This window comes from Podarcis melisellensis (genome assembly GCF_964234715.1).
Source record: "Podarcis melisellensis genome assembly, chromosome: 6".
In the NCBI taxonomy this organism is placed as follows: Eukaryota; Metazoa; Chordata; class Lepidosauria; order Squamata; family Lacertidae; genus Podarcis; species Podarcis melisellensis.
The window spans coordinates 66,758,432-66,893,834 of NC_138538.1; the positions used below are offsets into that span (position 1 = coordinate 66,758,432).

At 41.9% G+C, this 135,403-nt stretch overlaps 1 long non-coding RNA gene across 2 annotated transcripts; it reads right to left on the minus strand.

Annotated features, from left to right (window-relative positions):
* Positions 1-56,307: 56,307 nt before the first annotated feature.
* LOC309371562 lies at positions 56,308-111,585 on the minus strand. 2 transcript variants are annotated; one of them, XR_014169199.1, is made up of 3 exons: positions 97,027-97,213; positions 96,624-96,710; positions 56,308-56,384 (listed from the first exon to the last, which is right to left on the minus strand). It is a non-coding gene; the product is annotated as an uncharacterized lncRNA (long non-coding RNA). The 2 variants fall into 2 exon arrangements; XR_014169200.1 differs by lacking the exons at positions 56,308-56,384; positions 97,027-97,213 and adding exons at positions 62,781-62,970; positions 111,481-111,585.
* Between the last annotated feature and the right edge of the window lie 23,818 nt (positions 111,586-135,403).

Genomic DNA, 135,403 nt, shown 5'->3' on the forward strand with positions numbered 1-135,403 from the left:
AAAATATGACTTGTCACTTCTTACATTTTCTCTAAACTAAAAAGTCCCAAACGCTGCAATCTTTCATGATAAGGGAATAGCTACATCTCCTTGATCACTTGGGTTGTCCTTTTCTGAAGTTCCTTTCAAGTCAGTGCTGGTTGAAGAAACAGCAGATTAAGCTCATCTGCTCACTGGCAGAGCAAATGATTTGGATGCAGAAGGTCTGATATTCAAATCTTGTCATCTCTGGTTATAGGCAGGGCCAGATTTAGGTTTGATGAGGCCCTAAGCTACTGAAGGTAGCTACTGAAGGTACTGAAGGTAATGGGGCCCTTTATATGTCCAAATGTCCTTTGTCAACAACAACTTGTCGTTGTTTTGTGTGTGTTGAATATATGCTATATGGACCATGCAAGCAGTCCATGCAGAATGTAGCCACCTTATATATAGAAATGAGCAAACCAGTGATATTTTAGGGAGCAGGCTAGCAGGCGGGGCCCATTACTTACATCATGGGTGCCTGCACAACACAAAACACTGTTGCTGTATGTAGGTTTTATTTTATTTTTTATCTTATATTTTGGAAATGTACATCCAGGTTTTTTTTACTTTAAATTTTTTGGGGGCCTAAGCCATAGCTTGTTTAGCTTATACGTAAATCCAGCACTGGTACAGGGTCTCAGATACTAGGTTGAGATAGAACAGGGCTGAGACCCTAAATAGCTGTGCCTTGTCACCACATACCAGCCTAGACAATATTTTACTAGATGAACTAAGGATCTGACTCAGCTGAAAGCAGTTTCACATAGAATGGATTTTTTAAAAAAATCAATCAATGCAAACAGAAGGGCTTTGGATATGATTGAAGACTTAGACAAACCCTATGTGCTGGTTAAGCTTCTTAGCTTCCAAGCCCTGTGGCTTTCTCATACCTCACAGCAGCACAGCCTACACCCCACAGATGTTCACACCTACTTTCTCTGCCTGCTGCAGTGAAAAATAAACATTAATAACAAGACAGAGCATAGTGTCATGGGCCATTTCAACCACAGCATGACTAGATAAACTAGAACTTAAGTGCACTTCATGCCCATCATGAACTAATATCATTGCATTGCATAACACAGTTGGAAAGGTTAAATATGCTGCTTAAATTCAACCTTGTTGCATCGTGCTCTCCCCCCCCCCCGAATTATTGCATCCATAAATGTGAGGGTTGTTTGAATTCCTATGCTAAACAAATTCTTCTTTTCTTTTGCTCTATATGTCTCAGGTTCCTGAAAAGGGAGACATTTTTAGATGGTGTAAACTAGGCTGAATAACATACAGCACCCAGGTGGTAAATTGAAAATTGAAAATTTTAATATGTAAACCTTCTGATGTTCATCCAGGTCACCATAATTCTCAAAACGGCTAGGAGACTTTCAGTACTCGTAATAATTTTTGTTGAAGCGTTTACCTCTGAAGTAAATGAATGATGCACCAAGTTACCTTTTTAATTATAATTTTGTTGCGAGCTGTTAGTAAAGAAAGGAGATGATTGGCCCACCGTCTGTCAGCGGAGGAATGCACATTTTGATTTTGCCAAATTTTATCTGCTTAAAGCAAGCCTGTCTCTTCAGGTGTTGTAGAACTAAAGATCACATCATCCCTAATCATAGGGCACAGAGGCACTGTGGGCTCCAGAGAAAGATCACATGAATGTCCCTGATTTTTTTTTATTTAAACCCCTCCCACACACACACTAAAAACATACCAGTGCTGTATAATCTGAGCAAAAACGTTTTAATTTTTTTCAGCAGAGTCAAAATAAAACCATTCTAGGGGATAGAAAATATGTTTTCAGGGTCCACTTAAAAACATGTCAGATCCTGCCTTCTGTTCCTTGGAACAGGATTTGGTAAGGCCAAGGCCACTGCTGGAAAATGCAGCTCCCAAACACCTGCAACCTAACTGCTCTCTTGGGCAGTCTCTGCCCAGTAAACTCCCTGCAGCCCCAGCCTCTGCCCATGCACTTATTTTAAATACGCAACGGGGAGACCAATTCAACGAGGTTCCCCCGGTCACTTCCTCATTGAGGGACCTCAAGGAAGAGCCTTGGGTGGAAACAGGAACTCTTCTCCCCACAACGTTACTATGTTTCAATTCAAGAACTATTGTGCAGCAAGTCTTCAGCTGAACGGAATGCCTTCCCCCAGTAACCATGGAGACCTCCTGCCAGTCACGGTTGTCAGTTCTGGGATAAAGAAGCCTTTGGCCATGCTAGAGTGTCCTCTCGAGCAACTTACTGAAGAGCTGGGATATAAGGAAATAATGCATCATATAAAATTACCTTTGTATCGATGGACTTTTGCTTTTTTTAAAGTTCTTACCCAGTTACTTTTTTTGTCACGGGTGGAATTAGAAAAATAAATAAAACCACCCAAGCCTACCTCCCTTTTTTAAGGTGACAAAAGTTTGCCTCGATTTAAATGACAAAAACGGGCAATTATGAATGGTGCATGCAAATTTATGGCTAATGTTTTCCCACAACAGAAGAGTTTGGTGCCAAAGGATCGGGTCCCACACCCCATGTTTATTACTGGGGGACGTTACTATTTAAATGCACCATTGATAACAAATGAAATTTCCCCTGTGTATTGAATTGAAATTGGCCTCATCCTTTTTTCTTTTCTTTTTTTTTTTACACCCAGGTATAAAAAGTAAAAATGTGAGCTGATCATTACTAATACTCTAGATTATTTAGGGCTGATAATCTTTTTTATGAAACTATGTTTTGCCCGTAACCACTGAGATTCACTTTTGTCTGTTGCCATTGATTTTTGTGCATTTGGGTTGATCATACATATTGCAGATTTCTTCTTTCACCCTCTGCTTTTATACAATGGTGGAGTTTTGCTTTTATTTTAAACACTATCCCAAGGTTTCCTTAAGCCTACACTGTAACTAATGAGTCTGAAGGAAGCCTCCGATGATTACCTCTCCCAGTCCAGTAAAAATGTGTTTTGTTTCCTTTCGGTTGGATAATGGGCTGGCACTGAGCACTAGTTTGAAGCCATTTATATGCAGATATAATCTGCTGCCCTGTTTCTTTCAATAGGTGCCATAAATTAGCATTCAATTTCTGCTACAATTTTGTCAGCTTTTTTCATTCATTTCATATGTATTTGATCCGACTTTCATCACAGCTGTTTGCCAAGCGTCTCCTAAGCACAAACAATCCCCACAACTTTTTGGTCCATCACTGGTTTTCCTAAAAAAATTTAAAATAAAACTCTTTCATATGCTGCCTTATTGTACAGCTGCAGTTGCACAACGTTTTTGTGGGATGTAAACACAGGAGCAGTCAATGACAACATTCCTAGAGTGTACATGTTAGAACATGGGGAGGGATGTCTGTCTAGCAAGCAGGTAAACTTCCTGGGGACGGACTTCCTCCACATGTGACCAGAGGTGGGTGTGGCCTCACCTGTGCAGGTAAATGATAAAAGCACAGGGCAGGCAGCCATCTCTCTCTCTTGCCTCTTGCCTCTCTCTTGCCTCTCTCTGCCATCTTCCTTCCATGAGGAACATCTAAGGATGCTCTCTTGGCTCCCAGCCAAGAGAGGAGATAAGGACTATCTTGCTACAAGATAGATTCTAAATGTATTTTACCTTTTTAAGTCTGTGTGCCTTCTGGGATCATATTGTGAACAGAACGTGAGTAAACTCTTTTATACTTTTATAAAGACTGTGTAGTGTCTTGTATTTTAAGAGGGATCAAAGGGGAAATTACCAGAGTAATTATTATAGAGGTTCTAGCGAACCTGTGCACACGTTACCGTTGCGAACTAAAAGGGGAATGTTTATAAACTCTGCTGATATTTTGGGAACTTGTTAGCACAAGTTGGATTAGGATATAATCTTACAATATATCCTCTCCTGCACCCCTGAACATTCCCACAAAGGGTTAGTGGCCCCAGTATTGCATATTTCTGCGTATTTTTGAAGGATTGCTTTGGATTGTGATTTTGAGTTGAGTAGTATTTTTCTGAGTTAACTTCCTGGTAAGCACATGGTCCTTTGTTCCATTGTGCAGTGGGGATTAAGCAACCCCCCCCTTCCCTCAGAGTTCACAGTGACCCAAGGCAGTGAAGAATTATTTTGAGATTTTTTGAGATTTTGATTTTAAAATTTTGAGAAATTTTGAAATTTTGAAGAATTTTCAAATTTTTGGATTTTAAGATGGCTAGAGCAGCTTTTGATACTGATGCAAAGCTAGGAATGCCTGTGCTGAATGAACACAATTTCATACACTGGAAGCAGCGCTTGATAGCATGTTTAGATTATAAGCACATTTTGGAAGCTTTAAAGCCTCAGCCTACAGGATCGTCTGAGGAGGATTTAGCCAAGATAAGTGCTTGGAAACGCATGAACAGCGAAGCTAGACACATAATTTTGAGTGGACTTCGCGATGAGCAGCTATCATTAATAAATAGTACAGACGATGCATCTCAAATCTTAAGAGATATTGAGCGCGTGTATGGAGAATCTAGCATAAACTGCTTCAGAAACTTGGTGTGTAAATTAACCAGATTGAGGATGAATTCAAAAGAGGAATTCACAGAGCACATCAACAAGTTTACTGAGATTATTCAAAGAATTGATTTGACTCCCAAAGCTTTTGATGAAGATACAAAGATAGCATTTTTGTTATCATCACTTGGACCACGCTTTAGCGCATTTGTAAGTTTGATGGATCATAGACAAGGTCTGACTTTTAAAGACTTGATTGGTTATTTAAAAGAAGAATGCAGAGATAGAGCTGAATCTCCAGTGAGAAATGCTAGAAGCAAAGACAGTAGTTATGCATCTAGGCAATTTACAAAGTCGAAAGAGATGCCTAAGAAAGTGATTTGTTTCAATTGTAACAAAGAAGGACACATTGCAAAGAATTGCAGGGCTCCTAAAGCAAAGAAACCCCACCCCTTTCAGCCAAAAGGAGAAAAGAAGGGGAAATGTGAATGCACATGGCTACTGCAAGAAAGGAATTTAACAGTCAAGAATCGTGAGAATAGACGTAATAAATGGATTTTAGATTCAGGTGCCAGTTCACATTTTTCATATAAAAAGGACTATTTTAATGAGATAAATGATGAAGAAGGATCTGAAATTGAGATTGCAGATGGCAACATTGTTAAAGCAAAAGGTGCAGGTTCCATGAGTCTGAAATGCAATATAAACAATGAATGCATTGAGAACACAATCTCTAGAGTTTTGTATGTTCCAGAGCTGAGCTGCAATTTAATTAGCGTGTCCACTTTGGACAAGAAAGGTTTCCAGATCACATTTGGAAATGGAGAATGTAAAGTGACTAGAAATGGCAAAGTGTTTGCTCAAGCAAAGCTAATCAATGGTGTATATGAGCTTGATCTTTCAGAGAATCAGTCTGCAAAAGTGGCACATTCCAGCCAGAAGGATGAAGCAGATCTGGACCTATGGCACAGAAGGCTTGGACATAGAGACACCAACGTCATTCTGGATCTACAGAAAAGAGATCTTGTAAGAGGTTTGCAGGTAAAGCAGAGCAACAAAGCTCCAGCAAAGTGCATAAGCTGTATTACTGAGAAGGCTGTAAAACCTTCATTTCCACGTTGTGCAGAACAAAGAAGCAACAAAGTGCTTGACATAGTGCACACTGACATATGTGGACCCATGAATGTTCCCTCACTGGGAAAGAATAGATATATTTTAATATTTCTGGATGACTTTTCAAGATTTTGTGTTGTATATTTCCTCAAAGAGAAGAGTGAGACAGTGGACAAGCTCCAGGAATACATTGCCATGGTCAAGAATAAATTCCAAAGAGCTCCAGCTGTGCTAATGAGTGACAATGGAGGTGAGTACTGCTCAAATGAAACGCAGGCTCTCCTGGCCAAGGAAGGAATTGCACACGTAACCACAATTCCTTACACTCCACAGCAGAATGCCATAGCTGAGAGAAAGTTTAGGTCCATTATGGACATGACAAGGTGCATGCTAAAGGATGCATGTTTGCCACAGAAGCTGTGGGCCGAAGGAGTGTACACGTCGGTCTATTTGCAGAATAGACTGCCAACTAAAGGTGCAGAGCGCACACCATTTGAACTTTGGCATGGGAAAGCTCCCAATCTTTCGCACATACGTGTGTTTGGAAGTCCGTGTTACTTCCACGTGCCCAAAGAACACAGACACAAGCTTGACTCCAGGGCAAAAGCAGGTATCCTTGTGGGATATGCCTCTGGAGGCAAAGGATACATAATTATGGACTTACAAACTGGTAAGACAAATGCATACCATGCGGTTTATTTTGATGAATATGGAAAAGTAGACACTAAGAACACTGTTGTGGATTCTTCAGATGAGTCAGAAAGGACTCAAGAGTTTGTATATTTCCCTTTTGAGACCCCACAAAGTAATAATCTGCCTTCGAGTGTTACAGCGCCCCCTACAGGCAACACACTAGAAGACGCAGAGGACCAGAACCCTGGCGGCACCAGAGACGAAGATGAGGACTCAGATGGGGACATGCCTGCGTTGGAGGGGGATGAGGAAGCTGATGCGGTTGCAGAACCAGAGGTCAGACGCTCGTCCAGAACCAACAAAGGTGTCCCACCATTACGGTTGTCCTACTTTGCAGGGTCGGCGTTTCCACAGGAACCTTCCACTTGGGAAGAGATACAGGAGATGCCAGCTGCAGAAGCCAGTCTCTGGAGGAAGGCCGCGCAGGAGGAGATGGATGCACTGCATCAGAACAAGACCTGGACACTCACTGAGCTGCCTCCCGGTAAGAAGGCCATTGGCAGTAAATGGGTTTTCAAGGTTAAGAAGGGGTCAGAAGGAGAAGTGCAGCGCTACAAAGCTAGACTTGTAGCACAGGGATTTTCACAGCGTTTTGGAGAAGACTATGATGAAGTTTTTGCACCAACTGTGAGGTACAGCAGTGTAAGAATGCTTCTGAGCATTGCAGCCTCCAAGAAAATGAGAGTGAAACACATAGACATTGCTACCGCTTTTCTACATGGGCAGATTTCTGAAGAAATTTACATGAAACAGCCCAAGGGTTTTGTGAAACCACATGAGGCACATTTAGTGTGCAAACTCCAGAAAGGACTTTATGGACTTAAACAGGCTGCCAGAGCCTGGAACCAGAAGTTGCATAAAATGCTGACGCAACTTGGGTACAAGCAAGGCGACGCTGACAAGTGCTTGTACAGTAAGTCAAATAATGGACAATTCTCATATATCCTAGCATTTGTTGATGACCTGATTATTGCCACAGCAAGTGAGAAAGACTATACACAGATAGTAAAACACCTTAGCAAAGAGGTGGAGGTCAAGGAGCTAGGAGATGTCCAGTACTACCTCGGGATCCAGGTGGAAAGAGAAGAGGACGGTTCATTTCTTCTCAGCCAAAGACAGAAGATCCACGAGCTAATTGAGCACATGCAGATGCAAGACGCACATCCAGTTGCTACACCGATGGCTACTGACTTCCTGAAGAATCAGCAGGATTCGAAGCAGTTGCCAGACAACAATGACTACAGGTCGGCGATTGGTAAACTTTTGTATTTAGTTACCACATGTAGACCTGACTTAGCTAATGCTGTGGGGATTCTTAGCAGAAAAGTGAATTCTCCCACTGAGCATGATTGGGCAGGTGTAAAGAGGGTGGTGCGATATTTGAAGGGTACCATGAATTGTAAATTAAGGTTACCAGCCGTCAGAGACCCTAAGTTGGTTGGGTATACTGATGCGGATTGGGCTGGGGATAATGCTGATTATAAATCAACAAGTGGTCATGTTTTCATGTTTGGGGATGGACCTGTTTCATGGGGCAGTTATAAACAGAGCTGTGTAGCATTATCTTCCACAGAATCAGAATACGTTGCAGCAACAGAAGCCTGCAGAGAGATCGCCTGGCTTGATCAACTCATAAAGGACTTTGGGTTGGTGAGAAAAGGGCCTGTCAGCTTGCTGGAGGACAATCAAAGTTGCCTGAAGCTGACGCAGAGTGAGAAGTTCTTGGCCAGAACAAAACACATTGGGGTTAAATACCACTACATACGCCAGATGATCCAGGATGGACTTGTGGAACTATCCTACTGCAGCACCCAAGAGATGACTGCTGACATCCTGACGAAACCCCTACCAAGAGAGAGTTTCCAGAATCTACGTGTCAAGCTGGGACTCTGGGTGGTTGAATAAAGTTGTTTATGTTTTGTGTATGTTGTATTGCCTGAGAAGGGGTATGTGGGATGTAAACACAGGAGCAGTCAATGACAACATTCCTAGAGTGTACATGTTAGAACATGGGGAGGGATGTCTGTCTAGCAAGCAGGTAAACTTCCTGGGGACGGACTTCCTCCACATGTGACCAGAGGTGGGTGTGGCCTCACCTGTGCAGGTAAATGATAAAAGCACAGGGCAGGCAGCCATCTCTCTCTCTTGCCTCTTGCCTCTCTCTTGCCTCTCTCTGCCATCTTCCTTCCATGAGGAACATCTAAGGATGCTCTCTTGGCTCCCAGCCAAGAGAGGAGATAAGGACTATCTTGCTACAAGATAGATTCTAAATGTATTTTACCTTTTTAAGTCTGTGTGCCTTCTGGGATCATATTGTGAACAGAACGTGAGTAAACTCTTTTATACTTTTATAAAGACTGTGTAGTGTCTTGTATTTTAAGAGGGATCAAAGGGGAAATTACCAGAGTAATTATTATAGAGGTTCTAGCGAACCTGTGCACACGTTACCGTTGCGAACTAAAAGGGGAATGTTTATAAACTCTGCTGATATTTTGGGAACTTGTTAGCACAAGTTGGATTAGGATATAATCTTACAATATATCCTCTCCTGCACCCCTGAACATTCCCACAGTTTTCATTTTCTTTATGAATCCAAAACATCTTGCATATTTGGGTTCATTTTTATCTTGCTCACAGGCATGGCCTGTGCATTCCTTCAGTGGGACTAATTGCTTACTACTTCCCCATGATTGCATCCCATCCTGCTCTGGTAAAAATTCAGATCAAGTACCACATGTTGATAGTAGTCCCCAGACCAGATTCAGTAATCCAGAGAGCAATCAGATCCAGCCAGTGTTACTGGATAAATACAGGGCCAAGCCACAGAAGAATGGCAATTGATCACTTTGATAAGACTTGAATAGGACTTTGATGTTGCAGTTACTGAGTTCAGAACCCTGCATTCCTGAATTCGCTCTTACAGCTCTGATTCTAAACTAGACTGGATTGTGAGGCTGACTCTGTCCACAGACTACATAGCAGAAGTTTAAGACACTGGACATATGGAGAGACAGCAACCTTTGGCAAAGACATGCAGCTTTGTGATTCTTGATTTCCAGGATACTGTGTTGGAGAACCAGTCTGGAGGGGGCTAGCTAAGTTGGTTAGGGCATGGTGCTGAGCATGTCAAGGTTGCAGGTTTGATCCTTCTATGGGACAGCTGCATTGCTGGGTGTTGGACTAGATCAGAGTTGGCCAACTCCCAAGAGACTGTGATCTACTCACAGAGTTAAAGACTAGCAATGATCTACCCCCTTTTGGGGTGCAGGGCAAACATGCTGAGCTTTTTTTAGGGAAGCCAATCTTGTTGAGCTTCTTTGGGGGGAGCCAGTGATCTACCAGTGATCTACCACAGACATCCAGTGAGCTACCTGTCCTGAGCTACCTAGGTCATGAGCTACCTGTTGGACATGCCTGGACTAGATGATCCCAGGGTCCAATCAAACTCTATGATTCTATGAGATAAAGCTTCTGCACATTACACAAAAGTGCATAGACTGGTGGGCTGCATCATGCCTTTAGGAGGGTCATTCTGCCTCCATGCTTCCCCATGTAAAAAGCGAAAAGGACATTATGTGTGCTATTTTTCAGTGGGTGAGTGGGGTATTTTTGAAAGCAACCCATATGAAGACACATACACACTTGCAATATGAAGCACTCTAGTTCTGATTTTTAGCTTCTTGGTCTACTGTATCATTCGGTGTTAAGGTATCAATTGGATCTATATGATTAAGGGATCGTGGCTGCAGGGTACAAACAATTGCTTCTTTATCCAGTTAGAGAAAATGCAACCAGGCTGTAAAGTGTTTCCCACATGGATAGTGGGCATCTGCTTTCACCCTCACCCTCTCCTCTTTAAGAAAACTAAATGCATCTTTATTAGTCAGATGTTGTTTATAGCACATGGACAGCTACTAATTATTGAGTCATGGAGCAATTATTATGGAATTTAAATATATTCCCCACTTTCCTCAGTGTCTTAATTGGTCATTTATCTGATGTGAGGTTTTACTGTAAAATGTGATTATTTCTAAGAAGCATTTATTCATGGCTGAGTTATGTATAAGTACTCATAGCTTTTTCTGGTGCAGATGCCTCATCGAAGGCATTAGGTCATACACAAATAAACTCCCCACCCCTGTAAATACTGCATGATCCTTTGGTTCCCCATTATCACTCAACATGGCTCTCTACAGGGAAACGCTGAACTCTACTTGTAGAGGAGAAGCAGCAAATAAACATTTAAAAGGGGTTGTTAAATGTTTCTGATGGTTATACAGACGCTGCAGTTGCTTTATAATTACAGCTGAGTTCACGTAATCACAAGGAATTCAATTTTTTATTGGGACATTCATATGCTTGAGCAGATTCATATGTCTGAAATAAAGTACTGAAAAGGGAGGGGAAAAGGAGCGCTTGTTGTTTTATCTTTTTTGAACTTATGGGATAGCATGCAAAAGGAGAATATCTGCCATGCTGGTGCTTTTCCTATGAGGGAAGACAGAAACATACAGATGTATATGCAAAAGCATGCTTGTAACCCCAGTTGTGCTGAGTTCTAGAGCACATACTGCTGAGTGAGTGAAGCCTCACATTCTGAGGTGGAGCAGCATTTGTGTGGATCTCAGGAGGCAGTTTGGGTTGTGTGGCTTCACTCAAGTGTTGATTTAATTTGTTTCCTCCGTAGTGCTTGGGTGACATTTAGCCTCCCGGACTTCTGAGTGTCCTCTCTCGTGATCATGTGGTGGGTTAACTGCATTTGATTTTTAGTTTTCTGCTGCCATGGCATCCTGTTGGATGGCTGCCTCTTTGCCTATGGAGAGAAAACAGAGAAACAGAAGGATACTAAAGTATAATAGATTGCAGCCTGAGAGTGAGTGGCCATTGAGAATCGTCGTTGAGAAAAGTGCCTCCATTTCCAAAGTGCATTGCCTGAGTCATTACAATAGCATCTATGACAGGGGTTTCATCTGCTGAGTGGCTACATTCACACCATATATTTAAAGCACTTTGATATCACTTTAAACAGACCTGGCTCCCCCTGAAGCATTCTGTAGTTCACTAAATATGCTGTGAGTTGTTAAGAAACCCCTACTCCCCCTCCCACAGAGTGACAATTCCCAGCATTCCCTGTGAAAACAGACTATTGCTATACCACTTTGGAAACTGTAGCTCTGTAAAGGAGATCAGGGTCTCCTAACAACTTTATGCATACTTAACAAACAATAGCTCCCAGAATTTGACTGTTTAAAGTGGCATGATTTAGCTTTGAATGGATAGTGCAGGTGTGACTTATGTTGACACTGATAACTCTCACACATCCATGGTAGGAAGTGTCTGTCATCTGCTAAAATTTCTTCTGCCAATATTTCTCCTGCCTTTGAACCTGCAGAGAGAATGCACAATGTCTGCCTGTGTATTTTCCCATGACTAACATGGCATGTTATGGAACACTTTTTCCTTCCCAGAAAAGGTGACCCTGCTTCCCATTTCCTTTGAGGAAAAGCCATCATATATTGGCAGAGCACACGTATTGCGTGGTGATATCCCAGGTTCATCACCAGCATCTCGAGGGTCTTTGCTGACCTGTGGCCAGTCAGCAAAGGCAGGACTGAGGTGGATGGTTTGGCACAGAAGAGGGCAGCTTAGGGCTTTGCAACCTTCACCACATGTAGTATACATCTTTCCCTTAATCCTGTTGGCAGGTGACCTTGATACAACCTGGTGTGCAATGTTGTTCATCCAAGACACGGTGTCTACATCTCTTAGGAGGAAGAGGGATTCATGTTTTAGCTATTGGGTTTGAGTGCCCTGAACATCTTGGAGGGCTTGAGGGGAGGCGTGGGGAGAGATGATTGTGTTGAGGCAGTGACTTTCCTTCCCTGGTGGATCCTCCACTCGCTTACCTGTCTGGGATGCCTTGTCCTAGCCTGTGCAGTGGTAGGATCTGAATTGAGATTGATCGATTGAATATATATATACCCCACTTTTCTTCCCATGTGGTGATATATATATGGAAGTTCTTCCATCCAGACACTGACCAGGTGCAGACCTGCTTCACTTCAGCAAGGTGGCTCCTCATGCCCTTCTGATTGGTGCATATTCCTGGTGTTCTGAGGGGTTTAAGAACACATGCTATCATCCTGCCTTTACTTTCGTTGTGCTCTTTGATTGAGACTGCAACCCTTTGCTCACATACTTGGGAGTAAGTGCCACTCATTAGGGGTGCCAATTTGAATAAATAGTCACTCAAAAGATGCAGTGTGCACTCACACACCATTTGAATAGCAATGCCCATCAACCTTGGGGATCCCATCCCCCTTAAATATTTTATTGGGGGGGGGCAAAGGGACCCTCAGCCCCTAGGAGCTGGCTTCTATGCACTGGGTTCTTACTTTTTAGCAAACATGCAAAGAATTGCCCTGCACATCTGCAATCCTAAATTCTAAACTGGGAGTAAGTATCACTGAACTCCGTAGGACTTACTTCTGCATACACCTTATAATATGGCCCTGCTTGCCGCTGAGTACCAGGCTCTAGGCCAGTTGCTGTCTCTCGGCACAAGCAATCCCCTCGTGATCCAGGAATAATAAAAGCATCCTATATGGGGCTGTTGCAAGGACGACCAAGATAATATATGTGGAACACTTTGATGAACACTCTGAAGTTTCATATTAAGGCTAAACAGCAGTTGCATTATTATGATTACTAACAGTGACTCTTACTTTTAAATCTTCATTTTTAAAAAACAACCTAACCTAATGAAAGAGAACGTCTCATTTTCTTCCCTCCTCCTTGCATTTAAGCAGTCCTTTATGACAGCAATTCTCCTCTTATGAGTATGACATGAAGAGGGAGCTGTGGTTCTTCAGACACATGCCTAGTTCAGCCTGAACTAGCTTCCCCAGCCAAGCTTTCCGATCACTTGTCTGCTTTCTTCCCTTTCTTTCTCTCTCCCTCTCTCTCTCTCTTGTCTCTCGCACTCACTTACTCTTCCATCTTTTGCCACTGTGCCAGATAAATTTAAATGTATCTGTTCAAGTGGAGATAATCCATGCAAATCAGAGCCACTGGCTCCCAAGTGCTCGATGCACAAAGAGAACTCCGCTTCAGGAGGTCACTCGTTCACAGCTGCTCCTCCCATTCTATTTTTCCCCCTTCCAGCAGAACTGCTGCTTGTACACACTGACTGAAAAGGACTCAATTTACTGCAACTGCTACCTGGTTTTACTTACAACTTTCTTTAAAGAGGGACATACCTTCCAGCTATCTTGCAAAGAAAGGTAGGAAGTCTGAATTCTTCTAAAGTCATGGAAATACCTCTACTCCTTGCTCATTATCAGATTGTGCAATAAATGATGCTTTACTGTTATCAGCCTCTTAAGAGTGCTACGCCAAGTGTCTAATGCTTTTGTTACTTATATGCCCAGTTGCAATTGTTTAAGTGGCTATTATTCTAATAGTGATGCAGCCAGCTATTATCCTGATGCACAATGGCAAGGGAGATTGTATCAGGTAGTGTTGCAATTGCAACCTCTTCATTCCAGCCACATTTTTAAAAATACTTTCCTCCTTAAAATAAAAAATAAAACAGCATGTTTCTCTCTCCCTAACCAGGATGTTTTTAAAGTAAGTGCTGGTGGTTGATTCCTGAACGTGAAACTGCCAGAAGTGTCTGCCTCTGTCCTTGGACCTTATTAAGGGTGATTTCCCTTGAGCAGAACTAACTGTTGATATTTTTACGGGAAAGCAATATGTATAATAAGGTCACCTTTTGTTTCTTTGAAGCTTGGTAAACAAGGAACCTACAGGCCTCATTACAAGCAGGCCTGTCAGATAAATGCAGACCCCTTAGATCAACATATATTTAATAGAAATGCCAACAGTGTTTCGAAGAGTGAGCCCCTGACTCATTGCTGTTAGACATGGTTGTACAGGAACAAAACTGAGATATAAAAATGATCCAAAACATACAACAGCCCAGCAGCTATATAGCAGTCATTCGTTTTGCAGCTAAAATGGGAAATCAAGATGTATTCTTAGCAATGTCTCAGACAAAGCACGTACTGCGGGAAATGTGAAACAAGCATTTTTCAATGATACATGCAGATTATACAGTAAATCCCCAAACCTACCATGGATAGTTCCTTGCGAGTGGGTGCCAGGCGAATCAGTAACACCTTCAGTGCAACTTGGGATATGTCTGACTCACAGCATAGAAACCAAATCGGTCCACAGACCTGCTCTGAAATAAATACATTGCATGAATGTCAATCTATTACAGTAAGTCCTTGCATACATAATATGATCCAGTAATTCCTGCTGAAGTCCAAAATCTTCAAGAGAATTGTTCTGGAAGGGCAAAGCGTATCCACCTTCAAAGAGAAAGTATAAAGACATGACCACAATTAATAAGGAAGTATGCAGAATGAGGAAGTTTACAGAAGTATTCCCCCCTCTCCCTGCAGCTGGAATTTAAAATAAATGATAGTTACTGCAGGCTGCAATCCTATATACATACTTTCCTGAAAATAACCTCCATCAAACACAGAGGAAGTAAACATGCAAAGGGTTTAATATACAGCATGAGTATACTGCAGATTTGATATGTTAACATCCTATACCCCCAAGTATAGGTAGCTTTTACATCTGGACCGTGGTGTGATTTTTGCTAAAGCATCTGCTGTTTTGTAACACATGAGAAAACTAGTGTGTCTTGCTGTTTCTGCAGTAAAGAAGCCAGTAGGAAAGTTCTGTTTTGCAGGGTGAAATCTTTCTAGGGCATTTTTAGGGGATCTTATCAGTAGGCAGGCCAGCCTGCTAAGAACCAATGTTGAAAAACAAGTAAGCTTTGTAGTGATGTTCAATAACAAGAAAACCCTTCAAAACGTCTGAAGAGTCTTCACTCTTAGAAACTGTGTTTCCTTTCTATATATATATATATATATATATATATATATATATATATATATATATTTTGGGGGGGGGGGTAGCCCAGAAGCAGTCAGGTTTGCATATGTTTGCAATTTCTTAAACTGCACTCCTGCACACAACTGTAGTTCATAACTCAATGGGATTTAAGATTCTGTAATTGCGTAAAGGGTAGTGGTCTGGATTTTCAACATTCATCTGCAGTCTTATGCATCTCCCTTCCTTGCTTACGGAGAGAAAGAATCAGGAGACAACCTTTTACTCTCTCTTACTCCTAGGGACCAAATGGTAATGAAAAGGGAGCTTTTCATGCAAGAGTGCAAGAAATTTACCTTGACAGCAAGTAATAAATACACTTGGTTACTCGCGTCGTAAAAACAAATCTTAAGTTAAGAACATTGAAGTTTATGAAGAAAGACCAAGGGAGTTTCCTTCTTTGAATGGAATTGTGGCCCAAATAACATTGGGGATTAAAGATGATCCCTTTGGAGTTTGGCAATAAAGTGAGGTGAAATTAGATGACTCACTCTTGGAGATATGAAAAGGAGATGAAAGGCATTTCAAAAGGAGATCTGGAGAGGGGGAATAGTAGTAATATGCACTGATTTCCTTCCGCTCTTCTGAACTCTACCAAATGCCCAGAGTTTTGCAGGTAAGGAAATGTGTCTTTCAGTGACTGCTCATTAGCATTTTTTAGAATAATTTCAAAGCAGTGGGTCTGAATGCAGTCACCTGAAATACATATTGTACCTGCCTTTAGCTTCTTTCATCAGTCTTAAACCCTTCATAAATTATAAGTATGTCCACCGCTCAGAGACCTCTGCAAGAATCGAATTTTATACTTTACTGTCCAGCTTCAAACTAATTGATTGTCATGAGTTACAATATTCATGTTTCCCCTACATGTAGTTTTTGTCCCTTGTTTCTACTGCTTTATATGTACACTCAGATTTAGTCCTGGAGCAAGCAAATTTTCAAGTAAGTATAGTATATATATATATATATTTCAAGTTGGCACTGTCTTATTGGGATCTCTTCTGCTAGTTTTATAAAAAGACACATGGTCATCTTTAAAGGATTCTGTACCAGGCTGCTAATACATTCCATTTAAGTTCTTAAAAGGTTCAGCCTGGTAACAATCCTCTACTTTGCTGTGCCTTGAGAAATTCCCTAGGTTTTAACAAATCTTTGACATACCAAGAAGGGAAATATATGGCCATAAGACAGATTATTTCACAAACTGGAGCCTTATAAAGATTAGTAGGAAAAGGAACTTAATTGGCTACAAGTTTATCAAGCAGAAGCTGCCACCTGAGATGGCCTATAGCAGCCAGAAATGAAAATATGTTCCCTTAGGTTTCTCATCAATTTACATACTTGATTATATCCTGTTCTCATTTTACAACTCCTTTCATTACCTTGTGCACCAGTATATATAACTGTGATATCAGGTTGCAAACTTCAGCCCTTTCATCCAAATGAATGCTGAAAATGATTGCTATTGCAGGAAAGGCTTCCTTATACCTCAAGGGGTTAAGAAGTGAATCAGATCTGTAATTGACTGACTTCCCTACTGACAGCCTTTGAAGCTCTTCTCAGGGTTTTTTTTTTTTAACCTCCTGTTTCATGAAAAAAGATTGACACTCCTTTATATGTTTGGAATTCTTCAGTGGGTATAAAGTGCTAGGTAATGATGGAAATTAACCTGGGGCTTTATCTATCTGTTTCTCCTTCTAACTTTATTGAAGTGCTGGTAACAGTTAAAAAAAAAATATGCAAACAACTGTTCTCATCAGAATCTTGCTTGCTTCTGTCATGTCATCGCATGCTTTGTGATTTCCAGAGACATTCAAAAATGGCACTGCAACCCCCCCCCCCCCGGCTTTCTCGCTCTCTCCCAACAACTGTTGTTTTTTTCTTGGAGAATCAATGACAATTTTAGCCAAGACAAAATGCACCAGCAGACGACCAGATAAAGGAAAATATACAGAGTGCAAATGCATCTCTGAATGGTTAGTCTGTGGAACGCTGATCGCAGTTATCTGACAGTATGTCAGCAAGTGTTATCTTGAAAAGAGAAATGAACAAGAGCAGGTCCATATAGGGAGAGGGGGGAGGAAGAAGCAATTGTTGCTTTATTCCTGTCTGTTTATTTGTGCAAGCTTGGAAAGTTCCCCCAATTGTCTTCCTGCCAGGGAGACTTAACTTCTTTGAGGAATTTGATGCGAAAGCTGTGATCTTTAATCCATTGGGGATAAAACATAAAATGTCAGCATAAAATGTCACCCCATTTCATAATGAATGCAAGGAATGTGAGGGAGCCAAGCAAATTTACTTTGAAAAACACCCCCCTCAATCGATGATACCCCACAGAAACCTTTCGTCTTCCGCAACATTATCTCTTAAAAAACAAGAAGAAGAAATAAGAGAGAATGGTGTTAAGAGAATGGTCAGAATCAGGCTGCCATATTGTGCATCCTTACTCAGGAGTATGACCCACTAAAGGGCTTACTTTAGAGTAATCATGTTTAGGTTTATTCCATAGTGGTCAAACTACCCTTTTACTTTAGACACTTGCACTAACCAATAAATCTTTCCCATCTTACATCAGGTGGACACCCTATCTCTGCTATTTGAGCCAAGGCTTTAACCAAGGACCCTGATACATGCCTCAAATTTATGTTACCACCAAACTAAAGTCCCTACATATACAGTGGTGTTTTTTGTGTTTTAAACTGCAGGAATATCCACTACACCCAATGTTGAACCCACACAGCCATAAACTAAGTATCAAGTGCACAAACTCTTGATTTATTCCAATAGCCCTGAGTCAGAGTTATGCAAAGATAATGTTTTAATGGACTTGAATTTGAAGCAATGAAGGAGAAATAATGCTTTTTTAAAAAGAAAAAGAAAAGGGCATCACAGTTGCCTCATAAGAATTTTGTATCAAGTTAAACTCCTTATTACACTGCAAGATATGTTTTTTTGGTAAGAAGATTGCATTTGTCACAAAGGCACTTCATTCCCATCACTCTGTTATTGTTGCAACACTTTAAAAGAAGTCTCAGAGATTCACATAAACATATGCTAGTGTGAATGAAATTTCCAAAACTGTATCCTGTAACCGCTGTTTCAACTTACCCAGGCTGCCAAAATAATAATATCACTGGAGAGAAATGGAAAAAAGCAGCCTGCTGCCACAAAAAAGCTTTATGATCAGAAATGCATGGGCAAACATTCAGGCAACATGCAAATAACATCTGATCTGAAACTTACCTGTGAGATTAATTAAAAGTACACATTTCTAGTGCTACCTAGAAAAGTAGGATATATAAATATTTCAAAGTGTTTCATTCAGCTTTTCATGGAACTGATGGCTTGAGCCTCACTCTGACTTCAAAGTCTATTTGATAGAGTTAAAATTTTCATTAAAAAGTTACCTCAGAGGTTAGTGTACACATGAACACAATACACATTTCTCCTGTTCTTGTTCTGAGATATAAGGAAGCTTCCAGAGTTAAAGGAGAATTACTTCTAAACAAAGAAAAATGATAATTGTGAAATTTAAACTCCCCACGTAATTTGTTGATTATTAAATTAGACAGCACGTCACTGGACATCACACCTCCAGTTTTGTTAAAATAAGAATCTTTTTCTTCATTTCTGCTATTTTCCTAAGAAGAGATCTATATGTTTCTATCCTCGAGGACAGCTCCAGATAACTGTTGGCTTAATATTTTCAAAAGTACAGCATCCATTGCTTCTTCACCTCAGCATGCCTTGCTGTAACCTAGGATCTTGTTGTGCTATCTTAAGCTATTTTTTCTGCAAAGCAAAACTATTAAGGCTGAAATTTCTAATAGACCAGCTACAAACCAACCCCCCCTCTCTCCCTCTCCCTCTCCATCCCTCTCTGCTATTGGAAATCACTATTATCAGAGCTTTTTCTGAATTAGGATTAACTTCTGTGGAAGAAACTTTAGCTCAGGAATAAGCTTTATACCTGAAAGTTTAGCAATCGTATGCAAGACACTACTGCTTCACCTACAAACCACGAACATTTGCAAGTTCCTTAGACAGGGCATCCTTCTGAAAAATTATTAGCTTTTAAAACAGGATATATATATATATTTTCATACAATAAGGTAATGAAAACAGGTGTGATGTGGTGGGGAGTAGGGATGGGGGTGAAATTCAGTTCAGTTCCCATTTAAAGATGAACCTACCTAATTCACACTTTGCAAAACAATATGCTAGCCAAAATGTAGCCATCTTTCGCTATCTGTGCTTCCCTGAATCTTGCATTTCTCCAGCCAAGTGTAAAGTGTGCATAAAAATACACTTACTGGTGAAAACAACTTTAAAATATATATTAGAGAAAATCGCATTTTAAAAATATGAATATTGGGAGAAATTTACATTAAGATGCTGGTGAATTTTCACGATAGCTATATCACAAAGGTCGGAAAAACAAAAAGCTAATTGACAGATTCATCCCAGTGAGGATACAAAGCTAAAGGGAGAAGAAAGGAAGGGTTCATCTTTCTGCCCCTAGATGGTGATATCTGGAGCATGCCTCTTGCCAGGGGTGGAGTGGGGGCACTGATACAGAAGTAGAAGAGAGAGAGAAAGATAATATCAACCCATGGAAGCTATGGGTTTTCAATCAGCCATTTTGCCCTTAGCCTGGCCATATTGGAGAACTATGAAGCTGATGTGTTGACAGATACTGACTCCGGCTCAGTTCAACTTCAGGGGTACAGTTGCATCTGCTTCAAAACGAAAAGCTGCAACCACAAGCGATTGTGGAAAACAGGTCCTAAACTGGGGGCATGTCTGTGCCAAACACTTAAAACCACATTATATCCTTTTAAACAGCTATCGCTTCCCCACCAAGAATCATGGGAAGTGTAATTTGTTAAGGGTGCTGAGAGTTTCAGGAGACCCCTATTCCCCTCACAGAATGGTTTAACCATCGGTCCCTCATCCCAGGGAAGTGTAGCTCTGTGAGGAGAATATGGGTTTCCTAACAACTCCCAGTGCCCTTAGTATACTAAAGTTCCAAGATTCTCTGGCGGAAGTCATGACAGATTAAAGTCGTATATACTGCTATAGTATAGTATAGTACAGTACAGTACAGTACAGTACAGTACAGTATAGTATAGTATAGTATAGTATAGTATGTATAGTAGAGGCTGAGCCTGAGAGACACCTATGCTCACGAATGTTTTAGGTACATAATATATTTGCATTTTAGTTTCTGGCTGATAAGAACCAAGGGATCCATTAATAGTTATAATCACTGTTGCAGGTAATAAAATATTGCATTTTGGAATGTGATTTCATCATTCCTCATTTACCAGCATGATAACTTTGAGAAAGTTTCTTGTATTATTATTTTTTAAGGCATAATATTTTCTGCCTCACCTCCCATTTACTTAAGCCATGCCATATCCTATTTCCTCTGAACTGGACATCACAAGGTTAGAGAACGGGGCAAGAATATTCATAATTTAATAGCAAAAGATATCAGGTCCTACCCCTTAAAATAAAGATCAATGCAGAGACAGATTTTTTAGAATTGGTGTTTAGACATGTTAAATTTTGTTCTCAAATAAGCCATGCATTTCAAGTTCTGATTTAAAAATAATGCACTTTCTTTTTTTTCTCCTGTACCCAACAAGAGAATGCTATCTGACGTGTTATTATGTATATAAATTGGTCTGTCCAAATTATCGATCAGTAAATATTCATGTATTAGAAGCGTTATCTGCAACAGATATAAAATTGACTGAGATTTCTAAATATATTAATATATTTTAAAAGTGTGGTTAATATTATTGCTGTACTTTTCATCTTTTAAGAATTTCCATTCAAGCCCATGAATATAAGTACAAATTAGCAAATAATTATGTACTCAATTTAATCCTAGTTTTAAAGTCTTAAACAATTTGGCAGTTTTTTAAATAAAGAAAAGCAGTTTATAATTAATTATTGTTACAATTAGTGTATAAAATAGTTCTGGCCACAATCTAACAGAGTTAAGCACCCTTATTTCAATGAACAAAATCTGCACAAAATCTGAACACTTTTCCAAGAGTAAGTACCGTTTAATGCTTTATGCTGTTAACTTTGGATTAGATGGTAGAGACATTAACTTTAATATTGTAACTGAAACTTAAACTAAAACATATAGGGCATGCATAAAGTTACTTATCTCATTGCTGCAACAGTGTAATGTAAGATAATTCCATATTCACTGAAAACAATTAGTGCCTGATAAAATAATTAAGGATCAGTAGCAAAGTAAAAACTGGTATTAACCTGAATACAAAAAAAAAATTATACTAGAATGTTCATAAACTATATTGCGCGTAGTTTGAAAGGCAGTGTAAAAATAAGTGACTGCAAGTAGTTTAAAAAACAAATAAATAAAATAACAGGAGTAAACTGTGACCAAGCTTGCAATCCTAGACAACAATGTTCAGTATTAACCCACCTCACTCAACTCAGTAGGGCTTACTTTTGAGTAAACATATGCAGAATTGCACTTTTATCGATTCCTACTTCAATGTCAGTGCTACACACTTGAAAGGAAATTATTGTGAAATAACTATTACTTCTACAACCCGCCCCCTTTCTTTCAGGTTTTACGCAAAAGTGCTATTTGAGCACTGTTTGGGAAAAAACACTATAGGACATTAATACAGTGCTGCTTAATCGTTTTAATTTTAATATCCTAATATTTCAATCCTGCCCCCCTTTACAAAGAGATTCACATAAACAAGACAATTACTTTGACTCTCATATTAATTGTATGCACATTTTCCTGTACATCATGCTTTATTCTAGCCCTAACAAATGCAACAAAAACAAAAAAGGACCCATCTTAAATATATAACTCTGTTTAATTTCCTATGAAAGATTACAGTAAGCGTGCTTTTAGCATAATGATGTCAGCGCTAGATGATAAACATGTATTAGGAAGTGCAAACTGCTGATTATCTGTCAGGATAAATCTGTTTATTTCAGAAATAGCAGTCTGACAACCCCCTGTTGTTAATCGTGAAAGTACATGCATATGCCAGGTCCTGTTGGGTAGGATTTTGGGGAGGGCGAAAGAAAACTCTCATCAATTCGTTGGGTGAAGTTATTGTCAGTTAGCCCTGCCATTCCTCCCCGTAACAGATACTTTTTTAAAAAAAAAAAAACTTGAAGAATTGATAGGCAGATCTTTTCTTTCTTTCTTTCTTAAATTCGCAGCTATTCATAGGAAAGAATAGTGGGAAAGCAGAAAATGTGGATTAGAGGATTAGGTTGAAGTTCCATTTGCACATGTGCCTGAATTTGTTGCTAGTATTGTCAATGGGTGTTCATTTGTTTCAGGCAAGGGGTGAATGTGGTTACAAAGGTGCAATTTGGGGGCGGGAATAGAATTTCCCAGGAAATGACATTTCCCTTTTCGTCGTTGGCCACTGTCTACAGAAGTTGTTTTATATATATATATATATACACACACACACTCTCACACACATATATATCTGGTGAGGAATTACTGAGTGATATGCACGACATGCTTCAAAATGATAGGATGTGAAACCCACCAAGTATCGCAGCTCGGACTTTTGTGGTGGGATCACAACTGAAATAAACCACAGGCACAAAGCTTGGTGGAGATTATGATTTAAAACAGAAGAATACATTCAATGCAAACACAACCTTCTGATACAGCAGGTCTAATACACACACACACACACACACAATTTTGACAGGAATCAATTAATTTGAAACAAAAACTCTGGTGGTGAAAAGTCCCCCGACCCCTTATTTCTCAAACCCTCACCCAAGCAATGTTTGTTTGATTGTGTTGCATCCTTAACATTTTGTAAGCTGCGTACAATGCTAAACAGCTCAGTTAAAATTGGTATTTATATTGACATTTCAAAGTGCAATAAAGAAGGTGCTAAACAGACTGAGGTTTTTTTAAGCATCTGCTCCTCCAAGCCCATTCTTCTTTTGACAAGTTCCTCGCTTCTCACATCTCCTCCATGGCATTGAATTTAATAAATCCCCCTCCCCTTCAAATAATTTCTCCCCAGAAGAACGTGCACGTCTCCATATTAATTCAGAATTTACATGTTGAGTTTGCATATTTTTGCATCAGAAGATCTGTTTTTGATTAGATAAAGGTCACTGTCATTCATAATCAAGGAGAGAAAGGTAGATTAAAGGTCAGGATTCTTCTTTTTTTTTTTTAAAAAAAAAGGCCCAACTGATTAGCTGTACAGGTTTGTTCATATGATTTGGTTTATCACAGGGTAAGTAGGAGTACTGAGTTAACAAATTAAACACAGCATTCTGGGTCACTTCCTACATTAGGTTCTGAAATTGGAGTCAAGCTCCCTGCCCTCCCCTCTCCCTCCTCCCCCCCCCAAAAAAATCTGCTACTTCTTTCTGTTGCAATAAGTGAATATATTTGTATTCCTAGCTCTCATACCTTCAATGATTTTGATAATGTTTGTCATGAATGAAATTATTAGGATTCAATCCTGTGCACATTTATACCTGGGAATAAACTTGGATACTTCCAAGTAATCACCCAGTAGGATTGTGCTTGTGCTGTTGATTTTCTAAAATCAAAACAGAGGAGAACGGCTTAAGTTTTAATCAGGAGGCACACAAATGTGTGTTAAATGAGACAAATATTAGAGCGAGTTTTACTTTTTAAAAATTGAATGCCTCAAGTGTGGTCTTTAACAATAAGAAATTCAGTGTGAAACTAAGAATAGTATTCAACTGCTTGTTTAAGTCTTTTTTAACTGACCGCCCATGTACTTTTATTATTAATTGCTCTTGCCCCTATATTCCTATTAATCAAAATTAGGGTAGTGATTTATTGTTACTTCTTAGATCCACGCCAAAAAGAAGGGGGGAAAGTGGTTTTCGGAGCCACTATATTTTCTCAGGAAATATTTGTGAGATGCTCAGAATATAGCCATCTGAGGACAAGGGTGATAAGCAGAGTTATGGACAGACATCCTTCAGAAAATATTGTGTGTTGTTACATTAAATTGAGGGTTAAGCATGCATATGCCTTCTCAAAATTAATGGGAGCAAGACAGGCTTCAGTCTCTCAATTGTGTCCTACATCTTGAAAGTCAGAACCTTAAATACGCTGTTAAGACCCACAATATTTGTTCTGCATGAAATAGGTGTTGGCAATTAACTTTTTTTTTTAAGGCTTTAGATCTGCTCACAAGTCATTCACTTTTTCAATTTTTTAAAGTTCTGAAAAGCTGCACAGTAACAGATACAGTTTCAAAACAGGTCAAATATTCAGTCTTAGTGTTATGCTGAAGTGTTGAAGTGTTATCCTTCAGATCTAAAAATGAATTCCTCTTCTCTGCATGGCCCAGGTATCAGCATCACATAAATGCAAAGTGTGGGAAACTTTTAACCAAGACTACTGATGGATAGTCTCTCTGCCTGAATATATGTATTGACTGCCCATTCCTCTAGGGGTTCAGTCAGAATTTAAACAATAAACTATACAATGAACAAATCAACATCCACAAAACAATTAAACATTATATTCCAGAGCTCATGGGTGTCAAGCAAAATTTCATTTGTCATATGCGTTATTTGCAAATTTCCTTTGCGACGCACCCCTTCCATTCTTCACAGCAGCCTTGTGAGTGTAAGAATCAAATATCAGGTACAATAATAATGTACAGGTACAATAATCAACTGAGATTTGTATTAAGAGAACAAATTTCTTATTAGATATTTGACTATCATAAGTAGCTAGATTTAGAGGCAAATCAGGAAACAGCACTGGATATTAGAAGAATTGGGGCAGCAGCGGATTTTTTATATATAAAAAAGAAGGAAAATTTATTCATTTTCTTCTCAGCAGTTCCGCATCAAACAGCAACCCAGGATGTTAATTCTGAATACAACCCAAATTAGTACTTTTGAAGCAGAAGCAGAAGTGATTGTTGCATTATTTTATTAATTTCTGGGTTTTTTTGCTAGGGAATGGGGGGAAATAATATTTTTACTGTCTTTTACTTCAATCCCCTACCAAATGTTGCTGACTCCTGGGCTTTGATCACATGCCGTTTTAAAGGCTGTTATAAAAGCTCCAAGTTTCACAAGGGTCTCAATTTCCAGTGTTTGCCATGCTTTTAGAACATGTTTATGAAATTAGGTTTGGAAAGCATCCTGGTATGTCTGCTGAAGGTGAAAATGCTAAAGTCACCCACCTAAGAGCATGCTAACCATTTAAAAGGTGCGCTTGAATTTATTCTAAAATAACAGGAAGGTTCAATGGGAAAGTTCAATGGGAAGAAGGTCTTACTCCAAGTGGTTTGTTGTTGTTGTTGTTGTTGTTGTTGTTGTTGTTGTTGTTGTTGTTGTTGTTGTTGTTGTGTCCTATGCATGACTCATTTGGGGTATGCAAATATTTTCTAATCTGACATGCCTCTTAGGCTGACTCCATTCTGGATTGCTCTGGTGTTTAAATCACAGGTGCACTGCAAGACCGAAAGCCTAGCTGGCAGAAACTGGCTTAATGGACAAATGGACAAATCAGCAAGCATGAGTACTGCTGGAAAATCTGCCATTTCAGTTCCTCTCGGGTTCTTACTTCCCCAATCTTAAATTTAGTTCACCGCATGTCTACACCTGTTTGCAATTTATTAAGGTCCCTGTGAAAATTAACCAGCATCTCAGAGCAGCTCTCTCCCAACATACACACATTTGTACACATTTCTGCAAAGCAGTTTCTCCTAAAACAATGCATTTTAACATTGTATTTTCACTAACGTATACATTTTATGGACACTTTATACCAGCACATGCATTTCTGGTCACATTACTTGGCTGGAGAAGTGCAGATTTTGAAGGACGGATGTGTTTTGGTTCTTGCATTATTTCAGAAAGTGCAGGTTAAAAAGGTTATGAAATGAATTTCTCCCCCATCAATGGACATGGGAGGGTCAAGAGCCTCATCAGATTATCTCAGTCTCCCTACACTGAATGCCCCTTCATTTGTATTTCTTCAACAAAGAAGGTTTTTAGGACATGTATGTGAGGCAGTGTGTTTTATGCAAAAAAATTCTCCCGCCACTCCATTTTTTTCTGCAAAAATTGTTCGAAGTTATAATTAACTTTTCCCAAGTAACACAGAAAGCATGAGTGCAAAGTTTTTGTTAGCTGGGTTACAACTAGTGTGTTAATAGTTTTTATTGCCTTCATTATTTTTCTTAAAATTTGAACTATGTAAGGAAGTTGCCATATTTCAAAATACTATAAGAATTCCCATAAAAATAGCTTTCAAATAACGATGTGTTTATTTGTTTAAATATAACCTTTAAACCATATGAAAGTTTCTGTTTTCCTCTCTCCCCCTAATGAAATATTTTGCTTTAAATACTTTTGGATGCATACACAAACACACATAAATAAAACAATACGGCAAGCTTGGTTTACAGTTGTGATTTGTTTTTAAAAATCCTAAAATATAAGACAAGCATTCTAAATTTGATTGCAATTGATTTAGGCTATCTGACTATTTCCCGTGTAAGAAAATTTTCCCAGTTCAAAATTTTCCAGAAAACCTACACACTACTGCTTTGGGAACACAAATTTGCTAAGATATTATAAAGGTCTATGCTGAGAACTATCCCTGTCAAAACAATGGCTCAAGAAGTTTTAGCTGGTCAGCCTGCTTTAAACATGACAATTAAATGATGAGACCAGATTTTTTTTTTAAAGCCATCTAAGTCTGAAAGATAATTTAAATCATGGATAGGCAAACTAAGGCCCGGGGGCTTGATCCGGCCCAATTGCCTTCTAAATTCGGCCCGTGAACGGTCCAGGAATCAGTGTGTTTTTACATAAGTAGAATGTGTCCTTTTATTTAAAATGCATCTCTGGGTTACTTGTGGGGCATAGGAATTTCTTCATATATTTTTTTCGAAATGTAGTCCGCCCCCCCCCCACAAGGTCTGAGGGACAGTGGACCGGCCCACTGCTGAAAAAGTTTGCTGACCCCTGATTTAAATCATCAAACATCAGCAACAAACCCCAAAACAAACCGGTTGTGTTTGCTGCTTACAAATCACCTCTCCTGTTCCCCCACAAAAAGGCTTTTTGACCTTTACCCTGTAATTTAGTTGCTTTTTTCCTCAAAGGCTCACCTGGCTTCTTTTAGGACTCTCAGATGTGTTAACTGTGTATCTGACAGCTATTGGTCAGGGTTCAGGGAAATTAAAATGGAACCCAGAACAGAAAGTTAAAGTCGGCACTATTTACACATATCACCCGAGCATAGACAAAAGTAGACTTGGCAGATCATCTGTGATGTGTGTTGCACCTTTGTGTTATGTCACCGAAATGCAGCAATGCAGCAGCCTCTGCCTTATTCCATCATCAGAGGAAAATGTGGATTCCAGTGTGTATCTCCATTCATCCTATTTGAAACATGAGTGTTGAGACCAGCATGGAAACTGAAGCATCATAAATCCTGGCCTTGCACCACTCTTCTTTGCACATTATTCCAAGAGTCTATGGGATGAAGTAACAATATCTAGGCCTGCCCTCTGGACAGAGCTTGACCAGCATGTTGCCATTTGCGTGCAAATGTAACCTTTCACCTTTTTCACTTTCGAGTCCCACCCCGCCGACAAGCTTATATGTTACACATTTCTACAGAGTAGTTGGTGCGGGGTGGGAATGCAAGGGGAATAGGAATTTATTATGTTCTGCATTGGTATTGATTGATGCACTGGCCTTTTTCTGTACAGGGAAGGTTGAACAAAGTTGATCAGCTCAGCTACTGCTTTCTTTTAAATGATGCACAGGAGTTTTTGTTACCGAGAGGGCAATAGATGCATATGAGTGTTAAGAAGAAATGACTAAAGTCCAATTAGCCCATCTAAAATTATTTGTAGTTTGTTTGTTTGTTTGTTTTTTGGTAGTTATACAAAGTCTGGTGCATACCCTCCAACATTTCTCCAATGAAAATAGGGGTGGTGGTGGTGGTGTTGATGATGATAATTTATATCCAGTCCATCTGACTGGGTTGCCCAAGCCATTCGGCTTCCAACATATATTAAAATCTAATAAAACACGCCTTCAGATGTTTTCTAAAGGTTCTGTAGTTACATATCTCCTTGGCTCAGGGGTCCATACCCTCCAACATTTCTCCAAAGAAAATAGGGACATCCTAAGGAAAAGCAGAGGGGTGCGGGTGGCGCTGTGGGTTAAAACACAGAGTCTAGGACTTGCCGATCAGAAGGTCAGCAGTTCGAATCCCTGCGACGGGGTGAGCTCCCATTGCTCGGTCCCAGCTCCTGCCCACCTAGCAGTTCAAAAGCACGTCAAAGTGCAAGTAGATAAATAGGTACTGCTCCGGCGTGAAGGTAAATGGCGTTTCCATGTGATGCTCTGGTTTGCCAGACGTGGCTCAGTCATGCTGGCCACATGACCCGGAAGCTGTATTCCGGCTCCCTCAGCCAATAAAGCGAGATGAGCGCCGCAACCCCAGAGTCGGTCACAACTCAACCAAATGGTCAGGGATCCCTTTACCTTACCTTAAGGAAAAGCAGGTCATTCTGGGATCAAATCAGAAACCGGAGAGGCTTCTGTAAATCCAGGACTGTCCCTGGAAAATAGGGACATTTGGACAATCTGGTGGTGTTACTCTAGCTTATGCATGGATGGTGTTATTCTGACTACATGGTGAAGCACCTCTGAACTTTAGAAATGGAGAGAATGATCCTGCCAGTGCTTGTTCCTATTTGTTTCCAAGCATAATTAACTGCAGCTCTTGGTCCTCAAATACCCAGGATACTGGAAGAAGTGTCTGCTCTTTCTACCCGATCTTTTTGTGTGTTTACACAAACACACTCACGCACAGAAAGACACTGCATCTTATACATTTGTTCATGAAGGTACTATATTGGGGATCTTTACCATTGATAGCTTTCAACGCATTGAACTAAATAAACAGTTGATTACCAGAAGCACCGGAGCTTGCCTCCTTTCTGTTTCGAGAACTGTGAACCGCAGATGCTATTGCAGTGGACCAAATTACTCTGGAAATGCAATACTGTAAATACCCATACAGTATTGCCTTGCTTATTTGGGCTGGAAATTAGCAAAAACCAATAAAAGCCAATCTACTTGAATAGAAATGCTTATTTACACAAGACCACAGACAGTAAATAAGCATTGCTTTGTGGCTCAAAGCACCAGGAGAGAAACAGAAAATAGCAAGGTGGTTAATTCCTGCAGCTTGCACAGGACACTCAAGCCCAGGTTGCATGGATCATAAGCTGAAATAGTTCCCATTGCAGAGAGAGAGAGAGACAGGCAGGTGGGGGCGGGGCCCTTATATGGATGAAAACAGATGCCAGGCAGCTAGGGAAAATAGCAGTATGGGTCTGAAATGCACAGGGTGGAGGAATCAAATGCAAATGACTGGGATTGGACTAACAAGTTTCAAAGGCAGTAAGATTAGAAATATTAGAAAGATAAAAGGCAGAAGATACTGATAATGACCTGTCCCAAGAAACAGAGTGAAGAGAAGCGGTCTCCGAGTTTCATTGTGCCCTGAGGATCCAAGGTCATAGCTGAGTCCCAGGGTCCCAGCAGCAATTGGAGATAAGTTCTGTACTGGGGAAACCCAGCACAGGTTTGAAAACCAGGGTGCATGCTGGTTTATTTTTCCCAAAAGATGTAGGCTCAATCAGTGATGCGATGACTGAAGGTCGGCCTTCACAGGGAGCCCTTGAGTCAAAGTCCAGTTGCAGCCTGAGCCCCTCAGAACCCTCCCAATAAGGTTAAAAAAATATGTTTGGGATAACACTGGCTTGTGCTTCCTCAAGGCTCCTGACTAATTTGAAAGAAAATGCAGATACCCTCAGTCCCATAGAGAGCTCCGGGTTAAGTTGGCTTTTCTGCGATGAGTCTGGCCAAGCATTAAGAACATCCTCAGAGGTGCGCTCAGGGTGTTCCCACTTTTAATGTTGCAATAAATGCATACACAGAGCAGGGCTTTTTTTGCTGTGAGGTCTCAGCAAATAATAATAATAACCAGCTCTGCCCATTCATCAAGTGCCCTCCCTATGTATTAAAGGTAAAAGTAAAGGGACCCCTGACCGTTAGGTCCAGTTGCGGACGGCTCTGGGGTTGCGGCCCTCATCTTGCTTTACTGGCCAAGAGAGCCGGTGTACAGTTTCCAGGTCATGTGGCCAGCATGACTAAGCCGCTTCTGGCAAACCAAGCAGTGCACGGAAACACCATTTACCTTCCTGCCAGAGTGGTACCTATTTATCTTCTTGCACTTCATGCTTTTGAACTGCTAGGTTGGCAGGAGCAGGGACCGAGCAATGGGAGCTCACCTCGTTGCGGGGATTCAAACCGCCGACCTTCTGATTGGCAAGTCCTAGACTCAGTGGTTTAACCCACTGCGCCATCCGCATCTTTCCCTATGTATTAGGTGACAAATAATAACATTTTTAATCATTTCTGTCTTTTAAAGATAACTTTAGATTTTTTTTGGTTGTTTTGCTTTATTGTTCTATAACACCAAGAAGTCTACTTTTTTCCTCTTTTACAACCTTTTGGCTATTATAAATGTTATAAGCAATAAACATATTAAAAGCACATCATTTTAATACGCTCATTGCTTTTGTTGGCTGCCTTGGGAGTCTTTGGCTCAGAGAGGCACACTGGATATTAGTAAGTAAATCAGGATAGCATTGTTGTCCCGAGATTGCTGATGATAGCAGTGGCCCTCCAAATGTTATGGGACTACAATTCCCATCATCCCTGACCATTGGCTGTGCTAGCAGGGGCTGATGGGAAGTGGAGTTGAACAGTATCTGGCCACAGGTTCCTCATCCCTGCCTTAAGACCATTTAATAATTTTGTGGCTCATGAGATGTTTCCTGGCTCACTGCTTCAGCAGTGCATTATATGAATTAAATTTTGAAACCCTCTCCCCCCCTCCTCAGATGTTGTGTCTCATGCTGTGTTTGAACTGGAAACTCTCATGATGCGCATTAATATGACCCTAGCCATAGGTCATTGAGGCTGAGATAGAGCCATACCCACAGGAGATGCTGAAATCTCCGGTATATATTCTTGAGAGGCACTGAACACCCAAGCTGTTTCCATGCCAGCAGCCCAGTCCAATTTGTACCCCGTGGATACAATCCATGACTCCGATTCCTGGACCTGTCTTAATAATATCTTTATGTGTTTCCCTTTGTTTACTATTGGCCCATGCTGAGCTCCTTTTATCTCTAAACTGCACAGATCAGAGGATACCAGAAACCCCCACTGAGCAAAGATGACTTTTTCTTGAACAGAACAGAAGCAGCATCAGCAGCCTTAGATAAAGGTGATCGGACTCATTCCTGTTCATTATCTACTTCTTTTATACTAAATTCTTTATATTTCAGTTCACCCTTTAGATACTGTTGAATGCTCAATCGGGGGTTAGGCGAGATGCATTTCATCAGTAATTGTAATATTGTGTGTGTGTGTTTGTAAAAGGATAATTAGAATTCTAGGCACACTTGCCTGAGAATAAATCCCACTGCACTCAATGGAACTTACTTTTGAGTAGGGATGGGTGAATCTGTCAGTTTTGAATTATCTCATTTTCATATTTTTTCAGTTCTCTACATTTCCAGGTCAAATTGCAATAATTTTTTTATGGTACTCATGAAAATTTTAGTGCACATTTTGTATGCAAGTTACACACAAACACATATCATTATTCACTAACATATGCATTTTTGTACACATCTTTTGGCTGGAGAAACAGCATCACAAAACTCAAGAGAAATTAGAATTTTGAAGGGTAGCTGTGCATTTCTGGGGACCATCCTGACTTCTGAGTAGACAACATAGGCTTGCTCCTCTAGTGATCAATACATTTGTTCAAACAGGCATCTAACCAGTGCTGTTTCGATTTTGACAGATGTTAAATGCAAACATTCTTATTTCCTTTCTAAAATACTAAGTGTTTTAAACTGGGAACCTAGAGTTCTGCTGTTCAGCTCTGTGCCTGCATCCCCCGCTGTGAATTAATGACTTTTCCCATTTCCATGTAAGAGATATCGCCAGGCCCCTTTTAATATGTTTAAAACAGCAAAGAGGTTTGATGCACCTGCAAGAGTTACTCAGCAAGGTGGAGCCTAAAGTAGGTGCACCAAAGATCAGCAAAGAGAGGGGAATGCTTTGGCCTGATCTTGTTCTTTAACAGCAGTTTGAGCTGCATAAATCAGTATAGAACAAAGTACCGTATTTTTTGCTCTATAAGACTCACTTTTTCCCTCCTAAAAAGTAAGGGGAAATGTGTGTGCCTCTTATGGAGCGAATGCAGGCTGCGCAGCTATCCCAGAAGCCAGAACAGCAAGTGGGATTGCTGCTTTCACTGCGTGGCGATCCCTCTTGCTGTTCTGGCTTCTGAGATTCAGAATATTTTTTTTTCTTGTTTTCCTCCTCCAAAACCAGTTGCATCTTGTGGTCTAGTGCGTCTTATAGAGTGAAAAATACAGTAAATGAAAAATGAAGCTAGACAAGCATTATCTGCAACTGAAGATCAAGCTCCTGTGAACACATGCCAGAATCAAGGGCTAGTTACTGTTGGTTTTGGAGTTTTTTAACTGATTCTGTAGTGTTTGTACATTATTGCCCATAAAGTATGCCATACATGCCAGCAATTTTAACCCAGCATGTCTCACTTGAACTTTTCTTTGCCACAACTTTTCTTTCTGTTTCCTTACTACATTTCCTTCCTTGTTGCATACTTTATAGATATCCCTATAGACCTTCTCCCAAGAGGATAATCTCCTCTTGAGAAGATCCTGCTCTGTATATAACATACATGTGGGTTTTCTCTCTCTTTTGTGTTTCTGCTTTTCCTCTCTTGATAGGAAGTTCAAGAGTAAGGAAATGTACAGTTGCCTCCTGCCCACTTTCTTCCACCGCAAACTGTATAAAAGTTAAAGCACCTTTTGATTTTGATTTAATGGAACAATCTTCCCCAACTTGGTGCCTTTCGGATGTTTTCAACTACAACTCCCATCAGTCCCAGGCAGCAGGGCCAACAATCAGGCTAATGCACGCCAAAATATCTGGAAGGGGAGGCTGAACTAAACTGCACCAGCTTGCATAGTTTAAAGAAACTTGTGTGGGGATGAAATCTATTTAAAAGAGCATCTCCCGTTAAATTGTCAAATGTAGACTACCGAGATGTTGCTCAGGATTTTTGTTGTAGTGGTTGTCTTTTAAAGCAGCCCACATGGTTACCATATAGAGCTTGTGATGGCTTGCAGAGTTGTTGGAGCAAGGTATATGTGGGGTCAAAACCCAAAGATAGAAACAACATGGAACTGACACATGAAGAGGGTTTGAAAAGCCCTCCATACAATAGCGTGCATATCCCTGATCACAGAAGCAAAGAATTGTAGAGTTGGAAGGGACCATAAGTCTTATGGTGCTGGAGGAGACTCTTGAGAGTCCCATGGACTGCAAGAAGATCAAACCTATCCATTCTTAAGGAAATCAGCCCCGAGTGCTCACCGGAAGGACAGATCCTGAAGCTGAGGCTCCAATACTTCGGCCACCTCATGAGAAGAGAAGATTCCCTAGAAAAGACCCTGATGTTGGGAGAGATTGAGGGCACAAGGAGAAGGGGACAACAGAGGACAAGATGGTTGGACAGTGTTCTCGAAGATACAAACATGAGTTTGACCAAACTGCGGGAGGCAGTGGAAGACAGGAGTGCCTGGCGTGCTCTGGTCCATGGGTCACGAAGAGTCAGACATGACTAAACGACTAAACAACAGCAATAAGTCTTATGTAGTCCAAACCCCCTGCAATGCAGGAATATTTCCCTGGATTATAATTTATTCTCAATTCAGAAAAAGATTTTGGGGGTTTCAGTGACCTGCATTATCAAAGCAGTGCTTTATGCATTTCATAAATGATGTTCCATATTGTTTTAAAACCCTGCGTGGACTGCTTAGCTACACTTTGCTACAAATGAAATAATGTGCAGCTAACCACAAAAGAAAGGGGGAAGGGGTTTCTCAGGTCCCCTATCTGTTATGAGATGTTCAAAAGTCTTTCTGCTTAAAAATGCTCTAAGGGAGATCAAATTGTGATGGGGGGGGGGATCCCAGTCAGGATTTGTCCTACAATACTACTTTGGAAACAAGAGGTGTGAACAAAAATCAGCCTGTGCCAGAGTACTTTTCATTCATCTATCCAAAGCAGTCCCTGGTTGCTTGTAAAATGCTCCATTTAATTACAGTAACTACAATTGGGGGTTTTGTTTGTTTGTTTGTTTTAAAAACACAGTTTACGCACAGTTGTCTTAGTGGGTGCATTTGATTTAAAATCAGTATTCTAAAAAGGAATGGGTATAATTTACAGCCTGGTCCTTCTGTAGATGCAAATGAGGAGTGTGATTTTGTTTTTATTATTATTATATCTGTAAGAATCCTTCTAAAGGCTGTGCACCCCATATCTTCGCTGTAAGAGATTCCCTTTCTGTATTCAGGAGAGGTAGCCTGCAATCAGAAATGATGCATTGTGAATATTCCCTCGTGGTTTATTGATGTTATGGCATATTACTGTAAGCTTATTTTAAAAATATTAAGTTCTGGGAAGTTAGCATTGAGTACCACAGGCTTTGATCCACAGTCCACTTCTTCCTGTTGATGTCAAAGAGACTAAACCAAGCTGATCTGATTTAGTCCCTATGACATCAAGAGGAAGATGTTTAGGATGGTGCCACATTCCTGGTTAATACCCTCCTTTTCAAATTACTCCAGCAGATATGCAAAACCCATTCCTCGTAGGTTTCATTGCTCTCTGTGCTATCTTTCTGTAAGGCATCTATGTGCTAACAGAGCAGGCAGCATGATATCTAGGGGGTAGGATTACTAGAAAACATGCAAGCCAAATTATCTCCACCAAATTCACTGGCATTCCTGCTCAACAAGCACCCGTCTTTGACTATGAAAGCAGCTTTGCCCACAAATTTTCAAATATATATTCACTGTTTTGAAAGCTGAAAACTGGAGCTGAGCCGACATTTTTAACCAAATCGTATTGATCATTTGTAGCATGGGTGTGTGTTGAAAAGAGCATCCCTGGAAGATTAAGAGGAATAATCCCTCCCCAATTTTCTATATATGTCTATGGAGGGCAGGAGGGTCTGATACACAGAGGCCACTTTATCAGTGGAATTGTTGTAAATTAAACAACATTTCTAAATTCCTTTTCCAGATAATACCAGGTCTACTGGATAGATATCCCATCGACCCAAAAGGAAAATCAGCCTACTTTCTGTCAGTGTAGGCTGTGTGGTGAAGCAGATGTTTAGTGCATGTTTCTACAGATTTCATGCATATTATACAATATGTGCCCTAAGCCCTATTTCCCCTTTCTATTCTCCCATCACATATATATGCAGGGAAAGGCATGCCCAAATGTAATTCATGAAATTCACTGCTCCAAACATATCTCCATGCTTTTGCGTTAGCACATAGGAACACACAAATAGGGAGGTTTCCTCCCAGAATATTGGATGAACACAGAGAAAATTTGCTAACAACAAAATGTTTGCAGTACTCTTGTGGGTCATAAAAATAGTATCTCAGGAAAATGAGACATATACATCTGTTAATTGATAGCATAGTTTGAATGTAACTGAGCCATGCCAGTTAACATCATAGGAAAAATATTACCATGCTTTCTTGGGTTCGCGCAGCTGATTTTTTAACTCATGTGCTACAGATATCTACTTCTCCTTCTGTTTGGGGGATTAAGACTGCAATCCTATACCCATTTACCCGGGAGGAAACACCATTCAACTCAATGGTACTTACTTCTGAGTAGACAAATATATAGACTTGCATTGTGACAACAGCTGCACAGCAAACGGTTCATAACTTGGTTCCTTCAAATTAGGTTCTAACCTTCTGTTGTCTGCAATCCTCTGTGGAGTTATACACAATATTTCCATGGGATAATTATATGAGCAATTGCAGAGAATGCACAATTACCATAACTGTTTTTTGTGAAATATATATCTATTTTAAATAATAATAATGCTTTTTATGAAATGCTTTCATCAATATACAGAGCTATTTTCTTATTCCTCTATATAGCAACATAGGAAGCTGCCTCACAATGAATCAGATCACTGGTCCATCTAAGTTAATATTGTCTATACCAGTGGTTCTCAAAGGGCAGCAGAAGAGGATAGCAATTTTAGCAGGAAGATTCAGGGACAATTGAAGGAAACATATGAACATTTCAGTGTTGTATAGTATTGTGTTTGTTTGTGTGTGTGTGTGTATAAAATTGCATTGTATGGATAGACTGGTGACTGGGAGCGGCCGCCGAGACCACATAACACTGGTCTTGAAAGACCTACATTGTCTCCCAGTACATTTCTGAGCACAATTAAAAGTGCTGGTGCTGACCTTTAAAGCCCTAAAAGGCCTCGACCCAGTATACCTGAAGGAGTGTCTCCACCCCCATCATTCAACCTGGACACTGAGGTCCAGTGCTGAGGGCCATCTGGCGGTTTCCTCATTGTGAGAAGCCAAGTTACAGGGAACCAGGCAGAGGGCCTTCTCGGTAGTGGCACCTGCCCTGTAGAATGCCCTTCCAACAGATGTCAAAGAAATAAACAACTAGCTGATGTTTAGAAGACATCTGAAGGCAGCCCTGTTTAGGGAAGCTTTTAATGACTGATGTTTTAATGTATTTTTAATCTTTTGTTACAAGCCTCCCAGAGTGGCTGGGGAAACCCAGCCAGATGGGTAGGGAATGAATGAATTAATGAATGAATAATAGATCTCCTTTCAAAATGTAAGCAAAAGCATTAAATGATACTACAAGCTCACATCTCTCGTTGAGTTTGTATATGTACTTAGAATTTATAATTATATTTAAAATTATATTTTGGGAATGATTTTGGATGGCCCATGATCCTATTATAAAATAGTTGCGTTCTATGTCAACAGTGTGATGCAGCGGCAAAAAAGCTAATGTTGTTCTAGGCTGCATCAACAGAACTATAGTGTCCCGATCAAGGGACCTAGGAGTGCTGCTTTATTCTGCTTTAGTCAGACCACACCTGGAATACCGTGTCCAGTTCTGGATGTCATAAGTTAAGAAGGATATTGACAAGCTGGAATGTTTGCAGAGGGGTGTAACCAAGATGATCAAGGGTCTGGAAACCAAGCCTTATGAGGAACAGTTGAGGGAGTTGGGTATGTTTAGCTTGGAGAATAGGTGACCAAGAGGAGATATGATAGTCATATTCAAGTACTTTGGGAAGTTTCCTAGAGATTGAAAATGGATCCATTTGTGGTCATTCCAGACTGTCAAAGCAGACCTGTAAAATCAGGCATCTGAATCCCTTCTTTTTGAGGCACCATTCAATTACTTTCACTAATTCAAGTGATTAGTAGAAAGAAAGAAAAGTGTACACATTACAAATTCATCACATTGCTGAGCACGATTGCCTGCTCTTGCCTGGGATGCAAGGCAAGTTCTAAAAGATGATGGAATAACATCAAAGTTTCGGAGCCAGAGCTCTGCTAACATGCTTCAGGAAATGGCAGCATGTCTCATGCCGCGAGGCCGGATTAAATGAAAGGGAACAGTTGCACTGGTTGGTGTGAATAATCATGCTTTGCAAATACAGTTTTCATCTGCGTTTGTAACTGAGTGGTGTATGAAGAGCTCTGCTCTATCCCACTAGCAACTGCCATTAATTTCTCAGTTCCATGACAGCCACAATAATCTAGTGGGCTGGGGAGCAAGGATTTAAAATGATATATCATGGAAAGAATTAACCATTATTTAAAGGGGGATATCGTTAGAGCCAAGCTCACTTGCACACTATACATTATGGCCCTTACCTGCACAGCTACATTAGCTTAAAACTGAAATGTAATTTTCTTGGTCAATGAAAATGAATTGAGTCATTTCCCATTTCTCAGAGTGCCGTGATCTAGGCTTTTAGAAAACTTAAATTGACCTCATAATGCCCTTTCAATGTCTTTTTGAAAATGTGAGGCATGAACTTGTAGAAAGGATGACAGCTGTGAAACGGATTTTCTTTCATTTGTCATCTCCGATGTTTCTATTTCCACTTATTTCAAGAAGTAGTGCTGAAGTTTAGGTGGACCTCTGTGTGTATGTGTGTGTGTGTGCTTTTTATTTCCTTGTGAAATTTTAGACAGTGCCGGGTAGCCATAACTGGCAGTTGGGGGCAGTACAGAGCCATAAGCAATTTTTTTTCTGGGAGGAAAGTGTTGAGCAAAACCATGCACATCATAGAACTCGTTCCGGAAGTCTTCAGAAAACATTTTCTTGCTCACATCCTTCTGCACCCTATCACTGCCAAGTGTTTAGAGTGCAACCTCCTTTTCATTCCCCTTTCTCCTACCGTCTCTTGCAATACTTCCTTTCTCTCCTGCATTCCTTCCTCCTCAACTGCATATCTTTAAAGTCTATTGGCCTGTCTTTTGAAGAAATATTTGAATAGGCCATTGAAAACCGAATGATGTCACAAAGGACAACAGCAGCTTAAAAGACATCTAGCTTCAATCCCCCATTTTCTTTGGAAGACAATAGCACATAGTGGAAAAAATTATCCAGTTTTGTTAGTGAGATGTAACATGAGGAGGTTTGTGATGAAGGAAGAAATTCTGTTTTCATTGGTGAGGAGACTTGTGGTCAAATGTGATCAAAGGCTGCAATCCAGAAACCACATACTTTGGAACAAGGCTTGAAACACTCTCAGAGACGTCAGTATGATTTCTCTGAGATTATTCTGGGCTGTTAGAACACATTATTTGTTACAAAAGACTGGTCATGTTAGCTTGCTGGAGCAAAAGCAAGAATCCCTGTAGAACCTTGGAGACCAACACATTTAATTGTGGTATAAGCTTTCACGAGGAAAAACCATCACATATATGGGATGCATCGTTTCAGAGGAGATCTGGTTTTCCCAGACTGAGAAATTCTGGTAGAGAATAAATGATGTGGCTTCTTCCCTTCTGGTAGAAACTCATCAGATGGTGCAAAAATACTGGCCACATGGGGGAATGAGTCTGGCCATTAGTTCTGCCATGATGCCAAGGTGTGCTGAATGATTGGCCAGTTCCCAACCAATAAACAAAGTCCCATGGTGCTCAGAATAAGTTTTACATTCCTGAATTAATTAGTTCCCCACTTTTTAATTTCCGGAGGAAAAATTCAGTTAGTGGATTGCAGCCAAGGTAAGTAATCTAGTTTTCAAATATGGGTACCCGTTTTACCTGAATGCCAAATCTAGCATGTAGCCTGGTGTACCTAGTCCTATAGCCATCTGCGTGTCAAAATTACCATTTTGAGTACAGATGAGTGAGCTCCCCTTGGCTTGCTGAAAAATTACCTCTGTTTGTCTTTGTTTTCTCCAAAAATTCTTGGTGGGGCAAGGGAAAGAACAGAGCTTTCCTAAGAGCAGGGCTCTCAAAATAACAACAATGTCAGATAAAACACAGAGAAGCACACCACACAGCCTCCCTGTTTGCTAAGCAAAACTGTCATTGTGAAGGGAGGAAAGTTCTTAAAGTTTGAATGGTCAAGTGCACCCATTGCTCCTTGGATTCATTGAGTTGCCTCAACAAGCAACTCAGAACTACCTGCCCCAGGTGGCAAAGGATATCTATACTCTAAGGACAAGTCCTTTCCTGTCACTAACCAAGTATCCATCCTGCTTAGAGTTGCTAGTTTGGAAAGTGGAAATCACACATACGTAGACCTTTACATTTCCTGGTGTGGTGGATTTCCCCAGGCTGTTATTAATTCTCTTCCTCCACATGCTGTGCGACATAGCCAGAACTTTATCAATTACACTTGGGCTTTGTTTTTTGTTTTTTTGGAGGGGGGTGGACAGCTGGTGTAGAGAGAAACCACAGTTCCGTTATTTTCACAGTTGCACTGGAAAAATTAAAAGGTAACTAGTAGCCCAACTGCTGCTGGCTGATTCCTCCACCCTGTTCTTGCAAGGGTAGCTTTGCATGGGAAGGCAAGGTAAGGTAGCAGCAAACCCATTATTATTTAGGCCACATCAGCGCCGTATATTTCAAAGCACTATCACTGCACTTTAAACAGTCATTGCTTCCCACAATCCTGAGAACTGCATTTTGTTAAGGGTGCTAAGATTTTTTTAGGAAACCACAATTTCCCTCGGGGAGCTACAGTTCCCAAGGTTCCCTGGGAAGAGGGATTGATTGTTAAATCATTCTGAGACCTGTAGCTCTGTGAAGAGAACAGGGGTATCCTCTCAACTCTCAGCACCCTTAAGAAACTTCACATCCCAGGATTCTTTGGGGGAAGCTATGAATGTTAAAATGTTAAAATAGTGTTTGAAGTCTATGGTGTTGATGTGACCTGAGGTTCAAACTTTACAGGAGATTTGAGCTTAATTCATATAGGGCCTAGAAATTTGCTACTGATCCATTGTCATAGCTTGAATAGTTTTGGTTTATTGTTTCTTAGTTTTTTTGTGTGTTTTTTTAATAAAAGATAGATTTGTTTTAATATTTTACTGATATTTTATTGATTGCTTTTATGTACACCACTTTGGGGGGCCATATTTTAGATGGAGGGGGTGTTTTAGAAATTTTCAAAAGAGTTAATACATTTTTCAAATAAAATAATAATTTGGGAGTCACATCCAAAAGGACTGGAAACGGTAGCACAATATTAGGTTTCCTCAAAGAGGGTTTTTTCTTCTTCATTTTTTAAATAATAGTACAACCATCAAAAGCATCTCTATTTAGCACATGTCTGGTTCATTCCTGAAAAGAACAATGTTCCCTCAGCTACAGCTTTTCTTACAATTTTGAATTCTACTCATGTTGCTTTTCTTTCTTTCTTTCTTTTCCTTTTCATAATTAATCCACAATATACAGGCAGCGTAGTTTAGTATGAAATGGAGAAAAGGAATGACTTTTCCTTACTTAGAATGCCTTTCTACTTCTCCATAATCTTCATTTAGAAAATGACTCATGGAAATGCTTAGCTCATGAACGTAATGAAGATAAATTATCATATATAGCTATTGAGGAAGGAAAACAAAAACGATTTGCTGAAGACAGTTTCATAAACCTATGCTGAATTCAAATACCATGTGATAAGAGTAGTAAATTTACATTTTCCAAAATAAAGTGTCACCAGAGAGGTGCTCAAAGGAGCAAGCATTTATGTAACAGAAATGTTTTTAGGTTTTTTTTTCTGCTGTCTGTTGAAAAAGACAGTATTATTGAAGTTAAAGTTTTCAGAAGGTATGAGAGGCAAAAGACTGGTGAAGTTTCTCAGATTTCTGGTTATTTTGTGGTTCCATTTTAAGTAATGAACTAATCTTCTCAGGACTTGATTGGCCTCTCAGAATAATTTTTTTTAGTAGCATCAAACCCAAAGTTACAACAAATAGTAGTGATTATATAGCACTTTGAGGATTTAAAATATTCCAGATACATTATCTCAGTAATCCTCACAACACCCCTGCAATATAGTATAATATAATACAATATATTTATTGTATCCAATAAAGTCATTGTCTGAGGGAATGGCTTCTGCCCTCACTGTGGAACTTCCTCTATCACTCCTCCCCCATATTATCTCCCCAAAATATCTGGTCTGCCGTTACCCTCAACCCTCCAGAGCAGATTTGGGGGGGATGTAGGGGAAGGAGAGGAAGAGGGAGTTCTGTTGTATGAGCAGAAGTTGTTTCACTTGCACAGTGACGTTGCTGAATTCAAGACATTGTTGCCATACTGTAAACGGGATACTGAGAGATAAAGAATTTGCCTAGGGATCATCTAATGAGATTGAACTAGTGCAGGGGTCAGCAAACTAAGGTCCACTGTCCGGATCAGACCCAATTGCCTTCAGGATCCGGCCCGCGGACTGTCCGTGGATCAGAGTCGGGATTCTGTTCATTCGGGCTGCGCCATTGTTTTCCTTGTGCCATTCCATTCCCCCCCACACACACACATTGTGGTGGCGCCTCCTCCCTCCCTCCTCCTGGCTTCTCCCCACCCTGCCTAGAGGAGGAAGGGGGCTGGGCTGAACTGGCTGAGCACCATTTTAAGCAGCCCCTCTCTGGAGCCAGCCCTTTCGTGCCACTCATCTTCCCTCCGCCACCACCACCCTGCAGTGGTGGCAGCGGCAGAAGCAGCAGCCCCAGGGAAGGTAAGCTCAGAGGCTGGAGCTGAGAGGTGGAAAGGAGGACTACTTGCCCCCCTCACCTCTCCTTCCAGCTCCCCCCTGCCAGTGCTGCTTCTCCAGCCTGCCATAAGGTCTGAGGGAGAGGGGACTGGCCCACAGCTAAATTTTTTTTTGCCAACCCCTGAACTAGAGACTTCTTGGCTCACTATTCACATTGCCAGTCCCCAGCTTTCATAGAAAGAAGGATCTTCTGTCCCGGGAGCTGGAGGTTGAATTGCTGGTTGTCCAGAACAGTTGCTTTTCCCTAATGATGGGCAGCATGGAAATCAGAACCACTGATCCTCAGCTTGCAGCTGACTCCCTCACCACATCAGCATACTGAACAGCTGCAAATGCACTTGCTGCGAGGGGCAGGAGGAGATGCATTGAATGAATTTTAGTCTAGGTTTTTGGAAAGTTAAGGAGAAAGCTTTTCTTAAAAGTCTGCTTGCATTCTCTTCTGTCCTGCAAATTCTTCTTGTCATACACTTCTAATGCTACCATTCGTGATCCCTCTGGCTGAATGAGACCAAGTGACATTTTATGAAATGACAAAAATATAAAGCACAAATTTGGCCTTCTCTGTGTCTTGTCTTTAGGAATGGAGGATGTAATAAACAGAAAGGGGTGGGACAGAGTGTGTTTGCTTTCTCTTTCACCCAGAAAAAAAAAGCTATTGACTCGTGTGAGTAGAGAGAAACAAATGTCAAATGTTTATTTGTTAGCACATAAGTTCAATGATATTACAATGTTATATTTTTCATTGAAAGGGCAGCTTCTCTTGCTGCTATTTTGTTTTGTTTTCCCTTATCTCGTGCAATGCTCTATTAAATCGTTTTCTAAAAGAGCCAGAAATAAGTTCTTCATTGTGTTGGGCACAACGTCCCGATAACTCTTGAAATTCAAACGGCATTGGGCTAGTGAATGTGAGTTATGCAGGAAGAGATTTTAAAATATCATTCATAAACTTGCAGAAGAGATCGTCTGGATACATACTGCTGACTTGAATTTAAATAGATTCAACTCTGGCCATAAATTTAGGGTGATTGTGGTTAAGGCATGTGGCTCTATTCTTGTGGTGACAATGCACTACCAGTCTGGAGGTGATGTTGAAAATAAGGGCCCAGGGATAGAAAAGACCATACAGAACAAAGCTTTCTCAAGGATACCTGTTTGATTCTACATTGCAGATGAGTTACACTTCACTTTTGTAGAAAATCTATACAGTAACTGGAGGTTACACATATCTGCCCTAGATTCTAACATTTGCTGTCCATAGAAAATATCTGCCAAGAAAGCACAATCTAAGAGATGCACTCAGGACACCTCATAACAACACAGAGGGATTATGAAGAATAAGTCACTGCCAGTACTAATACTAATACTAATACTAATACTAATACTAATAATAATAATACTAATACTCTGCCCATCTGGCTGGGTTGCCCAAGTCACTCTGGGTGGCTTCAAACACACATAAAATCATAATAAAATATCAAACATTAAAAACTTCCCAATACATGGATGCATTCACCTGTCTTCTAAAAGCTGTGTAGTTTCATTACCATCCACACTATTGTTGCTTGTGTTGCTTGTGCAGTCAAGAAGTCTTGGAAGCAGGTTGAGCCACTGATTTGCCAACTTCCCATTGCAGCTTTAATGGCAGTCTGCATAAATAGTGAATGAACTTATGCTGAAGGATTGTGTGGGGTGGGAAGAAAAGACTAGTTGTGCTGCCTTGGGATCTATGAACTATGTGCATGGGAAGGAATGGATTGTGTTCCTAGTCCATTGCTGATGTATCCACACATTTCACATAGCTGTTGTATTCCTATATATAACACCTGACTAGTGTTTTTCTAGAGGGACATACCGTACATAGGAATCAGCCTTCGTCTCCCTATGTTATGGTGTCGTACCATGGAAGTTTATGATGTTCAGTAAACAATTACAAAATGCAATATTACTATATTAACAGATAAATACAGTAATGGCCACTGCAAATGCTGGGAAATTGAGCAGAGCGGCTAATTAATAATACAAGGACTATGCCTTTTTCCACTGTGGAAGGCAAGCAATCAGAGAAAAGAAAAGGAAATCCCTCAAGTGTTTAATGTGAAAGCAGCCTAAAACATATATTAAAAATGTTTCTGTCAATGTTCATTTTACACAGCATGAACTTTCCAATAGAAAACCGTTTGACTCGGGGTGTTCAGTTGCTCACGAGGGCAAATCCACATATTGAATCCTGTTGACTTTGTGACTTTACAATGACTTGTTTTAAGAAAAGCATTTCTTGAAAATGGTAAATCCAGCAAAATCTCAGATCTATAAAGAGACACTGTTGCAGCATTCATTCTATACCATCTTTTTAAGAGGAAAAAAAGATTTGTCTCTGGGGTTTCACAAAGGCATAAGACACCTCTTGGTTACTTTGTGGGGGGACATGCTTTCTTTCAGGCAGATTGGCTCTGTCAGGTGCAGAAGAGGATGGGGAAAGAGAGAGCAGTGGCAGAGCAAGTCGATTGGGCACCTGGGGCGGTGCCTCCATCACGGGGCCTCCAAAGAGTCTGCCTGCCTTCTCCCACTCACCCATTGTATTGCAATGGTTCCAGTTCAGTTCTAAAGAGTAGCATTGGGTGATTGTGCCTCAGCCCAGTTCCGTTTCTCCAAATATCCTAATATTTTTCCTTCAGATGTTTGGGGAAGTGTTGTATGAATAGACTATATATGGATAAGCTATATAGGATCTTGGGTGCAGGTTTCTCTCAGCGTGCCTTAGGTAGTGTTCTAGAGAGCACCACATCCTTTGGTATGCAATACTGTCAACTTTTGGCAGTATCTGACAGGTGGCATGCACCAGAAGTGAGTACTTAAGGAAGTGAGTGTTCCGGTTGGCAAGCATTTTTTGGAACCTGAACATTTGACGGGGCTTCCACGGCTTCCAATTGGTTGCAGGAGCTTCCTGCAGCCAATCAGAAGCTGCACTTTTGGTTCTGAACATTTTCAAAGTCAAATGGACTTCCGGAACAGATTCTGTTCGACTTTCAAGGTATGACTGTATTTGTACCAGTTAAACAACGTAAGTCAAGCAACTTCTCTTCTAACATGCAAATTGCAAGAATATCAAAATTCCAATTCTAAAGCCAGGTGTGACATTTCAGAATAGAATTATAACATTAAAATCTGAAAATACAAAATTTGAAAATATATCAATATATGTTCTGTATTAGCTGTACCAGAGATTGTTGTCACATTTCTCCTAGCCTGATATTTGCCCTAAGAACAGAGCCAGAATAAATTACTAAAGCATTGCACTTCTTAACATCAGAGGCCTAACTATGCAACTCTTGTGTAAGACACAGATGCAGTAAACAATTATGTTATATAAACCAACCATCTGAGCAGAAATGATAATTAAAGTAATGCATCAGTGTGCTTCATTGATTTATGTGTTTGAGTAATGATTCTTGTTCAGAATAGCAGAAACCATAATGCATTCACTTTGTGTTCTTGCTGGGTTGTGTGTGGGTTTTGTTTTGTTTTACTTTGATTTTTTTAAAGTATGGCCTTTCCCATGACAACAAAAATGGCATTTTCAAAAGAAAAATGAAAGAGGGGTGCTTCTAGTACAAACCTCATCTGAGGCAGAGTTTGAATTTAAAAAAAACAGAAAAACAAAAAACAAGCTACTAGATATTTCTCTTCTATTCCATCCTACTACCCAGGGAGAGGTGGGGGAAAGAGAGTGAGTCTGCTCAGTCAGAACATTTGGGTTTGCACAATGAAAATTGCACTGAAAGCATGTAAGAGTTCAGTCTGAAACAATGGAGAGCAAGCAAAATCCATGTAAAACCACAGGGATTAATGCTAAATGAGGCCCACATCTAACCCAGCCCAAAGGCCTCAGCCAAATGAGAATCCCACATTCACCATGTGATTATTTTTGTAGTCTGGCAGCATCTACATTGACTCCTGCTGATCTCAGCCCCTCCATTGTACTAAACATTCATCATATCTATTGAAGGAGATGGGCTCCTTCCCTCTCTCCCTCACCCCCCCAAAAAAAGCATGGGAGGGGGAATCCTCACCAGATAGTGCAGGATGGAACAAGTAAATATTATTATCCACATTTTTTATGAAGAGATGACTAAAATTGAGAGTAAACCTTTGGGGGGAAAACAGTTGCCTGCTTGATCCCCAGACCATCAGCGTGCTGATGAAAGAAACCTATAAAAGGTGACACTTTTGAAATGCTACTATTTCAGAACTAGGAAATACCCCACCTCAAAAATGATAGTGTAGAGTTCAAAAAGGGCAGCCAAAATGATCAAGGGAATGCAGTGACTCCCCTAGGAGGACAGGTTACAGTGTTGGGGATCTTTTTAGCTTAGACTTAGAGGAAAGGTGAGTAAGTGTTGGCAAGTTTATAAAAGTATGCCTGCCATGGAAAAAGTGGATAGAGAAAAGTTTTTCTTCCTTGCTCCTAATACTAAAACTCATGGAAATTCAGTTAAGCTGAATGTTGGAAGATTCAGGACGTATAAAAGTAACATGCAGTGCAGTTAAACTCTGGGCACTCAATCCTACAGGAAGCAGTGATGGTCACCACACTAGATCACTTTTAGAAAGGATTAGATAAATTCACGGAAGAGAAGGTTATTGATAGTTACGTGCCATGATGGCTATGCTCTGCCTCCACAATTGGTGCTAGTAATGCATCTGAATACCCATTGCTGGAAACCACAGGAGTAGAGCAGTTGTTGTTTTAAGTAAAATGCAGATTCTTTTCTTTTTGTTGATATGGATTTAAAGGGGAGTTTAGACCACACAGCCAGAAACACCATAACCAGACACTGGAGAGACCTGTCAGGAGTAAGCATGGATCAATGGTGCCAAATAGTATGGGAAACAGCCCTGCTAGAAAAATTAACCAATAAACTGAAACTGACATGGTGACAAACAGAAGAAGACGCCTTTACCCCAGTGGGGCTCCCATTTATCACATACACAGCCCAAGAAGACAATGACAAAAATTCACCAACAGCATACAGATCAATATGGCTAACCTGATCCAAAACACACACACACCCCACACGAAAACAAAGATCACCACAGCCAATCACAAACAAACAACCACACCCTAGGCCAACCCCAACCTCTCACATCACCAAAGAGACACAAATGAACAGCAGAGAACCTGCACGTGCTGACACCAAACCCTACATACATTAAGCAAAGTAGATACATCACCCCTCCCCCCCAATGTCTCAACAAATGAAACTGATTTGTAAAAATGTCACACGGAAAAAAATACGAGAGACATTACACAAACTTCTGTAAAACAAGAAAATCTTTAATAAATAAAAATATTAATAAATAAATGCAGATTCTTGAGATTACAGTCAGGAATGGGAAAAGGTTGGATACTTAACCCTTTTCCCTATGGCTATTTTTTATGGTCAGCTCTCTCCCCTGGCAGTGAAGATGAAAGAAAGAAAGAAAGAAAGAAAGAAAGAAAGAAAGAAAGAAAGAAAGAAAGAAAGAAAGAAAGAAAGAAAGCTTATTTCTTTTCACCTTATAGTGAGAAATGGACCTTGAGGCCGTTTTTAGATGACGAACAGCCATCTAAAACATTAGAAACAAAATAAACAGAAAAAGTTAGATGGAACTGCACATGAAGTGTAGCCCCCTTAGTTGATTTCACTGTCTTTTTCGTCTGTTCACTGACAACTGAAGATCTCTCCTGAATCAGACCACAGATTTTATCTCATCTAACCTTCTGTTTGCCAGGGTGGCCTGTCAAATGCTATCGAATGACCCCAAGCAGGGCAATAGACCAATATCCTTCTGCTGGTGTTCCCCAAATGTACTGTTGCCACATTTCTAGAAGTAAAATTAAGGACACAAAAGTTGTTGAGCTTTTTTGTGGTGGTGGGGACTCAAAGTATAGTAGCCATTGATAGCTTTATTCTCAATGAATTTGTCTGTTCCTTTTTTAAAGCTGTCTCTAAGTTGGCCTGTCATACTTATTTCACTAGTTCTGACTATCGCTGCAACCAGTCTAATGAGACTGTTTGCGTTCTTGCCAAATTAGATATAAAAAGCCCTTTGTTGGCTATCTTTCTTATTCTGGGCCTTCCACGTGGACGCCTATATGTTTGGTACAGCTTCAGCCAGCTCTTCCTTGCTTGGTCCATTGACCTGCTTGTGGTCATTCTACAGCATCTGACAGGCCACTTTGGTAAACAGAAGGTTGGATGAGATAGACTTTGCATACTCTGTTCTCAGCCTCATATTTCCTCTCTTCTGCTTCCTGTCTCCTTTTGCCTTGCGTGCAGTCTAGTCATCCAATGATGATGATGATGATGATGATGATGATGATGATAATCCAAACATTCCACATTCTTGGCACATCCATAATCTTCTTCAAGATGCCATTAGCCATCCTCCCAAGAGAAAGCGTGCTTCTCTAGTAAAATAAATAAAATAGAATCAGTTCAGTAACCAGTATTGTGCATTTTACAGCCATGGCCATGATCCAGTGAAATTCACAAGGAGCAGCCATTTTCCTTGCAGAGCAGTTTTGAGAAGGACAGAAAATAGGAAACAAAAAATAATGAAGCAAACTTTCCTGCATTCAGAGATGCTGATGAATGTGTGTGTGACACATTATTTGCGTATATCCACATGCAAGACTTCTTGAATTTTTATTTGTTGGTTTTAGATTATATTTCTCAGTTGTGTGGATTTTTGTACAATGCCCTGAAATATTCTGATGAGGAGCAGTTAAGAAATATTTTCAAACAACAGACATAAAAGAGGGGATTCTTTAATGTGACCATCTGCAAAGGGCAAATGTTCATTTACTAGGTATTAATATTTTATTGAAAAGGTTTCAGTTATAAAGAAATAAAGGGATGCAAAGAAAAAGAGAAGAAGAAAAGAAAAATAAAAAGGTACAAAAATATGTAGGGGAAAAAATACATGCAATATACGAAAAATACACTAACACATACATTCTTTTATAAATTTGATATTATTATCCTAATACATATGCAAATATTAATAGCCTACTACATTCCAAATGGGATGTGGGTGGTGCTGTGGGTTAAACCACAAAGCCTAGGGCTTGCCGATCAGAAGGTCAGTGGTTCAAATCCCAGTGATGGGGTGAGCTTCCATTGCTCGGTCCCTGCTCCTGCCAACCTAGCAGTTTGAAAGCACGTCAAAGTGCAAGTAGATAAATAGGTATTGCTCCGGCGGGAAGGTAAACAGCGTTTTCAGGCGCTGCTCTGGTTCGCCAGAAGTGGCTTAGTCATGCTGGCCACATGACCCGGAAGCTGTACGCCGGCTCCCTCGAACAATAAAGCGAGATGAGCGCTGCAACCCCAGAGTTGTCCGCGACTGGACCTAATGGTCAGGGGTCCCTTTACCTTTACATTCCAAATACTGTCATATTTATCCACACAAAGTCTATGTCTGTACGCAATCCATTTATTTACCAGATAATTTGAAATGATACGTACCATATGAAGGGGATGGTTCAAATTCGAAATGCCTGCTTTCCATGTTACATGCTGCTTAACTGAAAGCTAAGTCCACCACTACTATCTGAGATTAGGAACAAAAAAAAGAAAATCCTAGGGTACCACTTTGATGACTATTTGCTACTGTGTTTGTGGCCAAGGCCAGGAAATGTGAAGCATTCTGGAAACTCACCCTGCAACCTTAATTAGGAGATCATGCTGCCTCTTAGTGAATCAAAACACCTCATCTGGTTAGAAAACACCACTTTCCCTTCCATGCCCTGTCTATAACACCTCCAGGGATATGGGAGTGCCTCTAACACTTTCTGGAATGTCAAACACCGTCCCCAAGGAATTTAGCTTTAATGCCTAAACCCATGGCTGACTTGAAAAGAAAGAGGTGTCAACAATTTAATGCATAGACAAAAGCAGAGTGCAGTCCATGAAAGCAGTAAAGGGAGGTTTGCTCTGATAATTAGCTGTCGCAGAGCAAATGACATGGGCCAACAGGTACTTTTTCTCCATTATCTGCAAACGGCCCTGTTTTTGTTGTTCTCCGTCACCACTTTGTCAGTTTAATACCTGTCTTTTTTCACTGAGCAAACATCCTTTGTTTGTTTTCAGGTCTGTTTCCATTAATTTTCTTTTCTTTTTGAAAATAAAGATAGAGTAGAGGGAGGTGGGTGCAAGGATTTATTCCACAGTGGAACTCAGTAAAGAATATCAGCTTCTGAAACAGCTCATTTTAGAAGCCCAGTCCTTATACTCAGTTTTTCCTTATACTTCCTTACAAAATGCACGCATACACACAAAGCAAAAAGCACACGCCCTCCAAGTATTTTTTCTGCAGTTTTCAGAGGCTGGCCAAAATTGTAATGTTTCTCAGGGGCAGAGTGGCTTACCATGACAGAGGCGAGGAAAGAGAGCATTGCCACCGCTCTATTACACCACATCCACACCATACATTTAAAGTTATACCATTGTGATGGTCAGAACTTCCCTCAGATAAGTCTGAGAACTACAGTTCTTTAAAGTTGCTGAGGGTTGTTAGGAAATCTCTATATCTCCCTCGCACAACAAAGCTACTTTCCTCAGAGTTTCCTAGGAAGAGGGATTGGTTGTTAAACCACGTAGGGAATTGTAGCTCTTTGAGGCATATGGGGGTCTCGTAACAGGCTTTAGGAACCTTGGCAAACTTTAGCTCCCACATTCTTTTGGGGGTAGCCATTCATGTTCAAGTGATATTTGTTGTTGTTGTTGGCATCTGTCTGTCTCAAGAGTGGAGAGACTGTGGAGTGCACCTCTGGGGCTGAAGTCAAACCACTCAAGAATCACAGCGCCTGTTTTGGCTGCAGAAACTGGTAACTGCTGCCTCCCGCGTTGTTTTTGCTGCATTAGCAGCACCAAAATGACCACTCCAGGGTGCAAGCCTGAGCTGTGTATATGGAGGTCCTGGGCTGCCCAGATGATATAGCTGATGTGGTCCAAAGGACAGCATAGAAATACATTTGGCACCAGCCTGGCTGCAGGATTTGCTGGAAGGAGATATACAAGATGCCATCTAACCTCCTGAGGGACTGCACTCCGGATTTCTGTAGGGTTTACTCCTTACTCTTTTCTTCTCCTGAATATGTCCCTCAAGGCAGCAGATACAGATTTTTCCTTGGAATTTACTCCTGAAGCCTTTCTCATGAATGGGCATAGTCGCAAGGCAGTGGAAGTCTAGGATCAGAGTTTTCCTTCTCCTGGAATGGCTATCTTCCCAGGTTGGCGAGTCCCATCTGCCCCTTATTTCCCTCTACAGCACATGCAGTAACCGCCTTCTTGACTGTTGAACCCACTATTGGTCTCATCTGCTCAATACCCTGGAGCCTGTCTTTGCATGCAGGAAATGTCCCTAACTCACTGAGGACCCATAAGACCCATCGGCTTCCCTCACCTGGTTTAGCCAGCCACTTGAAACCATTTTCTGAGGTTTGGCCGCTGTCTTGTGCTGGCAGCTTCTCAGTGCCACAGGTGAGACCTGAATGCTGGGTGGGGACCAAAGGTGGGCAAGCTACCCCAGAGGGAGCACGATGTGTCTCCCACCAGAGGTACTTCCCTTCCCCTAATATCCCACCCCCCTTCCCCTAACGTGGTATACCAGTGCTTGAAATTTATTGTGTGGATGTGGCCTTAAAGAGGGGATGGAGGGGGACTTTGTTGCTGCTTCAAGAGGTGCTGGAACTGCAATAAGCATCCTGTGGTACTCCTCATTGCAAATAGACTGGTCTGAGTGGGAACAATGGGGAGCTTGGAGAAAAACATAGAGTAACTTCAACCTTCTAAGCCCAAGTGGTAACAATTTTCCTGGACCGTTCGGAATCTTTGAGAAAGATTATGTGCTACATGTTGGCTGCTGTGGGAGATGTGCCATAATATAAAATACATTTTTTGCCTGTTTTAATTCCACATCTCTCCCCCCCCCCCAAAAAAAAGTTCAGAGCTATTGCTTTGCATGTTACACCACAAACATAACACACTGTGGCCGCAATAGGAAGCTGCCTCTTCATAGTGGATCTATGTAGCTATTGCTTTTGGTATGGATTGGAATTGCTGTGTGGAAAGACTCCACTTTGGCACCATATGTAATATGACTCTTCCATATCTCACACAGCCTCATGGAGCATCTTCCACTTAGTGGAAACTATGAGGAAGCCTTCTGAAGCCCAGGTGTGCAATTATTGGAAGTGGGGGATAATGTAAAGTGGGGAAAGGATCCTCTATCTATTCCCTTCCTCCCTCGACACACTCTGATGCTCCTGTGAAACGCGATGGGCGCAATTAGCTGGCCATATCATGCAATGATGATTTCATTACTATAAAAGCACACCTGTGCAACTAAACAGCCAGTAAGATTGAATTGAAAAAGAAACAAAAACAAATACGAGGTGGAGACAAAGTCTCCCATAGGACTTCAAAAGAGGCACCACTGGCTGTGAACACCACATCTGAGGAACCATGGAAAGCTTTTGGAAAATGTTCCTTAATTCACCCAAGGAAGGAAGGAAGGAAGGAAGGAAGGAAGGAAGGAAGGAAGGAAGGAAGGAAGGGACTGTCTTCCACACACTGGAATCAGTATAACCTGTGTTTGCCAATTTCTCACAGAAGAAACAGTAAGAGCCTGTCGGCTCAAATCCAGCAAAGCACTTAAAATGTATGCTTAATTTAAAACATGTGACCAGTCCCATTGATTTCATTGAGACTACTGACCCACTTCAAGGCAGGTACGTGCTTAAGTGCCTTCCTGGAGCACTAAGGCCTGATTTTTTACCAATGACATCAAGGAATCTCAATGAAATTTAATCCTGTGAGGTGCTGGGTGCATCCAGTGTCTACTGCATCTGTGTTCATCAGAAGTCAGTGCTCTAAAACTTATGATTCAGCTTTTGTCTTTTCATTATTATTATTTTGAATGAAACATGCATTTCCTCACTTGAGATATGGGGCCACTAAGTATGTGACATACTTCTTTTCATAATGTTTATCTCCTCTCCGTATTACAGGAGACAGTATTTTTATTCCCCTATTCATTAATAAATCCCAATTTTCATGCCTTTTATCTCTCCTGGCTATTTCAAATCATATCACGTTGAAAACCCTGCATGCAATTTGGCAGTACAGTTTCAAATATTTTCACAGAGAAAAGATTGTTTTAATCCACAGACTTGTTTTGATTTATGAAGTGGCACAAAAGGAAAATTACTCAGTGATTCAGATGCACATTTGTTCAAGATCAAAATGATGAGTCTCAATTGTCCTTAAAGAAGCTTAGATCTTTAGGAAATTAGGAGAAAATATTTTTTTTAAAAAAACACCATTAAATATACTCTTAGTTTCCAATGATGTGCTGCTTTCTAAGTTGTATATTTTCAAGTTGTACTATGGTAAATTGCATTTTATTACATTCATTTTATAATCAATGGCATTCTTGCATTGCTAATTTCTGCTGTGCTTGTGTAACATGAAAAAGAGGTGTTGATGCACCATATAGAACAGAATCAGCCAATGTGGTGGCTTCCAGCTGTTGTGGATTACAACTTCCATCATTCCTGACCATTGTCCATGATGGCTAGTGCCAATGGGAGTTCTAGTTCAAAGCATATGAGAGAAAGCATAGGCTGGCTATCTATGACACTAAGTAAGAATGTGGTGCAGGGCCTAACCAAGAAGGAATCACATTGGGGATAAATAAACCTATCTTTATCCTCTCTATCATCTCTGCATATACAACCAGGTCATCAGGTTTGTTTGTTTTTTAACTGTTACAGATCTAGCGTTAGTGGGCATTAGAAATGTTAGTAAAATGTTAGAATTTAGATAATAGTTGGGAAAATAAAGCCTGCAGCAGTTTTTCTGAACTGTGCCAAACACAGAAATTCCTGAGCTTAGCAAACTAGTGACCTGGAAGTCCAGATGCCAGTCACCCAAGAGGAAGGTGCGGCTGGAGAGATCCAGAATGCGGACAGCTAAGCAGCTTAGACTGCAAAGAAATGCAGTCAGTAACTGGAAGGCCCCTCCACGGATAGGAAAAAGTAACTGCATGCAGTGTGAGAGTACTGCTGGATGAGATGCTACAAGGGGCTAGCAGTGACCCAGGGGTGCCAACTTGAATAAAATTTTGGGGGGCAGGTAAGCCCCACCCTGCATAATTGATCACATGACTTGGTGCATACACACCATTTGAATGGCACTGACCAACAACTCGGCAGCGGGGGCAGCCTCAATTATTTTATTGGGGAAACCGAAGGGACCTCAGCCCCTAGGAGTTGGCTCCTGTGCCAGGGGCCCAAGCTGTTCCCTGTGCACAATGTAAATTATTTCTGCTCTGGAGCCCTAAATGCCATGTTTTCTATAAATATTAAACAAATAGTGGAAACAAATTCTGAAATCAGCATCTTCTATCTTGTACAGTCCGTTTTCCCTTAAAGGCAGACAGGCAGGCAAGCAGGACTCAGCATTTGTTAGATAAAGCACAGCTCTGGATCCTAGTGGTAAACCTGCTTTTATATTCCACAATCATGCTAGATATTGACGTGATTTTTATGTCAGCACAAACTGCACTGGTGTGCTTGTTATCTTTAGTAAAGATAAAGGTAAAGGGACCGCTGACCATTAGGTCCAGTTGTGACCAACACTTGGGTTGCGGCGCTCATCTCGCTTTATTGGCCGAGGAAGCCGACGTACAGCTTCCAGGTCATGTGGCCAGCATGACTAAGCTGCTTCTGGCAAACCAGAGCAGCACATGGAAACGTCGTTTACCTTCCCGCCAGAGCGGTACCTATTTATCTACTTGCACTTTGACGTGTTTTTGAACTGCTAGGTTGGCAGGAGCAGGGACCGAGCAACGGGAGCTCACCCCATCGCAGGGATTCGAACCGCTGACCTTCTGATCCTCAAGTCCTAGGCTATGTGGTTTAAACCACAGCATCACCCATGTCCTTGCTTGTTACCTTTATTGTGTGGTTAAAGAACAGGCTAGAATTAAAGCAATGTTGTTTTCCAGCTGAAAGCTTCAGATTTAAATATCTCTCCATAACTTGGAGAATGCATCGTTTTATATTGCGACGTATAAATGTGGAGCTTGGCCAGCATATCCTGACAAGCTATTTGAATTGGCAGTTGCTGGGAGAGCTAACACGGTGCTCTGCTCCCCCCCCCCCAGGATTGTGGATTACAACTCCCATCATCCCCTACCATTGGCTAGGCTGATCAGGGCTGATGGGAGTTGTAATTCAAAACACCAAGAGGGCTATCTCTGAGCTAATGCATTGGAAACCTTACTGCCTTGCTTGTGGGTGTCCCCTCTTTGAAGTCTGCACATATTGATGTTCACAATTAATGGCAAACAGAAGCAGAACTATTAGTAGCCAGTGCTATTTTTTCTAGAAAAAGAGGTGCTGGAACTCACTGTGAACACCTCCCTTGTTCTCTCATAATGGCAATGGCACCTACCAGAGAGGTGCCGGAATGGAGTTCCAGTTGAAAAAAAGGCCTGTTATTAGCTTTCATGTTTCCAATGTTTTGTAATACGGACTAATATTGACCAAGGGTCAATGTCAAGGGTAGTGGCTGTTCTTCCAAAAGCACTCCATTCATTCTGGTATTCTCCTTATCCTTCTCCCTTGCAAAAGGAACAGTGGACCTGTAAGCATTACAGTACTAAAGTTACTTAACATCTCACAAAAATGAAAAGGGCCTTACCTTTGTTCAAGTTGGGGGGGGGTCTATGCTGTCACATATGCCGGGGAAATGTTGTGTGGCCTTCTAGACATAAAAAAGATGTATTAATGCATGGTTATTTATCATTTTCATTCTGAATTAATCCCTAGGGTATTCTTTAAGGCATTTTTAAAATAATTGCAACCATTGCTTTAATTTAATTTTGTTTTGTTTTTTGCCTTTATGAAACCACCATAATTGAAAAAGGTAAAAAGAATGTGAAGCTATAACTAAGGCATGCCAAGAGATGGGGGGGGGACACACTCCTAGTTGTATTGTTAAATTCCATACTTCAAGGACTGTAGCCAGAGATGGTAATCAGATCGCAAGTGAAATCTAGTTTTACTTCAGATGGAATCTGCCATACGTAATCAGTACTGCAAGATCAGATGTTGTATCAAAACATCTATTTGTGAAGTAAAATACCTCTGATGATCTAATGCTCTGCTTTTTTTGGCATTTAAAGTTAACAAATGTGTCTTTGGCAGGGATTGTGAGCTCTCGCAGAGGATTCCATGACCAAAATTTAATCTGAAATGATCTCAGCCACTAACTCAAAAGGGTTAACACTTTTGGTTTAGAGATTTATTTATTTTTAAAATGTTGTCTATACAATATTAAATGATAGAATTATGGCTTTGCATCATCAAGCAAAAGTGAAGAAACGATATAAAAATGACAGCACAAACTTGTTCCCCCACCTCACCCCTTCGCCTAAAATTGTACCATTTATTTTTTCCAGCAGTACCCATCATTTTTTGCATTAAAACATCCCGGCACTGGTTAATAATGATTAACTGCAATGTTGGTGCAAACTGTGGTTCACTTTGAAGAAACCCTGCAAGGGATACATACCTTTCTACATACTCTGCAATATGTTTTTATTGGGGTCAGCAATAGCGTTTTTATGGGTATTCATTTTAATTAGTAGGAGAATTTATATTCCTGTAATTAATCTGCTCTACTAATTGGGACGCATATATTTCTAATCACAAGGGGCACAATTCAGTGAGATCTAATAATTTTTAAAGCCATTGCATGGTCACGTGGTCACTCCAGGAAGTCCTGCCGGATGGGAAGCCTTCGTGTGAAGGGCCCTGTGGCAGTGTGAGCACAAATATAGCTTTTCTAAAGTTTTGTTCTTTCCGAAGCATAGTCAGGAGTACTTCCAGTTTGGAAGTCTCAGTATAGAGAGCTTCACATCACAGTGTGCATGTGTGGAGCTTCAAGGCGGCCATTTTGTAGGGCTGCCATATGTCCGGGTTTTCCGGACACATTCGGGAATCAGGCTGTCAAAATGGCATCTGGGTGGATTTTTGCTGAATTGGCAAAATGTCTGGAAAAACCCAGATGTATGGCAAGAAGGACTTTTTTAAAAATTAAAAAAGCTTTAAAAAACCCCAAAAACATAATTGGGGAGGGGGATGTTCCCAAGAAAGCTCAACACCTCCCCCCCAAAAAAGAACACCTGTTCACAATATGGCAACCCTACATTTTGGCCACTTTCTTCAGTTCAACAAAGTTATCACAACTAGCAACATCAGAGAATTCCAGTGAAAAGAGAAAGGGGAGCAGAAATTGCCGTCCCATGTCTGGAACTGAATGTAGGGTTCTGAAACACTGACTTTAGGCATTGCAAAAATAAAATGAAATGACAGAATCCTGAAGACTTTCAAACAATACAGTACTAGTATTTGGCGCACCTTTTAGTGCTACCTGGCCCTGGCACATGGCACCCATTAGCAGGCTGAAATGGGGACTTAATACCAAGGGAGGACGCCAGTAGTCCAGCAGTCCTGCCTTAATATCTTACACTGGTATACTTTTTGAAAACAGTGCTATGATTGGATGCTAAGTAAGATAATGGCATATCTGTGCATGTAAATAAAGCCTTTCTTCTTCCAATGGAACACTGGCTTTCAGATTTCTGACGTCCTTTTGGAGTTTTAGCTGAACAAGATTTCAAAACAGGCGAGGGGACACATTAGAACTCTTAGCAAGGTCAAAGGTTTGATGGAATAAAACACTGGCGTGCTCATCCGGACTCTTTGAAAGAAGCATTTCAGCCTGCGACATTGCTACTGGTAGGGAAGAAGATACGTAATTGCTGTGGAGACTTTGTTGCTAGTAGCATGTGTGAGAAAAAGGTTATACTTCAGGATAAGTGCCCCTGAGGGCAGGATAGAATAATCTGAAGAAATAGCTTTATTGCTACTAAGAGCAAAAGTCACTGGAATTACAGTTGACAGTGTCAGCACTCCCATGATAGATAGAACTAACGCCAAAGACTCTTGTTTTATTGTTCTCTCTCTAATAGAATTAACGTACAGTTATTTCAAAATATATTTGGAGCATGCCAAGGGCGATCAATCACACTTGTACACATGCATGCGCGCGCACACAAACACACAAGCGCATGACCAGTGCAGAAAAACAGTAAATTAAAGGTTTGCCTTCTGATTTGGCAATGCGTTCTGCAAAGCAAGGAAGCCTGAGGGGTATGAATTATTTAATGTAAAATTTGCATAGATGTCGCCATTTATACTGAAACGCTAACTTTAGGCATTGCAAAATAAAATAAAATATATAAATAGGCAAGAGGATCCCGAGGAAGAGGCCAGGGACTTTCAAACAACATTAATGCTTGTTGCAGTATAAACTTTCAGATCATAACTTATTTATTGCTAGATTGATGGTCCGTGGATTTTTCTGTTCATCTTCTTCAGCAGAAAGTAATTATGTAATCCAATGAAGCCTGTGGGTGTTGCCCTGATATTACATTTTAATCAGGGCTAACCCAAGGTGCTTTGTTGCCTGTAGTGAAGGACAAAATGGGCTCCTCTTCCATCTCCACTGCTATAAGCCAACTAGACTGACAACCGAGTCTTACTTTAGCATTGGTGATGGAATAACACCATCCACCACATCTGGGCCCTATATAAGAAGGCCCAGAGGCCGTGTGGCAGCAGAGGTGAATGTCTGGGGGATCAGGAAGATCACAATGGGGTTGCTGTTCGTGCTGCTGAGCATCTGCCGCCTGAGGCACTTGCCACACTCTACCTAATGGTAGGGCTTCCCCTGATTTATGTCCTCCATACCCTAAGTGTATAAAGAAAGCATTCATGCATTGCCAAGCTCTAAGTATCTTTACTTGGATGTAAACCCTATTATGTTCACTTACGGGACTTACTCCCAAGGAAGTGCAGGTGGGATAGTTGCCTTAAAACAGTGCAGCAAATGCCATTTTCCTATTGAGCGGCTTCTGTGCAAGGAAGTCCATGTGCTTTTTTGTCGATGCATACAAAAGCATCTCTAGGTGTTAAGCCATATTGATGCAAATACATTGCCAAACTATACCAAAGGCTTATAGAGAGGTGTGGTGAGGTAACTGGTGCATTCTCAGAGCTCAACTCTGCATTGTGGACATATGCAATGGCCATTGAAATGGGCAGGGCCTATGCAAGAGCAGATACATTATTTTGGTTGCTCTATCATTGAGTTCACATGTATGCTTCACACTAATGACCTCTGTACAACTTGCTTTGAACTATCTCCTTGTTTTCTTCATTCTTTCCAAAGTTCCTTCACTTTTGGTTCTTCGTATTTCACAAGAGTTCATCACACTTCAAAAGAAACTATGAGCTGACTCACACTAAACCTTAACTATGGCTTGGTGTGATGTCTGAACTGATAAACAATTTTTATTTTATTTTATTTTATCTATTATTTATTTCCTTTCTATACCACTTTATATTTTTAAGGCGGTAAACCTCAAAGCATTTACAATGAATGACACAATCCAGAATAAACCATTACTGAAGAAGTTTGATATAAAGCATACATTCAAAGCAACATAATTAACAGGAAACTAAAATATTATCTTAAAGATTTCAAAATAAAACATTGCAAAGGAGATCAACTACAGAATGCACATTTAATGTAGCAAAGTTAACCGAATATATTTTTATCTAAAACGTTCAAAAAGAAAGAATTACTAAATGAAGTCAAATATCAAATGCACATTTAAAACAGTATAATCAGCAAAAGAATAAAATATTATCTTAAGCATAGAACATATCTGCTGCAGCCAATCCTGCTCATGGTGCTTCATGACAGGTAGCAGCTCTGAAAGCTTAGGCTTGATGACTTGGGTCTGCACTTAGACCCAAGATGGTCTCTGGCTTCTTCAGCAGCCTCAGGTTTTGCAGCTGGAGTCAGTCAACGCCGCACCTTCCCAGGCCAAGTGGGAAAAAATGGCATACAGGCAGGGAGAAGGTCTTCTAGGACTCACAGCCAAATCATGGTTTGTGTGCAGCCAGCAAACCAGAATCAGAAACCATGGTTTGAAGAGGGTTTACAAACCATTATTTGTTTTTGCTAATTATGGTTTGGCATGATATCTGAATTGCTTGACTATAGATATGGCCATTGCTGGCCCTCCATGCTGTGCTTCTGGACTATGGAGAAGGAATGAATTTTTAAAGCTGATTACTGAGAGGAAAGAAATGGAATGAAAGCAAATAGTTTTAAACCATGATATGATTGGTATGCATTTGGAAGCTCAAAAATGGTTTGGGATGCAAAATATATGACTCACAAGCCATGATTTGGCATGATTTCTGAACTGAGTCTATGACTTCCTTATATAGAGGTACGGGGTTTGGGTTTTTTCTTGAAAATTTAGTAGAAAACACAGATCCTTTGCATATTGAACAGCTCCCAGATGCCCTATTTCCAAGTGCCCATGAATCAGGCCTCAAACCTGGTGAAGTATAGTTATTAAAAGCATCACCTATGAGCCTAGGATCCATTATTCAAATGTCAGTTCAACCATAATCTCATTTGGTGACCTTATTCAAACCATTATTTCTCAGTCTCACTCCCCACCTATAATATGCGGATCATAAATACTGGACTAGCCTATTATTGTGTTCCTGTAATGAACACTGGAGAACTTACGTAAGGAACTTCAAGCAGTTAGAAAAAGTGCAAGCATTAACTTTTATGACTGTACAACCTCCGTCATCAGGGGAGATGAAGGGACTGACTGGAGATAGGATATGCTAGGCCCATGCTGAAGTTTCCTTCACTGCATGTTATATGTATATTGCAGCTTAGCCAGTTGTGATCCTAAGGTCAAGCTCTCCTCCAGGAGATGAGCTCAGAGATTCAGGGGCAGATCTTGAGGCCCAGTCCCAGAAGCACCCAACAAAAAGGAAGCACTTCCACAAGAAGAGTCCATGGTGCCAGTATCCTTCTGCCCTCCTTCAAGAACACCAGCTCAAAAGCCTGGTGCAATTGTGCCCCTTGGGTTTCTGATAGTACACGAGTAGATGATCCTAAAAAGTCTGGAACACAAATTTTCATGGCCCTCTAGCGGTTGGTGGGTCATTTACCAGAAGTAAAGTATTTAGTGTTAGCTCTGGAAATGTATACTCGATTCTGACCGAACGAAGCCTCTGGATGTATATTGTGCTCTAGGAGGCTTAGTTTGGTCAGAATTGAGTATACACTTCCAGAGATAATGTTAAATACAACTGGTAAATGAGCCACCATAGCCGCTAGAGGACTGAGAAAATGTGTGCTCCAAGCTTTTTAGACTCATCTACCCATGTACTCCTGCCAACCTAGCAGTTCGAAAGCACGTCAAAGTGCAAGTAGATAAATAGGGTGTTTCCAGCGGGAAGGTGAACAGCGTTTCCATGCACTGCTCTGGTTTGCCAGAAGCAGCTTAGTCATGCTGGCCACATGACCCGGAAGCTGTATGCCGGCTCCCTCGGCCAATAAAGCGAGATGAGCGCCGCAACCCCAGAGTCGGCCATGAGTGGACCTAATGGTCAGGGGTTCCTTTACCCTTACCCATGTACTATCTGAAACCAAAGGGGCTCATTGGTTGCCAGATGTGATTTTTTTCAGCTCTCCTACTCCACTAACAGGGTCCTTTTAAATGAAAAGACTCCTCTCAGTGAAGGTGGAGATACAGTAGCTATTGAGACAGAGCTTTAGCTGACTGTTGCTGAAACAACAACTGAGAGGGTTTACAAACTATGTTCTCATGAAGTAGCCAATCTGAGTTGGGCAGGGAGCTGTCCATGGTACCCTTGTCTTGCCTCAGTACTTGGAACAGAACAGAGTCTCTGTAACCAGCACCACCATTTAACTCACTCTTAGAAACTTTGCTGCCCAGTTCTCCATAAGGAGACCATCTCCTCTATTTGCTGGATACACATTCTCACAATGCAAAAATGGTTATTTACATGAGACCTTATCTGAAATTATACCCAGGGTTGTATTTTTTTAAAAAAATTAATCTGTGCACATTAATATCCGTGGGACCAGAGATATACTCAACAGCAAAGTATTGTTCAGCAGTGCATTAACTTGCATGCAGTGTGTATAAGCTCATAGGTGAAATTTCATTATGGAATTACATGCCTTCTCCCCCACCCCCTGCTCTGTTAACAGTATATATCTTTCAGTCAATGGCACCCGTGACTGGACAGCAGCTTGTTCTGATTTCCAAAGCCTGGAGACTGGCCTTTGTGGTGGGGGTGATGTCATTGGTTAACCAGCTTCCGCGGCACCCCATGCTGTACAAGGCAGTTCCTCTCTGTATTAGTTCTACCCTAACCTGCCAAGAAAAGAAAACACATAGCTTCCTTTATTCTGCAGTGAAACAAAGTGGTTTGGACACAATTTGGAGAAGCATTGCCAGAAACAACAAAATAGGCTTTAACTTAATAACATTTCCATATATTTAGGTGCTCTTCAAGAATATATGACTCTAATTGATTTTTACCATTTTTTTTATGGAACACAACTGGTGTAGTGGAAATTATCCTTTGGCACACGACCAAAATCTGAGGGAAAGGGGGGAAATATATATAAAAAATTATGGAAACTGATATTATTAAATCAGAGCAGGGTTGCTTTTTTGGCATTCTTTTTGGTGCCCTTCTTCCTGACGATTGCTATTAAAAGAAAAATCACCTTAATTTTCTTTATAAAGCTAATGCGCTAGTCTATTTTATTGGTGACAGTGATTCTAATAGTAAAAATCATTCATAAAAGCATATGTGCAGTGAAATAGCTGAAGTTAGTGCAATCATTTTCACATAAAAAATGTTATTGCGTTTGCAACCTGCCTTTTATGACTGAACATGGATATATATTTTTAAGCAACCTGTTTGCTGAAGCATTGAAATAATGATAATATACAGAAGGGTTTTCGCTTGAAAAAGAAACAGTGGATGCCTTGTTTACAGCCAGAGCTATTTAAAATTGATCTTTTCAGCAATGCTTCCAGACAAAAGCCTTTGGAAGATTTTCAACGATGGCAGCCGTTGTATGGAACCCTCTGTAGGTTTGGGAATACTATTTTGTTTTATTAACTATGAATGTTTCCCCCTCCTCTCTCTGAACAGTATCTTTTAAATTGTGTTGTCCTTTTTTGTAAAAAAAAAAAAGTAATATCACTTTCCTTTACAACTAAATGTCTGTCACAATATCCTCAGTGTTCTATCTGGTGAGCTAATTCTAGGAATGGGATGCAAGACAAGCTGAATTCGGTTACTTGTATTTAAAACAAAATAAAATATGAAGCCATATAAATTGCTTTTGTGCAATCTGTGCTTTGCCCATCCTCTGGAGACAACACTCTGCAAATAGATAGTTGTTTTGGAGTGCTTCCATAAACCTACATGGGCCAGACATGGCAAATATGAAACGTAACAATCACAATCTTCATACCAAATACACTATGCAATACACTGAGCCTCTTGGGCTTGCCAATCAGAAGGTTGGCGGTTTGGATCCACGTGACGGGGTGAGCTCCCGTTTCTCAGTCCTAGCTCCTGCTAACCTAGCAGTTTGAAAGCACACCAGTATAAGTAGATAAATAGGTACCACTGCGGCGGAAAGGTAAACAGTGTTTCCATGCTCTCTGGTTTCCGTCATGGTGTCCTGTTGCGCCAGAAACGGGTTAGTTATGCAGGCCACATGACCCAGAAAGCTGTCTGTGAACAAACGACAGCTCCCTCGGCCTGAAAGCGAGATGAGCGCCACAACCCCATAGTCGCTTTTGACTGGACTTAACCATCCAGGGGTCCTTTACCTTTACCTATCTGCCAAATACACTATGCTGGAAGCTGCCCAGAGTGGCTGGGGCAACCCAGTCAGATGGGCGGGGTACAAATAATAAAGTATTATTACTACTACTGCTGCTACTAAGTGGAGTTCTAGCACACTTATAGAATCATAGAGCTGTAGAGTTGGAAGGAACTCCATGGGTCATCTGGTCCAAACCCCTGCAATCTCAATCTCTCTGCTCAGACTACAACATCTTCTCTCTTATATCTCCTTCTATTATGCACAACCCATATATTATCAGCCCCCACTCTCCCTCCATGCTTTCTCTCAAACTTCTCCCTATGTCTCAAAGAGCACCCCTCTCTCCAATGGTCAAGACATTTCCCTTTCCCCATTTTTGTGATTTGGTTTCCTTTTTCTTCATTGCCACCATTTCCCCCTTTTAGAAAGCTGGATCATAATCATAGACTTAATTGAGTCACAGTGTACTGAAATCAAGGACAAGAAGTGTTTATTACTATTGTCATTATTAGTATATTTAGAATGGATATGCTGCTTTTTAAGGAACTATTTAACACATTCTCAGTTTCCTTTTTAAGGAACTTCCTTCACAAAGATATTTATAATCTCTAACAAACACAAACCCCACCTGACAATAAAATATAAAATGTGGCACAGCTAAGCAATAAGGCAGCATAAAAACATAATGCCAATCATAAAAGCCATATTTCTGGACCTTAGCCTCAACTCACAAAGAACACGGCAGGTTTCAAAGAATTTTAATATTTCCTTATCAAACTATTGTAGAATATTTTATCACTAAGTCTAATACTATTTGGGTTGAGCGTACGTTCGTCATCGGCCATCCAATAATAACCTTACCCCTTTAAGGATTTTCTGTAGGCAAAGCTCATTTATTTGCACCAACATATACTCCCAAATTCCAGAAGACCCAATTAATGCTAACAAAGCTTGGCTGATAATACTTTGATTAAATCCCCCCCAGAAATCACAAAGAATTATCTATATTAAATTGGTATTTCAGAGCAAATCCCAGTTTCCAGTGAATGCCATCTTTGATTTTGATAGTAGCTATTAAACATCCCAGATGTAGATTTGCAGTAGAAGATTTACTCCATCTTCCCTTCAACATACCTATTATTTCAGATACCTTCTAAGAAGCATTTTGTCAATTTCTGATTGGTCTTGCAGCTCCTAATCCTAAAGGAATGGTGAAACTAATGAGTTGTGGACCTGATCAGTGACTGGGAGGCCATTGGAAACAGACTCTAAGATGCTCTGAGCTTTATATATTAAGAGTAAGATAGAAACATAATTTCTTTCATTTATTTATTTAACATTCTGTATACTGGAACAAAATACCTCTAAGCACTTTAAAAGTCTAACATATTGATTTAAAATGCTAATAAAACAAACTTTAGAAACTAGTTACATTTTTTAAAAGGTTAAAATATAATATAAAATAAGCTGTTTTAAAACACTTATACCTAGTAAAATCAGGCGACACAATTACATGGATAGGCTTGCTGGAACAAATGCTGTTTTTAGCAGGCACCAAAACAAATGAATACTATTAATGGGCAGGGAGTTCCAAAAGAAAGGAGAAATAACATGGCAGTGCTTTGCATTAATGAATACTGTAACAAAAAAACCACTTATAATAAGCACAAAATTGCATGTAAGTATGTGTAAGTATGTATAGGGACACGGGTGGCGCTGTGGGTTAAACCTCAGAGCCTAGGACTTGCTGGTTAGAAGGTCGGCGGTTCGAATCCCCGCGACATGGTGAGCTCCGGTTGCTCGGTCCCTGCTCCTGCCAACCTAGCAGTTCGAAAGCGCATCAAAGTGCAAGTAGATAAATAGGTACCGCTCTGGCAGGAAGGTAAACGGTGTTTCCGTGCGCTGCTCTGGTTCGCCAGAAGCAGCTTAGTCATGCTGGCCACATGACCCGGAAGCTGCACGCCAGCTCCCTCGGCCAATAAAGCGAGATGAGCACTGCAACCACAGAGTCGGTCACGACTGGACCTAATGGTCAGGGGTCCCTTTACCTTTACCTATGTGTACGTTAGGAGAAATTCACACAAAAATGCTACTGACATTCATTAGAAGTTTTTTTTTTAATACAAACTGGGATGCAACTGTGAAGAACTGAATTTAAGACTGGGGGGGGGGGGTGATGAGAAGCTGAGAGAAATGAAACCGGCAGATTCACCCATTCCCTACCTATGGCTCTCTGTGGCCTTCACCCTCAGCAATATGAGGCACTGTGGGATGCAATGGGGATGGAGGAGAAGAAAAAGAAAGAGGAAGAGGAGGAGCAAGCCATAGTCACTGCAGATACAGATACCAGCTGCATCAATGGGGAGGAGACAGCAGTGATGGAGCAAGCAGCAGCCAGGCATCATTATCTGGTCCATCTCAGGCAAAATGTCTTGGACTGGCCCTATATATCCATATCTATAGGGAAATCAATGCTCATCAGTGCTTGCCTCATCAATCCTTTAATATTTTCCATTGTGCCTTGCCCCGGAGCTCTTCAGTTTCACAGCCTCATAGAAACAAACATATGTGTTGGATAAAATCTTTGGCAGCATTCAGGATTCAAGTATTAACAGAGACTCCCAAGTATTAGTGCTGAGCAAGACAATTCCCATAAATCAGCATCAGTCCATGACCTTTCTTAGAATTCAAATGAAATTGCTCACTGAATTGTTTTTGATTTTTTTAAAAAAAGCTTTGGCACCTGCACATTCCATAAATGGCCAGAAAGAGAAGTGCAAATGTGTCGTAGAACTACCTTTTCTTTCTGCCTTATAATCAAACTGGGAGGATTCCATGGAAGAGTCTGTTTTCATTTGATTTCTAGTGCTGTAGCCCTAAGGTATGCTTCCCTGCCCCACAGAAACAAAGCCAGGATAATGGGCTAAATGCTGGTTTACTTGAAAATGACTCTTTTGATGTTTTGAGCATTTTTCATTACATGTGCCCTCAGCACACTTCTAGAATAGATTTTTTTCCCCTCCTAAAAAGAGAGTGGGAGAGAGAGAGTGAGTTTTAAGCATTATCCACTAACAATTGCAATTCATTAAAAGGAGGAAATGACCATTCTCTCCTGCAAAGAGACGGGAGTTATGGCCTCCACTGGTTGATCCATCTTGAGCCCATAAATCATTGGCTGGGAGAAGGGATATGGATGAGTTGTGCTATAGTCACTTGGCAACATCAGCAATATGAACAGAGGCCTCTGGGAGTTACATACAGTTTAGGCCTGTCAGTCCAGGCCAACGCAGCGAAATCTTTGGGAACAGTCTGGGGATGAGGGAAGGCTGAATGGAAATTAAACTAATAAAGCCCCTCCCCTCCATGGCTCTCTAACAACATCAGTCTCTTCCCTTAAAGCCCCAAGTTTTTGACGGGACTCCTTTGTCAGAATGTGGCTATTTCTTATTCCCTAGCCAAGAGAAGTTATCCCAAGCTATTACAGTTCTTTTGAGGCAGCTGTAATAGTTTTAAATGTGCCTTGATTAATTCTGACCAGTCTAGTGCTCTCTAGTTAGATATGGGGGAATAGCTATTACTTGTTCCCAGTGAAGAAAATCACACAACAAGAGCCTACAGCCATCGCTCCTAATACTAGTGGGTTACTTACCAGAGACATGCCTACTCGCGTGTCCAATTGAGTATCTATCAAAGGTGGTTTTCCTCCTTCACATTTATCACCTCACTAAACAACCAGCAGCCATGAGGAGAGCCAAAATGAGCACATTAGGGACTGTGGGGAAGAGTCATGATTCAAACACATGGCAACTCAGTTTTGTGGAAAAAGCTCTTATGGCTGGAGGCAACCCACTGTTCCACATCATTATCTTACAGTTCTTAAGAGGAAAAGAAGGAGGAGAGGAATAGTACAAGTGGATAACAGCTGTTTTTATTCTGCTCCTTACTCCCCCCCCCCAACCTGATGTCACTGCTTTCATGTCAAGGCCAGCTACCCCATTTCAGCATACAAGGGATATATTCTTATGATGTCAATAACAAAAGCATGTTTAATGGAAGGAGTGTGTCCAAGGGGACAGAGACACACTCATCATAAAAACCATCCCAAAATGTAGTCTGGGTCCAATCTTGCTGTGTGTTCAGAAAAGTTAAACCACATGCAGACAAAATGTGTAGCATGAACACTGGAAGGAAAAGTGGGAAGAGGCAGCCTGGCAACCAGCTAGCAGCTTTCAGTATGGCCAGACGTGATCACAGAGTTGCCAGCACATTCTTAGACAAGGCAGGGCTGCAACAGGTAGGAATGCAAAACCGTATCAACTTTGATTTCCCTTTCCCTTTCTGCTGTGCTCTGGTGTCAGCACATTCTATGCCTATCTTGTTTCTCTGTGACAAGTGTGGCAGTGGCCCAAGACACACACACACACACTGCAATAAGGACGATGAATGATTTCCCACACACACCCCGTTATCATGTGTTCGCATCTCACTCCAAAGAAATGTAAACCTGTTATGTTTGCAACTGGCTGTGATTTGTATCTGGTGCATGGCATCTTCCTCGTTTCAGCATTGTTTATAACAATTCTGCAGAAACCACACTTGCTATACTGCAGTGGCAACAGGGCCTGTTGGGATACAACCTATAAACCACTGGCAATCACTCAGAAATCTGTTCAGGTAGTAAAAAGGGGGGGGGGGGAAGCGAAACAAAATGAGTGAAATGATGAAGAGCACATTTGTAACGAGCAAATCTTGGAGCTATCTGTCTTTTTCTTTTTATGAAAATGCATCATGATTATGGAAATCTATTATGAGATTCATCATGTACTAGCAATCAGCAAAATCCCCATCTCTTAATTCAAATAACTTTTAAGCATTCTTTTCTCTGTTGTTTATTGATCATTTCTTGGTTCCAGGGTAAAAAATATCAGACAATGGGAAAACCCGGAAGGTTTTCAAAAGAATGAGAAATAGCTTTTTAGAAAGTTTATTTTAATATTGCATTCATGTATCAGAGTGCTGCTTGTATCATATAGAAAATTTAATGCACCGGAGCGGGGGGGGGGGAAATGTGCCTATAAAAAGGGCATATGGACAACAGATTGCAAACAAGGCTGTACCCTGCAGTACAGTTATTTCATATGCTCAGATCCCCCCCCCCCAAAAAAAAGCTGGCATCAGAAGCTGTGGCACTAATGTACCATATTGCTATGAGACTAACTAACCATAGTGTCTTTACTGTATGGAACTTTTGATAACTTGTTCCCTGTACTGCATGAAGCATGTGATCATATGAATTGGGATGATAGGTGTTGTCTAGAGCTGCATGGCACACCTTCGTCTTCCCTTTGCATTGCAGTAACTGGGCTTTGGCTACATAGAGGAGCGGGGAATAGCTGTGGAAATTGCTGTCTTCCGACTTTCCTCCTCACCCCGGCCTCCAGTTCTTCAGCCAAGCAACTACAGTGGCAGCTCTATAATGACAATTTGTTGAAAGAGGCACTAGGGTGCTTCTCTCTTAGAGAGATATAGGATTTCCAAACATGCTCATGCTAGGATGTGCACACATCAGAGGCTTAGCATGGCCAGGAAGAACACATGCAACATTGACTTATGGATATAATTGCAATGGCAATTACTTGTTCTGTAAGATAACGTTCTCATGCAATAAAAACCCTTATCAGACATTTTCTAGGGACCTGCAGGAATCGGTGAGACAAACTTCGACCACTTTTGATGGTCCATGCGCTGGTCATGCTCCTGAATCAATGCATGATTGGCTGTTTATGAAGGGGGGCACTTGAGTTTGAAGGGGAGCATCTGAGTCTGAACCAGGAACCCCTTCATGTAGTGAAAATTGCCCCCTTCAGACTCAGCCAAGGAAGCATTGTTGCTGTGTGTGGCAGCATCAGGGGCCAAATTTATCCCATGTATTCACACAGGCTCCTGAAGAGGGCTTTTATCTCCCACTTGTGGTCTCCAGGGAGATATGACTGAAACAGTGAGACTTTTTTTCTGGTTTTACCCTGACAGTGAAAATGGGCCCAGGGGTAGCTGCAGAAGGGGATTATGCATGACAAATAACGAAGGAAGCTTCAAAGCCAAAACAAGGCATGACAAGTGAGATGGCTCTGCTAATCTATCCAAAGCCATATTATTGCTGCTTATAACTCAGCTTAGCTGTGATGAATAGCTGAGGAAGGACGTGCCTCAATAAAGCTTTGCTTTGGTCTCCAAACAGAGTCAAAATGAATTGGGCAGAAACATACTTTGAAACCCGTCCTTTTGCCCCCTCCTTTCTCTCCAGAGTACAATAATGATTACAAGATGTGGGGAGCATATCTGAGCAGCAAGCAGACAAATATGGGAATGCGCTCTGAGGAAATATAACAGCCAACAGGTGCTTAACATTAGAAAGTGCTGTCAGTAACAAGGGACTGAATTACCACACACATACAAAGGCTAGTGCCTAAACTTTTTAGGCCAAACTATAAAGCATCGAATGTGTGATGTGCTGCAAACTGTGACTTGTTCACAAACCCTGGTGCTTGCCATTGACACTCCCCTGGAAGAACACTGATCTTCCTATTCCTGTGCTGCACACGTGACACCAAGCATTGCACTGGCTGCCAACTTGCTACTGGGTCAAGTTCAAAGTAATGTAGTCGATGTATGAAGCCCTGAGCGACTTGGGACTAGGTTCACTAAGAGAATGCCTTTTCCTGTAGAGGCCTGCCCACCCACTGAGATGGTGAGGTCTGTCACTCTGGTCTGCAACCAGGGGGCCTTCTCTGCAGTGACACCCAGCTTTCAGAATCAGCTCCTCTAGGTGTCAGGCAAGTCCCAACCATGCCCAGTTTTGGGCACCCTTGCTGAACATTTGGGGCCGGATTTGGCTACTTAGTTCCAGCACAAGGACTCCCACTATAGGGCCTTCCTTCCTCTGCTTCCCCTGTGTGCTAACCCCACCATCCCACCATGCCTCCAGAAAACCTGCTCTCGAGAAACAGTGTGTGGAGCTTCCTTCTGTCAGCCAAGCAGAAAGGCTTGCAATGACAAAGCAATCATTTTTGCACTCTCCACCCTTTGTGATTCACTTAAGCACTTGCTTCTTTTTATTGCCAGGCTTTCAGCATTTTGTATTTTTCTACTGTGAGTTTTCAGTTTTTCTGGTTTCATGTTACTGGTTTTTATGGGAACTGTTGTAAACCAACCTGGAATAATGAGTGGAACAGTGGTCCCTTGGTTTCAGAACAGCTTAGTTTATGAACCACTTGGATTAAGAACGCTGCCAACCCGGAAGTAGGTGTTTTGGTTTGTGAACTTTGCCTTGGAAGCAGAACATGTTTCGCTTCCTGTTGAGTGTGTTCCATTTGTAACACCTTGGTTTAAGAACACTTTGGTTTAAGAACAGATTTCCAGAATGGATTAAGTTCGTAAACCAAGGTACCAGTGTATAATTGTCTTAATAAATAAAGGGATACATACATATCATGCTATGCTCTTTGTTTCATCTCAGCAATTCCAAGCAAGGTTATTGTGCCAATTTTACAAATAGGGGAATAGGAAGGGTATGACGTATGTACAGTGGTACCTTGGGTTAAGAACTTAATTCGTTCTAGAGGTCTGTTCTTAACCTGAAACTGTTCTTAACATGAAGCACCACTTTAGCTAATGAGGCCTCCTTCTGCTGCTGCGCCGCCGCTACATGATTTTTGTTCTCATCCTGAAGCAAAGCTCTTAACCTGAGGTAGTATTTCTGGGTTAGCGGAGTCTGTAACCTGAAGCGTATGTAACCTGAAGTGTATGTAACCCGAGGTACCACTGTATTCTTGAAGGGGCATGCATAATCAGACCTCCTCTTTCCCGATAGTGTAGCGTAGCATGGATTATTGTTGTATATTTGGTTATTTGGCTTCACAATTTGGGGAAACAAAATAGAACCTCTACACAGAATCATAGAATTCTAGAGTTGGAAGGGATTGTGAGTGTCATCTAGTCCAGTGTTTCCCAACCTTGGGTCCCCAGCTGTTTTTGTACTACAGTTCCCATCATCCCTCACCACTGGTCTTGCCAGCTAGGGATGATGGGAGTTGTAGTCCAAAACCAGCTGGAGACCCAAGGTTGGGAAACACTGATCTAGTCAAATCTTTTGCAATGAAGGAATCTTTCGGCTTGAGCCCACGACCATGAGATTAAAAGTCGCTGTTAATGGAGGCCAACAGCACAAGGCAAGCCTGGACAAAGGGGGCACCTCCACCCCACTGAGACCCCATCTAGCACAGCGGATTATGGGTTTGAAACACAGTGCTAGTCAGCACTGTTCATTTCTGCAGTTCTCTCAAAAAAAGCACATTTCAAGTTCCTTAATGTAAGATCTGATAAACATGGATTTATGAATTTAAAAGACTGAACCTTTGCCAAAGTTTGTAAACTGCTTAGAGGTTCTATTTGGAATCAAGTGAAAAATAAAATAAAAATGAATCAGGTCCTCCCTTAAAGAGGGCACGTGTTGCGGTGGGACCTGGCAACCAAACCCAGTGTTGTGGGTGGGTTAATTGATTAGCCACAACACCCAATTGGTAGGTCCCTTGATGCTGGGTTTAATCAGGCCAATGGGACGCAAGCTAAATGGATCAAGGGGCCTATTTATGCCCATGCACGTGACCCAGAGCGTCCTCTTTCGGTGCATGCATTGGAACACCTGCCCACCTCTCCAGATATTTAGGGCTGTGCACTTGACCTTGGTATACCGTTGTGTATTGTCTGTCGTTGGGACAGGGGCATGGCAGGAATTTTCCCCACTTGGCTGATTGGCTGGTGCCTTTTGGGTTTCACCTGCTGTGTAGCAAATTGTCACAACTTGTAAGGTTGCGGATAGGCTCTGGTTCAGGTGACAGGGATGGGAGAACACTCTCGTCAGCCCTATGTGAAGGGTATTCCGTTAAAGGAATCCAGGGACTCAAATGGTTTGGTCAACCCCTGAGAGAGCGTTGTGCCCGTGCCTGAGTCCAGGGGGGCATTTGGGTGGCAGAGATAGCCTGTTCCCGACTTTCCACTTATCCAGGTGTTCTCACCTATGCTGATGCGCTGGGTCAGCACTACCTGCAACGGTGCAGGGAGCTAGTTGAACCAGAGCTTATGCAACCAATCACTTGCTGTAACCAGTAAAGTTGTGGCCTAAATTCTGCCAAAAACCAAACCAAAATTAGAGTCTTGTCTGAATTTATTTAAGGGGGAGGTTTGAAGGTCTGGACATGCAAATAGTTTTCATAGGGAATAAAAGTAAAAACATGTAAAAGCAGTAAAAGCATGGAGGGAGCCTATTGGAATTACATTTGTTGGCTCCAACTTCTGCATGCTCATGAGAGATTCTTCACATAAAAGATGTACATGTGCGAGTTCTGTCTACGTGAGAAATACCTGCAAGTGTTGAAAGTGTTAATGGCTTTTGCATAGAGGTCATCCTCAGAAGACTAGAATGGGCACCATTGGTTTGGTTTAATTACTGTAGCCGACAACTCATGAGGATGTACCTTAACTATGGACTAGCGATTCAGTTTGTCCTAATGAATGAGAACAGAACTGAGGTATGCTATTGATCTCAAATGACTAAATATAATGGCTTCTTTTGTGAAATGCCACATAATGGAACATTTCTAACATACCTTTTATTGCTTTGAATTCCTAGTCTGCATTTTACTTCCTAGAGACAACAACTCTTTAGACAGAGCACAGGGATTTCTGTCTGCTTCCATAAAGATCCCCCCACCTTTCTGTTTAGAAAAAGATAAGAGAAATAGCTTGACAAACAAAGTCATTGGAAGTTTGAAAATAAAGACAATGACTATCATTAGTCCAAAATCTGTCATTACTTTATAGGGAAAAACTTGCCTGCTTGAGCACATGTAAAATGTACTTTCACATTTGCCAAGGACATTTGATAATAGTTGGAAGCCATTGCTGGCCTTGGTGGAGATATAGAGGCAGCATATCAAAGTCAGCAGTAACTTGCAGTCGTGTGTTCCAGGGTTACATAATGCAAATCAGGGGATTTAAGTATGTAATATGTCAAGTCACAAAGTATGTTCTCAATCATGCATTCCCTTCAGCCAAATAAGATGGAACAATAACAGATTGTGTGGATTTAGACCTGCTAATCAAAGCAAAATATGTCTTCTCCTCCCCTCACCACCACACCCCTCAATCTTGCATATTCTCAGATCTGCAAGTTCAAAATTTCCAATCCAAATTAGACAGTCACTTTCCATTTTAATAAATGTGTTGTTTACATGGACAAAACACCTTTTCCTCTTTTTTTTCTTTTCTTCCTTCCTTTAGCAACTAGCATTTTTCCCTTCATAAAAAAGGGAAAATATTTTTTTCTCTCTAATCATTCATGCAACACCGCTCCTTTGGTTGTTACCAATCTGCTCTAAATGTCTTTTGCACATTTGGATAATAGAGATAAGGGGTGGGGGAAGGAGCCACAGCTAGAAAGATCTTATGCTAATTAAATATATAAACTAAAGTGTCAGCATAGGTAATCAGACCTGAGTATGTGCATGTAGCCATGAAATCTAGGAATCAGGATTCATTAGGTGTTTATTGGTGCATGTTGAACAGACAGGCTTTTCTTTTAAAGATTGGTGTGTGTATTCATTTTAATGGAAACATTTGCTGCCTTATCTTTTATCTCAAGCCTTCTGTTCATCGTTATCTTTTTTCCTAAGTGGCCATCATTCAGAAATTGTCACGTTGCTGATAAAAGCATTTATGGCAGTGCTTAATCCATTTATTTTTATGTTGTTTAAAAAATGACAATTGTAAATCTTGAACTAGGGTGGGTGGGGTGGCTTTTGATGCAAAATCTGGTCTGCCACGATCACTTTACACAAGGTAAGATTCCTACAGAGAATGCATTCTGCCCTTCTTTAGAAAAAATAGCAGGTAATCAGTGCATAGATCATCTTAGTGTGTTGTACAAATACAAACTAGGAAAGCAGGTTAGATTCCAGATTCCTAGATACAGCTATAGATATATAGATATAAATCTATATTCTGAGTAAACATGTAGTGCTATACCATTAACATATGTGGTGTAGGTTATATGCTATTTTCTATATGTATTTAATGCAGGCGTATAATCATAAATGAAGTGACTCAATCAATCACCAAAAGAAGAGTGATAAAAATTTGCTTACCCTGAACCTGTTCTACACCTTATCCGTTGGCTAAAGATTTATGAATTATGTTTAACAATATGACTAGCATGTATATAGTTGGGCAATTTAAGTTAAATATCATTGCCTCTTATCACCCAAAAATTACTTACCATTATCAGTTGCAAAGTGAACTCAGTCAATGGCCTGTGCTCACACCCACTTCAGTATCAGAGTCAATAGAAAGTTGTTTTATGCCAGGTCTGACCACTGATCCATCTACTCTGATGACTAGCAGCTCTCCAGAGTTTCCAGAAGACATTTTCTCATTATGGAAGCCTGTTAGAATTCCTGCTTCCTGATTGCAGTCACAGGACTTTTGTCTATCACATGACGGTATATGTTTTGACTCCACAGACTGGGAAGTGACGGAGACAGGATGTTACTGTGTTCCGTGAAGTGGGACTACTGTCCTTTGTTCTTTTTCTCTTTGCTGTCTGAAGCTAGAGAGAGAGAGGGAGCCATGTTGCAGTGCTCCGTGTCTGTTTATATGTAAATAAAGTAGATTAGCCAAAATGCTGAGTTGCTGAGATCTGTCACGAGAACTGTGCAGACTCTGTGGATCCCTAAGTGTGCCGGTGTCTGTTGGCATTGGTCGCTGTGATCTTTGGGCAGAAGAAAGCTTTTGAAGCTCCCGAATGAACAACCAGGAGGGAGAGAATGTGCCAGTCGGGCATGTGTCTCTGCCAGGGTCCTACTCGAGTGTAGGATGAGCTCCTGACACTTATTACCTAGAGATCTTCAGGATTGAACCTTGCATGCCCAAGGTCTGGTATTGCATAATATTAGAATTCAATGCCATTCAGTGAAGCTGAATGTTGGAAGATTTGAGACAGGAAAAAGCAATCACTTATTCACGCGGGGCATACTATGGAATTCACTCCCACAAAATGTAGTGATGGTTATGAACTTGGATGGGTTAAAAGAGGATTAGACAAATTCATGGAAGATAAGGCTATCAGTGACTGCATAGTGCCCCTATTTTCCAAGGACAGTTCCAGAATTACAGAAGCTGTCTCGATTTCTGATTTGATCCCAGAATGTTCCTCTTTTCCTTTTTCCTCCCCTTCACATCTCAGAGAACAATTAAAAGTTGTGTGGGTGGGTGGGTGCAAAAACAGAGTCCTGTTTAGGGTTGCCATATTTTGAAGAGCAAAAAAGAGGACACATTTGCCGACTTCTACTTTTAATTACGGATCGCTGTGACGACTCTCATTTTACATACCCATGAAAAAGAGGCTGTGTCCTAGAAAAAGAGGACATATGCCAACCTTTTATCCTGAAAATAAAATACCTGCACCAAATGAAGGAAATGGTGACACTGGCATATGAAGCCCTTCCTATAATTTTGAAGAAAAAGGTCACCAAACCCCTTTAAATTCTTTAATTGCAATGCTTCAGCAGTCAACCATTTCTTAGGAAATACAGGGGGTGTTGATTATTGGAAATGGACCCTTACACTGGCTGCTCAGAAGTAAATCCCAGTTTATTCAATGGAGCTTACTCCCAGGTAACTGGATAAAGACTGGGCAGCCTTACACTGCAGTTCTAAGCATTTTTACTTAGAAGTCCCACTGAGTTCAATAGGATTTACTCTCTGGTATGTCCCTGAGAATTCTCAGAGTTTCCATTATTATTTTTGCTGCTACAATATCCTACCTTTTCCCCGGACAAGGGACTCAAGGCAGCTTAAAGCTAAAATTTTATTTCATTCTATTTGTGGAAGGCGTTGTACATGATCGCTTCCCTTGTGCATTTTTCTTTGCAACAATCCTCTGATGTAGGTTCGGTGGTGAGGTTGCAGTTGGTACCAGGTTACTGATGTAGATGTGTATATGATGTCTGTGTGTTGAAACACAGTGGAAGCTTCCTGGTGTAGAAACAATGCCTCTATTTTCATTGGAGAAATGTTGGAGGGGATGTGACTGCAAGCCACAATGGCTGCTATTCTACCTCCTCTGTGAGAGGCAGTAAGCTTCTCTGTACCAAATGAGGAGAATCAAAGGCATCTGGTTGGCTACTGTGAGAACAAGATGCTGAGCCAGATGAGCCATTGACGTGATCCAGCCGGGCTCTTTTGTATGCTCTTTTGTTCAAAGCACTTACTCTACCATGTGTCCTAACAAGACAGCCTCCCTTCTCCTGCTGGCAAAGTTCCATCTTGAATTGAACCAGCAACCACAGGACTAGAAAGTATGAAGGACCCGGCTGCATGGCACCAAAGATACTACTTGCCTAAGTGACGTTTCTTCAAGTGCTATGGAATAAGGGGGGGGGGAGAACGTTTTTAAAAAGGGAGATTAAATGAGCCTCTTTTAGGAGTGATCCCTAATCCATAGTCTGCCTTGCCTAGCGAGGAGGATTAGCCTCCCTCCTTTGTCTTGGGTTTATTCTATTCACGCCCCTGTGTGCTGCCAAGCAGAGTTTGTGCACATCCATCTCTCTTGCACAAGAGAAGTTAACTGTTTCAATTGGCAAGGAACTCGCAGCTTTCTGGGTGGTAAAGACACCATGCCCTGCTGCACACTGTTTATGTTCAGAATCCCTTTTTTATTTGTCTAGATTCTGTTAACCATTGCCCAGTTCACTATAAAAATGTTGGCAGGCAGTCTGCACCAGGACCCTTGCCATTGCTAGAGCTGCAGCATGTTAATGCGAAGAAGGTTGGGGAGGTGGTGGTGGTGGGGAGACAGAAAAAGACATTCCCATGCCCATGAAAGGGAGCAAGGCATGAATGAATTAGCAGCGCTAGTAGCAACCACATCCGGGATAGCCAAGGAATCGCAATGGCAGGCTGACTTTGAGCTCTGTTGTTATTTCTCTACTGTAAACAGGTTTTAGATATGGGAGATAGCTAGATAATCTTGGTGAGATGAAAAGAACCCCCGAGACCCGAGTTTGACTAATGCTATACTGTATTTTAAATGCATGTGGAATTTAAATCCGGCTTCAGTCCTGCTTAAGGGGCCTGTGTCATCCACATGTTTTTGACCTTGTACTCAATTACAGGATGCTAAATGAGGCATATGAGGTAGGAGGAAAGGGTGTGGCAGATAAAAACGTGCTGCCCTGCACTCATAGCTGTCAACTTTTCCCATTTTTTAAGGGAAATTCCCTTATTCCGAATAGGATTCCTCGCAAGAAAAGGGGAAAGTTGACAGCTATGCCTGCACTTGCAGGTGCCAAGGAAAAGGCTGTAGCTTAGTGGCAGAACATCTGCCTTGTATGGAGAAGGCCCCGGGTTCAGTCCCTGGGATCTCCACATAAGGTTAGGAGAGACCTCCTCTCTGAAAAGCCTGAAGAACTACTGAGAACAATATTGAGCTACATGGTTAAGCAAAATGGACCAGTGGTCTGATTCAGTATTAGGCAGCTTCCTTTGCTTGCTGTCTCCCCGCCACATGGTACATTGCAATCCAAGAAGACTAGATTCTCATCATGAAGGGACGCATGGCTTGATAGCCACTGTACAAGAAGTCTCTTGCTTAATGAGGTTAACACTACCAAAATTTCTTTCTTGGCATTGGCAGGTTTCATAATGACAAATCGCTAAATCACTCCACTGTGATATGTTAATTTAGAGGAACATTAATTTCCATATCATGTAATATCACTCAGAAAGTATAACGTAAAATATGCAGAGTGCCAGAACCCTTTCTAGTTTATAAATAGCAAGATTCTGCCTTTCAGTGAAAATCTCTAGTAAAGTTGGGACATGCTAAAGGAAGACTTGATCCAATATTTCGCTTGTGGCATACTTAAGTGGATCGCTTCTGTGTGGTCATTTTCCTGGCACAAACTCTGGAACATGTAGTCCTCCTTCACCAGGGAAATGGAGCACCCATGTCTGTCTCTTTTGCTGCCAGATGTAAGGTTAAATGGCCGAGGGGCAGCATGGAAAGAGAGAGGGAGTGTTGCGAGATTGCAGAGCATTCATGAAAGATCACACCCCTTTCAGAACAACAAAGAGATACTCCTGCATCCTTAGACTATGTCACTTCAGAAACTATGTAGGCAGGGCTTGATTTAGATGAAGAGAGGCTCTAGGCTACTCCACTTGTGAGGCCCCACCCCATCCCCCAACCCTCACAGCTAGAAGGAAATGGAAGAGTGTTATAAACAAAATTGAGTGAAGGCAAGGATGGTGACAGGTATTTAAAATTCTGCAATTCACAATTTCTCCTCTAAAGGACATAAGATATTATTGTTAAATACCATGGTGATTTTTAAAAATGCATAAAATTAACACTGAAAGACTTTTGCAGTAACTGAACTGGGCAGGCCGAAGGGGCCTCTTATATGCTTGCTGGGATTGACAAGGCATCTCACCCTCACCTGAATCTCATAGCTCTCCTGACGAGTGCTTTGGTTTGCCCACCAGATGCCAGGCACTCTACTATTCAAATTAGGCCCCGGTGTTTTCGTTACAACCCCCTTCACAATTAAGTAATCAATTTTAATCCAGAATTTAAATTCTCAAAACTTTCTTATTTGTTACTGCTCTCACTCCATTACAAACAGTATTTCTACCTGTAACATACTTGAGCAAACCTGCTCCTCTTCCTTTCACAGATATTTTGTTGCCATTTGCAACTGTAGCTGCCTCTGATTAGTTATCATTTAACTCTTGGGAGAAATAATTAGCATCACACATCATGTGCATGGAAGTTGCTGAACCAATTAACCAACTAGAAGGATTACTGTTAATAGCACCAGTTTTCCTATAACTTGATATTACTGGATAGTTTTGAAGAAATGAAAAAGCATTTTTAGTTTGCTTTCTGTTGCCACCATGGAACTTTTCTTTATTAGTGCCACTTTGTTTTGTACAATTCTTTGCAAATGAAGGAAAACAACTTTTCTCCTTGTATATGTTGATAATATAATTTTGGTTATTGAGGACAAACAAGATTGTACAAAAACAATTGGGTGCAGGCCTGACCAGGACATAGGCATCCTGACTGTGACAAAGGTGACCTCTGTGCGTGCTTGCTTGCTTGCTTGATTAACAGCTGTTGGGAACTTCAAGGTCCCTGCTCTCCCTTCTTATGGTCTTTGTACTGGACGTGGAAATGCCAATAGAGAGTATTCCATGTCAAGAAGGAGGGCAAGTGGGCACCCTATCAAATGACATGGCAGGAGCTACACGGAACAAGGCCTTTTCACTGGTGGTGCCCATTGTATGCCTCGCTCTTCCCAGACCTGCTCTCTTTCGGTCTGTATTTTGGAGCTTTATAATTTAGGAATACTTTGGAAGAACTGGTTGACAAGTCTTATCAGTCACTGGCATATGAGCAGATTTTATTTGCTGTTATTCTGGGCTTCTGGTGCACCAGGGTTTACACCAGCGTAATAGAGTTGGCTAGGATGCCAGAAGGGATACAATTTACGAACTTTCTCCATTATTTGCACAGCAGGGGGTGTTCAGTCAACAGTGCAAAGACTGAGCTGAAGCATTCCCTGCTGGTTACCTGCTTTCAGCAGTAGGGGTCACTGTTTGGTAGTACCCAATTGGTTAGCTCTCAGATTCTAGAGCTCCCTATTGGTGGCTCTTAGGTAATTCACAAAATACAGAGTTCATTCATAAAACACAGTGTTCATTTATAAAGCAGTAACATAAATCTCCATTGCTGTAGTGCTAATGCGACTGTGAATAAACGGTGGCTGGGCTCATTGTCTCGGGGTTTGTGGGGGGAGAAAGAGGTGACAAAACTGATTTCCAATAAGTGTCCCATGCTAGTTATTATACCTGGGGATGTTCTTGTTTTTGACCTTAAGTGGCTTCAAATGTAGTTTCCCAACCTGGTTTCTAAAATAGTCCTTTCTCAGGAGCTACATGCCATGTCATATTTGTGAATGTACAGTTTATTTATTTATTAGAGTTTCCAATTTAATACAAAAGAAAAAAACAACCAAAAAGAAGAACAAAAACAAATAATACTCAAAAAATAACAAAAGTACAAAAATAGACATTTAAGACAAAACAAAACAAATATAGTTCCCGTTACTTATTTCCATTACCTCATCTCCCGGACCTCCTCTCGCCTCCCCCTTTTGTATTCCAATTAAAATTCTTAATTCAGCAAATCCTTATTATGACTTATTATAACTTATTTTAACATACTACTCCATTTTTACATTACAGCTGGTAACCACTTAATTTCCGTCCAACAACTGAATGTACAGTTTAGCTCTTACCTAATTATAAACATCATTGTATAGTTACAGTCAAGGTGATTAAAGACCATAAATTATATCACACCCCCCCCTCTTATTTCAGTAGAGTTATATTCACATGCTACATTTAATGAGCATACAATGTATATAACCTGTTTATGTAAATAAAATTGAGCTGCACCCTCGCCTGCAACATTCACCGAAAGTAACAGTGTAGTCGATAGATGAGCTGTGCAAATCAACAAGCAGGCACCAGCTCCTGGGAACCGAGCCTTTTGGACCCCCAAATATTTTTTCAGATAGGGCCACCCCCCAATGTCTAAAAAGTGCAGAGGCAAAGTGCAGAGTCAAGCATGGTTCAGCTCTAGTGGCTGGCTCCTCCTCCTCCTCCTGCCACGGAGGTGAAGAAGGGTTGAAGCAGCCTCTGGCTGGTGGCGATACCAGAAGGAGGTGAAGGAAGAGCCACCAGCCATTGAAGTCAAGCAGCATTCGACTCCATGCCCCCCTACTCCGGACGTCCTGACATCACACACACAACTTCATGATGTCACACGCGTAACATCCTCCTCCATCGTCCTCACAAGTTTTCACTTTTTCACACAACACATGTGTAGAAACAGCTTGTGCCTGTGTTTGATGTAATATGTGAACTTGTTTCATGTGTGGAGTGATTAATCTAATCCATGTGGGTGAGACTGTGAAATAGGAGGGAGAAGGAAGAGGTTGGTTGGTTAATATGGAATAATGGGAAGGCCTTTTGCATATACATCCTAACAGCATTCCCCAGCTGTGTCACAAAATGGTATTTCAAAGTCCCATGATGTGATGGAAGCCAAGACACTCAAACCAGTTTGAAATCAGTTTCAGTTTGTCACCCAAACCCTGGTAACTGACTTATTTGTATTCTGCACATGGGCTTTCTGCTGTCTATTCACATCACTTTTTGCTACGTCTTCTGGCACCAAGCATGTGAAAGAACAGCTGGCTATGCATGCTGCCTGTTTGCTGCAATAAGGGACGATTTCGAGATTCGTGGGATGATAGTTACATTTTTCTACCCCATCTCTTTGTACATGGGCAGGGCAGGCACCTCTGAAATTCCTGTCAAGGAAAGAGCACAGAAAACCAAATTATTCAGGCTGCTCTAGGAAATGCACAGAGTCCTGGAGCCTTGCCACCTTTTCATTTATGCATGCAAATTAGGAATTATGCAGAAGAGCTATTTGATTCTTGTTTTATTTTTGCTTAATCAGTTGTCTGCATGTTTGTACAGTTCAGTCACTGTCACTTGTGATTGTTTCTGCCATGACATGGCAGCGTTTATCAAGAGGCAGGGCATGAAAAGGAAGCAATCTCCGCTTGAGAGGCAGCAGGGTGAAGCGTTCAGCTATGCCCTGTGGGGCAGGAGAGGTAAGCACGCCTTTGCAAGTGTTTCCAAAAGTTAAGGGGGAAGCTCTCTGGGTCTAAGCTCTTTTAATATAATTACAAGCGGCTCATCCCAAATTTGCATTCACTCCAAGGTGCGAAGATTCAGATATTATTATTGTCACTTGATGGCCCTTCACCAGGTTCAACATAGTTATTACAAGATAATTAAGTCCTTTTTGTATGTTTGTGTATGGGGGGGGTTCTGTTTTTAGGACTGTTAGAAATGCCGTGTGTAGAAAAGAATGTGTGGTCCTTGAGATATTGTTGGTCTCCAATTTCGATCAGCCCCAGCCACATGACCAATCGCTGAGGGTGATGGGAGTTCTAGTCCAATGACATCTGTAAGGCCACTAGTTCCACATCCCTGGCTTAAAACCTGGGCATTGCAGTGACCTTGAAAGATTTCTGTTGAAGAAGTCTAAGCCAAAGAATTCCAGAGTTGATGCTGAAGACTGCCTTCAGTGCATCATGTACTGTGCTTGGAACCCCATGCACAGAACTCTACTATTTTCCATAAATGTGTGGATAGAAAAGTAAAGGGATGTCTTCAGCTACTTCATTGGAGTTTGAAAGCCAAGTCCTCTGACTGCACTGATGATCAAGTAACTTGTATCAGGACATTCTTGCTCCTTCATCTATATAATAACCAGCTTTGGTTTCTGATTGAGCCAACTCTGCTACAGCTTCTGAATCATCATCCATTAAGCTGGCTAATCATTGGTTGATATAACCTGAATGGGAGTTAATAACTGGAAATTTGTCTCGCCTGACTTTGAGACATGACACCCTTCAGCTAATGGCACTTGGCAGACAAACAGCATTGTTGAAATGTACAGGCGATTTCTTTTTCTTTTTTCTTTTAGTAGACAGCATGGTGTGGCTCTGTCACTCACCTCACCTTTCTCACATTGTGTTGCTGCTGTGTCCTGGGATGAAGAGGGACAGGGACAATGTGGTGGTGAGGCTGACATGATGTAGTGTAGTTTCACCTCATGGTTCCTCAGACGGCACTCTTTCTTTCACCTGTAGTATTCCTGTGTTCTCAGTTCATGCAAACCATCCCACCTCACATTGCATATAACCTCAAGGTGCCTCATCCCCACACACAACCCCCCCATGTGCTTTCCATGTTCTCTAGTCACACAAACTCATGAAGACTTCTTAGTGCCTCTTTACTTCTTGCATTTGCCTGGTTTTCTTTCAGGCCACAGATAAGCAGTATAGGCAGAGCAAGTGGATCTTGCTTATACTGGGTTAGGCTGGGCAATCATTATGTATCAAGGGAGGGAAGGAAGAACAGCCAGCTTCTTGTTTGCTTTGTGTGGCCAGCAGAGGGCATTCAGGTGTCATCTGTTAGGTCCTGTCAGCAGATGTGGTGTGGCATCTGGAAGTATCACCCAGTTGGCTGGCTTTGTGCAGTGCAAAAGCATGTGAAGACCATTTGGAAACTTGGAAGTTGTAGAATATATTCCCCAGTTCCAAGAAATAGTTGGAATCAATTAAATCAGTATTATGACTTGGATATCAATTCTCCATTCAAACTGGTTTAGAACTTAAATGTTCTGAAAAACTTGTGTCCGACATACTATATGATAGATTTGTCTCTTATGTCCCAGTATTATCTCTGAGATCAAGCAAGGGTGTTTTCTTAAAGAAAACTTCATTTGTACCAGGTTCAGAAAGAAGCAGGCCACAGAAATGTCTTCTCAGTGACTTCCAGCCCCCAATTATGGAATTCCATTCCCTTGGAGACCCACCAAAGTGTAAAACTAAGCATTATTCAAAAGTGTTATGAGGTCGCTTTAAGTAGACTTTGGGGGTTAGAATTGAGCTGGCAAGGACCTTTAATGATATTTTAATCTGATTGAATTGTATTCAGCTTTAAATGGGATTTTCATCTTTAGGGGGTGATGCAGCCCATAAATAAATGCCTTTTTTTTTTTTTGCAAAAGCTAGGGAATTGCATATTGAAAAATTCAGGAGACTGAACAAACAACTTCTTCATTGCAGTCCACTTATGGATCAGAACATTATAGTGATCAGCTGATTACATAGGATTGCAGTCAAACCTACTTCTCTGCCAAGCTAAATATTTTGACACCTTGGTGTCCAAGCCAAATTCTTTAGGTACTTAAACTCACTCTATCCCCAGTCCTCCAAAGCACTTCCAAATGGATAGCTGCTTTCCCCTCTATAAATTGGGTGTAGCGTAACTACCACTTATATGGGGCTGCTGAATTTCAAATACTGAATGTTGCTCCTTGGTACTAGTGGAGAGATCTTTAGATATATTTTGCTAAGTGATTTGGATCTTGCAAGATAAAAGGCATTCTACTAAGTGAAGAATTGTAATTGTTGCCCACACTTGACAAAAAAAGGATGCATGCCTTAGATTTATGCTTGATGCGCATACAGAAGATATACTGTTACATACAAACACAGAGAGCCATTTTAGAACATCAGGCTGGCAATCTCATCCTCTTTATTCTTATTCCACTGTCCAGTGATCCATTTACTGCATTGCAATATCTCCAAGGCAACCCCATGCCATCTATGAATGGAAAATTATATAGCTGACTTTCTCCTACTCAAATATCATCTCTGTTTTAGAAGATATAACTCAGACTATAGCACTTCAGGCTCCTGCAATCATTAGTGCTGCATACATAAAGAAGGGCAGCACTATCAAGGGGACATCGATCCATAATATTTTGTGATTGATCATTAAGAGATAATTCCAGGTATTTCTGTTTGCCACAGAACACTAGTGAACCTAACAGGCCACACAGCAGGCTTAGGTTAACCTAAATAGTTAACCACCATTTGTTCAGTCTCGTTGCTTAACTATCCATTGCTTCCAGTGAAATTCCTGTATCCACCTGTTGCATCTGTAATTATGCAGTCCGACATTCGCACATTTTTCAATTAGCTGCTCACTCAACTTGTTCTATAATGTTTTCGTCCTTTCAGCTGAAGGTGTGGCCTATTAGCTGGGCAGAAGAAATTAATGGCTAATGTATAGACTTCATTACAAAACAAGCGTTTCACAGACCTAATTGTACAATACTTTTTTTTTTTTGAAACCGATAAGAAACAGGCAGTTCCTAGAAATACTTAGAAGAAATAGTAATTAAGAGGACTGTTGTTGTTACATTACATCTTCAAGAGTAATTAAGGGGATATAGGTAAAGGTAAAGGTACCCCTGCCCGTACGGGCCAGTCTTGCCAGACTCTGGGGTTGTGCGCCCATCTCACTTAAGAGGCCAGGGGCCAGCGCTGTCCGGAGACACTTCCGGGTCACATGGCCAGTGTGACATCGCTGCTCTGGCGAGCCAGAGCTGCACACGGAAACGCCATTTACCTTCCCGCTGGTAAGCGGTCCCTATTTATCTACTTGCACCCGGAGGTGCTTTCGAACTGCTAGGTTGGCAGGCGCTGGGACCGAGCAGCGGGAGCGCACCCCGCCGCAGGGATTCGAACCGCAGACCTTTCGATTGGCAAGTCCTAGGCGCTGAGGCTTTAACCCACAGCGCCACCTGCGTCCCTCAATTAAGGGGATATATTTTGTTGCATTTGATCCTCATATGATGGATCAGCTCTGTGATAGGGGCAACTGTAGGTCAAACTGAACCTGCTGATGAGTATCACCTGCCTTTGAAGTTGTCAACCCAGAAGTAAGAGGAAAATATAGAAGCACCTGTGACTGTTGCCAGCAGCACCAACACCATGGAATTACACTTGCCACTTATGCTTGCTAAAAGTTAGTATACAGTACACTTGGCGACTGGCTGGTCCAGCTGTGGGTATCCTATGGCCCTCCAGACATTGCTAAACTGTACAGTGGTACCTCGGGTTAAGAACTTAATTCGTTCTGGAGGTTCGTTCTTAACCTGAAACTGTTTTTTAACCTGAAGCACCACTTTAGCTAATGGGGCCTCCTGCTGCTGCCGCGCTGCTGGAGCACGATTTCTGTTCTCACCCTGAAGCAAAGTTCTTAACCCGAGGTACTATTTCTGGGTTAGTGGAGTCTGTAACCTGAAGTGTCTGTAACCCGAGGTACCACTGTAACTCCTATCAGCCCCAGAAAGCACGGCCAGTGACCAGGGCTGATGGCAGATGTAGTTCAGCAACATATGGAGGGTCAAAGGTTCTCTACACCTTGAGCAGTACCATACTCATAGAGATCATCTGAAAACAGATGAGTCTCCCACTGTGTCCATGGCATGATTCAAATATATATTGAGAAAAGACTCTGAGATCCATAATATATGAGCATGCAACATGCTATTATCACAGCCAACACAGTTTACATCACAGGAGGTGTGCATCCTTGACGCAACTACACTGTGAATATTGTTATCGGTTCTAGACACCCTATTGCTAGACACATCTATTGGCACATCGCAGGGAGTTCAAAGAAGATGAAGATCAATTGTTAGGGACCTGGAGACTGACTGTCTAGGTGATAAGCCTAAACATGAGAGTACTTGTCAGATATCCAAAGAAGGCGAACATGGAAGGATTAGCAAGGGGGTAGGGATAGGAATATAAACAATATTAACCAGTTAAAATTTAAGGGGAATTGCTTTAAAAACTCTATGGAAGTAAATAAATCAAGGAGAATAAAGCCTGCTGTTATTCAGAATGCTGTTACATGTTTGAATGGAAGATTTAGAAGGGAGCCAATAGGTCATTTAGTCCTAAGGCAGAGTATCTTATACCTATAGTAACCCCAAGAGAGCCTGTCAATCTCTTTCTTTGGAAACCTCAGAGGAATGGCATTCTATAACGGCTTCAGGCACTTTAAGACCTTTTTTTGTAATGGAACAGAGTCTTTCCTTGCTTCACTTTCCCCCTATCTTTTCTTCTCTAATATATGTTTAATTTTTTTTGAAAACGACACAAAAGATATATTGAATTTTTTCCACTCCCCCATCACATTCCATTTCCAGGAATTTTATGAATGCCATACTGCTGAGGCACAGAACTCGATGTGTAAACATAAAGCTAGGAGTGTTGAACCTAAGGCTGAGGGCCTTATCAGGCTCTGTACAGAGGCCTGGTATCAACATGCAGCAACCTCAGGCAATGGGTGGGCCCCAAGGCCCACTGCTGTTGCTTACTATGGGTTTGGAAACTTCTCTTGGGAAGGACGTCATTTTACTCACCCACAATGCCCTGAGGCATTGGGGACGTGTGGGAAATTTAATAATGTTGGGTCAAAGTTGCACAACTCTGCTGCTGTTGCTGCCACCTGGTGAACTCACCAGAACTCAGTAATATAAGAGAGGCCTGCTATAGGGCACTGGGGGAGGGACTCCTCAGACCTGGAGCTGGCATTTACAGACTCCACAACCTGAACCTGTGCGTTCCACACAAATGACCAAATCCTCCTGAAAATTAGGAATGTGATGCATTCAACTGATATGAAACCCTTGACTTCCTGAAATGTTCCTTCAAGAGGCAGGCTGGCATTAGACATCTGCCTTTCTGAAATGTGCATTGGTAAGACAGAGTGCCATTGCTATTTTCCCTATGAGTGAAATTGAGTTGGAACTGGCATTCTGAGGATGCAAAAGTACAAGTACACCCTAGGCTGGCTGAGTGAGGAATTTTGTCCTTCAGTCCATTTGGGTTTGATCCACCTATGATATATTGACAACCCTGGGCATATATATATAGAAAGCTACACCCTGGAATCTATAAAATTAATATGCCCTAGTTAATTCTGCTTTCAAAATCATGGACTTTGCTGTGTCACAGGGGCCTCTTGTCTCCGGAATGTAGCTGTTCTGTCTCAATTCCATCATTCTGCTGCTGCACAAGCAGGTGTCTCCCGTCTAGCTAATGAACAAACCAGCTAACCCACTTCCTTGCGGTGCTCTGTAGGATTAACCAATTCATTTTCAAATACACAGCCTCGAGGGGTCTGTGGGTTGCATCCTTTGGTGGAGACATGCATGCCCTGTTGGCTAAGAGCACCAACATGAGCGCCAGTAGCTTCGTGGTAGGGTTTCAATCCCTGCCTTTTGATTGCTCCTTTCCTCTGGCATGCAAACTCCATAATCCTTCTAGTGAGTTCTACCACCCACACATAGAAACCAGACCAAGTAGCAGCAGAAACAATAGGAAGGGTAATACTGCATGATGAAAACGAAGGCAGTGTTGATCAACATCCTTGCAATAACTGTTTCCTATCTCTGACCTGCCATCTTAGGTAGCTGCATTTTAATTTAACTGGTAGCTCAACGTGCAATCAAGTATGATGAAGTAGGAGCCATGGAGCCTTCTTACATTTTTAAATATATGTGAAATATGGTTACATAAGATACCGCCTCCCAAACTGTCTAACTCATTTTCTTCAGGCTACAAGATTCATTTCTCTGCCTTAAACCTGTCGTGAGCATCACAGACATGGGTTAACCATTTAAACCCCAGACTTGGTCTGCCCAATATGTAACAGTCAGATCTCCTCGAAGTCCATTTGAAATATGAAAATTATGTTTTCATTAGAACAAGAAAAAGCCATGAAGGAAGCTGTAACTTATTTGGTCTGTTGGATGTCTATAAGCCCAATCAGAGTTACTATAGTGGCGCATACACTCAAAGGAATACCAAAAGTGTCCCTTGAAGGAGGATTATAATGTATCTGGCCTGAAATAAAACTTTCTTCAAGCACCTGTAATTCCTTGTTCCCCTCGCCCCACACGTGTCACTGGTGTTCTTTCTAGTTCTGCGGTCATTTCTTTGCTTGATCTCTACTCATGTGTATCAGTTTTCACTTCTAGAATGCAAAATGTGAATATTTGCAAGTGATTTGTAGGCAATTGGCTAGAGCTTTGCAGGGATATGGATGGTAGTTGGTGAGGTGGTTCGTTAGGTGAAATTGCCCACAGCCGCAGGGTAGCAACAGAGGAGCATAGTGCTCCTGTCTTTACTTTTCATTGCTGAGACCTTTTATTATGATAGAGGTTGGGGCTGCCACATGCAACACCATGTGAGTGCAAGTTGCAGAGGAGAGAGCTAAGCCAGCATGGATGCAAAGTGGAGAGCTGACCAAGAATGGATGCAGGCAGCTTTCTATTGTGAAAGGTAAGTGTGAAGAACCCTCTCCCCTCCTCTATTGCCATACCATGGCTACCTACATTTTCACCTAACCAAACACCTCACTGGCTAGGGCTGCAGTGGAAACAGTCCAAAGCTAATGGAGAAAATTAATACTAGGAATAGAATCATTGTTTTTGCATGTATCAAAGAGTTTCAGGTTTTGTCCTTATATCTCTGCATTTCACTTACAGGGCTTATGGTTTCTGGGGGAAGGTGATAACAGAGAAATGATTGTGTGGTAGTAGCCGCCACATCTGGGCTTGCACACATGTTGTGTTCCTATTTAGACACTGTGCATAATGTGTAGGCGTAAAAGGAGCAAGGCCACAAGGGCATACAATGAATGGCAGAGGTGTGGCCAGGCAGTACAATCCCACACTACCTGGAATTAATCTATCATGGAACCAAAGCAGGTGAAATAGAATACCCTAAGGGGAAAGTATTACATAGTTTGTCATTCTTTGCATGCCACTAGCGCATTGGTCAATCCAGAGGCTCTTACAAATGACCTGTTTATTGATCATCCATCCTGATTTGCTGGCACAAAGTTTACAGGAATGCAAGATTATATCTGGTCTTTCTTAAGCATTCTTCCTGACTTGTTCATGGGAAGAATATATGAAAATGAGCATTCAGGTTGTTTTGCTTCTGGGGTGTTCATATGTCTTCCTCTTAATAGTTTGTTCATGCCACACTTTTAAGTGCCACACTTTTTACATTTTGTTGCACTAAGGCAACAGATTGCTTTAATCCACTTTAATTGGGCAAATCTAAATTTCCCAATATGAACTTGAGGTCTTTCCACAAAATACTGACAGTCTGGAGGTGCCTTAGAAATGGTGGTTTCAATGGGATAGGTCCATTTTCAAAAATAGAACTTCTGAAATATCTTTAGATTCTCAACTTAAGGCATGCCATTGCTTCATTAGATTTGATCAAATAGTGTGTTGAGTCTCTTTTTCCACTGGAGACTCAACTGAACATGCATGTCTTCTGCTCTTTTTTATGAATAAGACATTATAAACCTAAAATCTCTGCTAGAGTGTCCAGGGATTAGCCATAATCATAGCTAGGCAACAGTTGTTCTGTGGCATTGTAATTGTAATGAAAGTTCATATAATCTGCTTCTTTTTCTTTCAAATCCTAATTTACAGATGTTGTTAGAAACCGAGGTAGATGCACTCTTGCTATATAATCTACTTTCTGCCTGAGTTCCACTAGCACAAAATGAAAACAGAAGATTATTGCATTAAGGAAGGCTTTTGGATGGTGGTTGTGATGTGGGGGTGGGGGTGGTGAGGGAGCAGAGTTTAAAAGCAACCAATTTGATAATATTTCTGCTGTTCGACCTATCAACTTACTGTTTATGTGCTCAGACTTGATGAAAAGTAACTGTGAAGAAAAACTTTGGACATTGTTACAGGAGGTCAAGCAGATTTTTAAGGTGGCCCTTCTCTCTTCAGCTGGAGGACCATAAGAGGCCTTTAAATTGTGAATTCAATATAAGGAAAAATAGTTCTGTATATCACAATGCTATCAGTGTTTATGTCAATGTGTTTCAGACTGCAGCCATGGCCTAGCTCTCCATTCGTGTGTCTTAGAAACATCTCTGCTTCACACCACAAATGTGTGTGTGGGGGGGTCATATGAACATTAACAATTTCTAATGCAACAAACACAAAAACCCACCAAAAACAGCGACAGGAAGCATTAACAGCACCCTAAAAATAAAAACAAAATCAACTCCATCCGTGAAAGGCCTGGAAACAAGGTAGAACTTTACCAGATGCCAAAATGATGTCGGTGAAGGTGCCAGTTGGACCTCACTGGGGACAGTGTTCCTCAGGTAGGGAACCACAGCTGAAAAGGTCTTCTGCCTTATCATCACCCTCTCAGAGGAGGGACCCAGAGTAGGGCCTTGGATGATGGTCCAAGGGTCCAGGTAGGTTAATGCTGGGAGAAGCATTTCTGAAGATAGCAGCCTGGAACCACTCTTAGTTGAAGTGAGGCATTAATTACTTTGCTGGCCTAGCCTGTTGTCCCCTTCCTGCCAGATGTTGGAACCCATGAGGGGCATTGGTTAGCCACAAGTGGCTGTATGAACCTGGCCAAGTTTCTTGTCCATGGCCATGTCTATGTTCCCAGGCAATATGGGACAAGAAAGCACTCAGCAGTTTCATCGGCACCAATGATGTAATCTAAATCCCAGGAGAGGGAAACAGTTTTCTCCTCAAAATGCTTAGCAAACATATCAAAGTGGGCTTTAGGTGGCTCTATCACCTCCCTAGGACCAGTATGCAATAAGCGTTTAGCCACTCTTCATTACCACTGAGTAGGCTCAAATGTACCGGTAAGTGCATGCCAGTGTTTGGTGACATTCACTAGGAAGTTTTTCTCACCTGTGTTCAAGCCGTCTTACTCCTTGCTCCTAGTTTTGGAGGTATACCACAGAAATTTCTGAACTCTGCCAGTCAGGAGAGCATGCTCAGTGCACTCAAGTCAACTTCCTGGCTCATCTTTGTGTTCCAAAGATTGACCAGTGCTTTAATTGATGAGCCAGATGGAAAACTGCTCAGAGCTCTCTGAAAACTAGTTGGATCCATTAGTCTCTGGAGTGAACCATCTTAATAGATCGCCCACCTCTGCAGTGAGCAGAGGCCACCGTTAAGTCAAAAACTCACCAGAAGGTGATCTGGCTATGACACCTTCAGGAAATTGATTCCCAATCAGCATGGTTTGCCATATGCTCTGGCTAATTCTGAAAGTGGTCTGGATAACTGGATAGCATAGATTGCTTTCATCCACAGTTTGCGAAGGAGGCTGAGTTTCTAATGAAAATTAATTGTATCAAAATCAGAGTTAGTTTTTCTTTGGGAAGAACTCATTGATGAGAAGTTAATTGTTTCATTTTTTAGTACTGTAGTCTCCTTCACCTTCAGAGCACAGCTGAAGGGTCCTATGGTTCCAGGGGCAAAGACAATGAAAGAAGCTATGTTTTGCCCTTGGCTGGGAGGTCAATATTGTTACATCCTCAGTAGCAGCTGTGTCTCTCTGAACTCTGCATTATGAAAGATGAACTGCATTAAATGCTAAATCATTAAGGATCAGCAGAGTAAAAGCGCTGTGGTGGGTTGCCCTGCTTAAATCGCCAGCATCTGCCTTCTGCCATGCGTAGGGTTGCTCTTTACAATCGCTCAGCAAAAGGCTGACATAAGGGCTAGGGCTAAAGCCACAGCAGCAACTTGAACAAATGTAATCTGGGCTTTCATCAGACAGTAAGTGATGATGAGCATATACCCAGCTCAAGAACTGGCAATTTGTTATGTGATGCTCATATCCTCCAACATTTCTCCGATGAAAACAGGAATGTCCTAAGGAAACGTGGGACATTCCAGGATCAAATCAGAAACAGGGACAGCTTCGATAAATCCAGGACTGTCCCTGGAAAATAGGGACACTTGGAGGGTCTAGATGCTTTTTGTGCTATTGCCCACCCTAGCAGCAGCTCTGAAATTATTTTCTGGAGTTGCACGGAACAATAAAGCAAATTATATTCAGATGTCACACTAAACCACCTGGGAGATCAGGGTTTGAATCATGACTCAGCCACGATGTTCACTGGGTGACTTTGGGTCAGTCACTGTCTCTCAGCCTAACCTACCTCACAAGGCAGGGAGAACCATGTACACCACCTTGAGTTCATTGGATAATAATAATAATAATATATATAAAATAATAATAATAATTAGTGGGTGGTCATTACTTTCAAAGTGTCTGCAGAGTAAAAATTAGTTGAATACTACCCTGTGATTTAGTGTGATATCCAAGCATGGCCTGAATATCCTTTGTCTAACATGCCGGTCTTCTGTCAAGTATAAAGTTCTCAGAAGTAAACATTACATTTTTATTCCAATCTGAAGACTGGTAGAGCTACAGTTGATGAGGTATTGTCATGAAACATGCAGGTTTCTAACCTTGGTTACTGACCCTACATTTTACATCAGGCTGTATATGCTTCATGAAGTAATACTTTTGTCTAGTGTATCTAGTTTTCAGATCACACTAGAAAATGGTGCTAACAATCAGAATCTGACTGTGATCAAAGCGATAGACCTTGTAGGGAGACGGTGAGAAATATGGGTATGCAGATAAACTGTATGATTCCCTTTCCCCGCCCCCCAAAAACACAACAAAACAAAAGAACCACATACAGTTTAAAAGAGAAAACCATATACATCTATGTGAATTATGTTGCATCAAATGCCTGGTACAAATACATTAATACTTTGGCTCCATATCTAAAAACACTTCCTAGGGTGCAAATCCCATTGAACATGCTGCAGCTTATTCCAAGCAAACAGTATTGGGTGGTTCTTTAAGCATTTCTTTAGTGATTTTGGAATTCACCAAGTGTTTCCTGTAATTATCTTTACAACTGCCTTGTAAGGTAGGACCAATATTGTAGAATGGAGGAGAGCTGAGATGAAAATAGTGGCTTGCCTATTCATTCCTAATGAACTTGTGGTGGGGTGGGTGGGTGATTAGAACTAGTGTTAGCTTGGTTCACAGCTCAGCCTCGTAACCCCTACACCAAACAAACATTCTAACAGCCAAAAAGTGACCTGGAATTAATCTACATTTGAACACTTGGGGTGCCATTTCCCTGAAGCAACTGGAAGCCACTTAATCATTTACCAAAGTGGAAAGTAGGCGTTGTGGTTGAAGGTTCCCATGACCTTAAGACGAGGCTGTTGGGAAATGGGCATGTCTATGAAGGAAGCAGCTTATGGGAACTTCTTATGGGAAAGAATTTATTAAATAACTAGCTGGCTTTAATTAGCTATACTTGCTGCTTGTGGTCACTCAAAAAATGTAGTTGTGCAAATAAACAAACAGTGATGCCATTTTGACTCACCGCTTGTCCATGTTTCTGAAAGTGATACTTTTGGAGCAAGTTCTTCAGGACAGGGCAGGAAGAGGATTACCACAGAACAGCTAGCCTCTGAAAGCACTTCTTTTTAGATCAGGTTCTTCTGGAAACAGCAGGAGGGAAATGCAGAACCACCCACTGGAGAGAAACCAAATACCTGCTCTACCTTTTTTTGGAGCAGATTTAGCAGCAGCAGCAGTAGCACCATCAGGGCAGGATTTTGGGGCAGAAGCAATATTCGGGCAGAATAAAGAGGAAGGAGATGCCTTAAGGCTTTTTCATTCAGTTCAAAGCTATCAAATTAGAGCCTTGTTTCTGAACAAAACAACATGTATGAACACTTGATGATGATGATTATATCCCACCCTTCCTCCTGAAGGAAGGAATTTTAAGAACACGTGTGTAAAAGTAGTTATTGTCTAGGTGTGAAATGAAAGGTGTGTGTGTGGGGGGGGGAGATATTCCTTTGATTGCATCCATGCCTTGAGACTGCAAATGGGTGTCTCATCTTTACACAGTGGAGGCCGCAAGATATTATACTTGGTGCAGGATACACTTTGTGTATAATATAGGGCATAAGCCTTTGGTGTGTCTTATGCATGCCAGGACAGGTGTGCGGAAACTATGTCAACCAGACATGGCATGGGAAGAAAGCATTTGCCAATCACACAAATAATGTCATATCCAATATAGGATGCAGTTCTCATCCACTCAGTCCTTCTCCATTGAACTTAAAGGGGGTGACTTCTGAGTAGACATTTATAACATTCCACTGGCATTTTCAAAAGTTTCTGTACGTTTATTTATTTTGACATTTAAGGAGAGAAAAGGTAAATGACACCTGGATGGTTGAGTCGAGTCAAAGGTGACAATGGGGTGTGGCAGCTTATCTCGCTTTCAGGCCAATGGAGCCGGCGTTTGTCCACAGACAGCTTTCAAGGTGATGTGGCCAGAATGACTAAACCGCTTCTGAAGCAACGGGATACCCTGACAAAAGCCAGAGTGCACAAAAATGCCATTTACCATCCCGCCGGTGCGGTACCTATTTATCTACTTGCACTATCATGCTTTTGAACTGCTAGGTTGGCAGGAGCTGGGGCAGAGCAAAAGGAGCTCATTCCATCACGGGGATTTGAACCGCTGACCTTCTGATTGGCAATCTCAAGAGGCTTAGTGGTTTAGGCCACAGAGCCACCTGTGTCCCTATCCCACCTTTCCTAGAAGTTCAAGGTGCCTTATGTGGTTCTTCACCTCCTCATTTTATCCTCACAACAACCCCTGTGTGGTAGACTAGGTTGAGAGACAGTGACTGACCTGAGATTGGCAAGTGAATTTCATGGTTGAGTGGGAATTTGAACACAGCTCTCTTACGCTCTAGTCCAACACAGGCAGAGGGTTTTCCTGAAAGAAACAGAGAGGCATTTTAAAACAGCACAATTCTATTGCTTGATACAAGGCATCCAGACTCCAATATGAATTAACTTTAAAACTTAATTTAAAATAAAGCCACTAGGTTGGTTTACAGTATATGAAAAGCACCAAGAAACTCTGTATTATTTTGGCTGCTTTAAGTTTCTTTGTAAAGGAATTGATCAGTACGATTGCCTTCCAAAGCTCTCTACTTCCTCACAGTTTCCTGCATCAGGAGAGAAATTGCTGCTCTTTGTGAGTTAAACCAATCTTTAAAGAACCTTTTAAGGCTAAAATACGAATTTACCACTGTTTTTCATTTCTGTAAAAAAGGGATCCATCTCCCAATTTGTCAGCCTCTCCATTTTTCCAGCCACCTGTCTCCATAACAGTTAAAAGTTTTAAAGGACAATAAATTTGAGCATTTTATGCGTGCTTTTTCATAAGGGCAGTTCAATTTATCTCTATTCCTGGGAAAGATGAATGTTGCCATTCTGCATTGCAAAGCCTTCCGTTGCATTGCAAAGGCTGCATGAGAGCATTTATGGAACACACAGGCTCTCAGATGTCACCCGAGCGCCCAAATATGGATGAGCCTTCACCCGGCAACTGCCATCTGTTGAGTGCTTTGTGACAGCTGTATCTCTTGACCAGAACTGGTTTGCACATAATCAGGCGAGGAGGCAGCGTGCTGCAGACCCACCTCCCACTCGGGTGGGGGGGGGGGGAAAGATTCCATGTTTGCTAGGCCTGCGACTCTGACTTTAATGGCACTGTAATGATTTTCTAACAGACACAGTGGTATTCGGCTTTGATTTAGAGCAAACAATAAACTACAGCACAGTTTAAAAGCAGTGGCTAGGAATTCCTAATGCAGGGATAGTTAGTCTTGGATGAGTGCTTATGGCTGCTTATGCATTGCCCAGAGAGAGAGATTTTTTCCCCCCCTAAATGAAAATTATTTCCCAATAATACCTTGCATGGGTGTTTTCTCAACAACAACCCCCCCTCCTTCTGTCAAGACTTCGAAAACAAGACTTGACAAAAGGTTTCTGTGAATAAGACCATTGTTATCTCTGCGAGTGGCAAGGGTTATTTCCATGTCGGATATCTGCACTCAACAAACAATTTAGTGTACGCAAACCAGTTCTGTTTGAAATGTGCAGACAAAAAAACAAAAACAAAAGAGTACCTTGATATATTTTTCTTTCCAGCCTATTTTTTGGGGGCAGATCACTCTCCGTTCATTCTAGTGCCTTACCCCCACCCTACCCCACCCCCTACCCCAAATCTATAAAGCTGCCATCTGTCTCTCCTGCTTGTGAAGCAGCATCTCATAAGCTGGAGGCCTCCCAAAAGAGACGCAGCATGGCAAGGTCATAAAATGAGAAGCATAGGTGGTGGAGTGATGCAGGGGTCAAAGTCAAATCTGCTTTGAAGCATTGTGAAAGCTTCCCGGCTACCTCTCTCTCTCCCTCTAACCCATAATCACTCATCAGCTTCTCCACACATATGCTTGAGAGCTACATGCTGTTGTGCCGTTGTACCAAAGCTCCCTCCATGCGAAGGTCTCAGAAAAAATTGAAGAGAGAATCTCTAGGGCACCAATTCACACTTTCCTTTCCGTTTACGCACAGGAACAAGCCCTAGACTGAGCATATTCAATATATGTGCAGGCCTTATGTCAGAGTTTGGCCTTCCACAGATGAGGCAGATGATGAGGTACCATTAAGGGGCAACCACATGTATTGGTGGTTTAATTGTTCCCTGAATTTTTATGGGACAACAGTGAAGTTTTCTACCTCAGGCACCACAAAAATATCTCAGACATTTCCACACACAACGCAAAAAAGTTAAAATGGTGCCTTGTTACTATTCATGAAACACTGATGTGGAGAAAACAAAATGGTGTCGCTCTAGATCGGTCGGCAGTGATGGCTGCTACACTTTGCTTTGTGGTAAGACCAAACTTGTTCAAAACCAGGATTCTCTACTGCAGTAGCTTGATTATTATTACGCTGCATTTCTAAAGTGAGATGCGCTGAAATTCAAGCTTGCCTGGCAATCACATTCTATAATTTATGCATATTGCATTTACATGTTCTTTTTTCTTGCTGAGCTTTGTGAACGACCTCCAGTGTTCTGTTGAATGGAAAAGGAAGGTACAAATTCCCTAAATGTAAAAATGAATTAGTATATACAGGTTGTATATGGGCTATCGCTCAGAATGCCCAGGCAGTGTTTGCTTGTCCATTCTGTCTCAGTAATCAGCTTGTAAGAAAGATCTGGTAATAGCTGCTGCCCAGCTATAAACAATCACAAATCAAGAACAGGCTAGACTAGAGAGGTCATAAAGAGTTCTCCAGCTCTGCTAAAAAGCAGTGGTTTTGCAATGACATGAAAGCTACAGTTGTAAAACCATTTACCTAGGAGTAAGCCCTATTGAACTTGATGCAAGTTACTTTTGAGTGCGCATGTATGCGATTGCACTGTAAGGATATGTACTTCACAATAGTTTTTTTCTGCTTCAAATATTTGGAAGTATAGCGAAGCCACAATGTCCATAATACGTTCTCTCTCTCTCTCTCTCTCTCTCTCTCTCTCTCTCTCTCTCTCTCTCTCTCTCTCTCCATCACAGTATCTGGTTTTGCAGGCTATTTGATCACCTCAAATATAAATAAAATAATAACTAATTAAAAGCAGGTATTCAGGAAATTCATACGGACAAAAAGGGGCCTGGTCTTATGAGTCAGGCTTTCCCTGACCAATGGGTCAGCGAAAGTCCGACATATAGGATCAGACTCTGTTTCTGTCTATGTGAATTCTCATTTTTTATTTGGTTTTATATGCTTTTACACAACAGCTTTTCTGGTTTTATGATATGTTTTTGTTTTAATTGTTAACTGTTTTTAAGTTGTATGCCACATAGGGGTTTTTTAAAAAATATTAAGTGTTTTAAAATTTTGTTTTAATGTTCTAGGGTTCCAAGCGGCATGTGATCGAGTGTCGCAGCACATCCCCCCTAGTGGAACCTGCCTCAGCCATTCTGTGGGCTAGGGACCACTCCCGGGGCAGTCCTGAACTTAAAAACAACTTTCTTTATACAAACTACCATAAACATATCAATAAGCCAATATAATTTTTTTTAAAAGAAACACGATTTACAATGACAGACAGATTTAAATAATCCCCGGCCCCACCCAAGCATTAAAAACAACCCCAACCCAACTAAAACAAAACAAGGCCACTAAAATTTAAAGCCCCAAAGGTTAAAAGCTGCATAAGAATGTTTTAAAACACATTAGACACTTGGAGCAGGGAAACATTAGCAAGGACCCCCCCCCCCAAGCTCTGCCCCAAGAGTTCATTCCAGTGAGTCCAGCCTTGTCCCCCAGGCCAGATGGTAGAGGCCTTGAGGAGGGAGCAGGTCCTGCAGTCCTCACCACAGCAGAAGATTCCTTCATTGCAGTGGGTTGGACTTGATGATCCTTGTTGTCCCTTTCAGCTCTACAGTTCTATGATTTCTATGTGATTGCATTAGAGGCTGTCTCTTCTTGGCCAAGCCGGCCACAAATGCACCCCACAACCTGAGCAGATCAGGGTGGCAGAATGGGGCCCTCTTTGTGACTGTCCTCCCTCATGTCTGAGTAGGTCTGCATAGGATCACACCTCAAGTTGTTAGGACTAATAGCAGGCTGTTGAGTAGGACTAATAGCAGGCTGTTGAGAGGAGAGGTGGTTTAAATTGTGATGCGACACTTGGGAAAGGCTCCTAAATCACCCCTGCTCCAGTTTCTGGGGTCCAATCCAATTCAGGATGTGCCATGGCTGAATTTAAACTCTCTTAACTATCCTCCTTTCACAGATCTGCATCTTGTGTATTCTGGTCTTTAAGAAGTGTGCCAGTAATTAGTAAAACTCTTCTGCTTCCTTAATTCCGCTTCGCAAATCCATTTTTGGCGTGCTGATCTGTTTTTATGTGGCAGTGTGGTTGTGAATAAGCCTCTTGATTTCCTAAATAAAACAGCCTGCTCAAAGGGCAGGTAGAGAAGTCTGTTTAGAGAAGCAGCTGGCTGAGATGGTATAAAAGGGGGCCCACATCCTCACAAGTCACAACCAACCCTCTCCTTCCAATCCCCGGTGTTTAAATATAACCTGTTCATTTTTTAATACTCGAGGTTACATTGGATGGCCTTTAACCAGCATATTTAGCAAGGGTGGAGCAGAAAGGTGGAGAGTTCCTATGTCTGAGCAAAAATGACATGGTGAAAAATCAGAAAGGCTTGTAAGTAAACCAGCACTTTATCACGGCTGCATGCTGACAGGGAATTTTCAATGAGAAGTGCTGCTTGGTGGCAGAAGTTACATGAGATGGACTGAAGTTTTGTAGCCCGTGTTGTCTTGAAACAGGCTGAGGGAACTGGAAGTGGCTGGTGAATTACAGCACGCTAGGCATATGGTAAAACATATGCTCATGACAGCAAGCATGGAGAAGGTCTGCCTGCATCTTTCAGGCAATGGATAACAGAGATGTGCCTTACCCATTCGTATTTCAAAAGACAATTGTGCTGGCTGGCCAATGGCCTTTTCTTCTTTTTCTTTTTTGTAGCCTTCCCTCACAGTTTTCCAGAAGCTTCTATGGGAGTAGTACACAGCACCACTGGAAGAAATGTCAGAATTCTAGTTCAGAGGCAGATAAAGTTTGAGGAATGGTGTTGGATTCTTCCTTCCTCTCTCAAGATAGGCATCCTTAATGGTGTATAATTTTGTGGCAAAGACTGAACTTTCCCCAAGCATCAGTTTTCTGTGATTTAGAGGGATGCTAGGCATCTTATCACTCTGACTTTCAGTAGGTTCACATCTTCCCCACACTTAATTTATCCAAAAGGCCTACTTCTGGTTGCCTTGCTAATTCCTAGCAAGGTTTGGCCTATCATTAGGCAGAGTGAGGTAGATGCCTCAGGCAGCAGGTGCCTGTGGTGTGTGTGTATGTGCCAGCCATGGTGAGGCATGGAAGACAGTGCTAGGTGTGCAAAATAGCCTGCCTTGTTCCCCCTAAGCTAACTTGCTGCTGTTTGGCATCATGGAGGGTGCTGCCCCATCAACCAGTGTTGAAGTAAGACACAAATGCCAGTCCAGTTGGCTTGTATACATGGAAGTGGGGGGGCACCATCTTGTCCTCCTCAGGCATTAAAATGTCTTGCGGTCATTCCAGCATTGAGCTGGATCTACAAGATTCAGCACCAGTGAGCTTTGGCTTCAGTCAAGCCCTGCGTTGTCCCATTGTTCCATGTAAAGTCATGTTTCTTAGTTAGGAGCACAAATCTGTAACTATTTTGAAACTGGAGTTGTTGGAAAGCCAAACCACCCCACGTTCCCATTTGATTTTGTTTATGCTGGGGAATCCACCGTGTTGGGTTACAACTGTGTCATACATTCCCCCCATCTCTGCCCCCCTCCCCACGCTTACCTCTAGTGCTTAGGTTACAGCCCTATAACATTTAAAATACCAGCTCTGCTTTTAGCTCAGTGGGAGGCTCTGGTTTGTTGCTACATTAGATTTTACCAAATTGGATGGCATTCAGATTTTTTTTTATTTTTACAAGTATATGCTAAAAGAAGCTAGTGAAACAAGCAATAAGCTTTCCCTCCCCTTGAAAGTCACTTTTATGTTGTAAAAGTTTGGTTTTTATACGGCAAAGTGGTTGTGAAATAGACTCTTGATTTCTTAAATAAAACAGCATGTAAGGAGGGCCAGGTAGGGGGAACGGGCCCCTCTCAAGCCTTTTTATAGACTGCGCAGGCATCAAATGAGAACTGCCTTCACAGTCTGAGCACAGATTTTGAAAGTGCTTCATTTTAAGACCACGTATGTAGCGTGGTTTTTCTTTCTCTTTTTAACAGTTTAATTGCTTATTTGGAGGGAGGGAGCACCAAGACCGACTCACATTCAAATTAAACTTGGGGGATTCCTTTGCAGCTTTTTGGATCACAACAGCAAGGGGGGGAGGAATTAACAATGAACTTCACTGCCATACAGAAACATCCCACCACCACCCCACACAATAAGACAGAGCCTATAATTTGACATCTGGGTTCCAGGAAGGGCGCCGTGTACTATTCAAATTCAAAGCCAATGAGAAACTGCAGTTGGGGTGGGGGACGGGGCGAGGGAAGCCATGCAGCAATTGGGGTCATTGTTTGCTTTATGCGTATGGCTGATTAAAAATGCAAACGCCACTGTGCGGAGTAAAACGCCAGGGCAAACTCGAGAACAGTCGAAAAGGCCATGAGGTTGAGGATTATTTTAGTCTTCTTTGTAAATTGCAGGGAGTAATTCCAGGGATGGGTGGGGAGAAAGGAGGGGTGGTGGTGGTGGAAAGTGGCCGGGTCTGCTGGGCGCTTGCATATGCAGTTGTCTGCCTTTTTTTACCTCCAAGATAAGGACATGCTAAGTCGATGGAGATACTATTACTCCGTGGTTCCATGCTAATAAGGCATGCTTCCCACAGTGTGTGACAGAAAAGATGAATACCGTGCAGTGCTAATGGTTAATTTGTAGTGGCATGTGTGTTCCTTGAATGTTTGTGAAGTCTCCTGATTCACCCATATACAATTGAGCTTCTTATTCTCTCTCTCTTTCTTTCTCTCCTCTTTTCTCTTCTTAATCAAAAAAAGGGGGCATGGTGACACATAAAGAGATGAGGCGCGGCTGACAGACCAATTCTGAATGGGATCCTGTCCCATCGACAATCACTCCCCCCTTACTATTCTAATAATTGACCCACTAAAAAATGTATTTATCGGGAGCAAATCATTTTTAAGCCTTGGCCACATTTTATTTTATTTTTAAAAATGTTAATGGTGTTAGAAACCTGTCACAGATAGCATCAGACCTCAGCAATGTTAATCTACATAGCCTGGCTTTGAAAGTCCTCTGGGAAGCATATATTTAGGCTTACTGCTGAGCGAACATGACTGTTAGGATTATGGAGGCCCTACAGAGTGAGGGAAAGCATAACGCTTCATCTGACTAGCAAGTAAACAATGGGGCGATTGTCTGAGGACGCTTTGGGACTAAAGAGCCCTACTGCTGAGGAACTCTAGGTATAAAGCTGCTATCAGGAAGGAGCCTTAATGTTTTCTTCATGGAGCTCGGAGGCTGTCAGGGATTCAGATGAGCTACCCTAGGGAGCGTACAGGAATCCAAACAGGATATTCTTGTTTTCAGGCCTGCTTTGGGTAATTATGCAACACTTGAACTTCTCCAAGTTCTCCGGCATGAGTAAAGCGTGTCTCTAAAAAGAACAGCAAGGTGTCCCAGTAGTGTGGGAAGTGTTGTTAAAGAAGTCAGCTTGCTTAATTTCATCGCTACCCATCAGCAAAAGACACAAAAGCTAGTTTTACCCACACCTGAGTGCCATTTCCAAGCCACACACAGAATGAGCCAATGTTACCGCACTGAATATGTATAGAATTGCTTTTGTGTGTGTGTGTCCTATAACAAAGCATTTTCTCTTTGGTCAGCATAGAGTGGGGGGATTTAATTGGACTGATCTAGTTACAGGTACTCTGTGCTTTGTTTACAGCCCAGTCCCAAGATAAAGAACCTTTGACCATCCTTGGGCTGTTGATGGACTACAACTCCCATCATCCCTGACCATTGGTCATGCTGGCTGAGCTGATGGGAGCTGTAGTGCAGCAACAACATGGGGCGATGTGCTAAGGTTCCCCATCCCTGCCTTAACAGAGTGTTTCTAAGACTGTAGCGGGATGTCATTTTGCAGGCAGAAGCCAGCAGAGATGTTTTGGGCTCATTGGAGGAACACCTCTGCAAGTGCAGTGTGTGTGAGAATTGTAGTGAATCAGGATGTGAGCCATTGACACGACTTCCCTCTCAGTGGACACTTTGGCTTATTTATCTTAAGAGCGGGATCTGAAAGGCAATGTACACAGGACAGTTATGCATTAACACACATCTGATGACAAACCAAGCAATAATGCTCTAGTGTAGAAGATGCAGCTTGTTTACACTTCAGCATGCATGTGTTGTAAAACTGAAGCTTCCCTTGCAGCCTTTTTGGCACCAAGGTTTGGCCTTTATAAGATTCTCCCAGGAACCTTTTGTAAAGAAATATTTTCCCAGGCGTTTGAAGATTATTTTAGGATCTTCAGTGTTTTTAGCTTTGCCATGCTAATGTATGCTTAACTGTTGCTGTTTTTATATGTTTGTTTTGCTTTGGTTTTGTATGTGTGCTGCGGTTGGTTTTATTATGCTTATTTTTGAGAGCTCATGTAAATTGCATTGTATTGTTTTTAACTTTTAGCATTAATTGCCCAGGAGGCATTGTTAATTGAGGAGCATACAAAATGGCGATGTATGTATATAAGTAAATGTGTATATAAATATATAAAAAATACAAAACTGAGCACAGTTTTGCACTAGCACAGATAAAGCCTTGTGTTGTGGAAGCCTCAGCAGAGGACTCAATACTTTCTGGTTTACTGTGCCTTATTTTATTTATTTTATTTTTCAAGGCCACATATGACCAGACTAAACGAGTCTTTACATGTTTTGATTTGGTGGTGATGGTGGCATGCCATAGAATAAAGATGACTTTGGGAGACAGAAATATAGGAAGCTGCCTTATATTATAAAGTCAGGTCGCTGGTCTATCTAACCCAGTATTATCAATTCCAATTGGCACCAGCCTTAGAGGATTTCAGATGGGGAACGTTCCCAGACCTACCTGGAGATTTGAGGGATTGAACCTGAGACATACAACAAGTACTGTTACATACATACTGTGATGGGACGATGAGCTGCTTGTGCGTAAAATGCAAGTCCCTCAGAGTTTGATCAGGTTTTCAAACCTCTGCCTGTGACGGAGCCCCTCCAGCATGGCTGCGTCAATCACTAGTAGAATCCGAAAGTGGCTGCTTTCGGAAACGTTTCCAACATAAAAGCTCCTTAACGGAAACACGTCGTCTGGCCTCTCGGCGTGACAGTTTCCGTCGAGGTGTGGGTGTCCCTATAGGAGGTCCTGAGACCTCCCCACTGGTTTCGCTTGAAGCGTCTCTGAGCCATCCCTCCGACTCACTTTCCCTTGGAGTTCTTGCTCGCCCTCTACTGGTTCCCTCTTCCGCTGCTACTGCTCTCTCAACCTCAGGGAGCCTTTGCACCTGCGGCGCTTTAGATGTCAGTTCCCTGACATCCACCTCCCCTCCAGGGCCCCCTTCACCCCCTCCCGTCTCCTCTCCTACTGGCGGTGAGGAGGTAAAACCCCTGAAAGAACCTCCCTCATCTTCCGACGTCGCGAACACTTCCTTCCACTTGTTGCTGTTCCTACTCTCTAGGTACTCTTCGTCATCAGAGTCCACTCCATCTTCCAACTCCGACTCCGTGAACCCTTCCATTTCCTCTTCCTCATCGGTGGTGCCGAAATACTCCCTCCTAAACCTTGCTATAGGCTGAGGTTTCCTCGGGAACCTTTGGTGGAACGTTTCTGTTAAAACCTCGTCATTGACTTCCTCTGCACTTACCCAGGTGTTTTCTGACTCCGGTTCCCCTTCCCACGCCACCAAATACTCCACCTGATTACCCTTCCACCTGGAATCGAGGATTTCCGCTACATGGTTGCGGCGTTCCCTCTCTTCCAAGGCTGGTCCCCTGACGTGCTCCCCTTCACGTCCCCCCCTGTATGGTGACAGTAACGACCTGTGGAACACTGGGTGCAATTTCATGTGGTTGGGTAATCGGAGTTTGAAAGCTACCGGGTTGACCTGCTGAATCACCTCAAAGGGTCCCAATCTTCTGGGCCTCAGTTTCTTACAACCCCCTTTGAACGGCAACCCTTGGGTTGACAACCACACTTGATCCCCCACCTTTATGGTTTCACCTTCCCTTCTGTTCTTGTCTGCCTGCTTCTTATATTGTGCCTTGGCCCTTTCTAAGTTGAGCTGGAGCTGCTGATGGATGGCTTCCATCTCTTCTACAAAATGTTCAGCCGCTGGAACGCTCCATCTCTCCCCTCCTTCCCCTGGAAATGCCCTGGGGTGACACCCGTAATTAGCCAAAAAGGGACTCATCCCTGTGGACACATTCTCCGCATTATTGTAGGCAAATTCTGCCAACGCCAACTTTTCGACCCAATCGTTCTCTCTGTCATTGACATAACACCTAAGATATTGTTGAAGAATGCCATTTGCCCTTTCCGCCTGCCCGTTGGTTTCAGGGTGCCGGGCAGTTGAAAAATTAACTTCCACGTGTAGCAAGCTCATGAGCTTCCTCCAGAACCTGGAAGTAAATTGTTTGCCTCGATCTGAGATCACCCTCGAGGGAGCCCCGTGCAACCTAAAGATATGTTCCACAAACAACTTCGCCGTTTCTTCCGCTGTGACTGCATGTGAGCATGCTACAAAATGGCACATCTTAGTTAACAGGTCTACTACTACCATGATGGCTGTTTTCCCCTTGGACCTTGGCAGATCCGTCATAAAATCTATTGATATCGCTTCCCAAGGCCGTTCTGGTGTGGGTAAAGGTTCTAATAACCCTGCCGGCGCCCTTCTTTCCCCTTTGGCTCGCTGACATTGGTCACACCCTCTTACATACTCCCTTACATCTTCCCTCACCTTAGGCCACCAAAATTCCCTGGTAACCAACCACATGGTTTTGTGTTGCCCAAAATGTCCCGCCGTGGGGCTATCATGCAACTGCTTGAGTACTCTCTCCCTCAATTCACCTTCGGGTATATACAGTGCCCCTTTGTAATACAATGCCCCATTTCTTTCCTCAAAACCTCCGGGGCTCTCGCCCTCCCCCCTGAGACCTCTGAGCTTATCCTGGGCATATTCATCATTTTCCGTTTCCTCCACCAGTTCCCGTTGCCCCACCAGCGCCGCCCCACACACCCAGCGGTCCTCCGGGATGACATGTCTCTCTTCGATCACCTCCTCCCCTTCCCAATATTCTGGTTTGCGTGAGAGCGCATCCGCCCTGACGTTTTCTGGGCCTGGCACATAACAAATCTCAAAGTTAAATTTGGAGAATTCCTGTGCCCATCTCACTTGTCGTTGGTTGAGCACTCGAGCTGTTCTCCAATACTCTAAATTTTTGTGGTCGGTGCACACTTGCACCTTGTGTTGTGCCCCAATTAATAAATGTCTCCACCTCCGGAATGCTTCGTGAATGGCAAGTAGTTCCCTGTCATACACCGTGTAATTCCTCTCGGACTTATTCAGTTTCCGCGAGAAGAATGCACACGGTCTCCACTCCGACGCACTCCTCCCCGGTTGAAGAAGGACCGCCCCTATAGCCCGGTCGGATGCATCTGTTTCCACTCTCATGGGTTTTTGTAAATCCACATGCAGAAGTTGTTCTTCCGAGGCGAAAGCCCTTTTCAGTTCTTCAAAGGCTCGATCCGCCTCCACCGTCCAAACAAATTTCTTCTTGCTGCTGAGGCAGTCGGTGATGGGCGCCGTCAAGTGGGCAAAGTTCTTGATGAACTTCCGATAAAAGTTCCCAAACCCCAAGAATCTTTGCACGTCCTTCTTGGTCTTCGGTGTCTTCCATTCCAGTACCGCTTGAACCTTGCCTGGATCCATGGCCAATCCCTTGTCTGACAAGCGGTACCCCAGGAATTCCACCTCCTTGGTATGAAACTGGCACTTCTCCAGTTTCACCCACAGCTGGTTGGCTTGCAGCCTGCCCAACACTTCTCGAACGTCCCTCACATGCTGTTCCTCATCTTCCGAATACACCAACACGTCGTCTAAAAAGGCCACACAGTTCTTGTAGAGCAAAGGTCCCAGAACGTGGTTTATAAAAGCTTGAAAACAGGCGGAGCCCCCTTGTAGACCGAAGGGCATAACGAGGTATTCAAAGGCTCCCAAAGGGGTAAACATGGTGGTCTTCCATTCATCTCCCTTCCTTATGCGTATCAGATTGTACGCCCCCCGCAGGTCCAGTTTTGTAAAAATCTTTCCCTTCCTTACTCTGGTCAAAATGTCGTCAATTCGGGGCATAGGGAAAGCCAGGGGCTCCGACACTGCATTGAGGCCCCTAAAGTCACACACCAGTCTCGGTTTGTCTGTGTTCTTTTTGTCCACAAAAAACACTGGGCTGCCCCCCACCGCTCGGGACTCTCTGATGAAACCTCGCTTCAAGTTTTTGTCAATGAACTCCCTCAGCTCCTGCATCTCCCTGTCTGACATGGCGTACAGCTTGCCTACTGGGAGTTGGGCCCCTGGGAGTAGGTTGATTTGACAGTCAAAGGGTCTATGCGGTGGCAGTTTGTCTGCTTCCCTTTCGCTGAATACGTTGCTCAGATCTGCGTATTGCGGGGGCACCTTCCCTTTGCCCATCACTTCCATCCCCGCTAGGGTGACTCTGTCTCCTCCCGAGACCTTCCCCTCCTTGCAGTGTTCTAGGCAATGCGCTGACCCAAAGGAGACCACCCTCTGATGCCAGCCCACTAGCGGATCGTGTAGCGCCAGCCAGCTCATCCCCAAAATGATGGGCGCTCCTCCCAGGATGGCCACATTAAACGCTATCTGTTCGGTGTGCCTTGCCACTCTCATTATCATCGGGACAGTCTGTTGGCTAACTTCTCCCCCCAACAGCTCTCTGCCGTCAATCGTAGTCACCTGCAAGGGGTTACTTAAAGGGATGGTCTGTATCTGGTGCTCAGCTGCAAACTCCTTACTCATGAAATTACAGGAGCTGCCTGAATCCAAAAGCGCCTTGACCTTTAGTGGGTGTCCGTTTGGCAGTTCTAGTAACACCTCTATCACTAAAGCAGGTCTGGGAGGTTCTGGCATGGGCACTTTCATTGCTCTTTGGCCTGGCTGCTGTGCCCCGACGGTGGCAGCCAGGCGTTGGCTTTTACTTGCTCCTTGCTTTCCTCTTCCTTTCCCCCAACAGCTCCTGCCATCCCTTGCCATTCCTTTCTTTGTGGGCAGACTCTGGCAAAGTGCCCTGGCTGTTGGCAGAGATAACATCTCTTGGCGCTCTTTCCCTCCTTCTTCCGCCCTTCACTGGGATTTGAAACTGCGCGCGCCCGCGCTGTTCCAACTTCCATCGGCTCTGCCGGCGGGAAAGATGGCTCTGGAATGTCTGGAATGCGGAACTCCCTCCAACGGTCTCCTTTCCCTTCCCGCCTTTCCAAAGCCCTCGCCTCCTGGCGCGCTCCTATGGCCAGCGCAGATTTGGTTAATTGGTCCATAGACTCCGCCCTGGGCCCCCGGGAAAGCTCATCTTTGACGGTTGAAGAAAGCCCCTCTTCGAAAAGCATTTGGATGGGCTCCGCCGATAGGTCCCACCCCAATTTATGAATCAGCATAGTAACTTCAGTCCAGTACTCACGGACAGATCTGCTTCCTTGCTGGCAAGCCATTAACTGCCTTCGCACCACCCCCTGCTCAATATCGCTGGAAAACATCAGGTCCATGGCACGAAAAAACTTCCTCGTGTCCTTTAAGATCTCATTATTCGCTGCCATCAGGGGTCTAACCCAATCTTTCGCCCCGGATTCGAGATGGCCAATCACATACGCCACTCGCGATTCCTCGTCGGGGAAGTCATCAAACTGCAAGTTTAGAGCGTATTGCATCTCTGTTCTAAAGGCATGATAGTTCCTGGGATCCCCCCCGAATTTCTGCACCAATCCTGGTACCTTTCTGGCGAGCGGGGTGGTTTTCTCCTTTCCCTTTTCTGCATCCTGAGCCCTCCTCTCCTCAAGCCTCGCCGTTTGCAGCGCCAACTGGATCTCCAACGCTCTGTACCTTTCTTCCAGGCTTGGACCCCCTCCAGCTGCTCCTGCACCCCCGGTTCCGGCTGGGTTGCTCATGATGCTTCTCTCTGCACAAGCTGGCTTTCGGTGACTTTCGGATTGCTGTGATGGGACGATGAGCTGCTTGTGCGTAAAATGCAAGTCCCTCAGAGTTTGATCAGGTTTTCAAACCTCTGCCTGTGACGGAGCCCCTCCAGCATGGCTGCGTCAATCACTAGTAGAATCCGAAAGTGGCTGCTTTCGGAAACGTTTCCAACATAAAAGCTCCTTAACGGAAACACGTCGTCTGGCCTCTCGGCGTGACAGTTTCCGTCGAGGTGTGGGTGTCCCTATAGGAGGTCCTGAGACCTCCCCACTGGTTTCGCTTGAAGCGTCTCTGAGCCATCCCTCCGACTCACTTTCCCTTGGAGTTCTTGCTCGCCCTCTACTGGTTCCCTCTTCCGCTGCTACTGCTCTCTCAACCTCAGGGAGCCTTTGCACCTGCGGCGCTTTAGATGTCAGTTCCCTGACACATACATACATACATACATACATATATACATGGCAGCATTTCTTGTTCACTATCAAGCACTGATAGTACAGCACTACACCAAACATTGCATCCTTAGCCTTTAAACCATGTGCAAGGAAAGCGCACTAAACCAGTGTGAGCACACACTGCTCCAAGTTGTGTCATCTGTCAGCATCGCTCCATAGGAATCAAAGGGTTGTGAGAGCGCACGTGAACCAGCTGTGCTGAGCATTCCCTGCAGTTCTTTGCTTCTGCAGAGCATATGCTGCCTGACACACTATCCCTCTCTGTGACTCCAGCAGCATGCAGCCCTCCTCAACGTGGTTGTACTTGGGAAAAAGGCTTGGCTTTTTTGTTAATGGCTCTTTCTCTGGCCAGCTACCCTAACCCAAAAGCAACCTGGCACAAGCTACATTGCCCCTATCTGCTAGGAAATGGAGAATGGCTCATTATCACACCATCAATTAATTCTAATTGAGTTGCAGCAGTACATGAATCCATATGGGGGATTTGCACAAAATGCTGGGAGTGGGGTGCATTTGAAACATAGGGTTTCTCCAAACCCTATTTTGCAAAATGGAACATCACTCCTCCCTGTTCCCTGTAAGCCTTGGTTGTTCCTGTTTGTCAGCTCTGGTTGCCAAACCTCCCTCTGTCTCCCTTTCATTAGGCCACTTTCTACCTGGAATGGCAACTTTTGTTATAGCAACATAAATAGTGCCCTAGATTGGCGGCTTCCTTCCTGTAGGTGAGGCAGATGAAACATTCTCAGAGTTAATCAGTGGTGTTTGTAATTATCAAGGTAACAGTGGCATGCACATAATAACTGCGTTATTAGTTATTGCGAGTCAGTCTCATGATGCAAAGCTTGTAACTTAATATTAACTGGCGATGTTGCTGCTGCGTATCCTGTTGTGGGTGGATTCTTGGAGACTCTTGATTGTGTAATGGAGCTTAATTCTTAAGAGATGGCCAGCTATTTAGAGCTGGGGAAGGAAGGTGTTGCCACTTCTTTGGGGAGAGGGTTTGGGATTGGACACAAACAGTGTTTAGCGTCTCTTAACACGTTACAATTTGCTTCCCCATCTGCTGTGACAATTAAATAAGATTTGCTTGTTAGAACTAACAAGCTGTGAAGCTTTTACCTCAGGTTCCCCCCCCCCAAAAAAATAAAGACTTTTGCTGAAGAGTGTAAAAATGCCACTCAGCCTTCTGCCCTCGTTTGCAGAAGTAAACATTGATCAAACTCTTAAAGGTAAAAAGCGTATGGTCTTATACAACAGCTGTTTCACAGTTTGGCTCAACTGAATTCACACTAGGGTTCTTTGTTGTTGTTTATATGACAATGGAAATCCTCGCATGATGACAATAACAGGTTTTGACATTGAAGAGTTGTATCCAGTGTTGTTCATACTCAAATGAGACTCACAGAAATTAATAGACCTAAATTAGTTGTTGTCCATTAATTTCAGTCAGCTCATTGTGCAAGAGCACCAAGCCAACTTTAATTGCACAACATGAAAGTGACCATAAGCATGCTGCTGTTAGCTGAGCCCCATCATACAGCAATCCAAGGCAGTGCCTTTTCTGTGGTAGTACCTGATCTCTGAAAGCTGCTTCCCTCTGAAATAAAGCAGGCATCGACTGCGATGGGCTTTCAAAGCCTGCTTAAGACGTACCTGTTTACTCAAGCTGGCTCCTACTTCGCAACTTGAAGTAAGATATCATGCTCGCTGCAGTGGGTGGGGTTTTGCAGTGGCTTAACATTTTAATGTCTGTTGCGTCTTACTGTATTTTATTTGTGTTTTCTGAACCATTCTAGTATTACTCAGATAAACAGCAGTATATGAATGTTTTAAGGTAAAAATCTTATAGAATATACATCTAGACCTGATTCTACCTGAACCTTCCTAAAATGCTCGATCCAGCAGTCTGACCTTAGCCAATCCACATCTGTGTGCTGCTAATGTGAAAACAGTACATATTGGCAACACATCAACAAAGAGTTGGCAACTCAATCCCATTTATTACAATGAACAAGCATATTTAACTCAGTGCTGGAGTTTGCCCAGCAACTTATGCGAATCCAACTTGTGGATTTACACCATTGCACAAGAGTCGTAGTCCCCCACCCCAAGCCACAGCTAAAAAGGACAATGGATTTGTATGTGCATTTAGGACAGGTAAAGGACTATTGTTGTGATCTGGAAATGTGGGGCAGTCATTGCATAAAGACATAGTGTCCAAACTGTGTATAATAGCCTTGTTCTCTCTCTCCAAATAAAAAAAAGCAAACGAGAATTCCTGATAAATCTGCAATAGGTTTTGAGGGATAAAATGGCTAAATTATCATCAATTCGAAGGTGGAAAGAATTGCATATTTTGTATTTAAGAGAATACTTTTCCACTTTTCTTCAGAATGGCTCAGCAACTACAGGAAATTTATTTGCACCACACACCAAAAGTGAAACAATTTATCTTGCATTATAGACTGCTGAGCTGAATTTTGGGTGCAGTGGTGCAAATCAACACAACCGGCTATGTGGAGATTCTGAACTTGTATAATGCCCAAAATATTGCTTGAGAGAGACAGCTAGAGGCAGCGGCAGAGCTGCAACATGGCAACATATGGCTGATCCCAGTAGCTGCAATTGCTGCCTAGGGCCACAACAAGCCAAGAACAACCTTCAAGCTTTGATCAGTGAACAAAGTAGTCCCTGGACTTTACAAATACTCTTGTTCTTTTTCTCTCTGATACAGCCCAGTTCTACTCTCAATACTCTCAACCAATCGTTGCTCATTCATTCCAGGGAATGTGCAGATATAAATGACACTGTCCCTTTAAATCCTATTACTTCTCTCAAAGAATTCAGGACACTGTAGTTTGCCCCTCACAGAGTGATGATTCCCAGCAACCCTTAACAAACTATAATGCCCAGTTTGCTTTGATTGTGCTGCATCTCTCACACCATACTAGTTTGGGGACCGGTAATAATTCCCCATCAAGAGTTGAGGTCACCATAACGTCAATGAGATGTGAAGCCAATATGACTCAGCATCTCACAGGTTCAGTTGGTTGCCTCTTTGCAATAAAGAGAACCGGTTTCTGGGAAGGAAGGCTGCCATTGGGGGTTTCACAGTAGACCATAACCAGGCCTGACAGCTGTCAAGTATTTAGTTCTCTTCAGGCCTGATCTAGCTCCCATTGAGCTCGGTAGAAAGACAAGCACTGAACAAAACCCATGTGACTACATTGAACCACACTCGCTGCACATACAAACACACAGTGGCATCTTAGGGATGCCTCTCAATCTCCTGCCTTTGAATGGTTGTATTCCTTTAACATCTGTCCCCCTGGGCTTAGAGTTAATTCTATCTCTCTCACACACACACACCCAACAGGAATGCTCAAATTAGCCTTTTGGGGGGTGTAACCGAAGATGGTGGACAAAAAGAATCAATCTACCCTGTCAGGCAGAGGCTGGTCTGATGCCAATTCCCCAATTCACACTTTAAAGTGACGTATAATTGTAGCTGCCCAAACTCTGGATTCAGGGAGCACCAACTCCTTGGTCTAATGAGTAGGTGTCTGCTTTGGTAAAGGAAAGGCTAACAAGCTCCCCCCACCCCCTTTTTTTACTGGCCTTCTCTTTATGCCTTTAAGCAGCAGCTAGCACCCATAATTTAAAGAAGTGAAGTTTTCTTGACCCAGAGATAAATTGGTGAGAAGAAAAGCTCCACTTCATTTGCTTAATTTCTATGTGTCAGACTGTTGGCTGTTAAAAAAATATTGCTGCTCGCTCTTGTGCATTTAAGGGCAACACTAAAAGGAACCACTCTGAGGTATATTTTAAATTGGTAAATTAAACAGCCAAATATTACCATGTTCCAGTTCTCCTGTAATGTAGCTGAGTCTCTCAAACAGCACCTCTGAAATGTTGGCTGTGTACACAACATACATTTTAGAAACATAAAGCACATGGCTTCCCTCCAAAAATATTGGGGGCTGTAGCAATTTACCCCTTTCAGAGCTATGATTCCCAGCACCCATAGCAAACTACAGGTCTCAGGATTCTGGGGGGGAGATGGGGTGAACGTGCTTTAAATGTATGGTGTATTCAACTACATGTTCAGTCAACACAAGGATTTCCACTTGCACAACAGGACTTTGGTCTGTTTTACTCAGAAGGGAGTCTTGGAAATAAATGAGGCTTGCTTCCTACTGGCAAAAAAATTGTGATAATGTAGTGCCATCCCTCCCCCTTACCACCGTTTTTCATATCTCCCACACAGCCACTCCTTCTAAGCCTCTGCAAGATACATGCAAAGCCCTGAATAACCCTGGACCAGGTTACCTGAAAAGACATCTTAATCTCCACTGCCTGGTAAGGGCACTGCAATAAAATAATTAGTTTTACCATGGCCTGATGGCTATCAGCTTGTGGTAACATGGAGGTGGGCTTTTTCAGTTGTAGCACCAGTATTGTGGAATGCCCTCCCTGCTGAAATATGAGAGCTGCCATCAATGTTGGCATTCTACCAGCTCCCGAAGGCACGCCTGTTTAGGCAAGCATTCTCCTGAACTGTATTTGTGCTTTTATTGTTTTAATTGCTTATTCATAGTACTTAGTATTATGCTTGTCTTCACTGGGCTGTTATTTATTTAATATACAATAGCTACAAAACAAACATATAAAATACAACATTAACTAGCAAATACAACCATAGCATCATCATGCAGCTGTGGAGCAAATTAAAATTCATATAGACTTTAGCACAAGGATACTTTTTTGGTTTTCAAATTTGGCAATATATATATATATATTTGTATGTGTGTAAGTGAGTTTTGCTCAGAGCTGTGAAACTGCACATGTGTAAAGATTTCGTTATTTCTTGTTGTTTATTTTTATCTTGCTTTACCTCCCAGGAGTTCAAGGCTGAGTACCGGTACATTGTCCCCCATTACATCTTTGCAGCAGCCCTGTCTGGTAGGCTAGGCTACATAGTTTAGTCGTTCATAGTTCAAACAACAAATTTGTAAAATACTTGCTTATTCTTCTTTATCCGTGTTGGCAAACTTATTGGTGGGTTCTGTAAACAGCAGGACTATGAAATGTTGCCTTTAAAGTAAGGTATATGTTTTTCCCCCTTGAATAATCTGTGATATATATTTATATCTAGCATTTATACCCAGGAACTCAAGCTTGTGTACATGACCCACTATTTATCTTTGTAACAGCCCTGTGAGGTAGTCTAGGCTAAGTTGATATATGTACATCCACATATAGTGTACTGGGCCAACAGAAAATCCTGTTGTCATACCTAGAGTCAGTTACTGAGGGAAGAGACTGGGAGTTTTTAGGTTGTTGCCGTTCCCTGACAGAGGCTTTCTGCTTGCAATATCACAAAGATGGGCCATGGGCAGAAATTATACAGGTGCAGCTTGTGTTCGACATCATGATGCCAGGATAGGAGAAGATGAATCTACTGAACTTCTATCCTGCAGCTGTTAAAGGCACACCACAGCTGTCAGGAAATAGTGCAGATGTCAGAAAAAGTGGCATCCTTTGGAAATGTTGGGGGTAGGAGAGCGAGCCAAAATCCTCCCTTTTCAAATCAAAATCTGGCACAAATCCAGAGAGGCACTATAGCCCAAACAAACTTTTGCTCTTTGTCCCTGGCTGTTCCATCCCAATGAAGAAAGTGAAGGAAGGAGCTGTAATGTGCCATGTGACTCCTTCCTTCCGAACTGAAAGGAATTAGATAATCACGTACAGTAATTCATAAATGGTTGCTTACAGCACAGTCCTATACATTTCTATTCATAAGTAATTCTTAATGAGTTCAATGGGGGCTTACTTCCAGATAAGCAGGTATAGGATTGCAGCATTAGTTGTCACGTGGATTCATCATATTTACCTAAATGAGCTATCTGATTCCTGATCGGAAGCCTTTGAGTGACATAAGATGGTTTCTTTATTCCGGCTAATTTCTGCTTAGATATCACAACATGCACCATTTAGTTTTGAGAATTCCCTGGTATAGGCGCGCACACACAAATGGTTTGAAGCCATTTGGCAGCTGCTTCACAAGAGCTAAGCAGGTTTCCGCCTGGTTGATGCCTGTGTGGGAGGTTGCCAACTGACCAGAAAGCAATACGGCGTGACTTTGCCTTGTGCTGTTAAGAAACTCTGTGAGCATATATCAGCAGATGAAGATTTCACAGCATGGAAACATTATCACCTGCTAATATTGAAAACACCGTCTCATAGTGACCAGTGGGGAAAAACTAGCAACTTCAGTACTACACTTCCCAAAGTTAAAGCGGGATATAGTTGCAATAAATAAATGTTGAGAAAAAGCTTCCCCAAAGAACCTGTGGTTTTCCTGGAAAGCCTTATCCCTAATTCTAAATCAATGGCGATTGCTTGGAGTTATTTGCTGGAGAGAGAGCAGGGCACTTTGCACATGGTCAGAGTCACTCTCTTGTAGTTTCAAGGTGCCAGGCTTGCATCCTGATACCGAGAGCTGGTTGTAGAGCTAAGCCCAGTTGAGCCTCTGATCAAACTAAGCTCTGTTCAAACTGCAAGTGCAAATTACAACATTAGGGGGTTTCACACACTGTTTCACTTCACAGCTCTTTGGAATGTATCCTCTCAAGTCCATCGAACCTATGTATTTTCTTCAAAGCCTCTAAAATCCTTCCTTTGAACTTCTTGGTTGGGTTTCCTTGTTCTTTTCTACTGCTGAAGTTGCTGGGTTTTCTAATTACTATTATATCAGTGTGTAGGATCAGTGAACTAAATGCCCTATCAATTACTTCTTCCTATTTACAGTTTAATAGAGATGGTTGTTCTTAATTTGATGGTTGTTCTTTGTTCAAAAAGTCAACTGGAATCTTCTATTCAGTTCCTGTGGGAAAGGGAAAAAAGCATGTTGCCCTTTTATACAAATGCAGTACATTCCTGGGAGATTTTCCCCACCCCTCATGATTACTGCATTACATTTCATCATTTTAGAATGAAAATGCCAGCATTTTGCCTTCCGCTTTCTATTATCAGATAGTGGCCCAAATTATGTAAACGGAACAGACAGCTTTTTCATTGCCATGCAGATTAATGCGGGTGTGTTCATATTACCATTTACTGCAGCTCCAGCCTGCTCCCACGGGTGGTTTCTTGAGCCGGGTTCATATGACATGAGGCACAACCCATCTGTATCCTGCTTCTTTTAGAGAAATGCTGTACTCCTTTCCTCTTTCATGAACTTTCCCTCAAATCAGATTCAATGCGATTCAAAAATGCAAACTGTCATTTCATTGTGGTGTGAACAATTTGGGCAGCTTTTGCACATGTGCAGATGGTGGTGAAAGTGTCATCAGCTTGGAGTTTGGCGCAGGGGAAGAAATAATCAGGCAAAAGACCTCTCCGCTTTCACTCTGATGAGAACACAGAAAGAGACTTGGAAATGCAGCAGAGGGGAAATGACCTTGCAGCATCTCAAGTGAACATAGCCTGTGCTGGAAGTGTACATTGCACACATCCTCATAGTAGCATCCTACAGTTGATGCTTTCTTACAATCTTCACAATAGCCTTGCCACACAGGCCAGTAATATCCACTTACTGCAGGGTTGGGAAGCCTGTGAGCCTCCAGTGTTGTTGAAGTGCAGCTCCCTTCAACCCTAGCCAACATCACCAGTGTTCAGTGATCATGGTAACCTGTAGGCCAATAGAATATGGAGAGCAATGTGTTGTGCTTCCCTTCCTTCCCATGTTTCTTACCTACGCCTCAGAAAGACCTAGGCAAGCTGTTGTCCTTGGCTTGCCTATTGAGCTAAGGGCTTCACATCTTACTTCTTAGCTGCACCAACTGAGTGTGTGTGTTGTGTGACAGTGCATCTAAATTATCTGTAGGAGAAGAGCTGTTACCGTTTCCAAGAATATAAAACAGGACACTATCATTTTCTTTCCCTTTCCATAGAGGCCATCATGCTGCTTACCTAAATAATCCAAAAAGGGCTGCAGACAGCGATTTCTTGAGCAGAATAATGACAGTTTAATCTTTACATATCTGAAAAGCAGCTATTTGTAAGCTGCAGATGTCCAAGCTTTTGGCAGAAGTAGCTTTCTGCGTGATGTGTGCTACAAACTAAATCATCTCTCTTTTGAAATGAAGTGCATATTGTAACTTTGTTCTTTCTTGTTATCTCTTGTCTATCCCTGCAGAATTATATGCAGAATGTTGATGCCCTTTTCAAAGATTTGTTTTAAAAAATACAATAAACTAAGCTACCTGTTAGGTCAACAGTGAACTAAGTCTTTCATGTATCCAATTCAAAATTGGGCCTCATTTAAAGACATTGTACTGTTTTTGTAATTGAACAAAGTGGTTTCCACAGGCTCGCCCATTCTGAATTGCCCTGTGCCCTGTTCTCTAGACATCTCTTCTTTGAGGACGTAGAGTAGAAAAAATAAAATGATCTCCAGAAAAAGAAAATCCAATTTTTTCCTTTTAGTCTTTTTCTCTATCCATATACTTTTATTACCCAAAGTGATTAAAACACACATCATAGTGGCAAAATAGACACACTCATAGAATCATAGAATTGGGAATTGGGAGAGAACCCAAGGTCATTTAGTCCAAGCCCCTGCAATGTAGGAACCACAACTAAGGTATCCATGATAGATGGCCGTCCAATATCTGCTTTACAACTTCCAAGGAAGGAGATTCTGCCACAGCCTGTGGGGGTCCCTTCCTCTGTTGATGACCCTTTGGGTCCCTTCCAACACTACAGTTGTGATTTTGTGGTTCTATTTTATACCACTTTGGATTTCAGCAGAAATCCCTTAAGCTTTTTACATATGTCAACAAAAAGGAAGCAATGTAAGAAATGCAATTTTTAATATCCACATTTAAACCAAACAGTACTATTACTAATCACCATCGTTCCACATTTTGAGCAACATAATTAACTTTCTTTTCTTTATTGTTATTATGATCACAGATCGGCCTCATAATTAACTAAATATTTCCAAACAATGTACTTAAGCAAATAGCTAAGAACTGCAAAAACAGATACAAAGCATCAAATATATCTTTCCTATACCAAAATTCCCTCCAGCTCCACTGCACCATCAGAGAAGACCTTCTCATATGGAAGCAGCAGGTGCTAATGAAAACTGTAGGAATCATCTCAATATTTAAAATAAATACATAAATAAATTTGAAGATGCATACAGATGGTGGTGTTTTTTTCTCCTAGGGATTCTCTGTTTCCACCCAGTCAATGTAAACAGGTGCCAACAACGGTCTCTCTAAAGAAAGGCAGAAGATTGAAAATTGATTATCTGATTAGCCCCCTCCTTCTTCTGGGAGGGGTATCAGCAGCCTTCCACCTGCTCTCGGCTATCCTATTCCATAGAGGCAGCTAGGCAGCCATCCACCTTTCCTTTCTCATTTGCAAAATCCGTCTGGCTTTTCTCAGTCTTGACTAATCAAGGAAGAAGCATTCTCCCATGCCTTTCCTCAGTCAGATAAATATAGACTCAAAGATTAACACTAGCAAAAGATTTAATTGATCTTGATTTGTTTATTTGAGAGCATTATATGTTTGTTTAGCAGTTGTTGTTAATGGCTGCTTTAAAACATGTCTTCCCCCCTTTTCTCCACCTAGGTATACAGCTTTTAGGACATCCCATCATCTGGTGTGGGGAACTATGGAACTGAAGCTAGGGTAAGTGATCCGTAACTAGCTTTTAAGTAATATGCAAGAAGTGTGCACAGAATTCTCGATCAGGTTGTTCTTGTTTGCTAGGGCCAATTCACACTGTACCTGTTAAATACAGAGCGTAGGTTCTAACTCAGTGATGGAGAGTGCCATTGTTCAGAATAAGTGATAAACTGTGGTTTGTTGTTTTGAGAATGAGCTGTAGTAAGCATCTGGCTTCTGCACTTCCTCTAGCACAGGCATCCCCAACCTACGGTCCTCCAGATGTTTTGGCCTACAACTCCCATGATCCCTAGCTAACAGGACCAGTGGTCAGGGATGATGGAAATTGTAGTCCAAAACATCTGGGGGGCGAAGGTTGGGGATGCCTGTGCTCGAGCTGTAGCACCACCACAAGGAAGAGTTGAGAAGCTTCGTTTCCTTCTTTGATTAATTGCAGTGTGTTGTGCTATTCAAAACCAGGCAGACTGTGGTTGATCTTTCAGCTATAGTCTATTGAAAGAAGCTAATTTCAGACTGGTTTCTTTCAACAATCCATAGTGAAGATTAGCAATAGTTTGGGGTTCCGGCATGTTGCTAAACTGTGGTTAATCTTAACCATGGATGGTTGAAAGAAGCCAGCTTCATAAAACATGGAAGTTAGCTTAATTAATGAGTTGGCCCAGGTTTGGACATCAAAATGCACCTTACAATAAAACACTGAAGCAAAAATATTTGTGGTGGCTTTGAGGGAGAGATTGGATGCTTCCATTTTGTATTAGCCACTTAAAATGCTATCCATCTAGTCTTGAAAAGACTTCAAACTGGGGCGACCTTAGCCAGCTCTCACTAGCTAGAGTATGCAATCTGAGCTGTTCTGTAGGGCAGCACTGGACTTTATTTGATACTGTATGCATATTGGGGTGCTTCTTGTTCTGTGTGTGACACTTCAATTACTGGTTGTTTCTTTGCTGTAATTCTATGTAATTAAAACATAATGCACACTAAAATAACAGAGTACTAAAAAAACTTTATAAAATCCTCATACGCATTAGAACTCAACAGGCCAGCAGATTCACCTGAAAGCCTAGATGAATAGGTATGGCTGGAAACTGAAAAGGCTTGGAGCCAATCATAATTTAGAAGAGGGGGAATTTCGCAGTTGAGGTGTGGGGATGTCTGAGTTTCGTAATTCAAGTTGGGCATTATCCCCAAGGTTGCCTGCTTTTAATATCATGTTACTATAATTTGAATATCATGCTGCTATAATTATGCCACTGCCCAGTCTTCTTCCTTAGTACTGAGTGCATCAAACAACCAGTGAAATACTGTATTAAAGAGTGAGTGCTGCAGAAACTAGGTGAATTTAACTTAAGATCAGAAAAATGAAGAACTGAGGTAAAGTGAAATTAACAGGGTCATCCATTCTTACTTGAAAACACATGAAATGGGGTTGTGCTGGCTGGTCCTGTCATTGATAACAGCTGTCCCCACCCATGCCTCCTGATGGTTGTGCATTTGGTGCCTATTTGAAGGGAATAGACACCAACATATAAAAGGAGGGCTTCTCTGCTCAAGAGGAGTGTGTTGACCCTGCTTGGGCCAAGGTTCTCCCTGTGTCTGGAACTGACTCAGTTGCTGGGGGAAGGGAGCAAGTTTAACCAAGGGTGGGGCACCAGTGGCCCTCCAGCTGTTGCTGGACTCATGGGTGATGGTCAAGGATGATGGGGATTGTAGTCCAGCAACAATTTCCTCTTCCCTGCTATATGGTATATCCCTCTACAAAGGGTTTTGGGTAGCAGGAGGGAGGGCTTTTTACTTTTACTCTTACAAGGCCATGATTGAACCACCTTGAGCAAATGTGGGAAGACAAAATCTACATGTTTGAAATAAATAAAGGGTGAGCACCTATGACCTTTTAGGACATGGAAACTCAGATTTATATTTTTCTTGCCCTTATATCCAAAATATGCAAAGGAAGTACATTAATCCATGCTATGCACTATAGCTCAGAGGTTTCGGTGAAGCTCACGTCACCCTAACATGACAATGCTCAATCAGATTTCTGAATTAAAAGAATGTAAACAGAGTTTAAGTAGATGAGAAAGCAAAGTGTCCGCCTCCTGAATAGAATCATTCCTGGCAAAGGGCAGCCTGCATTCTTTTGGTCTTTGTATCTTTTTCTATACCTTTATGTATTTATGTATAAATGATGTGGAAAAAGCAGCTGAGGCTCTCGATCCTTCAATCCAAGTGTACATGTGTCTATATTTCATGGAATTCTTGTGGTTGAATCCCATAAGCATCTGCACTGTGCAAATATCATTTTCTCTGTTTACTATGAAGCTTTTTTCACATTTCAGCAGTGTCGGATGACTATAATAAAGCTTTAAGATATGTGATATAAAGTAGAATGAGCAAATGGGAAAGGTCAAGTGTTTAGTAATTTCTGAACACTAGCATAACTTCCCACTGTGGCAGAGTTTTCATTTCCAATAATTGGTTCTTATATAATAATGTCCCATACCTCAGCATAGCTGATGGTCCAGCCTCTATTGGGTCTTTGGGGTTTCAAGAGGCAGTATCCTATTCAGACAGTGCTAAGCAAGGGTTGTTTAGATGTTGCTCAGTGCCTGTGATTTAGACTAAAAATCGTACAGTGGAAAATAAGGTTTGATTGTCAATTCTTTTTCCATGTGTGGTGCTCTAAACACACATAACATGTGCATGTCTGGGATATATTATGGTTTGTCTGATGCCTACTGGGTATTCAGGCCTTTACTGAGAGTTAAACTGAGGACTACCAACTCAAAACTCATGCTCTTAACCAATATACTACATTAGACCGATGTTCACACATAATGTGTTTTGTTATATTTTTTTATAGTGACATTCTCAAATGTTACAGTTTCCTCTCAACCAAATTCAAAGGCTGTGGATCCTTCCCTGGAAAAAAAATCTTGCAATTCTAGATCTGAGGGAAAGATGCAATTATATTTCCCTTCTTGGGAAGGGAATGAAACATATTATTAAAATTTATACACAACACCATCAACCAGAGATGTCCCTAGACTTATAAATGCTGCAAACTGGTTTGGGAAGAAATGCTCCTCCAGTGATCAGCTTCACCACCTTCCCAGATCTTCAGAAGAAGAATACCCCCCCCCCAAAAAAAAGTCTGTTATTGTGGTCTGCGGAAAGCCACTGTCATATGCAATTATGCTTGCTGGTAAAACAAGATACAATAATAAAACCCGATGGTGCTGCCACAGAGATAAAACACTTGATAACTTATTATTTTAGTAGATCAGCAGGGTGGCCCATCGCAATGAGCTCCTCTCCCACAGCTTTGATTCTGTTCATCTTCTGGATGTTGAGAGACACAACAAAAGGAGAAGAAAACAACAAGCCCTTAGATGCTAAGGCTGCTTCGTCTCATGTAACTGGAGTGAGTTATTAAAGCACCGAGCATGGCAGGGACTTACCTGGATTCCAGATCAAGCTCTTTGTCCCACGTAGAGATTTCGCTTCGTAAAAAAACAACTTGCAGATTGCTCTAGGGATGCTTACCGGTATTAAATTATTAACTGGGGACATGAAAGGATGGTTCTGTGACTTTCGTAGAAACAGCGAGCTTCCCTTTTCAACATCACTTAGCTGTCCTAATCTGAGCGCTGATCCTACACTGCTTGGCTCGTGCCCTTCAGGTTTTTCTTTTGGTTTGGCGTGTTGCGCAAAGCTTTATTGATTTCCATGGCAAGATTCTGAACGATAAAAGGAAGCAAGGTTTGTGGAAGCAGAACCATACAAAGGCAAGGCTCGCGTGACCTGGAAACCTGTGTGACTGGGTTCTGGATTGCATGACAGCTGACAGGCACAGGTTTCATCTCTCTGGATGGTTGTGCTCAACTTTTGGTCACTGCAGAGGGGGCTGACAGTGTTGGGAAGGAGCTTTCAAGTTTGCCGCTCCCTCTCCTCTCATGTTGATTACAGCTGCTGAGCAAAGCTGGTCTCGTGTGTGGGGCCAGTTTGCTGTCCCCTGTGTATCATTTGTAAAATATTGAAGAAAGTGGGCAGCTTTCCACCTCTGAGCCTGCAGAAAGCTACTGTATCTTAAAAGGAGGCGTGTGATTACTCACATGTGATGACTGAGCACTCAGTACATTGCACCTACGCTTGCTTGCTATGGCGATGAGCTGGAGTCCTTTTCTCTTAAGCTAGTTAGGAAAGATGACAAGCCATTGTTGCACAAGGGTAATAGTTATGTTTGTGGGCCATTTCTCTGCTTGGGAATTCATAAAAGAGTTGGAAATCAAGGTTTCCATTTGCAATACGAATTCCTTGATTAAAACGTTTGTTTGTTCAAAAGCACAAGAGCAGCTTTGACATACCTGCAGAGTTTTAACTGGTCGCCACAGTTTTGATTTCGGCTAAACATTTGTAAAAACTTTCTGACTGTAAGAGCTGTTCAGCAGTGGAACAGGCTCCCTAGCGAGGTGGTAGACTCTCCTTCCTTGGAGATTTTTAAGCAGAGGTTGGATGGCCATCTGTCGTGGATGCTTTAACTGAGATTCCTGCATTGCAGGGGATTGGACTAGATGACCCTTGGGGTCCCTTCCAATTCTAAGATTCTGTGATTCCCCCCTCCTCCATTCCTACCCCTAAAGGCTTTTGAGGCAAATGGACAATCAGTATAAAGCAATGAGGATTAGCCTTGGCTGCGATAAAACACAGACCTCTTGCCAGCAACTTGTCTTGCATGGCAAACAACAACAACAATTATCTTTGCTGCAGAGGGAAAAAAAATTGCAGCCTCCTGCTTGTTCTGACACCTCTTTATTGTGTCTTTTTAAGTGAAAATGTTTTGGAACCATCACTACATAAATGAATTGCCATTGAATTCAGAAATTCTTAAGGCTTCTAAACATTCTTAGCTGGGAAAATGTTCATTTGTCGAAAGCTCGAGACACCAGTAGACCTTGTGCAGGCTTCAGGTGCAGTAGTTGCACGTGGCTCAATGGCTAGGAAAGAGTCTTCTTAAAATGCTTGTCTTGGAACCCCTCAAAGCAATTTGGTAGAAAGGTGTTAGTTATAGCATAGACCGGGCATATGAGGCAATATAGCTAAATGGAGCATTCATGTTTAGAATCAGAATACCTTAGCAAGTGCTTGACCCAACTGGCATCCTACTTGTGATGTTCCAGAGACACTAGCTTGGCTGCTTTTGGGGTGAGGATGTCTTGTAGGGGGGGGGGGGCTAGTATAATATCTTTTCAACTAGTAACTAAGTAGAGAGTAGCAAAGAGAGACATTATGATACCTTATGCTACTACTGCTTTCATTGGCATAGCTATTTCTATCTGTCTTAGTGTATCTCAGATGGGACATGGGCATTGACAGTGTTCAGCAAAAAGTTCAGTGAACTGCCCCACCCCTCTGCTTGGTAACAGCATGTAACATACTGAACAAAAGAAGCTTAGAATATACGATACAAGCCCTTCTCCATTTTACACATAATACTGCATTCAGAACATTTTCCCCACATTCACTTGCCTGATAATTTCCATGCTTTCTGTGATCTTCCACACAACATGAAAGCCACTTCTAGGAATCTAGAGGAAATCTAATGTTCATTTCAGTGCTAATTGCCTCCAGGGGAGGAGAAAAAAACAACTGTTAACCCAGAAAATTGCAGGGGTTTTTGCACTGTAATTTTCATGAACGAAATTTGAGAAGGCATTCCAGCATGCAGTTCTTTCCTACCATTTTCACTGGTGAACCATGGGGCAACAGAAGCACATAGGTGGTGGCAACATGCCTTATGGGTTACTGTGGGGGGAATGGTAGGGGAGTTGTCAAGCAGAGCAAGCAGGCATGTAAGCCCTAGTTTTAAAAAAACCCATGTAAATGTACAACATTGTGCTCACTTCCCTGCCCTCTTGGAGCACACAGTTTTTACATAAAAGGTCCCAAGTTCAGTCCCCAACATCTCAAGGTAGGCCGGGGGGGAAGTCTTCTGTCAGAAACTCCAGAGAACCAGTCAGTGTAAACAATGCTGAACTAGATGAACTAATGTACTTTCTCAGTTTAAGGCTGAGTAAACCCACTCACGGTTCAGTATGAGGTTGTAGCACAGGATCTGTGTGGAATGTTATGGAACAAAATGCAAATGAACACCATCTAAAAGCCACGTGTTGAGCTCTCTCCCATTTTGTAGCGAGTCCTGCAATTACATTGTGTCTGTGTCATCGCACTGTGTGAATCCCCACCCCAGCCGATTTTATGGACTGAAGGCAGAGAAACAACTGACATAATGAGTACAGACTATAAGCCATGCTACAATTTAGTAACTTCATATTGCAGCGTCCTAATTGGGAGAACGATGGAAATCCTGGTTTTTTAAAACAACAATAGCCTTGTATTTCTTTTGACATATACTTTTGCTTCCACTGAAAGATGGGTTGCTGCGAGACATGCAAAAGCAGCCTCTTTGTGGAGCAGAGTCACAAGAAAGGACCTGGTTCTGTAACCTGTTCTGTGATATCACCCTCTGATCTCATTTTACCGTCTGATTTATTTAGACATTGATGGAATGAATCGAAGGTGGAAGTGGATCAAAGGAATATGCTAGCAGGCCTTTTCCAGAATTTGGGGTTCTTAACTCATGTCTGTCTTCCCAGAAAAGAATCATGGGACCAGCAGCAGCAGTCGGCACATTCAGGCACTTGGCAAGAACTTGGCAGAGGGCCCACCACAAATCCATGATGCTGGGACAATCTCCCCTTTTCTCAATGGGAGGAATGCAGAGTAACAGCATGCCAGACTGATATACCATGGCAGAGATGTCTAGTGGAAGCACCCATTTTGTGATAGGAAGGGTACGACAAGGCAGTTGTCAAGGAATCTGCTCCTTTAATCAGATCCCAAAAGGAGCAAGTAGATGGTAGAGGAGATAAGGGAGCCAGGATGAAAGCCATGGCCAACCTATGCTTAAGGGCCCACAAAGAACTGGCTGCCAGCTCTGAAGAATAGTTATATAAACATGATGGATGTGCTCTCAGGTCAGTGTAAATGACCCAAAGTAGTCATAAAGAGGAAGTGGCATAAATATCCTGGAGTCCCTTGTACACTTTCATCTCAGCTTAGAAACCTAATATCCTCTCTATCAGGTGGGGGATTCCAGATCTAATGTGTGCCTCTCTATCCAGCCCTCAGGACTCTGTGATGGACCCTAGCCCCACTCTGCTTTCACCTGGCTGGAATAGGCTCTTAAAGTGCAATAATCCCTGTTACTCAGAAGATCAAGAGATGTGTGTGGTGGAAGTGTGGAAAGCTCCAACTTCTGCATGGTTGAAATGTAGCCAGCTACACAAAAGACATCTGTTGCTGTGTCCACCTTTGGCTGTGACCTTCGCCTACCTCTGGCATGGCATCCCCAGAAATTTGCCCACAAGCGAATGCAGCCCTTGAGCTGAAAAAATAGTTTCCCACTCCTGCTCTGTATCTTGACTGGGTCAACAAGCCATGAATGCTGACATTGACAGAGCACCATGCTGTGCAAAGCAGCATTTCCAACATGTTTACACAGGGCGCCATGAGTCACATTGGGCTCCCATTAACTTTGCACACCCACCTTTCCAAAGCAGTCTCCTGTCCCAGGTTTTTTTGGGGGGGTTGGCTGTGCCTGGCTTCGATATTATGACTTGTTTGAAACAATATTTTAGGATCAACTTTTGATAGGGTATGAACACAGCCTACTTAGCTTTTAGTATTAGGGTGCCTTTGGATGCAGGAATTACTGCATTTGTTTCCCCAATTCTGTGCTGGGTTCTAACTCCATTACAATGCATTACCTGATGTGTTACGGAACTGTGGCTTTTTTTAATTGATACACAGCCACATCAAACTAAATTTCATTCACACCATTGGCCATGGAGATGCCATATAGGCCAATTAAACAACATATTGCCATTCAAATTGTGTAGGAAGGATGGGTTTCATTTGTTTGTTACTATCCTCGTGTGTGTGTGTGTGTGTGTGTGTGTGTGTAATCTCTCGAACTCCCCTGTGATCCTCAGATGAAGGGTGGTATAGGAATTTAATGAATAACATAGTCAATAAATATGTGCAAATCCTCCATTGCCCATCAGTTAGCAATGAAATTTTTCAGGAAGAAAGACCTGTAAGTAAAAACTAGTTGAGTGGAGACCGTAACTTATGCCTCAGACAGGAAGGAAATGCAGCACATGGGGAATCCATACGCTGCTGCTGTTGCTTGTTTGTGGGAAAGCATCTTAAATGCTTCTTGCTGAGATGTCTAGAATTACTTCTTGAAAAATACACTGATTGTACTCCACTGCCTGCATAGTGTTCAATTTGCCTCGCTGAAGGAACGATGTAGTTTAGGAGCCACCTGTTCCAGCCATTGATAAATTTTTGTTACCATTTTGAGTCCAAGGAAATTTAAAGTAGCCCGTTGTTTAGCAGAAATCTTAATCAGCCATAAAAATCCAGCTGTGTCCATTTAAAAATGCAGCTGAGTGACAGCCTCATAGACCTTGCAGGAAGATTTCATAGTCAATTTGTCTTTTTCTGCAGAATGATTGTGTCAGATTGGTGGTATTCTGTTCTCTGTCCTTGTACAAAGGGAACAGTGCAGTTTAGTAGTTAAGAGTGGTTGAAGAAGACTGGAACAGAAGTCATTTCAAATCCCCCCTCACTGATGAAACTCATTGGGTAATCCTAAGGCAGTCATTATTTGCTTCACATGGTTGTCGTGAAGATAAAATGGAGAGGGAAATGATATGTGCTACCCTTGGTGCTCAGAAAAATAAATACATATAAAAAAGCAAATACCTAATATGAAGACTTACATGCAGCACACATACATGCACACATGAGGAAATTAGATAATAAATTGCCATTTTAGCATGTGTTTGTGAATATGTGCGCTCTCTTCAGGCATTATGGGAGTGAAGACAGCTGCTGACCTCATGGAGGGAACTTCCATAGTTAGAAAAGTTCCTGTGCAAAAATTCTTCCGTATCACTAGAGTAGCCAGGAGAATTTGTGCCACCTCAGAAGTAGAGCTAAACACATGATCCTGGTCAATCTAGTAGCACCTGACGAGAACATGGTCATTCGAAGTTCCTGAGGCTTCAAAATGAGGATCTACACATGAATCGTACCTTAGTCATGGGATTCCCAGATGAATCTCTAACCCGTGAATACCATTCTGTTTGGAGAGGCAGGAAAGCTCTGCTTATCTCTGGGTTCTGTAGTCTGTGATGGGTCTTTTGCATCTCTTGACATTGGCAATTGTGCATGATGAACACATGTATGTGAATCCATTCTGTTTGAAATAATTGTGTTGGACTTTTGCTCATGTGTGCCATCTACTCATGCAAACAAATCTAAAGTGTGGGTTGCAGAGCAGGATCCTTTGGCCTACTGACTGTTGCTAGCAGGTGTAAAGGCAGAAAAGAAACTCACCTATGTTGACTGAAACTGTGATGGTACCCCAATGTACTTTCAAATCCTATATGATATAGTCAAGTATGATTCTGCTCCCCTTATCCACATACTGTGTTCCTTTATGGCTTACTTTATCCCTGTAGTTCAAAAAATGCTAAAAAGAGAAATCTCCAAAGCTGCTTGTGCCTATCTATAAAAATCAACAGCAAGCTCCTGATTAACAAAGCATACCCGCCTTGCAGTTTGCGTCCTGTTAAAAAAGAACAATAGGCTGTGATTGTGAGTGTGATTATCTGTGAATGTTGTTGCTTGGCAGCTGCAAATGTAAAAGCATGGTCTGTCTAGGAGAAACAGCGTTTAGGACTGTTGTACCACAGTTAACTGTGAAACTGAGTGTCCTGATGCTGATGAATGTAGAATTAGATAATTCTGAAAAGTGAAAAGTAGCAATACAGATTTTTTTAAAAAGAAAAGAAAAACATTGCATTTGTACATAGCTAGACAACAAGAAGGCTGATCGCCGAAGAATTGATGCTTTTGAACTGTGGTGCTGGAGGAGACTCTTGAGAGTCCCATGGACTGCAAGAAGATCAAACGTATCCATTCTTAAGGAAATCAGCCCTGAGTGCTCACTGGAAGGACAGATCGTGAAGCTAAGGCTCCAATACTTTGGCCACCTCATGAGAAGAGAAGACTCCCTAGAAAAGACCCTGATGTTGGGAAAGATAGAGGGCACAAGAAGAAGGGGACGACAGAGGACAAGATGGTTAGACAGCGTTCTCGAAGCTACAAACATGAGTCTGACCAAACTGCGGGAGGCAGTGGAAGATAGGAGTGCCTGGCGTGCTCTGGTCCATGGAGTCACGAAGAGTCGGACACGACTAAATGACTGAACAACAACAGACAACAAGAATTACTTGAGAATTAAAGCTGAGCAGGTTCTAAAGAATGACACATTTGTTGGAATAAAAGTATAGCATTTACGAAAGACGCAGTGTCAGATGTCATGATTTTGGACTGATAAACCGTGGTTTGTCTGACAGCAACCCATGTGCCTCTTTCCCTCTTGGCTTAATATCCTGGTTCATAAGCAGAAAGGATATTACAGTTTCCAATACCGACATTACAAGAAACTGATTTAACAAATCATTACAGAAGACAGTACAAAACCATGTGCCCATTGGAGGGAAAAAAAGGAGAGAGGCAAGGAGGGAGCATGAAGGCTTATGTCTTATTTCCCCATCATTTATGGACCTGAGTTCATGACATTTTAACTGGGCCAGTTTTTGGATCCCTCAAACACAAATGCCGCAAACTTGCCCGAAGAAGATTACATTGTCTCATATTATTTTATAATTGTATCAACCCTGCTGCTGAAATCAGTGAAGCTTCCATTACTTAATTTTGCCAGATCATGCCCAGTGTCATTTAGGACATAATTATTGTTTTCAGAGTCATGTTTAGAGTAGACTGCTCAAATACATGGGACTTGAGTAAGCAATGAGATATCAGCTTCTCTTGACTTCAGTGAGACTGCTCAGAGCATGACTGATGCTGCGATCCTAACAATGTCTACAGTGGTACCTTGGGTTAAGAACTTAATTCGTTCTGGAGGTCCATTCTTAACCTGAAACTGTTCTTAACCTGAGATACCACTTTAGCTAATGGGGCCTCCCACTGTCTCTCAATTTCTGTTCTCAACCTGAAGCAAAGTTCTTAACCCGAGGTACTATTTCTGGGTTAGCTGAGTCTGTAACCTGAAGCATCTGTAACCCGAGGTACCACTGTATTTGGAAGTCCTATTGAATTCAGTGGGGTAAGTGGGTTTAGTATTGCAGCCTTCATCCTGGTTCATCCCATTATTATGCCATCGGTATTCATGGGACTTTTCAGGGAAACATAAGCACTCTCACACATATGTCCTCATGCCAAAGCTTTACAGGATGGGATGGGGGTGGGGAGAGGACAGGTGTGAACAAGGGATAAAAGTGAGCAACTACAGGTGTTTTTCTTAGACTTCAGTGCAACTGGAAATGAGGACCAGAGGCTTATGCAAAAGTCACTCACTGTTATTTTTTGAATGCAAGTGAGACAGAGAGTAGAATTGTTTTCAAGGTGAGAACCTAGTAAATTTGCTGGTACATGCCGCTTCTTTTTCTTTTTCTAAAAAAAAATCAGGTGTTATTATGCAAGGCAGAACATGCCATAAATGCTGGTAATGTCAAAGACAATTGTGTCAAGCAGTAAAACCCAAATGAACTTGCCGTGTCATGCACTAGCTCAATTTGGGAAAGGAAGAAACCTGTCTTTGAAGGCATCTGAATCAATCCCCAGTTCAAATTAAATTTGGAATATCCTGTGAAGCTCCAGCATGTAACTCCATTTACAACCTGCACTTAAAGCTCAGGCAAATGTTTCATTTAGAAGAAATTGAGTGAGGATTACAGACCACAGAACATTTACAGTGCTATATTTTTGTCATTAAAGTCAAGTTACAGTCCTTTTGTCTTAATCCTGTGTGCCCTGGAGATGATTTAATTGATGGGTTGATATTTTTATACCAGATTTTTTTCCCTTTTCTTTCTTTTGTCTTTTTTTAAAAAAACAATGGTGGTGTAGTGGCCATGCCTAGTATACAGTTTTTAACATGTGAAAACAAGAAATTGTTGACATCGGTGGACAAAACACTGATGATTTTGGTTTAACAGAGAAAAACATGCATTAAATTTTGGGGCTGTGTTGAGTTCCATTCACCATTGGCACATTTGGTTGCTAGAAAGGCATTTATTTTCTTCCATTTTTTTGCATGGAGCAAAGTAAGTGAAAGCATTCTGTTGAGCTTAGCCCTGACTCCCTTCCCCCACTTCACATCCCAACTCCTCTCTCTAATGCACACACAAAAAAATCTTTGTGCTTGGTTGGGCTTGTGTCATCATCTCATTAAAACGTTGCCATGCAAATGTATCATAAGTGTTGCCTGAAGATTTCTGTCTCATGCAAAATTTAGCTCAAATTCTTCTGGCATCAAATACTTTCTTATGCATAAACCTTCTGTTTGCTTTGCTGACGTTCCTCCATAGTCGGCTCTCATGGTGATTCATTATCTCGTGATATAGATTTCCAAGTATCATCTTTGCATTGATTTTTATATCTTTAATAACCTCTCCACTGAAGATGGCTCCACTTGGTGTCATTGATCGCATCAAAAATTCAAGGCTTACAGAAATACTAGAGGGCTAATTGGTAGCAGAACATTTCAGATGTAATCTTAATGCAGTCTTAATCTTCTGCACTAAACCTACCTGAAGGTTTACTCATTGGGGCTAAAGGGAAAGTTTTGAGTATGCAACTGGAAATTACCTGGTGTTATGAAATGTAAGACACTTCAAAAATCCAGATAGCTGGATTTGGTATCGTTAAAATTGTGTGTGTGTGTTGTGTTGTTTTGTTTTGCATAAGCCTTTAAATCCTGGGTTATCATTGTCTCCCAGCCCTAAATCATTTGTTTCCATAGAACCATAAATGAATATACAGCCGCTGTCAGGCAAAAGACAGTCTGGCTAAGTGTTCATTCAGAGGGTTAATTGTGCTCGTATGGATTGATATGTCTCATAATTTTACCTGCACTAAACATATTCACTATCAGTAGTCCTAAAAGCCCATAGTGTGTTGTTTCCTTGTGCTTTGGAAGCTCCATATGAGTACCCACTGCTAGTGTTAGAACCTTGGCATTAAGTGTAGAAGTCTCTACCTGTCCGTGCTTGCGTTTGGGAACTTTGGTCTGATTTAGTAGTTCTAAATGGGTAGCCATGATGGGAGTTGTAGTCCAACAACTTCTGGAGGGCCACAGGTTAGTCCCCCATAGATTCAGGTAGATAGCTGTGTTGGTCTGACGCAGTTGAAATAAATAAAAAAATTAAAAATTTGTCCAGTAGCACCTTAGAGACCAAGTAAGTTTGGGTCTGGGTATAAGCTTTCGTGTGCATTCACACGAAATCTTATACCAGGGGTTGGCAGCCTGCGACCCATGGGCCACAAGCAGCCCATGGGGGTCATTTAAATGGCCCCCGAGCCACCCCCGAACCGAGTCGCCCACTCGGCGAGTCCCTGCGCACTGTGCTAAACTGGTGGAGCGGGGACTCGCTTCCGCGGTATTAGAAATCACACCTGTGTAGACACAGACACCTGGAAATGTGTCTGCGCATGTGCAGACGCCGGAAATCGCATCTGCGCAGACACAATCTGGCCCAGGGAGCAATCTTCGCAGGAGTGAACCGGCTCAGGCAAGGTTAAGCTTGCGACCCCTGGCTTATACCCAGAACAAACTTGTTGGTCTCTAAGGTGCTACTGGACAATTTTTTTATTTTTTTATTATAGATTTCATAGGTTTGTTACAACTCATAAACATTTTTTACAGACTTTGAAGTCTTCCTCAACATATCCTTGCCAGGCAGATTGCAATCCTTTATGAAATATGAATATGTAGGTGATTCTGATGATCTACAAAATATTCATGAATGTGCTGGCATGACCCTAAGCAAACTCTCTCCATTTAATAGAGGTGGATTTTCAGCCCCCTACACATTTTTCCTGTTTTACAGTAAATGCAACATATTTTGAACATCTCGGCAGCACTTCCCTGATTTAAACAGTCCAGGGTTAAGCACAGAATTGTTAAATGGTAATAAAATTTGTTGAAGCAAAATATGTCAAAAGAAACATAAAATAACATTCTAAATAAGCATAATTACAATACCTTCTGTATCATTAAGGTTATGAGTCATAATTACTAGACTGTGTTTGGAGAGCTAAAGCAAGCCTGCTCCCCATTTATGGCAGAGGCTGAGTGCTAGGAGTAGGGAAAGGGGAAAGTCTCATTGCATACAACCTGAAATCCTTGTTCTGGTGGGATGCTTATTCGGTGCTGTAGTGGATACAAGCCTGTGCAGGAGGCCATGTGTTTGAAATCACGTGGAGAGGGGGACATTGCACTCGTGTCCTGTTTGTGGGCACCCCAAAGACAACTGGTTGGTCCCTGTGAGAACAGGATGTGGGACTAGATGGGTCTTTGGCCTGATCTAGCAGGGATATTCTTTTGTCCTAGAGGTGATAGGTTACATCCCCATGAGTCTGCCTATCACTGCAGCTGGCAGCTACCTTCATACTAGTCTGCTGTGGCTGATGTTGAAGCAGTGGTGGT